General features: G+C 45.3%; 2 protein-coding genes and 1 long non-coding RNA gene across 8 annotated transcripts; 1 reads left to right on the forward strand and 2 right to left on the reverse strand.

Moving 5' to 3' along the window:
- The first annotated feature begins 12,600 nt into the window (after window positions 1–12,600).
- LOC138102854 (RNA-binding E3 ubiquitin-protein ligase MEX3C-like) lies at window positions 12,601–36,289 on the forward strand. Of its 5 annotated transcripts, XR_011147586.1 has the most exons (6): window positions 12,601–13,366; window positions 25,787–25,859; window positions 27,245–27,317; window positions 28,249–28,319; window positions 30,830–31,011; window positions 33,279–33,363. XR_011147586.1 is itself a non-coding variant. In XM_069000607.1 (5 exons), exons 1-5 carry the CDS (start codon window positions 12,775–12,777, stop codon window positions 33,322–33,324), a joined length of 855 nt encoding a protein of 284 aa, XP_068856708.1. In that variant the 5' UTR covers window positions 12,601–12,774; the 3' UTR covers window positions 33,325–33,406. The 5 variants fall into 5 exon arrangements, 3 of the variants coding, with proteins under 3 accessions (XP_068856708.1, XP_068856706.1, XP_068856707.1); XR_011147587.1 differs by lacking the exon at window positions 27,245–27,317; XM_069000607.1 differs by lacking the exon at window positions 30,830–31,011 and having other exon boundaries at window positions 33,279–33,406.
- LOC138102855 (uncharacterized) lies at window positions 15,428–23,802 on the reverse strand. Its single transcript, XR_011147588.1, has 2 exons — window positions 22,508–23,802; window positions 15,428–17,594 (listed from the first exon to the last, which is right to left on the reverse strand). It is a non-coding gene; the product is annotated as an uncharacterized lncRNA (long non-coding RNA).
- A 7,417-nt stretch (window positions 36,290–43,706) lies between the features above and the next one.
- On the reverse strand, window positions 43,707–66,787 carry LOC138102865 (mothers against decapentaplegic homolog 4-like). 2 transcript variants are annotated; one of them, XM_069000623.1, is made up of 12 exons: window positions 65,910–66,787; window positions 59,801–60,166; window positions 58,718–58,892; window positions 58,274–58,303; window positions 56,512–56,727; window positions 54,613–54,732; window positions 54,369–54,479; window positions 52,549–52,599; window positions 48,925–49,108; window positions 47,813–47,981; window positions 46,437–46,575; window positions 43,707–45,242 (listed from the first exon to the last, which is right to left on the reverse strand). In XM_069000623.1, exons 2-12 carry the CDS (start codon window positions 60,047–60,049, stop codon window positions 45,031–45,033), a joined length of 1,656 nt encoding a protein of 551 aa, XP_068856724.1. In that variant the 5' UTR covers window positions 60,050–60,166; window positions 65,910–66,787; the 3' UTR covers window positions 43,707–45,030. The 2 variants fall into 2 exon arrangements, with proteins under 2 accessions (XP_068856724.1, XP_068856725.1); XM_069000624.1 differs by lacking the exon at window positions 54,613–54,732.
- Window positions 66,788–144,179: the final 77,392 nt, after the last annotated feature.

The raw sequence follows: 144,179 nt of genomic DNA on the forward strand, positions 1-144,179 counted from the left end.
TTTACTCAAAGGGTGGTGAAGCACTGGAACAAGTTGCCCAGAGAAGCTGTGGATGCACCATCCCTGGAAGTGTTCAGGGCCAGGTTGGATGGGACCCTGAGCAACCTGATCTAGTGAATAGCATACCTGCCCACGGCAGGGGAGTTGGAACTAGATGATCTTTAAGGTCCCTTCCAACCCAAACCATTCTATGTTTCTATGAAGTAGTGTTTTATGAAAGAAAATGTGACAAGCCTGAACCGTCCCTCTTGGGTCAATAGAAAAGCAGTTCAGTTTTTAATGATGTTCTTTAATAAATTCCTTCAGCCATGATGGGGGTGAGTGAAGCAATAGGGGAAAACAGAGGGTTAAAATTGCTTCCCTGGTGTGAAGTGAGCTGTGAGGAACAGGTCCCAACAGGCCCCCAGGTAAGTAATTATTTTCTCAGACTTAATCTTCCATCTCAGTTTACAATTAAGCACGTAATCCTTTTTGCTTTGATATTTGTACCTCACTCTGCATCTTCTCTTTGTTCCACCAACAACAGAAAAAAAAGAGTAAGACTGGGCTGACAGATTCAGATGTGTGTGGACCTTGTAGGTGCCTCTTCTCTTCTGGGAGAAGGTCAACTTCTGGTGTCATGGCAGGGCTTGGGATGGTGTTAAATAGATCCAGGTACAGGACTTACTTCTCTGACCCTGTATGACAGTCTAGTTGAATAAATGAATCCCAAAAATTTTTGGTGAGACATCATTTTGGAGAATGCTAAGGAAACTGGGACTTCACTTTACCTGCAGATGTTAGAAATATGGTCCTCCTGGAGGTTATAAATGCCTTGGAAATGACTGGAATTTAGCAAGATCATGCTGGAAACCAGACACTTTAATCTGTGTTTCAAAAATGAGCTGGTCATTTATGGGTGAGAAGCAGGATGTGCCCCCCAGAGAGTCCCCAGAACCATAGAATCCTAGAATCATGGAATGGTTTGGGTTGGAAGGAATTGTAAAGATCATCTAGTCCCAACCCCCCTGCCAGGGGCAGGGACACCTTCCACTAGACCAGGTTGCTCAAAGCCTCATCCAACCTGGACTTGGTAGGAGTCGCCATGTAGGATTTATGGGGAGTATTTGTTGTGTGTGAAGCCATGTTGCTGCCACAGAAGGGATGGCCCTGAAGCTGCGAGCTCATTTTGCCATTCAAAAGAGCAAATTTAAGTGAACCAAGAGGCAGAACTTCAGCTACACCAACTGGCTTCCACCTGCATCTACATTTGATATACCACATAATCCTTCCATACTACCTACTCCTTCAGACAATAGATTTATGTAATATTTTGCAGCCAATATGGACAGAAGTTTGGAGAATTACACATTTTTTTATTGACTGCAAAGTCATTATACAAGTCTATCACCTAAAATATGAGCATGGTAGAAAGAACTTGATATTCCTAAAGCAGACTGTATAAAAGCTTTATTGGATTCTAATTTGTATTATGGGCTATAAATCGTTTAAGCTGGAGTGTTCATACCATATCCCTGACACATTGGGCTGCCCTTGAAGATGCTCTGTTTAATAAAGTAACTAACTGTGGAGATACAGCTAGAAAGCAGAAGTGAGAGCACTGCTAAACTCATGTCAGAAGTAGACGCGCTAACGCTGCTAGGCCGCAAACCGTGGCAGGCAGTACAGCCTATAATGAAATAGTCAGCATAGAAGAAAGGCATGCTTGGTATGTACCTGTGATAGTTAGTGCTAGCTTTTAGTTTTGCAATGTTATTAAGAAACATAGATATGGTTGTTATAGTGATTGCTGCTTATATAAGAATTTATTTTTAGTAACTGCTGAAAAGGTATAAATACTCAGCTCTGTATCAATAAAATCAGCTTATTGCATCCAAGCAATCTGCCCCGTCTCTTTCATTGCCGACTGTCTTGCGACAACTGGTGCCTCCGTGTGAGGACTGGTCTTTCTCCTACATGACAGTCAGCGACACCCTGCAGAACTTCAGTAACTTCACCGAAGGTTAAATGGCAGCAGAAGTAGGAGCCTTTGGAACTGTGGTTAAGCTGCGGAGAGAAGCAGGAGCCACGCCGGCCAGCAACTGATCCTCTGAAAAAGAGGTGAGTCGCTGCAGGGAACTATGGGCCAGGGTCAGGGGATGACCACCCTAGAAAGAGATGTGCTTGAGCTTATGTCAAAGCTGCTAGACAAGCAAGGCAAATCTTTGACTGCACACTATTTGAAAACTATACTCCGATGGACTGCTTCTAAACTGGAAGGAGTAACTCAGTCCACAATTTTTATGGCAGATTTATAGGATAAAGTAGGAGTGGAACTTTGGAATGCTGTGGCTAACGGTGATAAAAATGCTGCACAAATGATTCCCTCCTGGAAAGTAATTTTTGAAGCTTTAAAAGCTCAAGAAAAATCTCTTGCTAAAGATAAAGAGGATGCCCCTTGCTCCCCCTCCGCAGAAGCGGAGCCTCAGAACTCTTTACAATTTGAAGACACTGTGCCTCCTTCACCAAAGGCTTCAGCCCCCCTTGCAACAAAAAGGGAGAAGGGCTCCTCACAATCTATAAAAGCATTTACCACTGGCTACCATCCAGCTGACAGCAGCAAGGATGAAGGAGAGGATCCCTTTGACCCCGGATCTATCGATCCTGAAAAAGAGCCAGATTTATTCCCCCCCCGACCCTCACGAGACCTGGGTCCGCTTGAAACAACAAGCATTAAAAGAAGGGGACTTAGACTTTGCAGACAAAATTGTGGCACCGGTCTTGTATACGGGACCGAGAAAACAGAATGCCCATTGGGAACAGCTATCTTTCTCAGCGAGTAAAGAGCTTCGGCGGGCAGCCACAGAGCACGGTATCAGTTCACTGTATTTTGTGACCTTGTTAGATTCCGTGCTTGCAGCTCATATTATGACACCATATGATTTTAAAACACTGGCACGGCTGGTGCTATCTCCCGCTCAAAACGCTTTATGGGAAAAGGAGTGGGAAAAAGGTCTACAGGATCTGCTCCTATCTTATGTGGGTCATGCTAATCAGACCCTGGCGGCCCTCACGATTAGATAGCTTATGGGAACGGGACCATATATCGACCCTAATGTCCAAGCCCGAGGCATTCCCCAGGAAGCCCTTGAGGGAGTCCGAAATGCGGCTCGCCAAGCTTTCCTGAAGGTCCCTGATGCAAAAACGCCTCAGAAATCGTTTACGATCGTTGTCCAGGGGCCCCGAGAATCTTATATGCAGTTTATCGACTGCCTTAAGCAGGCGCTCAAACGCCAAATTGATAATGCAGAGGCTCGTGAAATTTTGCTTCTGAAGCTCGCTGTTGAGAATGCCAACACAGACTGTAAAAAACTCCTTAAGTCTCTGCCTAACCAGAATCCGACTCTGGTCGAAATGATTGAAGCATGCATTCGTGTTGGCACCCTAGAACATCAATATTCAGCCATGGCTGCAGCCCTTGCAGCCATGAGAGGGCCCCCTGCAACTTCAGGAGTCTGTTTTGGCTGTGGCAAGCCCAGTCATTTGAGAAGGGACTGTCCTGGTCCAAAAAGAGATAAATCCAAAGCCACTCCTGTGTGCTCATGGTGCTGCAGAGGCCCACATTCTGCTAACCAATGTCGCTCTAAGTATGATTCCGAAGGTCGCATGTTGGGGTGGCTCAGCCTGCTCTCGGGCTGAAACCATCAAATGTCAGTCAAACCAGGGCCACCCACTGGGTGGATTTCCCCACCCAGGACAGTGGATCAGAAGGCGGACCAGAAGAGATCTAGGTTACCTCCCCGTGGGTGGCTCCCAATCCTAAATTACCTCCCCCTGTTCCAGAAAGTTCTCCCTTTTTTAGTTATTAATTGGTTCCCTGTTATGACTCCTGCCTCCCTGTTTTCCCCATTTGTTCTGAAAAATTGTATCCTCCCCTCTGCTTGTACCCCATTGGTTGTTTTCTCTTTCCCTGCCTTGCTCCACCCCCCCATAAAGGGGCGAGCCCGCTTCTTCTTGGCGCTTTTTTCTGGTTCCTGGACCATCCTGCAAATAAACATGTTGGAACCCATACCAGAAGCCCCTCCCGCCTTCTTTGCTTTCCAGACTAATGCGGGTCTAATCCATCGGCTGCCCGATGTGCTTCCTCTGAGGAGGAGCCAGCGCACGCATCCATCCCACACCGATTCCACTAGGCCGTCCAGCGAGGACGTTGTGGAGGCTAACGCTGCGTCCCCTCTGCCCGGGGGCACGCTGAGGCTTGTGGTTACAAGCCCCTGGTTGCATTAGTCACCTGCTCCAAGGATACCAGGGAAACTGGAACCAGGGCGTGGGACGGCGGCGCCGTGCTCTGACACAAATGCCTCAGCTGCCTCTGCAGATGCCTGTCCCTCAGATGCCTGCTCCGCGGATGCCGGCCTCACAGATGTCAGCCCTGCAGATGCCCAGCAGCAGCTTCCCTCAAGTCTTTGCCCAGCAACTGCAGGGAGTGCCAGATTGGACCTACACACCTCAACCACAGTAACGTTAAATAATTCTTCTGTTCATTTACTCCCTACAGGAATTTTTTGGACCACTCGGGCCCCAAAAGAGCGCCCTACTTTTAGGAAAGTCCTCAAACAGCCTTCCAGGACTTTCTGTTCTCCCTGTAGTTATGGACTTAAATTTTAAGGACGAACTTAAGATCATAGTTTGGACCTCTAATCCACTGTGTTTTATCCCACGAGGCACCTGCATAGCTAAATTAATCCCTCTCCCACATGATTCACCATCCTTTGTAAAAAAATATGGCACCAAGGTGGGAGAATCTGGTTTTATAGGGACCCCACAAATACTATGGGCACAAACAATTTCAGATAAGCGTCCTACCTGTCAGTGCACCCTGTCATTACAGGGACAACAAATAACGTTCACCAGTATTTTAGATACTGGAGCTGACGTTACTGTCATTTCTCAAGATAAGTGTCTGCCTAATTGGGCCCCCATGAAGGTGCCCATGGCCCTCACTGGGATAGGAGGAAGTAGTCGCAGTTATCAAAATCACCATCTGATTCAAGTGACCAGACCAGAAAACCACACAGCCTCTGTAAGGCCATTTGTTCTACCTGTGCCCATAGTGTTATGGGGACGAGATGTACTCTCTCAATGGGGTTTCAGAATTCAGTTGGATTTTTAATAGGGACCATTGAGGCATGCAACACCCTGAAATTAACCTGGAAAACTGATACCCCTATTTGGGTGGATCAATGGTCCCTGCCATTGCCTAAACTGCGTGCACTCACTGAATTGGTCCAGGAACAGCTTCAAAAGGGACATATAGTCCCCTCCACCAGTCCTTGGAATTCACCTGTGTTTGTCATTAAAAAACAAACTGGCAAGTGGCGCTTGCTCCATGATCTTCGCAAAATTAATGCTGTTATGGAGGACATGGGAGCCCTCCAGCCTGGTCTCCCATCTCCTACCATGATCCCCCAAAATTGGCACTTGACAGTCATTGATTTAAAAGACTGCTTTTTCTGACATTCCCTTGCATCCTGAGGATGCACCAAAATTTGCCTTTTCTGTCCTGAACACCAATATGCAGGAACCCTTGCAAAGATATCACTGGGTTGTCCCGCCCCAAGGCATGAAAAATAGCCCCACTATTTGCCAGTGCTTTGTTTCAAAAATCCTCCATCCCATTCACTTAGACATGCCTGACACTCTTTTATATCATTATATGGATGACATTTTAATTGCTGCAGAAAAACAAGAAGTCATGGAGAAAGCCTTAGCCCTTGTCAGTCATGCTGTAACCCAAGCAGGACTTTGTGTTGCTCCTGAAAAAATTCAGCATCAACCTCCTTGGAAATACCTGGGCTGGCGAATTAGGACTCAGAGTATTTCTCCTCAACCGTTACAGATTCAAACCAACATTTCTACTTTGCATGATGCTCAGAAACTTTTAGGGACAATTAATTGGGTTCGTCCCCTGTTAGGAATTTGAAATGCAGACTTGAGCCCTCTGTTTGCTCTGTTAAAAGGAGAGCCTGATTTACTATCAACTTGACAGCTTACACTGGAAGCTTGCCAAGCATTGCAAAAGGTAGCTGATGCTATCTCAAATCGGCAAACAGCCGTTTGGGCTCCGGAGTTGCCCTTTTCTTTAATCATTTTAAATCCAGCCAGACAGCCCCATGCTGTTACAGTGGGGATACTGCAACACGCATATATCAAACCAGGAGTCCCGTGGAAAAGAAATATATATGGACGGATTCTTGCTAGATGTTTCAGAGATGTTTATTTCCCCAGCCGCATGGCCGGGCTCTGCTGAGGAACTCTGCTCCAGTCACAGGACCCGAGCTGCTTTGCCCGCGCAGGGGAACACAAACCAACCAATGGGGAACGAGGCTGAGCAGGGGCAGGGAAACCCCGTGCCTCCCCCCCAGGGCCCCTCTCCCAGGGCTACAGGGCGCGGGGGAGGGACCCCAACATCTCACCCGTTTTATTTTAATAAAAGGAGAATGAAGACAACTGGATAAACATAACAAGAACAGTTTCAAAACAAAACAAGCCACCCTCCTGAGTCTTTAAATGTCCAAACAGATTCTGCGGAACATCTTAGGGCTGACAGAAAGGAGACAGAACTCTCTGGACATGCCTGTGGGGAAACTGAGGCAGGAGAGGGTTCAATCTCTTCCCTCCCCCTTTTCATCCCCCCATCGGCATCGGAGAGGAATTGTAGGGGAAACAATTGGCAAAGGCAGGGTTTTGTGAGGGAAACCATGGATGAAAAAACGGATTGGGAATAAACTGGGGATAGGGTAAACTTAGGAAAGGGTTCATATTGGGTATAGGGTAAAAGGGGAAATTAGGCTGTGGGTAGGGAAATTGCTGGAATGGATATTGTTTATAATTTTGTGCATAACGGCTGCCTTTGACAGGAATACCTCCAGGCCCAGTAACATTCGCTGCTTGTAAACCCTTCTTTCCTTGCACTATATCAAATTGTACAGCTTCTCCATCTCCTACACTTTGCAGGTAATTTTTAGGGTTATTCCTTTTAATGGCAGTTCTATGGATGAATAAATCTTCCCCTGTATCATCTCGTGTTATAAATCCATAGTTGTTTTTTACATTGTACCATTTCACAGTTCCTGTGACTTTCGTCGCTAGAACGTCTCCCATCACATGCTTGCATGTTTGTCGTGGGTGCCGGTCCCGCGTGGCTGCCGCCTCGCTGACTCCGACGTCTCGGTCAGGCCCCCGCGTTGCGGCTGCTCTGTGCTCTCTGAGTGGCGCTGCTCCGGTGCGTGTCTGGGCTCTGCGCGGCCCCGCGCTGCCATCGCCGCTGGCTCCGTGGCCTGTGAGCGGTTCCGCTCTGCAAACTCCACGCTGCTTTGAGAGCGGCCCCGTTTCGGCTCGGCGCTGCGCTGCGCGGCTTCTCGTGTCGCTGTGGAAACCGCCGCTTCTCCCTGCATAGGGCTCTCTGAGCCGTATGCACAGAGCGGGCTTCCACGCTGACCTCCGGTTCCTGGCTGCTCGTGGCCCACGGCACCCATGGCGCCTGCGGCGTCGCTCCCTCACTCGCGGCCGCGTGGCCAGGGACCCCGAGACAGGGATGGGGTCCGCGGTAAGGCGCGCGCTCCCGAGGGGGCCGGGCGCATCCAGCGCAGGCACCTCCATCGGCACAGCTGCAGTCATGCGCTCCCAGGATGGCGGCCGCGCGGTCTCGGCCACGGGAGAAGTATGATCTTCTGCTTTAGGGGTAATGGGACCATACAAATGCTCCTCAAGAGCGTCAGTGATTATAAAGGATCCACGGACAGCTTCTATCGCTCGTCCATCCCTTAGCTTATCGCAGATCTCGTTCCAGAAACACTCCTGATGATATCCAGAAGGTTTGATATCAAAAAGTAAGTCTCGGGAAATATAGGGGAACTCTTTGAAAAGCCAGATAAAAAAGTGTTCAAGATCTCCCGGTTCAAATACTTTTTTGTTTTGTTGTTCAAGGATTCCTTTTACTTCTAGATACATTTTTTTCTGTGGCTCAGAGAGCCCCATTTCCCACGATTCTTCCATAGTCCAGATATGCAATAGCAAAACAAAACCAAGAAGAGGAATCCAAAGTTTCCAGGGTTTACTCACACAAATCAGTCGCGGGGATCGTTCTGCTCGCAATCTTCCACCATTATGTTACAGTGGGGATACTGCAACACGCATATATCAAACCAGGAGTCCCGTGGAAAAGAAATATATATGGACGGATTCTTGCTAGATGTTTCAGAGATGTTTATTTCCCCAGCCGCATGGCCGGGCTCTGCCGAGGAACTCTGCTCCAGTCACAGGACCCGAGCTGCTTTGCCCGCGCAGGGGAACACAAACCAACCAATGGGGAACGAGGCTGAGCAGGGGCAGGGAAACCCCGTGCCTCCCCCCCAGGGCCCCTCTCCCAGGGCTACAGGGCGCGGGGGAGGGACCCCAACACCATGCTTTGATTTTTCAGTGGGACCCTAACTTGCCAGACCCTTTATTAATTATTGAATGGATTTTCCTGCCACACCACATGTCTAAAACTGTCAGTACCCAACATGAAATGTTTGCTTTGCTCATTGTTAAAGCTAGACAGAAGAGACTTGTTACACTTTCAGGTGTTGATTTCAGTTTGATTTGTTTGCCTGTTACTGCTGTTTATTTACAGTGACTTTTTCAACAGTCTGAAGTGTTTCAGATGGCTCTCACCGATTTTTCTGGACAACTTTCCACACATCCCCTGAAACACAAGCTTGTGGCAGCAGGTTTTAATCTTTTAACACGACCCAAGAGAAGCAAAGTCCCCTTGCAAGCATTAACTGTTTTTACAGGTGGCTCTGGTTGCACCCGCAAGTTGGTGATGCTGTGGTGGGATTCAAATCTCAACCAATGGGACTCGGATGTCACCACTGTTTCAGGGTCTCCTCAAATTGCTGAATTAGTGGCCCTTGTATGAACCTTTGAACGCTGGTCTATTCCTTTTAACCTAATAACTGATTCTGCTTATGTTGCAGGACTTGTGGAAAGAGCTGAAGCTGCTGTGTTGAAAGATGTGCCTAATGCAGATTTGTTTTATTGGCTGCAACAACTTGTTTTTCTTCTAGATAATAGACAAGAGTCATATTTTGTAATGCATGTTAGATCTCACACTACCTTACCTGGTTTTATTGCAGAAGGAAATCGCCAGGCGGATCTACTTATGCTACCTGCGCAAGTAGTGCCTGATCACTTTTCCCAAGCAAAAATCAGCCACTCATTTTTTCATCAGAATGCTGCTGCACTTGTGAGAACTTTTGCTTTGCCTTCTCGCCAAGCCTCTAGCATTGTGGCTGTGTGCCCAGACTGCCAAAGACACTCCTTTCCCTCTCTTGCTGGAGGTGTTAACCCTAGAGGACTCCAGAGCCTTGACATTTGGCAAACAGATGTTACTCACTTTCCTGAATTTGGCAGACTTAAGTATATACACTCCTCTATAGACACCTTTTCAGGTGCCCTGTTTGTATCCTGTCATACAGGAGAATTGGCAAAAGATGTTTGCCGTCATTTTACGAGTGCCTTTGCAGTCTTGGGAATTCCTTCACAAATTAAAACTGTTAATGGCCCAGCGTATATTTCCCAGAGAGTTGCAAATTTTCTTACCCTCTGGGGAGTGACACACAAGACAGGGATTCCTCATTCCTCCACAGGCCAAGCTATTATTGAGCGAGTCCACTGTTCACTAAAGCGTCTTTTATTACAACAGAAAGGGGGAATGGGGAATGCTACCCCAGCTGAACGCTTACAGAAGGCATTGTATGTTTTTATTTTTTTAAATTGTTCCCTGATGGATCCCAACCCTCCGATTGTAAGGCACTTCGGCAATAACCGACAGTTAGAAGTTAAACAGAAGGCCCCAGTCCTTGTTAAGGACCCAGAAACAGGTAAGATCCTGGGACCTTATCCCCTCATCACATGGGGTAGGGGTTTTGCCTGTGTTTCTACAGAGAATGGCCCAAGGTGGATCCCAGCCAAGAACGTGAGACCCTTCAGGGAATCCTTAAAAGCTTCTCCTGAGGATTTTGAGGATCTCGATCACCCTGGCACACTATCAGCAGAGACCCCAGCCATCCCAGCCTCTGCCTCGGTTCCAGAGACTGCAGAGGACACCTCAGCCCGACCACCAGCTCAACCAGCTTCTACTTGATTCCTGAGGACTTACCGACTTTACACCACTTTTTGATTTCCAGGGACAACCCACTCCAGCAGAAGTACAAACTATAATTGCAGATCAAGTCTCTCTTCGTGAGCAGTATTGGAAACGGTTTAAGGAGAGACTTGGACTTGAGAACAACCCTATTCCTTGTTTTATTTGCAAAAATTATTCTCATCAAGTGTGGGTTTTGTGTCGGTGTCAAAAGTGTCAGAAGCGGTGGTATTGCATATTGCATCGCCACCGTGGCAACTGTCCACAGTGTGATGCTTTGTGCTGTTCCTATGGTAACTGTCTCATTTTTAAATAATTTGTGTGTGGACATGAATATAGCTGGCTTCCACAATGGTATTTTTGGGAGCCAGACCTGCCTTTTCAGGCTGGTCCTTTTAGCAGGACTCTTTCTCGATGAAGGAGAAGTGGTCGCAATGCCACCCCTCCTAGAACGCAATGTTTGGCTTACGCTTGCTGAATCCTTAAATGAGTCTATGCTGTGCTTGTCCATGACCTCCCCTGGTGACCCTTTCCAAACCTGTTTGGTGGCTATGCCCTTAGTGAAAAGTGAATGGGATACTTTATTCAATTTAACAGTTCCAAGGGAGTGTACTGCTATGGGCCGAATTGAGCCGACCTGGTGGTGCCAGGAAAGTTGGCGAAAAAAGGCTGGTGAATCAGCTGGATGGTACTTTTCCAACGACAAAGGTTTAGGAGTAAATAAGGTCCTTAATTTTCCCCCTCTTCCTATGCAGCCCCAAGAATTGGATATTTTTGGGTCCATGCAGTCTTTTGCATGTTTTTATCTAAATTATACTAACAGCCCCAACAGAAAATTTGGCTTAGATGTTTCAGGAACAGGAATTTACACCAATGCTTCTGCCTGGTGTAATCATACTTTGCCCCAATCAATCACTCCTGGAAGTGATGCTATTGGATTGCTGGACAATATATTTTTGATATGTGGAAACAGAGCGTGGAAAGAAATACCAGGTAGGGCCATAGGAGGTCCTTGCACTTCTGGGCGACTAACCATGTTTCACTCATTTTGGGGAAACTTGCCATCTCTGCATAAACTAGTGCGAACAAAACACAGCACACACACATATAGCCAAGATTGTGATGATAATGTTCAATCTTGGAACCTAGGAGCCCGAGTGTTTGCCTCTATCATTCCATCTATTGGAACGGCACATGCCCTGAAAACCCTGAATAACCTTGGCTGCTGGCTTGCAAAACAAACTAATGCTACTAGCTCTGCTTTAACAGGCTTATTAACAGACGTAGATAGCATGAGACATGCTACACTGCAAAATAGAGCTGCAATTGACTTTTTGCTTTTAGCACATGGACACGGCTGTGATGAATTTGAAGGCTTATGCTGCATGAACCTGTCTGATCACTCCCTGTCTATTCATGCTAACATACAAGCTCTTTGGGATAGCGTCAGCAAATTGAGAGTTGTAAGTGATAATGACTGGCTTGGAAACATACTTGGAGGATGAGGACTTACTGGCTGGCTTAAGCATTTAGCTAAAGCAGGAATTTATATCTTAGCCATGCTGTTGCTTATAATGATTTGTTTGCCATGTGTTTTGCGATGTGTTCAGAGATTGATCGATAAGTCAACAAAGAAAATTTTACTCATAGATAAGAAAGGGGGAGATGTGGAGATACAGCTAGAAAGCAGAAGTGAGAGCACTGCTAAACTCATGTCAGAAGTAGACGCGCTAACGCTGCTAGGCCACAAACCGTGGCAGGCAGTACAGCCTATAATGAAATAGTCAGCATAGAAGAAAGGCATGCTTGGTATGTACCTGTGATAGTGCTAGCTTTTAGTTTTGCAATGTTATTAAGAAACATATATATGGTTGTTACAGTGATTGCTGCTTATATAAGAATTTATTTTTAATAACTGCTGAAAAGGTATAAATACTCAGCTCTGTATCAATAAAATCGGCTTATTGCATCCAAGCAATCTGCCCTGTCTCTTTCATCGCTGACTGTCTCGCGACAACTAACTCTGTGAGAGATCACTTTCAGGCACTTTATTATGGTTGTATTAAGATGTCCACAGTCAATTGCCTTTGCTTTTAGCATGGAGAAGGAAGATGAGCTCTGTTAGGGATGGTAACTGGCAAATCACAGAGCCTTTACCTCAGCGGGGAAACACACAAACAAGGTATGAGGGGAAAGAGGGCACCACGTCCATCAGAGGCTTTTGGGTTTTATTTTTGTCTGTTTTAGGGCTCACCCCGTCTCACCGGACCTTAACTCACAGCACCCCACCGTCCCAGGACTCCCCGAAGCGCTGAGACGGCGGGGCCGAGGGCGGAGCCTCCCCACACCCCGCAGGCCCCGTCCACCCTCGGCCCCGCTCAGGAACCGGCTCCGCCTCCCAATGGCGCTTCGGCGAGCGCTGGGCGGGACTACCTCCTCCCCGCTGCTCCCCCCATTCCACCGCCGTCTGTGGCCCTGCCGAGGGGAGAGTAATGGGGCAGAAGGCGCGCTGAGAGCGCGGCCCTGGCGCCCGGGTCGTGCTCCCCACGGCATGGCGGCTCCACGCCGCTAGGCCCTACCCGGCCTGCGGCGCCTCCCCCGCCATGCCGAGCAGCAGCGCCGCCGCGGCTTCCCGTACCGCCGAGCTGCCGCGCCTCCCCCCCCATCCGCTGCCATTGCTCCAGCAGCACATCTCCGGCCTCGGCTTCCGCGACCACGGCCTGCCCGCCGGAGGCAGCCGAGTGGCGGGGGTGGCCCGGAAGCGGGCGGGCTTGCTGCCGCCGCCCGACTCCCTCGGGGAGCCGAGGCTTGGCGGGGCGGGGGAGGCGGCGGCGAGGGATGAGGGAGATCTGGAGCTGGAGGAGGAAGAAGAGGACGAAGAGGACCACCTGGCCGCGCTGCTGCTGCTCTCTACGACTTCCTCGCCCTCCCAGCCGCTCCCGCTGCTGCCGGCGTTGGGCTCCGTCCTGCTCTCGTCCGCTCTCGATGAGCAGGAGGCAGCGGCGGGGGCGCACGATCCTGAGGACATGATGGCGGCAATGCTGTCCCACGCTTACGGCAGCGGCCTGAGCGGCGGCGGTGCAGTGGGCCTCAGCGGCGAGGGGACAGCGCTGCTCCGCGGAAAGAGCGTCAACACCACCGAGTGCGTGCCCGTGCCCAGCTCTGAGCATGTGGCTGAGATCGTGGGCCGCCAGGGTGAGTGGAGGACGGATGGGGTGTGGGGCGGCCTGGGCCTGCTGTCTTTCCCCGGGGTTCGTGGCAGGCCTCTCCCCGCACGCCCCTGGGGCGTGCCCCTTCGGGGCCGGTTGCAGGAGCCCCTTGCCTTGGTAGTAGCTTTATGCCCTCTGGGGACGACCTCCCTCCCAGATCCCAGCCTCCCCATGAGGAATAGGATGCTGGCACAAGGCCAGCCCTGCTTGAGAAGGCGAGAGCAAGGACTGGATTAGCTCAGACCTTCCATTATTGTTCATCCGAGCTGTAAAATGCAATGGATAGCCTAGCAACGTACAGGTAGGTGCTGGCACAGGCTTTGCTCTTCAGTGACACTTGGCTCGTGGTCTTTAGTGAGAAGCTACCTTTCACTGTAGGAACTTTGGACTGTGTTTTACAAAGATTTTTGAGTGAAGGACTTTATTTTGCCTTTGAGAGCAAGGTATGGTATGACACTGTTCCTACAGCTTTTCATAGTGCTCACCAATTATAAATACCTGAGGAGTCAACGATATGGAGAAAGGAGCCATGTTTAGCCCTCCTCTGTGTGAAAGCCCTTGTCTTTCTGCTCGGGTTATGGCTTCCTGTTGATTGCTGTTGCTACACTCGGTGGGTCTCTATTATGTCATTAGGATGAGGTCATATCAGTGATGTCACCTTCGTTTTGTGCCTTTCATGTGGTCTTGTGGGAGCAGTGCTTGGAGGAGTTAGAAAGATGTTTTGCACCAGCTTTCTAGTGGTGAACCTAATTTTAAAACCCCATTTTATATATTGAGAGAAGCACTGAGCAGTGTCAAGTGTAGGTGTGGAAATGCAGACAATGAAGTTGCCACTCTCTCTTCCCTTTCTTTGTTATTTTTTATTGGTTTGGGGGTGGTATGTCTCATTTGCTGATGAGCTCTGATAATGGGCAGTTATGCTGCCTGGTCTCTACACCAGTGTGGCTTTTGATTGTTTTTTTTCCCTTGAGTATGGAAGAAATGGTAAGATTGGTCTAAACCAATGTGGTACTAAAGAAAGGCCCACCGAGCACCAATGCTTAGGCAGACTTGTTTTCTCTTTCTACATTTATTTTAGGTTTTTAGCAGTTAAAGGTGGATTTTTTGCTGTATGTGTCAAAGGAGAATAGAAGGCTGTGCTGCAGAAATTTGCAGGTAGTTTCCTCTGATGCAGACAAGGCTGTTCTGTTCAAGCAGAAAATTTATTTTCCAAGAAATAGTGTTTCAATGTCTTAAGACTAATGTGTCATTGGGGATGGTGGGCAGAGGAGAGGGGGTGGGTGGAAAACAGAACTGAAAACCGTGATTGCTACAGTCCTCTAAAGGAGAAATAGAAACTATTGGGCTTCAAGGACTGATTAGGCTGCCCTGTTTATTCTCCACCACATCAGGGTTGTTCTCTGTAGTATATTTTTCAGTACTTTGAGTCACTTAAAAACAAGATAATGGGGTTTGCATAAAAATAGGATCATTGGTCCTGAAGAGTTCATTTGCTGCTTCTGCTTTCATTTTTCATCTGGTGTCACATTGTTTGGCTTGTGATAAAATATTTAGCCTTGATGGGGAGGGATTTTATAATACAAAGAATTAGGGCTACAAAAGAGGAAGGAGCAGGAGTGGAGGGAGAGCTAAAAAAATTGTTACCAAATATACTTGCATGAAAGCTTTGTGCAAGGAGGCCCTTCAAAATTCTCATTCGTGGGAGACTTATGCTTAAAGACTGCCTTATATAAGTTGTATTAGTTCCACTAAATATTTGTCAAATGTCCTAGACATACTAGTCCTTGCATCCCCTTTTATGGTCCAGAACTGTGCTGGCTCATTGCATGGGTTAGAGGCTCTTGCTTTCTCATCCACTTGCTTTGCATGTCTGTGCCCTAGCCCACAAAGTGTTGTCAGTTGTAGTGCAGCTAGGTCTGCCTTGAGCAAGGCTGGTCAGAGCTGTGTCATTTACCGATTGTTCTGCTCTCTGTAAAAATGAAGATGCATATTCTCTTCCTAGCACACATCCTAACTGTCGGGAAAGGCGCGGGAGACGAGCTCATGATTTCATGATCGGCAAGCCTCGATTTTATTGTCTTTTCATCTCTTATTTATACAACACTTAAACAGCTCATACATATTGCAAAACCTGAGCTCACGATTGGTCATCTTCTCTCGTGGGAACAACACACCCCGCGGTGATGGTTTCTTCATTCCAATCTGCTCTGGCTTGTGTCCTGTTGGACACCTTGTTGATAAGAAACCCCTTTTCCCACGACAGGCTAACTCCTACATCCTGCAAGGCTCTATCTTATCATGTCCTCTGCTGCGCAGCCATTCCTCAGATAAGCTCTCTACACTTCCCCCGTTTTCTTTATGTGCTATCATGCTCAGAGTTGTTGTTTTTAGGAGTACCCTCTTGATACAAGTTAGAGCGCAGCTGAACAGGACTAATCCTACCAAAACCATGATCAATAAGAGAAACAATGTTTTTACCATGCTTTTTACCCAACCACCCAATCCCAGTTCACTGACCAGCCCATCTAGGCCAAAGAAACCTGTATCTTCCTTAATTTTTTGAGAGTGATTTATAAGTTGTTGAATCTCTGCATGAATAGAGCGAGAATGATCATTTAGATCCATGCAGCATAATCCCTCAAATTCTTCACACCCGTGTCCATGAGCTAACAACAGAAAATCAATAGCAGCTCTATTTTGTAATACAGCATGTTGGACTGTGCTTAAATCATCTGCAAGCGCGGACAGTACTCTACTTGTTCCATTTGCTTGCTTCACTACCCAGCAGCTTAATCTCTCTATATTGCGATGAGCTCGAGCTGCTGCCCCTCCAGGCAAAAATAGTGATGAAAAAATTACCTCCCACTTGTTCCACAAGGTCAATTCATCATCACAATTTGATTGGAGGGTCTGGGATAGGTCTCTGCGCCATCTGGTGGGGTGGGTTTTATTTGGGTGGTGTTGTGGAAGGGCTAAACTAAGCTGTCCGATTGTACACGGACCGCCAACGGGCAAGGTAGGGATGCCGGACCAAGCACGATTTCCGCAAATTAGAAAATATCCAGGGGACAGCCTTCTGGGTATGACTGTGCCTGGTGCAGGTTTTTCCTGTGTCCTACCAGTGTGGTTGCACCACGATTTTTCCCATTCTAAACTGTTCCCTATGGGAGACAACCAAGTAGGAGTAGATACATTTTTCCAGCAGTTGGTATGCGTGCCTTCAGAGCAGTGTGAATTCCTGCTATCTATATAAAAGCAACTAGTGGCGTTTAAAGAATCAATCAATTCAATCTCTTGCGGCTCAGGCCCAAATGGGAGGCGGTCATCCCAAACGTCATACTGCTCGAAACTTTCAATGATGTTATTGCCAGTAATTCGGCCTGATCGGAACCCTGTATCATTGGCGGCTGACCTGAAATGGAGCCAAGTTGTATATGTTAGGGGGACTCCTATTAGGCACGTAAGAAAAGGAGTACTTGGGGTAGCTAAGCTGGCACAGAACGTAGTTGTATTTAATTCGTGTGCCAAAGATACCCAAACATTTTGCCTTGGATCGAATAGCTTAGGAGGGTAGCTATGCTTGAGGGCCAAAGTGCCTGGGACGCTTAGAAGACCCAATACGGCGAGTATACCGGCGGCACGCATTGTCCCAGTCATGGGGTTTAACCTGCCACAGCTCTGGGACATCAAGGCCTGTCTTGTGACGGGCTTCTAGGATAGCGGAACGTTTGTTAGCTAATATGCTTTAATTCCCACCGCAATTCTCTTAGGTGGAGGTCTTTGATATTTTCTAGTAACGCTAAACTCTGATCTAGAGGTACTCCCGTTAGTTTACCAAGATTTTCCTGAGCTGATGCTCGATTCCACTGAAACTCACAATTGAGGCACCTCAACTCTGTGGACACTTGTCGCTGAAAGATCCACCACTGTAAATTACAACCTCTGCAATGAATTCTAACCCGAGCTAAATGGCAACGATTATAACAAACAATGCATGAGCGTTAGCAATGTGGCAAAAAGTCCGCGTATAATCGGGGAATGAGGGACTCTTCAATTTCCCGTTCAGAGTCTATTAGAAATTTAGTATGGAATTCCTCTCCGGTGTTATGTAGCACTTGTGAGACCACCTGTTGGAGTCGTCTCTTCTTTCTCTGTCGCGGACTGTCCCTGCGTATAAGCTGGCTTAGTCCATTTGGCAGGGATCCACTGCGGTCCTGTCGGGGTAGAAACACAAACATAACCTCTGCCCCAGTACAAAACTTTGGCTGGATCCTGCCATAATCCTGACTGGGGGTCTTTAAATCTGACCCACACTTCTGGTTGCGGATTAGAAGGTGGGGTAAAATGGATTATGGCAGGAGGAGACTGTCTATCTCCAAAAATGCAAAGATGATTTAAAACAAATAAGCATTTCAGTAGCTTGTCTTGGGTATTAGGAATGTCAGGATATTTTTCTAGATATTGTTTTAATGTACCGTGTGCTCTTTCCACAATTGCTTGACCCGTGGGGGAGTGAGGAATTCCCCTTTTGTGGACAATATTCCATTGGGTCATATATCTGGCTATTCGCATACTGCAATAGGCGGGCCCATTGTCTGTCTTAACTGTTATAGGGACTCCCATAATAGCAATACAGCTATTCATATGGCGTTCAACATGTTTGGCTGTTTCTCCTGCTTGTGCAGTTGCCCACATAAAATGACTATAGGTGTCTATAGTAACATGAACATATTTTAGCCATCCAAAGCTGGCGACATGAGTGACATCCATTTGCCAAATTTCGTTAGCCTTTAGGCCCCTGGGGTTAACACCTGCTCCCAAACCTAGCCCCTTATTGTGGAAACTGCACACGGGACACGCTTTAACTATGGCTTTTGCCTCTTCGATTGGGATACCGAATTCCCTTGACAAGCCTTTGGAATTCTGATGAAAAATAGCATGGCTTTCTCGCGCCATTGTTTGTTTCGGGAGAATGTTTTGGGCAAGCGAGACAAGTTTATCTGCTCTTTCGTTTCCTTCACCCAGGCCTTCATTCCACATGTGGCTGCGAATATGGAGAATGGAATAGGGGTGTGACCGTTCTCTTAGGGCGCGTTTTAGTTGCAGAAAGAGTTCATAAAGCCTTTTGTTTTGTACTTCCTTAATGACTGCATCCTCAATTCTTGAGGCGACGCCCACTACATACAGCGAGTCCGAAACTACGTTTAAGGGTCCTGTGAGGTGGGTTACTGCCCAAACGACTGCAAGTAATTCTAAGGTTTGCAGGGTATCATCTGACGAGGCGTTTATTAAATGCTGATGCCATTGCTGGTCTTGTTTCCATACGACGGCTGCTTTCCTTGTCTTTCTTCCGGCGTCTGTGAATGCAGTAATGGCATTGTGGATAGGCTTATCTTCTCGCAAGGGTTTTGAAATCCAGTTCCATGCTCCTATCCACTGTAATGCCTTGGGAAACAGGGGACCAGTCTGAATTTTGGCTCCTGAGGACAACAGCGCTTCCGTGAGTGATGAAGAATTTAGCAAGTACCAGTCCAAGGCAGGTTTTTCCATTGGGAGATTGATGCACTCAGGTTCTTGTCCTCCAATTTCCAGAATGCGCAAACGTCCTTTCTTAATTAAATTAGCCAAATTTTCAAGTTTTGTGGTAATAGTTTTTCGTTGCTGCAACTGTGGTGATATCCATTCTAAAACCGTCAGCTCCCCCGTTTTCTTTAGCTGCGTAATTGCGCCGAGGAGGTGAGTTTCAGAATTCCAAATAGTAAGAGAGAGGGGGATGTCTGGATTAAGACGCGAAACAAAACCGTCTGTGATACAGGTGGTGATTTGTTGTAGAGCTTCTCGCTGCTGCGGCGTTAGGTGTACCGGTGTGCATGGATCTGATCCTTTTAGTAAGGGACGGAGCTGGTCTAAAAGAACATTAGGGATTCCTACTATTGGCTTTAACCACTGCAGATCACCTAACAGTTTTTGAGCGTCATTTAAAGTGGTGATTGAGGCTTGGATATGCAGTTTTTGAGGCTTCACTCTTTGATTGGTGATGACCCATCCTAAATACTTCCACGGGGAGGATATTTGAATTTTGTTAGCAGCTATTACTAAGGACCATTCTTGAAGAGAGGAGGTAATAAGCTGAATTTCTGTTTGGTCAAAAGGCTCCTTCTGCGCAAACAAAATATCATCCATATAATGATAAATGATGGTCTGAGGTAACTTTTGTCGCAGCGGTTGCAACGCTGCATCGACATACAATTGACATATGGTGGGAGAGTTGCGCATTCCCTGCGGCAATACAGTCCACTCAAAACGTTTGTCTGGTTCACCACGATTAAGAGCAGGCAATGAAAAGGCAAATCGCTTCGTATCATCTGGATGTAGTGGAATTGTGAAAAAGCAATCTTTCAAGTCGATAATAAGAAGAGGCCAATCTTGTGGCAACATTGCTGGATTAGGGAGTCCTGGCTGCAGCGCTCCCATAGGCTCCATACGAGCATTGACAGTTCGAAGGTCTTGTAGCAGACGAAACGTGCCATTTTTCTTTTGGATGACAAAAATTGGGGTGTTCCATGGGCTTGTCGACGGCTTGAGATGTCCTTGTTGAAGCTGCTCATTGACTAGAGCGTGTGCTTGAAGCAGATTTTCCCGTTTTAAAGGCCATTGCTTAACCACTACAGGGTTATTGTCAGTCCATCTTAGTGGCAGCGGGAAATTCCAAGCAACGGCCCTTAGCAGAAATGGCGATCATCGGTAAGCACAAAACTCATTTGGGCCAATACATCTCTTCCAATGAGGCAGTCAACTGTGGGGGGTAGAGGGGCGATAGAAAAGGTTGCGGTAGTTTTCTTGCCCTCAATTTCTACAGTTATCAGTGGAGATTTGTGTGCTAGTTTCATTCCTCCGACACCAGTGATGGCTGTCATTGCTGGCAGAAGAGGCCAATGTGAGGGCCATGTGTTCACATCGACAATGCTGGAGTCTGCCCCTATGTCTAGGAGACTCTGTAACGTGATTGTTTCTCCTTTATAGGTTAGGGCACACGGCTTCCGTGGACGGCTATTAAGATCGATGGTGAGCAAGGTTAGTTCCCCAGTTGAGCCGTAGCCTGTATGAGCATTTGGTTGAGCCTGCAAGGGTTGCATGCCTTGTGTGGCTTGAGGCAAAGGTACAAATTGAGCTAGTCTTTGGCCTTTAGGAATCCTTACAGGTGGATGAACAGTATAAGCCAGTATGAAGATATCACCTTGTGAGTCAGCGTCCACCACGCCTGGTTGAACGAATAGTCCTAGGGCAGTGGCAGATGATTGGCCAAGAATCAAGCCTCCTACTGGTGTACCATTGAGGCAGATGGGTCCTGTGAGTCCTGTAGGGATGTTATGGATTTCAGACGTCAGGAGATCACAGTCTACTGAGGCTGCCAAGTCCAGACCGATGCTGCCACTTGTTGCTGGCTGGAGGCAGGGCAAGGGTTTGCAGCTGCTACTTGTGTCCCTGCGCGGCTGCTGGACGCGCTGCTCCGGGAGTTTCCCCGCTTCTTGTTACGGCAGGCATTCGAGTTATGCGTGTTGGATTGGCATTTGTTGCACCAAACTCCGGATGCTGAGCACTCCCGACGAAGGTGACCCGACTGGCCACATCGATAGCATCTCATTCTGTTTCCCTCTGGAGGCAACCGGGGGCGTGTGGCTGCTGCTTGGAGGGGAGCAAGGGCGGCCATTACCTGCATCTGAGCACTAGCTGCTTGTTCCTTCAATCCCTCCCCCAGCTTTTCTAACGCGTGGACTAAAAAGGCTTGAGCACCTGTGGGCAAGGTCGCAGCTTTATCTAGTAATGCCTGAGTGGTCCAATCACCAGGTATAGAGGTAATCAAAGATCTGGTGCTAGGGTTGCTATTTTGCAAAATGCACTGTTTTAAAATAGCATCTTGCATATGATCGGGTATCCCTGCCCTAGAGATAGCATCCATAACCTTATCAACAAAGGAGCTTAACGATTCATCATGACCCTGCTTGATGCTCATATATAGGGGGGTCCCTCCCGATGTCCTGACTTTATCTATTGCTCTCTTAGCTACTGCCATTGCCTCCCTAAGTTTATGCGGCCCTAGTCCAGCTTGAGCTTCAACTCTGAGATACGGGCCCTGTCCCATAAGCTCGTCTACAGTAAGGTCTGTTAAGGGGTCCCCTTGGGGTCTGGGGAGGTTAGTGCTACTTGCCGCTTCCTCTCTCCACCTTGCCTCAAAAAGCAATCTCTGAGAGGGGGTGTAAATGAGTTTCGTGATAGCCAGGATGTCGGCAGGCAGAAGAATGTGGGCATTAAAAAGATAATCTAACATCTGCTTAGCTGGTTCACTAGACACCCCAAAGTTACTGACTGTTGCTCTCAGCTGGGACAGGAGTTTCCAGTCGAGATGGGCAAACTGCGCGTTCTGACCCCCTTGCGCATTAGTAGTGAAAACAACAGGGAAAGCCATCGCTTCTTGTGCCGCTGCTAGGAGCTCGGAATCTCCCCTTTCCATGCCGTCTCGGGCAAGCGCCTGCCACAACTCTCTCCTCCTTGCTGCCATAGCCTCCGCCGGGTCAGATTCTGCCCCAGGGACAGGCTTTGTGGCATTAGAGGGGTCGGGCGGCAGCGGCGGGCATGAGGGGGTTAATGCAGAAGCGGCGATTGAAGCGGAAGGCGGAGGAGCAGGCAGGGGGTTAGGCAGCGCGGGGGATTGACTGTCAGCGGGGGGTGGCTCTGGCGGAATCTCAATAGTGGCAAAGGCGGGGGGGTTGGGGGCCGTAGGGAAAACCGAGGAGTCATTATCTTGGTTACGGGAATGCGCTATCTTAATGCCTATGACTGCTCGCTTCTCTGCCTGCACTAACAGTAACTCATTATGAACTGCTTTCCAAAGTTTGCTTATTTTGTTGGCTGACTTATCATCGTCTAAAACAAGGCTAAAAAGTTCATCCCCGTACCTCCGCCATTCTGCTAATTCGTGAATGCTGTGAGGGTCGGGAAAGGAGCCATAGGAACGCGAGTGAGTTAGTAGGGAAGGGAGGTCTTTTTCTAAGTTAAAGGCTTTAAAGTAAAGCATAAGAAGAAAGACTTTAAATAAATCCTGTGCTGCTTGCCTATCCATACTTACGGTACCGTTGCTAGCCCTCCAGGCTTCGGCAGCACGTATCAGCGAACCCACCGGTGTGGTCGTTCGGGCACGGAGACGGGAACACAGCTGTCCTCCGCTCTTATTGCCGTCCCTCTAGCTGCAGGACCTGAACCCAACGCACCTTTCCTTGTGGAAGTGGGGGTAGGGGGGGGTACATGACGTGCCTTCTGTTCGGGCGTCAGATGTCGGGAAAGGCGCGGGAGACGAGCTCATGATTTCATGATCGGCAAGCCTCGATTTTATTGTCTTTTCATCTCTTATTTATACAACACTTAAACAGCTCATACATATTGCAAAACCTGAGCTCACGATTGGTCATCTTCTCTCGTGGGAACAACACACCCCGCGGTGATGGTTTCTTCATTCCAATCTGCTCTGGCTTGTGTCCTGTTGGACACCTTGTTGATAAGAAACCCCTTTTCCCACGACAGGCTAACTCCTACATCCTGCAAGGCTCTATCTTATCATGTCCTCTGCTGCGCAGCCATTCCTCAGATAAGCTCTCTACACCTAACCAGCTGGTTACATTATCATACTTTCCACTAGACCAGGTTGTGCAAAGCCCCATCCAACCTGGCCTTGAACACTTCCAGGGATCCACAGCTTCTCTGGGCAACTTGTTCCAGTGCTTCACCACCCTTTGAGTAAAGAATTTCTTCCTAACATCTAATCTAAACCTGCCCTCTTTCAGTTTAAAACCATTGCCCCTTATCCTGTCACTATCTGCTTGTATAAAGAGCCCCTCTCCCTCCTTTTTATAAGCCCCTTAAGATACTGGAAGACTGCAATGAGCCTTCACTTCTCCATGCTGCACAATCCCAACTCTCTCAGCCTGTCTTCACAGGAGAGAGGTGCTCCAATCCTCTGATCATCTTTGTGGCCTCCTCTGGACCCACTCTATCAGGTCCACGTTATTCTTGTGCTGAGGACACCAGACCCGGACACAGTACTCCAGGTGGGGTTTCACAAGGGCAGAGTAGAGGGGGAGAATCATCTCCCTCGACCTGCTGGGCATGTCTTTTGCTGCAGCCCAGGTTCTCGTGTGGGCATTTTTGCTGGTAGCTGTGCACAGATGTGGGATGCCACAGCTATGGAAGGTGTGGAGTGCTTGGAATGTATCTTGTGGTTGATAGTTGAAACTATGTTGGAGGTTGCTGGGTTACTGTGACAGTAGTTCAATGTGTTGCTTCTGGAAGCATTTACATCACTGGAAAAGGCTTAAGACTTTAATGAATAGTTAAGTGCTCCTTAAAAGTGGTGTATTATTTCTGAAACCTGGCAGGTTTTTGTGCCTTTTTTTTTTTTAATGTAATTTTTATTTATCTTAAATGTTCTCAGCCTTTTCTTATTCCCCTTGTCCCCCAAAAAATGTAGTTGACAGACACTGGTTGGGGTAGTGCAATATATTTCTTTGTAGTCTTTGAGGTGGAAAAATATCAAAGGTGAACAACAAAGGAAAAGATATTTCTATCCTTTTATTCTTGTAAAGGCATGTGACTGGGAGCCAGGAAAACTAGATTCCATTCCTGGCAGTGTACAGGCTTCCTGTATGAATTTGAACTAGCTGTTGAATCCACCCTTTGCTAACTTGGCCAGTCATCATGCTGAGCAGAAAAACTACTTCCTTTGCTGTCAGCAGCTAAAAATCCTGCATGCACAAAGTTGCATTGGTTTAAAAAAATAAAGTCAAGTTAGAGAAAGTGCTCTTGAGAAGTGGTAGCAAGAAAGCTGTGTTGCTTAGGAGGTGACCTTGTTGGCATGAGAAAAGCTGGAATTAAATAAGCATGTATCCAGACTTCTGGAGGTCTAACTTAGAAGGTTTGGTTTTAATCCCTAAATCATGTGAAGGACTTGTGAAAGTCTGCTGTGGATCACCTGAAAAGTGTTTACCCTATGTAAAGTTGGTGATGGTGAGTCTTCAGTGCCCCCTGCACTTTGCACTTGAAGTAAGACATTTAAACATTAAAATCTCTTTTGAATAATGCAAAAAGAGGGGTAGTGTCTAAAGACAAACAGAAAACCTGAAAGATGCTGGAAGGGACAAAGTCTGTCCTGTAGAGATGCTGCATCTCTGAGTATATTGACTATATATCCCTGAGAGCTTTTGAGCAGCCTTCTCTTGGAAAGCTTTCTCAACATCATCAGAGACTCTTAAAGCTGCCCTCTTTTCCCATCTCTTAGCTTGGCACTAACAGGGTCAAACAAAATCCTGCTTCCTTTGATCTGGCACAGCTAAGTGGTCAACCTCAATTCCTTGGCTCTTGGTTGAAGTACTTGAGATCTCCAGACTCCTCTGTCCTGGTACCTAGGTAATTCCAAGCCTGTGTGGCTGCAGCACCTGGTGCACTTGAGCTTGAAATGCTGGTCTGGAAAGTATCTCATCTAAAAACACTTCTACAGCTCCAGCTGGATAATGACAAGTAGGAAAGTCATGTATCATCTTCGCTTTGTATTTTTTTTACATGTACTAATGCTAAGTAAGTGGTCGGTTGCTCCTCAGAAATGGGTGTGATAGAATTATAATGGGAGCAGTCTTGGTCGCTATATATAGCATAGAATCATAGAATATCCTGAGTTGAAAGTGACCCACAAATGTCATCAAAGTCCAACTCCTGGCCCTGCATGGGACAACCCCAAAAATCACACCATGTGCCTGAGAGTATTGTCCAAACATTTTGAACTCTGTCAGGCTTGGTGCTGTGACCACTTCCCTGGGGAGTCTGTTGCAGTGCCCAACCACCCTCTGGGTGAAGAACCATATCCTAATATCCAACCTAAACCTCCCCTGACACAACTTCAGGCCATTCCCTTGGGTCCTGCCAATGGTCACCAGAGTGAAGAGATTTGTACCTGCCCCTCTACTTCCCTGGAAGTTGTAGACTGTGATGAGGTCCCCCTCAGTCTCTTCTAGGCTGAACAACTCAAGTGACCTCAACTGCTCCTTGTATAGCTTACCCTCCAGACTTCACCATCTTTGTTGCCCTCCTTTGGATACTCTCTAATAGCTTTATAGCTTTCTTATATTGAAGTGCCCAAAACTGTGCACAAGACTTGAGGTGAGTCTGTGGTTGGTTGACCTTGGCTGGACACCAGGTGCCCATCAAGCCACTCTATCACTCCCCCTTCCCAGCTGGGCAAGGGAGAGAAAATAAGATGGAAAACGACTTGTAGGTTAAGACAGTTTACTAAGGCAAAAGTGAAAGCTTGTGTGCGCACAAGCAAAGAGGAAAAAATTTTATATTCTCTACTTCCCAACAGCAAGTGATGTCTGGCCACTTACTGGGAAGCAGGGCTTCAGCATGTGTAGCAGTTGCTCCAGAAGACAAACATTGTAAGTAAGGAATACCCCCTTCCTCCTCCTTTTCTTAGCTTTTATATCCCTTATGGAATATCCCTTTGGTTAATTTGGGTCAGCTGGCCTAGTTGTGTCCCCTCCCAGGATCTTGCCCACTCCCAGCCCCTAATAGGGGGAATGTTGAGAGACAGCACTGATGCTGTGCCAGCACTGCTCAGCAGTAGCCAAAACACTGGTATGTTATCAGTACCTTTCCAGCTCCCAATGCAAAGCACAGCACTGTGAGGGCTGCTTTGGGGAAATGAACTCTGGTGCAGCCAGACCGAATACAGAGCCATCTTGATATGTTCCACAGGCAGGCACAGGGGTTTGGTAACTGCAGTGTAACTAAAAGCTTGTGATTGCAGGGGTGAGTTGTTGGTGGGTCAGGAGGCAAGGAAAAATGTCTTTAGTATAAAATGCTCTTAATTTTTTTATTATTGTATAGTGAAAAGTTCAAGAGTTAAGGGCAGGGAAAGATCACTCACAGATTACCGTCACTGGCAAAACAGACTCAACTTGGGGATATTAATTGAATTTATTACTAACAAAATCAGAGCAGGACAATGAGAAGTAAAATATGACCTTAAAAACACCTTCTCCCCCACCCCTCCCTCCTTCCTGGGCTCTTATCTCCTTCCCCAGCATTGCAGGGAGACAGGGAATGGGGGTTACGGTCACTTCATCGTGTCACCAAAAATGTCAGGATAAATGAAACTCTCTAACACTATTTTTTTAGTATTAGGGAGTAGGCATTACTTTATTCTGGCCAGGGTGCATAGTGGATAACTTCAGCCACATACACCACTTTCAGAACTTTTAACTTATTTATACATTTTTAGCAAACAAAGAAATTAATGTTTATTGGTTCTAAATTGCATAATTCTCTTCATTATTATTCTGTCTTTTATTGGTTATTGATTTCTCACTTCTCATGCTAATTAGTCCACATTTTTCAGTCTTTTTATCATCTTTTTCTCAGACAGGGAGTCTCCAGCACATGTTGGATCACCTTTGTTAGTCTCTTCTTTATCTTCTGGTTACTCCAACATGTCCTTGGAGGGCTATAAATTCTGGATTCCAGGTGTCCAGCCTTTAACTCCCCCAGGCTTTGTTCACTGAAACTTATCAGGGTTAGTTTAGCAAAACTTAAAAGTTTTGGTGATCTAATAATTACACTTTAACAATAAGAGTCTGTGAAAAGAAAGTTAGCTATGTGCTGGCCAAAGTAGAAAATTATACTGCTTAACTTCTTATGATTAATGCACTGCTTATGATTAATTAATACAATTTAAAAGTTAATTAAAGCCATTAATTAGAAAAAATAATTAGGAAAGTTATATCATTTCCAACAATCACATGTTGTTCCTGCTGCTGCTCAGGGAGAAGTGTCCTTCCTCTGCTCCAGCATGGGCTCCCTTCCATGGGAGACAGTCCTTCATGAACTTCTCTAATGTAAGTCCAACTCACAAACAACAGTTCTCAATGAACTGTTCCAATGTGGCCCCCTTTTCATGGGGTGCAGTCCTTCAGGCACAACCTGCTCCAGTGTTGGTCCCCCACAGGGTCACAAGTCCTACCAGGAAACCTGCTCTAGTGTGGGCTCCTCTCTCCACAGGTCCCTGCCAGGATCCTGTTCCAGTGCAGGCTTCCTACAGGGTCGCAGCCATTTTTGAGTATCTACCTGCTCCCATGTGGGTCCATCTTTGAGCTGGCTGGCATTGGTTCTGTCTGACATAGGGGAAGTTTCTGGCAGCTTTTTACAGAAGCGACCCCTGCAGCCCCCCGGCTACCAAAACCTGGCCATGCAAACCCAGTACAATGTAGATCAGCATCTTTTGCAAGTATAGAGAAATTGCTATCTTCATCTTCCTTAAATCAACTAACTATATTCAACAGCTAGTTAAAAAAAAAAATAAAACTGTCAGGAGTTAAAATTTTCTAGTCCATGAATTAAAACAAGGTGGGAGATAAAATTAATTGATCTTAGTTGAAAGGTGATAGTAACTAGAGTCAGTCTATCAACTGACTAGACAAGAGGTAGTATTTAATATGGCTTTAATAACTCAGTGAAATACCACAAATGTTCTGGTTTTAATTTTCTTGTGTAGCCAGCTTGCTTGAGGAGGTTTAGTCATTAAACAATTTAGAATAGGTTTTCATTTTCTGTCCCAATGCAGCTTCCTCTGCTTAATAAATGGGGAATTTATCATTTTTGTACTGTATAATCACAAACTGTATAAATACTTTTAGTCATTTCACAACTGAGAGGAACTGTTCTGTTTAAGCAAAAGAATGCAGCTTGGGAATGAACAGCTCTTCTGAAAAATATGTCAAGCAGTCATTCTTAATGAAGTGGATTAATTTTTCTTTCTTTGTTAATCAGGTGTGCAATGTTATGCTCTGCAGACCAGCAGCTGTTGGCCTTGTGGTACTACCATCCAGTGTTTCAGTCAGGTAACAAAGGATTTGCACATAGTTGCAGGGGTTCTTGCTTTCTGATTAAATTTTTGTGGCAACCTAGCAATGAAATAAGGGCTGTGCCAGCTTAGCAGACTCCTCCTTTAAAGCTCCGTCCATATACAGCTGTTGCAGGCTCATAGAAAACAAATCCCTGTGTGTTCCCTTCAGCACACTTGGCAATGCTATGCCATCCCCTGCTGGTCTGGAGGGACTTCCCAGACCTTGCCCTTGCTTTCTAGGCAAGAAATTAGCTATGGCTCTGCTAGCAGTTCATTGTTCAGGGTTGATGTCAGTAATTATTCTGTCACTGCCTCATTACTTGGTGTCAGTTTATTATGGTGGTCAGAGCGCTAAAGATGGTATTCAGAATGGAGGCTGTAATACAATATTATCTTTCATCAGATAACTGCAAAGCTACTGAAAAATATATTCCTGTGAACTATGGCTTTCTCTTTAGTGCTGATGAGCTGTGAGATCTGTGGTTGCTCTGGGGATAAGTCAAAGGATGCCAGACTTGGTCAGGGCGGCTTGTCAGCCCTCCCTCCTGTGTAAGAGATGAGTTGATGCTAATACAACTTTACTCTGCTTGCTGCTCTTCCAGCCTAGGCAGTACTGGTGGCTTCACACAGGATTTGTATTTTTGAAGAGCTGCAGGAATTTCTCAGTTTTGATCCCCTTAGCTAGTTACTTGTCAGGAGCATGAAAGGAAAACAAACTGATGTTATCATTTGATTGTGGTTCACAGGGGCTGCTCACCGAATTTTTACCCACCATGACTTCCAGGCTTCTAGTTAGATAAATTTCTTTCAGCTTTTTTTTTTTTTCATAAAGCCATCTGTAATTGGGGAGGCAAAATTAAACAGACATGATAGTAAGAAGGTTTAAGTTCCTGTGTGTGCCTAAACCCCAGTTTTGCAGCACTTGGTAAGAAGAATGTGGATATAAGGTGTGTGCCCCTGCTGTGACAGGTTGCATTTTGCTACTGTTGATAATGAGAAGGATTAAGGACTTCTGTCCCCTGGTGAGAGAGGGGAGACCACACAACAAAGGGAACCTCATCTATAAATTGATCTTTGTCCCATTCCCACTGTGTGACATGGAGGTGAATTCAGTAGAAGAAAGAAACAGGGAAGGTTACATTTCTCCATGGCTGTGCAGAACAGGAGTCTAGAATGCTTTTTTGGAGTGGTTCTTGGCTCATGGCAGCAGCTCGGCTGGTGTGGTGTGAAGCAGGTGTGCACAAGGTTCCCACTGCAGTCACTTGGCTCTGCTGGCTCCATTGGGGAGTTTCCCTCATGGATTGAATGGCCTGAGACTGGGTTTGATGTATCTCATCCTGTTAGTGATGGTGAAAGGGGGAGTGAGGGCTGAGCTGGTTGTTGCTGTGTGATGGGTAAGGACTGCTGGTGCTATGGCTGCTAAACTTAACTCTCAGTTCAAGGGGAAAAAAGTAATCTGTTTTCCTATCACCTCTTTTTAATTAGGAAGTATTTGATAATTTAAAATTGGCAGTATATGAGGTAAACTATTCCTTTAGAGCTACCCTTAAGTTTCTTGGGGAGTATAATGTTCATAATGTGGTTAAAATGTACAGTCAAATAATCCTCTTATGGGGAAAAAAATGGGGGAGAAGGCTTGAGAAGAATGATACAAATCAGCCAGCACAGGGTGAACACTGCTTACAGGGCTTGGCTCAGGCTTGGCTCCTTGTCAGGTGCCTGGGCAGGCAAGCACTAAATCTTTGCCTAAATGAAAGCAAACCCAAAGGGTTTTGTTTTAGCTGTCTGTATGTACTTATGGCTGAATGTGCTGCTTAGGAATGCTTATACTGCTGAACCAAGGATGGTAACTGGTATTGAGTAGACTTCTGTTATCACACCAAACTAAGATCACTTGAAAAGATTTGATTAAATGAAATTTCTGGTCTAGAAGTCCCATTTTCAGGCATTTTTTTAATCTCTGTACTTCAAAATCTTGGATACAAAAATCTTACTTATTGCAAAAGTGTAGGTGATATATTTTTAATTCCCCTTTGTCTTTCCCAGTCTCCTGAGCTTAGATACAGAAACTTCTTGATTTTTTCCTTTGGCCATGTGATTTCATAGCTGGCAGAACTTGTCATTGTGGCTGCAGAATTGTTGGAGAGGGGATGAGATCAGCTGTGCTTCACAGCATTGCCTCAGTAGTGAGGAGGAGGGTGGGAAACCAGAGCAGGTGAATAATAGCAAATAGAAAGGTCATTCAGCTGGAGTGGTATAATGGGCTACTGACCTTGTATTTTGACATGAGTGTCTTTTGTGGGGGGTTCCAGCACTCCTTGTAGACAAAATCCAGTGGATATTGACTGACTCATTCAGAAATATTGGGTTTTGTATGTGGTGACTTTCTTCAGTTCTTTCTAACTTTTCAGATAAAGATTGAGAGTTGATCTTGATGGTCTGGAGAGTCAGCTTTCCACTGAAGCCAACTTTCTGATGTTTAAAAGTCTTGTTCTGTTGCTACAGGGATTTGAGGCAGTGCTTGGCCTCTGCTTTCTAGGTATGTGACTCATACCTTAAAAGCAAAGCTCTACCCATCTTGGTCTGTGCTGTTCTGCAGCCTGAGGAAGAAAGGCAAGAAGGCTTTTCTTTATACTGGAGTAGTTTGGAAATGTGACGCTGGCAAAGCAATCTCTGGGAATTTGCAGGTAATAGAGTTGAAGATGCATAATTCTAACTTAATTTGAATTTCTAAAATATCAGGAAAATCTTGTTTAAAATGTAAGCTGGTAAGGCTGTTTGGAATCTGGAATTAAGTGGGCTCTGAACTGTGATATATAATATAGAATTATATTGCTATTTAGATGTCTATGTCTAAATACCTCTAGTATTCTTTAAATGTTGCCTCTGAATTTTTTCAGGAAATAAGGATATATACTTGGGTGGAATGGAGTAAATGAAAGTAAACTGTATATTGGAGAATAATTGATACACATCAGGAGACTGAGTTTAGGTGTTCCAGTAAAAAGTGTGAAAACTTCAGTGGCACCATTTTACAGATCCTTTGGGTTTAATGTTTGAGCCCACTATCTTTTCTGAGTAACTGGTAAGGAATGGGAATGGAGTGGGCAAGCAGATTTATTACAGGGAGAAATGCAAACAAAGAGATGGAAAGAGTAAAGGTAAATTGCCAAAGTGAGGTGCTGCTCTCTGGTACATATAGGGAAATGGCATGGCTTCAAAGGATGTGTGCTTTGCCACCTCTGTAAGGCATCTCATGTCTGTTTTCCCTTATTTTTTAATCTAGTAGAGCACTAGTGCCTTCTCAGTGTGCTGTAGTGGGAGGTTGAGGCTTATGGGTTTGTTCTCTCCTGCTGACACTTGCTGCTCTTGGTGATCGACATGTTTGGCTCTCTGGTCTGCGTCCCCTCCTTTGCACAGATCTGTCTGTGCCTCACACCCTCTCTTGTGGGAGCCCTCCTGTGCTCCTCTGTGTGCTTTCTGGTGGAGGTAGGGCCTCTCAGAGCCCTCACTAGCTATTGAAGATTAATGAACTTTCTTTCCAGCTGTGTCACAGAAACAAAGGGCTGTTGTGTTCAGCCTTTGTTCTTGCTGTGTGCAGGGGCCCTTCAAGAAGCAGCTCTTCCTCCCCTCTATTCCAACCAGCATCTGCATGTTTGCTACTTTCTTTTTATTAGTAGATAGTACTGAATAAAGTGCATCTTTGAGTGGTGTTCTAACTGTAAAATTTATTGCTTGTGATACCTTGGGTGCAAAGGACTAACAAAACACTATTTTGAGAGACTATTTTGAGTACCCAAACAGTTATGAGATGCTTAAAGTAAATAAGGAAAAGGTGAACAAATTGCTGCAAGTGAAATGATGCTTAAAACACTTGATCTGCAAATGTTACTTATAGTTTTTTCAAGATGAGGTTCACTATAAAATAACATTTAATGCGACATGCTTTTGAATTTGTTTTAAAATAGGATAAATTCGATTAAGACTGAACCCAGTAGACTGTCTTGCATGTCATGGACCTGCTTGTGTCTCTTCCTTTTGCAATGCCTGCTTTTCTGGTCCTGTCATGGGTAAAAGGGGCTTCTGTATGTACCATGCCTTTCAAAATGCCTTGAGCATCTTGGGAAAGAGCCTGTTGTCACTGTCATAGCAAACTTTATAATTCAGTCCCCAAAAATCAAAGACAAATATTTCATTAACTTTTTGCTTTTATTTCAGACTGTATTTTATTCAGTTAATGAATGAGAGAAATTCCATGTAGGCACATACTATTACATAGTAAGCCTTATTTGCATGCAACAAACTGCTTGAACTCCTACTTGACAGTTCAAGGAGTGGCTCCTTCATCCCACAGGAAAGAGTAAAGTTTTAAATAACACTTACTGATAAAAGGAAGCAAATGAAGAGTTCTCAGTTAATCAATTTTATTGATTACCTACACAGGTTAAAAACCTACACAGGTTGCAATATAGACACTTCTCTCACTTGTAAGTGTTTAATTTGCTTTTAGGTCATGCTTGTTGGTGGAAGGCTAATATATCAGCAAACTTGTGTGTGAACCTTTACTCCTTTTGCAGGATCTTAGAAATAACTGAAGTATACCCAATCAATGGAAAAAATTTAAACCTACCAATATGTATGGGATAATCACAAAGGTGGCTGACAGAGGAAAAAGCCATTCATGTTTATTCACCATCTAATAGCAATTGAGGAGTTGCTGGGCTAAACCAGCCCAAGAAACATTGCTAAAATAGTTTGTGGCTATAACTGTCAGAGGCCTGTTTGGAAATAATAGGTATAAGTTGTTACTGCTTTTGCTAATGTGGCTTGCAGAGATGCAAACAGCTGCTTCTGGTTTCACCCTATGGTTTCTTGAAACTCTCAAACAGCTTAAAATAGATGGCTTTCTAAACTTGGATGTCTTGCTAAACTTGTATATGTTTCCTTTAAACAGGTTGCAAAATAAAAGCACTAAGGGCCAAGACAAATACTTACATTAAGACCCCTGTTCGTGGAGAAGAACCCATCTTTGTTGTCACTGGGCGAAAGGAGGATGTAGCCATGGCTAAAAGGGAAATTCTCTCAGCTGCTGAACACTTCTCCATGATCAGAGCATCACGAAACAAGAGCGGTCCTGCCCTGGGAGGCCTGCCATGTACCCCTAACCTGCCAGGTCAGGTGACAGTCCAAGTCAGGGTGCCTTACCGTGTAGTTGGGCTGGTGGTTGGACCAAAAGGAGCTACAATCAAAAGAATTCAGCAGCAGACCCATACCTACATAGTCACCCCCAGCAGGGACAAGGAGCCAGTCTTCGAAGTCACAGGAATGCCTGAAAATGTCAACTGTGCACGTGAGGAGATAGAGATGCATATAGCCATGCGTACTGGGAACTACATCAAGCTGAATAAAGAGAATGATTTCCACTACAATGGTACAGATGTGAGCTTTGAAGGAGGCACTCTCAGGTCCACATGGCTTGCTTCTAATCCTGTCCCTCCTAGCCACACCAAAATGATTTCTAATTATAGGAATGACAGCTCCAGCTCCTTGGGAAGTAGTTCCACAGATTCTTATTTTGGAAGCAATAGATTGGCTGACTTCAGCCCAACAAGTCCGTTCAGCACAGGCAGCTTTTGGTTTGGAGAAACATTGCCTTCAGTGGGCACGGAAGACCTCGCAGTTGACTCTCCTGTGTATGACTCCTTATCAATGCCTTCCCAAACCATTTGGACTCCTTTTGAACCTGTAAACCCTCTCCCTGGCTTTGGTAGTGACCCTGCTAGTAATGCCAAGCCTCAATGCCAAGGGAGCCAGCCATCTACTCCTTGCCTGTCGCCCACATTTCCAGAAAGCCTGGATCACCCGCTGGCTGGGAGAGTGAGTAGTGACCCACCTAGCACTGGCCACCAAGTAGGCCTTCCCATCTACATCCCTGCATTTTCCAATGGCACCGACAGCTATTCATCTTCCAATGGTGGTTCCACGTCCAGCTCACCCCCTGAGTCGAGGCGGAAGCACGACTGTGTGATGTGCTTCGAGAGCCAAGTCATTGCGGCCCTGGTCCCCTGTGGTCACAATCTCTTCTGCCTGGAATGTGCCAACAAAATCTGTGAAAAGGAAGTCCCATCATGTCCTGTTTGCCAGATGGCTGTCACTCAGGCAATTCAAATTCACTCTTAAATAGAGACATTATTATATGTGGACTTTTAAAGACTCTTAAAGGCATGGGTGTAATGGTACCCTCTAGTAAACTTTCTAATGAATTCTGTTGGACTTTCTTGAGATTAGGCTGAAGTTATTAATAAATTTTTACTTTCTCAAATGGCTACTATGGTAACACTAAAATTAAGTGGTCTCTGTCTGGTTCAGTGTAAGCAGATGGCATGTTTAGCAGAGATACATCTGGTGTAATGTTATGGCACAGTGAGGGAAAGTTTTCATAAATTACACAACTGAAAAAAACCACCACATTTCCCAGGCTTTTCTAAAGGATCTCTGTTAATTGTTTGGCTTCTGAGAGCTGGCAGCAATGAACCTTGTTGCCTAAATGCAAAAGTACTTGTCTGCTATGGAGGATGTGTGGTATTATCAATATATCAAACAACACTTCCAATGCTGTCTTCTACCAGTTTTGAGGAAATTTTTGCTTTGTGTGACAACTTATGCCTAATTCTCCAGCATTGCAAATATCTTTTAAAGCATAGTTTGATTTATTGAAACTGATTGTGTTATTGGCAGGTTCAGGTAATAAATGACAGTGAGGTGGGAAGAAAGAAGCTGCCAGATGCACCTCTATTTTTTCCTTGATAAGGGCAGTATGTCCACAGGATCAGAAGTGTCTCAATTTGTGAATTCCTACCCACTGCTTTTGTTAGTGTAATGTGGAAAAAGTCTGGCTGGCTTCATCCAGTTACAGTAAGGGCTTTGGGATGCACATTGACTTCGAGTGGTGATGCTGACATTCTGTTCATTAGTCTGATCAAGCTGTTCTTTACCTTTTTAGAGAGTATACAGTTCAAAATGTGAATATTTTTTATGTTCAATTCATGTCTTACACATAAATATATATTTTTCGTAAGAAAAAGGAAAAAGGGGGAGTTGTATACATGTCCTTGTATTATTCATGGCAGCAGCTGTGACAGTGGCCCTGCAATCAGTTGATTTCATTTCAAAACCGTCTTTCAAAAAAAAAAAAAAAGTCTCTTGAATGAGCTTCTTACATTTCAACCTGTGGATGTTTCTAGCTTTTTCATCCTCAGTACATTCCTAAATCTGTGCTTGCATATGTTAAAACAGCAAAAACAAAAAAAAGACACTAGAGTTCTGATGTATTTTTTTCTCTTTTTTAAAGCATTATTTTCCCAAGACAATCTTTTTCTCAGTGTAACAAGAAAAAGAAATTGTGTATTTAGCTAGTAAATATACAGAAAATTTTATTTTTATTTCCACTTGAAGAGTTATATTTCATATAAAGGTTTACAACTAGGAGTTGCCTTGAAGGCATATTATGTACTGCATAACTTTAATACTATAATTGCTTGTAGGAGAGTTACATGTCAGTATTAAAATCTGATCTCTAGCTGCAGTCTTGTAGATGCAAACAAATGTTCACTGAGCGTGTATTTTGTTTTATTCCATTGTACACTGCAGCTAATAAGCCAAGGAATCAGCAGACGTTAGGTGCGTGTACCACTTCTATAAACCACAAACTAAGAATAAACTGGTAAACTATTGATCTAGGTTAGTATTTGCTAATTTTACTACACTCTGTTATGTATATGTAGGGAGGTCATAGGGATTATAAATTCAATTTTGGTAAAGTTTAAAAACTATATATTTTATGATAAAGGGCCTTTAATTTATGATGGCCAAAGCACTGATATTATATATTTGCTGTAAAGAGAATTATAAGAGTTTTATTTTTCTGATATTAAAAGTTACTTAATAAAGACTTGTTTTCATTAACTTGAATGTTTTGCTCTCTTCATGGTTGTCACTTGGAGCAGGTTAGGCAGGCTGGGGCTGGCTGATATCCCCCACCCAACCAAGGGCATTCCTGGTGCTTAGTATTTCATGTGCAGGGCTCAGGCTGGTGGGATCCTGATCCAGTGCTGCAGGGCTCCACTCCTGAAAGCAGTTTAACTGGTATAAACAAAAATTGAGGGGTTTTGTGGGTTTTTTTTGGGTGGGTTTTTTCTCCCAAAATACCCTTGGCCCAATCGTTCCCAAAGTTGCAGGGAAAAGTTTCCAGGAGCCGCTGGGTTAAAGTTTAAAATAAATGCATACAAAATGAGCTGAAGTAGCTGAGGGGAAAGGGTGCAGGTTGTTGCTAAGAAAATGAATGGGTTTGGGGCAAATGAGCTGCACCAGGAGCTGTAGGAAATCCCAAATATTGAGGCTGGCAGGTGCCTGCCCCAGGGTGTGACATGGTTTAGTGGTGGACTTGGCAGGGCTGGGTCAATGGTTTGACTCAATGGTCTTAAAGGTCTTTTCCAATCTAAACCATTCTCTGTCCATAAGTCAAGGGGAAAAGAAATATGGACCATAGAGTCACTTAGGTTGGAAAAGACCTCTAAAATCAGGGAACCCAATTGTTAGCACTGCCAAGTCCACCCCTAAACTATGTCTCCAAGTATCACATCTACATGCTTTTTAAATCCTTCCAGGGATTGTGACTCCATTATTACTCTGGGGAGCTTGTTCCACTACCTGACCACCCTTTCAGGGAAGAAATTTTTTCTAATCTCCAATCTAAACTGCCCCTGGCACAACATGACTCATCCTACTGCTTGTTACTTGGGATGCTCCATACCTGCTCCCCACTTGGGGTCTGCTCCCTCAACCTGTGCTAACCTGAGTGGCATGTCAGTGGTGCATCCCTTCTGCCTGCTGCTGATACCAGCTGCCCAGGTGTCCCCATAGATCCCTACCCACAGCAGCCATTCCCACCTCTGCCACCACCATACTATGTGTCCTTGGTCATGTCACTACACCCAGAGGCAGCCTCACTGCAGCACCCAAACCAGCCATCCTTGTGCTGGCCATGCCGCTTCCCTGCTCTGAGCATAGCCATGCTGCTTTGCACTGCTTTGGCTGCATTTACTTCAAGACAATGCTTCACCCTGACTCAACAAATCAACACAATCAACCCAAACTGCCAGTCTGCCTCAGGGTGTCCCCATCTTCTGCTGCCATCCTATATCTATGAAGAACATGACCAAAAGGAGACATGACCCACACCATCTGTGGGAGGCTCCCAAAGCTACCCCCCCCCCCCCCCCATGTTTTCAGCCATGGAAGATGGAGCAGTAGTGGACATCTAGTGGCACCTACCCTAGATGCCCCGAGGCAGCTACAGAACTCCCTGGTGCATAGCCATCACCCTGTGGCAGAACCCAGCCTTGTGTCCATTGGGTCACTCCAGTACCCCAGGGACATGCAAATAGCAACAGAGTGGGCAGGAGTCTGACATGGGGCCATTCTTTAGCCCCTTGGGCAGCACAAAGGTGCTCAGACTGAGGCATTTTGGGCCAGCTTTAGCTTTGTGACATGAATTTATTCCATGCCTACAGCCATGTGGTTGTATCAGAGGGTTTAAACGTGCATCATGTGCTGATATATAGTTTCTCAGTGTTCTAAAGGCAAATACCAATGTGCTATCCAATGCTTTTACATTGGCCACAACAATGACCAGCCACCAGTTACAAGATAGTTGCTAAGTACCAGGAGGGAGAATCTGGAAAGCTCTCTGGAGATGTATGGAGCTAAAACTGCTTTAAGGTGGCTTATGGAGGGACTGCAACTGAACAAGAACATCTTAGCCACAGAGAATTTGAGGATTTGATGTTTCTGTATATATAGGAAGATGTTTGGGGGGTGGGGGGGAAGTATCTTTCACATTACAGTTATTAGTCTAGTACCTTAGGATACATGACATGCATTGGTGCCCTCCAGCCTGCCACAGCTACCCGTGAAGCCCCAGACCCAGAGTGGGTGGGCACTGAGGCATTCTGTTGTATCCATTCCTGCTCAAACAGGGCACCAGATCTGCAATGGAGAAGGAATTTTTACCCTGCCTCACATTCATAAATCACTGGAGTTCAGAGGGTTGGTGTCTTGGGGATGTTTTTTTTATCCCATATCCATTTTTGGGTTTGTTTTTGTTTTCTGTTTTGTGTCTGGGGTGGTCACTGCCCCTCCCCCTAGCTCCCTGAGGGATGGGTGAGAGCCCGGGATTCCTGCGAGAGTTGGGGGCAAAGGGGGTTTCTTCCTTCTGATGGGGCGATTCATCTCAGTGGCCACGCAGTGTGATCCCTCTGATGAGAGATACTTTTGCTGTGTGGTTTTTGCCCATTTTCTTTTCCTTCAGCACTGTGACTGGAGCTTACTGGCTTGCTTCTCTGCTTCTCTGCTGCTTGGGAGCCCAGAGCCAGTGCATGCCATGCCAGGACCTGGGAGCACCCTGTCCCCTGCTGGAGCCGCCCCATCGGCTCAGTCCAACCCTGGGATCAGCCATCGCCAGTGAGCTACCCAGGGGAGCGATTCCCCGCTCAGCCCTGCAGTTCTCTGCCACTGCTTCAGGGCTTCTTGCTACATTTTAACCTGACATCTGGACACTGCGGCTTACTGGCACGGCCCTGGAGTCTTTGCTACACTTTGTTTGTCACCCCGGGTCTGCTCAACTCTGCCATTCCAGCTTGCTGCTTCCGAGGTTCCTGCTACAGCCCATTTAGCCATCTGGAGGGGCATTGAGACTGCCCCTGGGGGCTTGTAAAGGAAGCCCCTTTTCTATCTCTCCCGCTGGCATGCCTGCCATTACCATGTAGAGGGACGGCTGAGCTCGCGCCACAGCGCCCCCTGCAGCCGCAGGGGAATCATCGCACCTGCCATGCCTGGCTGGGAGCCAACAGCACCCCTGGCAGCTGTGACTATAACTACACCAAAGGGGCAAGTCCTTAAAAGGCGAGAGAAGGCTGGTAGTGGGTTTCTGGTTTTGTTTGTTGTTGCTGCCATTGTTTGTTTGCCTTGTTATACATGTATATGTACTAGTAAAGAACTGTTATTCCTTTTACAAAAAATTCCTTTTCCCATATCTTTGCCTGAAAGCCCCGTAATTTCAAAGTTATAATAATGTGGAGGGAAGGGGGTCATATTTTCTATTTCCAAGGGAGGTTCCCACCTTCCTTGGCAGACACCTGTCTTTCAAACTAAGACAGTTGGTATATGTTTTTTCCCTTTCTCTCCCCATGGGATGCAGCTGCTTATGGAGGAGGAGACAGAGTATTACAGACACATCACCTGCCTCCTGCTTTATTCCTACATTGCATGACGTGTGGTGGTTGGTATTTGATTCATTTATTGGGAAGAGTTCTGCAGCCTGACTGCAGGAGCAGGTGGAGTAGAGCTCCTGTGCAACTTTTAACATGGGATGGCAATCACTCACCCACACCTGGCACTCATTCTGATCTCTGGTCCTTCCTCTGAGACCCTACCATGCACACACAGCTTGGCTGGTGGCTTAAATGAAGTAATTTCCATTAACATGAACACCCACAGAACTGTTGTGCCCCACCAGCTTAAGGCAGACTGGTATCTGCACATCTGCAGGCACCCAGAGACACTTCTACACTGGAAACTGACCTTGGCTTTGGGTTTGATACTAGTTGTACCCAAGTATCTGAGACAGGGGATGCCAAGGAGGGACCCTCTGGAATCACAGCCCTGCTCCATCAAGCTCTCCTAGCTCTGACACAGTTCAAGACCACAGCTAGCAGCTCCAACAGCTGATCAGAAACAGGATAAAAGCTCTCCACTACATGAAATAAAGAAGCCAAATACTTGAATCTTTACCTTTTTTAATCAAAAACATACTCTGTAACAGAATTTCAGGAAAGTTAACTACAGTATATTATCCACAAACTAGGTCTAATGAAAAACATACAGTAAGCTACAAAGGAACTACTGGGAATTCTGTTGACCGCTTATCAAAAGGCAATGGCTGAAAGAAGAAATGCTTAACTAGGCTTTCATGCTCAAAAAACCCCCTCTCACAGCAGGTTCTGGGTTGTGGGTACTTCACAGCTCTCAATCCAGCTGAATCACTTTGTACTGCTACCAAACTTCACCAGAAAGACACAAAAAAAGGTACAGGAGCAAGAAAGTGCTATGTGGTTTTGGTGAACTTGTACAAGTTCTGCAAATTTAGGAGTGATGTATCACCCAAAAGGCACAACAGCAGCCAACAGTGTCAAAACCTCTTGAGATATTGCTGACAGTAGTTCTGCTTTCATGAGGTCTCACCAAGTGAAACTTTCACATTGCTGAAAAGTCAAGTCAGTTCTTGGGGACCTCAGCAGCATCATGTGCAGCAGCTTTGAGTCAGCATGGTCACACCCCTTAGATAATTTTCAGAAACACAGAATCGAGAAGAGTGTTTTGAAAGTGAATGACACAAGAAAAGGAGATGTTCAGCATCCAGCTCCTACATGACTGGTGGAGAAGCACTTTCCATTTCTGTTTCCCTGTCCAGGACCAAAGTGCCAAATGAGCTGCATCAGAGGTTAGAAGCATGAGCACAAAGCTGGTTAACACACATGCCTATGATGGGCAACTTGCAAATCTCAGTCCAAAGAGCAGTGCCATGGTCCTCAAAAACCTGTTACCAGTCATGGAAATACTCCTGTTATCAGCAGGAACAGGCAAGACCATAGCTTTTAAAGTCTTTCAAAAACCAAAATAAGGTAACCTTTCCAAAATTGCATCCTTAAAAATACCTGATAACTAAGCATCTTACAATTTTCTAGAGCAGATGTTAATTAGCATGTGGCCTGACAGGAGTGGGGGGGGGGGGGAGGAAAGAGGATTTCTTAAATGAAGTCTGAATCCCACTTAGATGAAGATCCATGTGGCTGTCTTTAACTGGTTGCATTAAAGTGACCAGCAAGCCCAGAGTAAAAATGCGAATTGAGGAGACAGTCCTTTCTAAAGCACTTACTCTTCAAAGAAGAGATTAAAGATGCCTCAATAAAGACCACTATCAAGACATAACATTTGAAGGTTTTAGAGGCAGAAGCCCCTCCTATATACACTGGTATACGAATTTTGTAATGGCTCTTAGTAAAAGAATAGAGGCAGTTGTTCCTGAGCCACACAGAGAGAATGCTGTCATCAGAAGTGTTATGAGAAGATGGTCTCGAAGGTAAGGCACAGGAGTTGGACACAGGTTCGATGACTACTGCTGCTACAGACCTGTTTGGTGACTGGGGGAGACCATTGTCTTGTTCGCAGTGTAGGTTCTTCTCTAGAAAGCAGAAGGGTACTTCCCTGGTCTTCAGTAGGCCAGAGCTGTAAATGAAATAGTTTATATCACAGCCAGGGGCTCCAGGTCTCTGAGCACATCATTCTCACCAAGCCCAGAAAAGTGATGAAAGGAACAACCACTTTCAACCACCACTGTTTAGCAGTTATGGCTCCTTCCAAGGGATTCCTGTAGAATTAAGTATTTTTAAACCATTCCAGAAAAAAGCTTTCCTCTCCTGCATCTCTACCATGTTAACCTTAAATGCCCTCACTTTCAAAACTAACAGTAACACAGATAAAGCAATCTAAACCTTCTGGTGCTAATCCCAGTTCACCAGTACATGAAGTGAAATTACAAAGTATTCCAGCACAACGTGTTTTTTGAGGAGCGCATAATCAAGGGTGAGAAACACAGAGGTAATTACTTCATTGAAAGAACTAAGCAGAGCAGACATGGGAACAGGATTGCAAGCAGGAGATTGCTAGCTGAAAAAATACTTGTTGAATTTGAAACATTCAGAGCTGAAGGAGACAATTTTGGCATCCTTGACATTCCTGCCTGCTGCATGTATGGGGGTCATCATGGCTATCAAGTAGCTGTAGCTCTTCTTCAACTCTCAGAAAAAGACATAAATGCAAGACTCAAAGATTCAATGTGCTGCCACTGAAGGGTTTCTAATCCATTATGCCCCGCCTTTCATGCCTTGTCATAAAAGTACAAAAAACTAAGTTAAAGGCATATTAAGAACTGAGATTCATTTTGACCTTTAACAGCTACAACAGCATCTTATCAGAAACTGCCTGGTGGAGAAGATGAATGCCTTTTCAGTATTTATACTGCCTCACACAATGCTCAGATTTCTCCTGACGTGGAGCCTGCAATTTCTTGTTTCTGATAAACTCATCTGACATTATTTTGTTGTTCTATTCCAAACATTTTGGGCCATCTAAATACTACACTAGGTATAGACTTAAGGAGACTTGCAAAACATCTGCAAAGAAAACTAATCTTAAAAGTTGAATTCTTTCAGACTATAGTACAGGCCAATACACCAACAGGTGGAAGCAATCTTTCACTATTTTATCAAAGTTTGGCACAATCAAAACAGAAGCAACTGGTACAGAAAGTTTTCTGTGAAGCAGTCATATACAGATCAGTCATCCACCAAGAAAACCACCTTGTGAAACAACAAAGTTAAACAGGGAGTAAGCTCATGGACTCCTAATCAAACGAACAGCCTGTTATAAGCAATTCATCAGTCAGGTTACACACTTTTCAAACACTGAGGCACCTTGAACCCAGCAGTAAGTGCAGGGCAGACAATCTAATAGGGAGGCTGGCAAGAAGAACATGTAGTCAGGCTTTTAATTTCTTCCCCCAAATCAAGGTTTCTGTTGTGGATGAAGCATAACCAAACTGCTGGTTAATAAGCTTCTCTGAGGATGTAGTCTGAATCCTCTACTGAACGTGTTCCTCAAGACTGTGAAGCAGCTTGCTTTGCAGACAAAATAGATCACTTGGGAGAAAAAGCAAAATGAAAATTGTTTTAAACTAAAGGCCTTGAGAAAAGCAAACACTATTTTTCCATACATCAAGAAGTTGCCACATAAGAGAAAAAAAAAGTAATCTCATTAGAAGTTAGTCTGAAGAAGGCAGCACTGTTAGTGAAAATACAGAGAAAATGGATCCATTTCTGGCCATCACTCCCTGGTCATCTGTCTTCTGTACTTCCACACCTAAGAGAAACAATGACTGCTGACTTCATAAGAATTCCAGCATATGGGAGAAGCAATACCTAAACACTGTGTGTCACAGCCCTCTACAGATTCTTGAAACTATGCAAGAAACTTGTCCAAAAGCTTTTGAATAATTCTTCCAAGACTTCTGTTAACCAATCCAGCCGTGCTGCCAGGTCAGCTCAGCACAGGACAGCAGGCAGACCGAACCTGCAGCACTTGAAGGACTTCAGTGTATGTCCTTCTAAGCATGTTTAATTAAGCTCCAACTCCCTACACACATGCTGAAAAAGAATGAATTCCTGCTTTCTCTCCATACCCCATCAAACAGCCAAAAAGATATATCCTCAGGACACACTTTTATTGAGAAGCGGTGAAAGTAAGAAAAATTGGACTTGTTCCTGGCAAATTTAAACCAACAAAAATTCCTACCACTATTGGCTGCTGCAGGTTTTGCAAAGGAAAGGAATCCATCGCTCAAGATCAATGGTTTCAAGATGCAGAATTACATTATATAAGCAAACTAAATTTATAAAAATCAGGCTTTTCATAGTTTTATTTATACTATTAGCTAGAGAGAAAGCATACACATTCTGTCATACAGTCAATACATTTGCAGGTTTTTTTACTATAAATTCTCTATACAAAGTCATTGCCAATTGATACGGTCATTGATGGCATAGGGCTTAAAATAACCAAGAGCTATAAAAACAAGTTTGCCATCTTACCCTGAGTGGAAACGGTGAACAGATACAAAAACTGGGTCCTAAATATTGATGCAATATTATACATGATTTAATGGTATATGCAAGTAAAAAGTCATTCAACTTCTTTAAAATACCTGCCAAGTTTTACTTGAATAAAATCATAGAAGTCAGTAGTAATTATGAAAATATGTTCTTGCCATTAGGCGCTTGTTATGCAATTTCAGTGGCAACTTTGCAGATTAGGTATTTCATGTTATTTGAGTGCCAGCACTGAAAGTATCCATTTCCTTTAGTGTTTTAAAACTCACCTGTCTATATAAATAAAAATCTAAGATATCTTTTTTAAAAAACTAGTGAAGGAAAAGCCACATTTCTTTTCCTTGCTATTTTTAATCAGTGCCAACAACATATGTCTCATCCCCTCACTTTTTCGCAGCTTCTACATTTTAATTTGGAAAAATCATAACAAGATTGTCAACAAAATAAAGAAGCCTTCTGTTAACTATTGTTCCCTAAAAAAAAAAAATCACAAATCAGCTGGAACTTTAAAGTTGCTACAAGGTAAATGTTTGTAACTAGTAGAAGGAATTTTCAGATATAAATATATATAATATATATTCTGCATACAAAAGGCTCTTGTGAGACTTATCACCAAGGTGCCATAATAGAGAAGGAAAGTTTCAAAGGGAACAAACCCAATACTATAAAGTCTCTGTAAAGCATTTACCTTTCACTTTAAGCCCTGTATTATGACAATTAAGTTCTGAAAATAACTGAAATCCAAATTCTGCATGTTTAATTTATTTCTGCTTAGAGCAAGATGGCAAACACATTTTTAAAACCTGGTTTTAGAAGATTAAGTAGAACAAAAGTAAAATATATCTTCAGGTTATAAACAGTACTGTATTTTACAATCCATTATCCTCACAATATAATGGCCTGCAGCAGTGCAGCAGATGGTTCTCAGTCTAAAGGCTGTGGGTCTGCAATAGGCATGGTATGAAGTACTTCATCTAGAAGCTGGAGGGCACGGTGTAAGTGAATTTCAATCCAGCATGGTGTCTCTTTGATGCTCTGCCTTGGGTAATCAGGTCCCCAACCTTTTACAAAACTCATCCTGAGTATGCATAAGCGTCGAAGGTCATCTACACCAATTCCAGCAGCAGCTGACAAACCTAAAAAGAAGTTTCAAGTAAGTGTTGAGACATGTTCTTTTATCATCTGTTTGTTTAGCCATTCCTGTTTGCTTGGCTTTTGCTTCACATACAATTCCCTCTCACCACAGCCAAGGCCAGTCCAAATTTCTAGATCTCTGCTATAATGAATGCAGCAATTAATTTGTGTTTCTTACAATAAATTTTTTCTCATCATTTTGCAATCTTGGAAGGGTGCTGAAATATAAAACTCTATAATAAAGCAGATAGGATGACACCCAATGTCTTCCATGATACAATGCATGTAAACCTTATGTAGAAGTAAAAATACACTTACTCTTGATGTTTGCCAAATGCTGCATTTTCAGCATAGGAAATCAGACTGACCACCTGCAGGAAGCTGGATTAACAAACAATACTACTTACATGTAATAAAAAGATGAATACTGCTGGCAAACTTCAAATCACCAAGTATGGCTAAGACAAAAATTAAACACATTTCCCCAAGATGCCTCCAGCAATTTGTAGGATAGCTGGAAAGAGCCATGTGGCAATACAAGGAATACGGAAAACACTATGGCACATAAAGCAGCCTAAGACATGTAAGTACTTACACTTTTAAAAGTACTTACACTTTTAAAAGTACTTAGGTACAATTTCAAGAATCTAGAATTTAGTAACTAAGAAAACTCCAGCCTAGAATAACTTAAAAACCAACCAACCAAAAACCCAACCACAAAAAAACCCCACCCTCACACTCTCTTCTTCCTCTTCAAGAATCTTAAGTCTTCCTAAACCTAGTCAAGGACTTGGTTGCTGAGTAATCCCTATTGTTTTGAGTAATATTTTTATGAGCTTGGATCCGAGCAGCCAAAAGTATCTCTGTTTAAAGTAATGGTTATGCTATTTGAACTTGTATATAACATGCTTTCTGTCGTACTGCAACACTTCTTGCAGTACAATAAGCAGCCACTTCCATAACCAACATTCCCTGAAGACTACAGAGTGAAAAATGGTGCTTGGAACGGGTACAAAGTGAATGAATACAGACTTACCACAATGCCATCCCAGCCCCACCTTGCCCCAATCCTGCTATTTCATTCCAAGTCTATCTGTATTGTTGCAGGGGTAGTGGGTAGGTGCTGTTATGAGGGAAAGCGGTGTTATTTGTTTTCAGGTAAGGAAAAAAGGAAACCAAGAAGTTAATGCACTTACTAATGGCTGGGGCTATTCCACCTACTGATCCTGGTCCAGGGATGTTTCCTGCTACTGCTGCAGCTTGAGCAGCAGCAGCAGCTTGGGCCGTGGCAGCCTGCTGTTGCATCTGACGATGACACTGGCGTAAATCAAACACCTTTAAAAAAATAAAAATATTGAACTATTAGACTTACCAAAATCAATAAAGAAAATAATTTCTCAACTCCCAGCCCCAATAATCTGGACCTCTCTGCTCTCCCAAAGCAACTTGTACAATCTCACCATACACTTGGGAAAAAGCAAACCTTCCGTGACTAGTTTAATTTCTAACAGAAATAATCCATTAAAGCTGATTCTTAGAGACTTCTTATATGACATTACTGCCACTGACACTACCAGAACTTGGCTGAACTGAGCAGGCTACAGAAGTATCATGTGTGGGACGGACTGCAAGATCAAAGTCTGAAGGATACTACAGGCTGATAAAATCTTAACTTTTAAATCCCAGTTTTTCCAGAAAATAGGCATATAAATAAAAACAGATGCCAACAAGTCCATCTTAACTTTGTCAGACTTTATTCTTCACTGTTTTACTGAAATGTGCTAGTCTATTTAAAAGAAATACCAATAATTGACAGGTCTGAAGTTTCAACAGCTAGGTTTTGGGTTGGTGGTATTTTGTATCTTTGTGATCAGGCTCAGCACTAATATATATACACAGGAACTCTGTTCTCATACTAGAAAGCTTGTACATAGAGGTTGGTGGGGTTTCTTTCAATTTCATCACACAACCTGCCTACAAAACTGAGGATTAAAAAAAAAAAAAAAATCAATGCAAACTTCAAGCAGTTTAATTAAAAAATGTACTTTTACAAGTGTGACTTGTCCTAAATAAAGTTTCAAGTCTAGCAGAGGCACATCTAAGTAAGAACATCCTCTAAATAATTTGTTTCCGTGCAATGTTCTGTGACCTCTGGATCACTTCACATTCATAACACTAACACACACTTTAACATACACTTTACACTTCTACTGCTTTTATACATAATTTCCCAACTTTTCTTGTTTTGGAGAAAGAAAGTAAAGAAACAGATAACCTATGCTAAAAATTTCAGTAGCAATTAATTCAAACCAGTAAGGCTAAAAATACAAAAAACTGCTATCGAGATTGCTTGTGACAAAATACAAAATTAGTTACTTTCATAGTATCTAGATGACACTTTCAGTTTAGTCAATTTAAAAAGTTGCCTTAAGTGACTTGTCAAATGGAAATTTTTAGGGTTTTTTAAAGCCAAGTTACATTTATTTCAGTGTCTCATAGCTTCCCTAACATTTACAAGACTCAAATATATGCTATTTCCCCTACAATTTTCATCTAGGAATATCAAACCAACCTTTATATATGCACTTGGGTAAATCTTGTGAACTGCGTCCCCTGGGGCACGTCCTGCTTCTCTATCCAGGTAGTAACTCTGAACGAAGACTGCATGGTCACTGAGGCATCTAACCCACACATCACCTTCTCCTTTGCACTCCAACTGCACCCCTTTACCTATGTGCAACCTTAAAAAGAAAAACAGATCAAATGCACCTATATATACATACTATAAATCAGATCTTTCCTAAATAAACCATAAACAGTTCTCCAGCACTCTGCTCATACAAGGACTTGAAATTGTAGTTATTATCTTAGGTGTAAGTTAGCATTTGTTATGCAAAATCTGTAAATTAAAAAAAACAAACATCTGTAATACCATGTAAAGATCTATGGGAAACACAAAATGCAGAAGCAATGATATTTGAGTTGCAACTACCACACTCATTAACAATACAGAATTGGGATACCAAACACTCAGTTCTGTTCAGAAGTGTAAAATCCCACAAGTATTCTAGAATAGAAAGTCAATCAAGTACATATACAAAGTCACATTTTAATGCAGAACAGTATGTTTGTTCGGATCACATTATAGCAATCTAACGCTTTGATTGTCACAATGCAACATTTCTGAAGACATGGAATAATTTTCTTCCTTTTTGTTGCAAAGGAGTGGAAAAAATTTGAAAGATTGCTTCAGTTCCACATCAAAGCATAGCATGCGCATGGTGAGAATGAATGAGAATCCAACTAGCTCTCTATCAACCTTCCTTTGCTCCTTTGACAAATCTATATATTGCAGTTATTCTCACATCACTCTCTAGTGTGAAGAACTAATATTCAGTTTGCATATATAGTGGCATGAGTTGCTAATTTTATCCTTGAAGGCACAGCCTTTGAAAGCAATGAAAAGCAACATGCTACTCCTGCAAAGCTCTGAAGGGCTTTGTCACACAGTTCACATTTTGAATGTGTTACAGGAGCAGCCTAGAAAAATTACTCTGGTATAGTTAATTCAGTTCAAAGAAACATACCATACTTGTGATTTCAAAAGAGAGGCACACACTGAAGGCAAACCAAAATATTTTCAAATACCACAGACATCTGGAGCTTTTGGGATCTGCAGAATACCTTGCCCTCTCAATGGCTTCTGTTCTATGCACGTTGGAAAGCTGGCCCAGGCAAAAACGGTCTCCTCCAGAAGGATCCACATATCCATCAACAGTAACAATTGGACAGCTTGAAGGGACCTTAAATGTTTCCCCGACTTGCACATCCATTTCAAAATATGCGATTGAACACCAATATTCTGGAGCTAAAGAATATATACAATTAACTGACTGAAAGACACAAAAAAACCCAACAAACCCATTCAGACAATCAATTAAGCCTTGTGCAACTGCATTTGTTATTCAGACTAAGAGTGCACATTCACATAAGCAAGTTCAGATAGACAAAGACACATCTACTAGCACAGAAAACTACTACATACTACAATGAACATGGGCTTGTCTTTTTTATTAAAGCACATATCAATGTGTAGAAGCCTGGGCAGTAAGGAGTTAATGCCCTGCTATACCTCAAACACCGATGACCATTCAAGCAGGTAAGTTAGAACATAATGTGCCTGGAAAGGGGGGCCTTATGAAGCTATAGCAGCACCTTTCTGAAGCCAATTTTCCTGTTCAGGTCCACGGTGACAACACAACATACAGCGGAAGCTCAGAAGTGGGGTCAAGGAGCAGGCTAGACCAATAGAGGGGGATCGAGACCACCAAAGGAACTTCAAAGCCCCCCGACCCATTTCCAGAAAGGTCCAGAAGAACAGACTGCACATACTAACTCATTTACATGAAGAGGGAAAAACTTAATCCCAGGGAAGGGAAAAATTACCTATAAGAAGGTACCCCCACAGAGCCTGGGCGGCATCCACAGGACACCCTGTCATCTGTATTGATGCTGAACCCAGGACTGGTGATCCCCTTTCCTCTCTTTCTGATCCCCCTTTCATTTTCCTATTTTTCCCCCTATTTATTTTTATTCTATTATTATTATTTGCATCATCATTATTATTAAGGGGGAAAATATATACCAATTTTCATGAGGAGTGCATAGTTTACTAATAAAACTTTGTGAGGGTATTTTTGGACCCTTTTGGCTTTTGCCATTCTTTTTTGACCACAGGCATCTACAAATCTTGGGTGCTCCCTTCCATGTAGGGGTGGGATGCAACACAATGCTAGGGGTTTTGTAGATCTTACAAATCTTTGTACAATTTATAATTCCAGTAAGATTTTGTAAGACATCTGCATTCCTGCACTTTATGACTATAGCTTTTACATAAAGAAGTAATACATATATACCTATTCATGGCTAGGCTAGCAGAAACTAACTTTGAAACAGATCTGGCTTAAGATAGGAGTAATTACCTCCTATCCTAAGTGAAGTCAGTTTTCTCTATCCTCCCTGCAAAGCAAACCAGATTTGCAAAGTAGGGCAATGGGTGAACAAACAAAGATCACATAGTGACCTTGTCTGCACACAGTCAGGTATGAGCTAAAACAAGGAAGTATTAAGCAAGGGAGCATAACAAAATGGTATGTTTTAATAGCCAAGTGGTGCCTTTTAACTTACACTATTTAAAAAATTAGCTACAAAAGAAAGATGGTAGTTGGAAGAAGCTACTATGTCTACCTGGACTTCAGCAAAGCCTTTGATACTGTCTCCCATAGCATACTCCCAGAAAAGCTGGCAGCCCATGACTTGGACAGGTACACTCCTCGCTGGGTTAAAAACTGGCTGGATGGCTGGGCCCTGAGCATGGTGGTAAATGGTGCTACATTTACTTGGCAGCCAGTGACTAGTGGGGCACCCCAGGGCTCAGTATTGGAGCCAGCCCTGTTTAATATCTTTATTGATGATCTGGAAGAGGAGATCGAGTGCACCCTCAGTAAGTTCACAGACAACACTAAGTTGGGTGGGAGTGTTGATCTGCTGGAGGGTAGGAAGGTTCTGCAGAGGGATCTGGACAGGCTGGATCAATGGGCCAAGGCCAACGGTACGAGGTTCAATAAGGCCAAGTGCCGGGTGGGTCCTGCACTTCAGTTACAACAACCCCATGCAGTGCTATAGGCTTGGAGAAGAGTGGAATGGTTGGAAAGCTGTCTGACAGAAAAGGACCTTAGGGTGTTGGTTGACAGCCAGCTGAACATAAGCCAGCAGTGTGCCCACATTGCCAAGAAGGCCAATGGCATCCTGGCCAGTATCAGGAATAGTTTGGGCAGCAGGACCAGGGCAGTGATTGTCCCTCTGTACTCAGCACTGGTGAGGCCACACCTCAAATCCTGTGTCCAGTTCTGGGCTCCTCACTGCAAGAAAGACACTGAGGTGCTGGAGCATGTCCAGAGAAGGGCAACAGAGCTGGTGAAGGGTCTGGAGCACAAGTCCTATGAGGAGCGGCTGAGGGAGGTGGGGGTGTTTGGCCTAGAGAAGAGGAGGCTCAGGCAGGACCTTCTTGCTCTCTACAACTACCTGAAAGGAGGTTTCAGACAGGTGGGGGTCAGTCTCCTCTTCCAAGTAACAAGCAATAGGACAAGAGGAAATTGCCTCAAGTTGCGCCAGGGGAGGTTTAGATTGGATATTAGGGAAAATTTCTTCACTGAAAGGGTGGTTAAGCATTGGAATGGGACGTCCAAGGAGGTGATGGAGTCACAATCCCTGAAAGTGTTCAAGAAATGACTGGACATGCTTAGTGCAGTAGGACCTAAACACAACAGCCTGATAAGCCAACAGAAAGAAGAGCTCTTCCTGTGCTGTAAATGGTACTCATTCATTATAAACAGCAGCACCCAACAATACACCTATTTGCCTTAAGAAACTGTTCTGGTTTTATTAGAAAACAATAAACAAAGGTGCCTAAATTCCTTTGGTTTTTTATCTTCAAATAAATACTCATGTCTCTGAGGATTGAATAGGATGAAATCAATAGGGTGAAAAAGACATACTAAATAATGTGAAATACAATTCAGCTACAGTTAAGTTCAGCCAGCAATTATCAACATTTTTACTTCTGGTATGGATTTAGTCACTAGCCAATGAATAAACAAGTTAAACTTTTAGGCTTTTCAACTATGCAATCTCCCTATGCAGGCAACAGCCTTGCTGTTGTTAAAAACAGAATATCACCTTGCACTTACATGAGAGTTAGCCTGTACCACAAGACAAGACCTCCTTGGCTCCCTGAACTGTTATCATTAATGAAGACTCTTGGAAAGAACAAGCTTTATGCAAAGGTCCAATGAGGAACTTCAGCACCAAAATGCTAAGCAGCACAATACCTATCTTTCAGGGCAACTGGCTGTAATGATGGACTAGATTATAGATCCAAGAAAACTTTGGCATGACCTAAACTCCATGATATTTCTAAGCGGGCAAAAAGCACAATTACAGGCACCCTGCAAAGTTTAGGATCAAGGACATTCAGAGTTCTGATACCTTCAGGGTAGGCACCAGCTCAGTGTGGGCTTGAGGGTTGCAATCTTTGACTTAGGCATCTCAATTAAATTCAGTTCACAGCCTATGTCACCATTCCAAGAGATGTCCAAATTCAAAACAAGACAATCACAAAATGCTTCCTCTTCTTTGGAATATATATCTCTCAAATTTCAGAGTACTTGATACAAAAAAATAATCAAACTCAAACCACAAAGTTATAAGTTTCCACAATATTAGCATTACATGTTAGATTTTACTCACCAGGATGATTTGATATAGGAGGCTGGAATGCAAGTTCATTGTGAACTGGCCCTTTAAAAGAAAACATGCCATTTGTTTTACATGAGGAAAAATAATGTTTTCTTACTTAGCTTGTTTTCCTATAAAAAAAGACTTGCGAGGATGCCCAATGTTATAAATCCCAGTAATTTCTGAATCAATTGGCCAAATCTGACAGGGGATAAAAATGCCCACAGAAAAATTACACTCTTAAAGGTTTCCTAAAAATTCAGAAGTTGAGTAAAGAGCTCCATTAGTATCCCAGGAGGAAAGGCTGCATGCTGCTCAAGCCAGACCCAGCTCCAGGAGAGAAGAGAAACCAGATATATCACTGAGATGTAAGAGAAATAGGACTTCACATCTGCCCCCAAGTTGTGCAAGGAGAGAATCAGTGTATAGAGGCATGTGATACAAGTCTGTCAGAAACCACACTTCATTAGTTTCATCAATCACAGACCAAGTTGCCCAGCACGCTGTGGACTTAACCATAAGAAACACTCACTGAAGATGGAAAGAAGCCCTAGAGAACTCATTTTCAAAAAAAAAAAAAAAATACAATGAATATAGTCTTGGTATTAGTCAGTTTAGTCTCTCAACTTTATAAACTAACTAGGTCCCTTACAGGCAGCAGAGAACAAGGAAGAAAGATTTAAACATAGTATTATAAGTAAGAGCAGCTTCTGCAACAAGATGTAAAAAGAAACACAATGCTGGTAGGTGTCAAAACGTGACTTTCTGAAGTGAGAGATGGTAGTAGCCAAGAAAAGGTCTCTGTAGTACCACCAGCAGCCAGTTATAAATAATAACTATGGAAAGATACACACACTGAAAAACATTTATAGAGTATCTACAGCACCACTAAAGTTTTTTTACATCCTGGTATTTCTGACAAACTAGGTGACAGATGAAGTGGGATCCTAACAGACCAAAATAATGAAACTTAATAACTGTATCTAAACCACAATTTTCTCAACAGAGACAAGCTGAAAAGTCACTCTACTAATATTAACTCACAGTTTATTCTCCCCTCTGCTAACCATGACTGCTGCAAACATGCGATCTGGTTAAGTACTATATTAGATGACAAAGAACTGTTCTAGCTTTTTGCCACAAAATTTAGAAAAACTTTAATTTGGGTGGGTTTTTCCCCACTATACTCTTATAATACATATACTGTGCTAGACACTTACACTAGTAGTTTGATCACTTTTTTCCCTCCCATCTCCTGTACCTTAAAAGAAGAGATTCAAGTTTGTGTGCCGAACGCACTCATGAATCAGGCTGTGGCAAGACCAGTTTATTGACAAGTACTTTACTGCACAAGCTTTCATAAGGTTCTTTTAAACTGGCTAAGGTACGTGGACACACGTCTTCCAAAGCTTAGTATGACTTCAAAATTTCCAGAAAATAAAAACAGCCAAGAACTTCCAAGTTTTGAAAGAAAAATATGCAAACGACACATTCTGAATCAACTTCCTTTTCTGCAAAGGAAATATTTAGTACAGGATTGCAAAGCCTTAAAAACAGAGGTTTAGAAAGGAAATGCTAGTTTTGTTAGGTATAGTAAGACACGTATAATATAGATGGTATCACTATAGTTATCTGAGTTTCTAATCTCTGCTGCTTTAACAAAGTCCATCAGGCTTTTATACTTAACTGTCAGAAAATACTAAACACAGTAATGGTAGGTCTGTAATATTAAAAAAAAAAAAAAGGATTTGGGGGTAAACAGTAATCACAAATGAACCCCCACCATTCAATAAAATTGAAAATTAGGTGATCTGGAAATCTGCACTACTTACAGTAATGCCCAGGATGCATAGGTGGATGATGTTGAAGATGGCCATTCTGGTGGTGAGGTATGGTAGGTGTGTAGGCTGCTGTCCGACTTCCAGTCCAAGTTGTAGTACTATCTAGAAAAAGAAAGGAGTGGTTGGCTTTAAATGGATTTTTTTTTCTGCATCTCACTTCTAATCCTCTATTTCTCCTGACATTTGGAAACTGGTTTTAGAAAACTAAGAAGAGTGCACATATGTATATACTCACTGTGATGGTAAGTAGCTGGCTGAGCTGTAAACCCATTCTGCTGAGTTCCTGGCTGAGACCCTGAAGCAATCTGTAAGAGTCCATCACTATGGCTACCTGTCAATATACTGGTAGGTTGACCTGGTAAAAGAACACACTACCTATTCATGAACGTTGCAAAATTTTAATTAAGAAGAGCTCAGCACTACTGGGTAGGAAAATACACCCAACTAAGGGCACTGCAATACACAGTTCCTACAAATTTGGTTTCAGTATTTTTTCCATCCACCAGAGTGTCTTAGGAAAACTTGAAGCAAGACGCTCTGCATCAACAAATTTTGACTCTAACACCCTTAATATTTTAAGAAGTAAAAATATGCAAAGAATCATGTTTATCAAGTTCATCTTTGTTTTGTTCACATCTCATTTTTCAGTTTGAAAGGAAAGAAGAAACACCAGGTTTTACTGAATAACATAGCTGGAGTAAATTTGGTATGAATCCAAACAGGCCAGCAGCAGGTCCAATAAGTTGTTTATTTTCAGCATGTTATAACTACTGTTCCTAAGGAGAACACTCATTTGTGTTCATCCAAAACATACTGAGCAGTATTTTATTTTTATAAATAGTTCTTGAATAGAGCTGCATACATAACTGGATTCCTTCCTGAGAAAGTTGCTGGGCTTTTTTCCTCCCAAGTAAGTATTTCAAGAATTATCTAAGCTTTAAAGTAAAACTATAGATATTTCAGAACAGGTTAACAGAATTTGATTTTAAAAGACTTCAGCTCAGACTTTAACACCTAACTGATCAGCAGTTTCACAAGTGCACTTGTACTCTCAAGCTGATGTGGGCTAGCAGAATTTAATACATTGAGAACTTGAACTAAAACCTAAAAATTAGCCTTTTTTTCTTGTCCACTTGGCTCCAACAATTATAACACTGATGAGAAAAAGTTATTGACAATAAACTGTTGTGCAAAGGCAATACAGTTAAACTGCCTATCCTTTTTTCTCTGCTGGAGACAAATGCAGACACCACATCTCAGCTTGGCAAAACCATCATTAGCTTTAACAAAAAAGTTGTCAGCTAAAATTCAAGACATTATAAAAACATAATTCCGCCATAATTCAAATTTGATAACATGAAATCCATCATATTCATACATCTTTGATATTAAAGTGACAATGAGTATGTGAAACCTCTCCAAACTTCATGGTTTCTCTACATTAGGGCTGCAGGACACTGCGCACATAATGCTTTACTGTCCTGCTGGAGTGAAATGAGAAGTTTGGTGTTGGCAAACCAGACTCTTCCACTTGTACCAAATACACACAAAAAAGTAACAAAAAACTTCAATGCAGCACTTCCACTGACTCATGAAAATATTAATTAGGGTTGTCACTTTGGTAGTACAGTGGGCCATTATAAAAATAATCAAGTTACAACTGGAAGATACATCTTGTTAATTGTGGAACACTAAAGAATTGCCTTAAACATCTTGATACTACTACTTTACAGCATATCTGTTTGTTATCCCATTTGCTGTTGTGATAAAATAATAAAATTCTTCCATTTCTACAACAATTAATCAAATGATAGCCATAATATTTTGTTACTGGCCAATTGTTTTAACGTGTTACTGAACCTTTGGTATATTCAAGAGTCTTGTAACAGTCATGTAGTGTCAGTCTCATTGAAAAAAGACTGGGCCACCAGGAAAAGTTACTCAAATTATGCTCCAAGTTAAAACCTTATGTTAATGCTTACAAGACTGCCTAGATCATATTGACACACACTTTTACCAGTGTAGTGTGGCAGCAGCACAGTTCCAATACAAGACCTACTTTGTCAAAAATCAGTGGTTATCTTTGAGCTTTCACATTTTCAGAGTTTAGTATTTCATATAATCTCGATCTTACTTGTTGAAGCCACAGGAATGTTGGGAAAATTAGTGGTGCTGGTAGTGCTAGCCTCAGTAGGAGCTAACATGGCTGGGGTGCTATAAGGCTCTGTAGATGCCCTGTTACTTGGTGGATGCTGAATGGTTTGGACTGAATGGCCTTCAGCAGAAGACAATGATGGCTGCCCCTCATAGTCATGAACATATTCATCTTTCACCAACATACTTGATGGAGCTGTGAAGAAACAAACAGTTAAACATGCAAAGCAAATCTATTTTCAGGATTTAACTACAAATTGTGCTACTACATTCAAGCAATAACAATGCCATTAAAACTAGTGGGGGGAGAATTTAACCTATATAAACGTTGCTAAAGCACTCCACTAAATTACAAATAAACACTTCAAGCCAGCAGCAAGAAATTTTGAAGCATAACTGAATAGAAAAGCAAACTTTATTTTGCTTACTGCTATCAAACAAGCAGTTTAGTCCCACAATAGTAGACTCCAATAGCATTTTGTTTTCTAGTCCATCACTGTGTGATTGGACACAGCTAATAAAAGGGAAGAACATGCTTTTTGTCAAGCATCTAAATATATGTTAATGCAGTAGTTAACAAACCAATTCCTAGTATACAAATAAGAACATAAATAAAGCTCCTATGAAAAATAATTCATTAACACACTACATAAAAAACTTCATGCATCCCTTAAATAATTTTAAGCAACTCCCATCCAAATTGACTAGAAACATCAAATTCACATTCAAAGACAATACACCGCTACTCCATATTTAATAATGTAGCCACTAATTCAGAATATTCCACATACAGTGTAAGGAAATTACTACCATTGCCACAACAAGAATTTATTTCTATATATCCTATTGAGCATCTTTAAATAACACACTACATTAGCTCCCATGCTCATTTTTAAAGCAGACTTAAATATATTAAAATCTGACAGTAATTTTTTTTTCCTACTTCAAAAACAGTAGCATGACATGAAAACATTTATGTATTTAACTGCTGGCTAGTAAGCTTTGATTCTGTACAAAAGGATCATTTTTCAGAAGACATATGTAACAATTAGCAGAGATGAGCAAACAAGATAAAGCTTGTGAAGTTTACAGTTTGTTGGGTGGGTTGGGTTTTTTTTTTAAGTTGTCTTTGCTAAAAATATTGGGTAACCCAAATTCCTCTATGAATTTCTTCCTGAAGGAAAAAAAAATCAGTTTTGAAATGAAGCAGTTACCAGCTGCACAATCTCATAATTTCTGAATAATGTTCATTGGCAATTTAATGTCCAATTTCTCTCAAGTTTCAGAGACAGCAAGAATATTAGACTCCTTCATTCAATTGCATATTAATTACAGAACTTATACTATTTTCTTGTTAAACTACTTATTATATCTATAATTCCTAATTCATTTAATTAGCATATCATACAGGTGCACACAGTTTTGGGTGTCTGGGTTTTTTAATTAATTAGCAGCATTCAACAGTGAGAGTTTTGTTGTTTGGGTTTTTTTTGTGGGGCTTATAAGTTGTGAGCAATGAAAACAGAACATACTGACAAGCTCAGCTGAAGCTTCAATTTAAAGAATTTATCATGCCTCTTATATGCTACATAGCTAGTTTTTCCAAAACCAGAGAGAAAAATGCATTTTCATCTACTCTCAATACTCCTTCCCAAGGAGATACAACGAAATAAACTGTGTACATACTGAAGAATTTAACAGTTTGTGCTCATAGAAATGCAATAGTAAACAGAACTACTTACCAGAACTCTGTAGTGTCAGTCCCGAGAGATCTTAAAAAGAAGAAAAAGAAAAGGGGGTGTAGAAAATTATATTCAGAGATCTTCAACAACGTTTGAACATTAAGTTTATAAACTTTACAAATTGGTACTACGGACTCTACATATTATACCCCCTCTATCTCAACACAAGTCTCAATGCTAAATTATTCCTAGAATACACATTAACTGCAAGAACTGTGTGCAGAGCCAACAGAAAGGCTTAAACAAAAGCCACGAATTGTTCTTTTAAATTTGGAATAAAAGAATAATTCCATTAAGAAGATGGACAAGAGTATATGAGAGTAATTTATAATTAGATCATTAAAAGTTAATGTTTCTAATTTAGGCCTGTAATTTCTACACTCAAAAGGGAAACATTTTACATTTTATTTCCACTGTTCCATTTTAAATCAAGAGTCTACTTACCAATGCCAGGCGATACTACACGCTCATAATGGTAAGGATTTACACAGACACTGTCACATTTTAAGTCAAAAGCATACTGACAATATTTAACATGCTTGAGTTCATTTTTATGAAGATCAGGCCACCTCCAAAGACGAGCATAAATCACATGAGGGAATCCCTTGCGACCAGCCACCTAAAAAGTTAGACACACAAGTTGATTGGGAAAGTAGCAACACATTTCATTTTACTTAGTGAGGAGCAAAGCTGGAAGAGGACAAACAACAACACAACCTCTCTCCATCATCAAAATATGGAAAAAAAATGGTGATGTACAGTTTACCCAAGTTCTGTACTCAACAGAAATAAATCTCTATTAGGGTTTTGCTATGGTTAAATCAACACTCTGATTCTTAAGAAAAAATACTGGATATAAAATGGCAGAAGCAGAATTTGTGCTTAAGGTAGTATGTATGGTCACCTTCCCCACCATGGATGACTAAGGAGCTTTGCCCCAGAAGAGGAACAAAGCACTAAGCTACACTATAAGGAATTTACAAGTAGAAGAATGCCAATCCATTATAATGAAAAAATAAAAATTAAATAAATGCTTCTAGGGTAGACAGAAAGCCAGCCAGCAAACATGACATCTGTCCTGGAACAAGGAAATTGCAACCCAAGCTATAAAGGTACCAAGTACTGACAATATAAGGCTAACATAAATCCTCAGTGCAGACTCCTTGGAGTACCTTCTTAGAATAGGTCTGCCTTTATACTTCTGACCAACAGAGCTAACAGAAGCTTGTAGTGAAAATACCAGGATAAACAGCCGAATCTGTTACATGACCCTGCTTTTTACTGCCAAACACATACATACTCATTTAGAACAGCTGATCCAATGCCTTCTGCTCCTTTTGGAAAAAAAAACCAAACAAAAAACTACTGCAGCAGTCCAGAGCTCCAGCCATAAAACATGCCTACAAATGGGGGCGAGGGTAGATGCAAGAGAAGAGCTACTCTTCCTCAACACTCTAGGATCCTGTGTCACTCACTTTTGCTCCAGCTTCACTAGGAGGAAAACATCTGATTTTCACTTGTACTAACCTGAAGCCTCCCATCCAGTGTTCTCTGTATTGTAACACACTTGCTAGGATGAGCTCCATTTGTGGTTATAGCTGTAATCAAAGAATCCAATTCATCTTTTTTCTCCTTTAACTTTTTAACCAAACTTTCAATTGCGCGTTTTGCAAAAGTTTCACTCTCTCCACCTTGTCGATGGCACATCAAGCTGTGAACAATGCTCAGACAAGCATCGTTACTTGTTGGCGTGTTAGTAATAGACATATTGTCCATTTGTCACAGCTTTTTCTTTCAGATCAAATGCCGTTTTTGGGGGCTGTTATGATTTTCAAGCTGATGAACAAGAGATGATCCAAGTTAAGTGTTAGATGTACTGTCTCTTGGTAAAACCTAGGAGGGAAAAATATCTACATTAGATTTATTTTTAACATTGCAGATCATGTTTCTAAGGAAGTCTGTGCTTTTGTGCTTCTTTTATTTTCAAGTGCAGGCTATTAAAAGCACATAACAAAACTGCATTTCTTGTCCCATGAAAGCTAAAACATGCTTAAGACATTGCTTGCACAGTTTTAGATATAAGATTTATTTTCCCCTAGTAACAATATTTAAATAAAGATTATAGTTTATATATATGCACACATAGTATGTTCATATAGAAAGGTAGGGATCATTAAATGAATCAGAAAAAGGAGAACAGTAACAATGATTTCCTATGTTTTATAATGGCAGGATGTAAACAAGTGAAAATACTGGCTGGGAATCAAGTGGCATTGATTTAAACAAAATGTGAATAGTGAATAAGCATGAATACACACCAGAATCATCTGTCATCTTCATTTAATAATCCTGTTCAAATAGTTCAGATATGTTCTGACCTCTGACCAATTCTATTTCTCTTTACTAATTAGAAAGGCAAAAATTGTACCTGGCCATTAACTTAATACACATTTATGTAAATTAGTATTGTGTATATCTTTAGATATGAAAACCTCAACTGGCACATTTGTCTTTACTTGTTTGGATCCAGCTTCTTCTGGATCAAGACAAATCGACTGAAGTCACTAAAAAAGCACTTCTGAATTGTCTCAAACAGAACTGTCTTAGTTACACTAAATATAAGCTCAAGACCAAGTCCCTCCTAACACACTTAGCCTTTAAACTCCATTTGTTAAGAACCTGCAGTGGTTTCTAGTAATGAAGTCATTATTCTCAAAGCCAGCAGATATGATCCTTTTTAAGTTTCCTTTAAGCCGCAAATTATAGCTGGCCTGATTTTCTTGATTCTGAATGAACCAATTACTACACCTTATCTTGCTTTATCCAGAAACATAGGACAGCAGGTTTTGTGCAGTCACAGAAAAGGAGTCTAATGTTGACAAAAAGCTGCTCTGGTTCTTCAAGCAGCTCTGGCTTCACTAACACCATTCTATGAACTATGCAGCCTGACCTTCTTAAGAAACTGGCAGCAAATACATATAAGTGATTTTACTACATTTACATTCTCCAAGTAAGCTTAAAATATAAGCCTTTTTGAAACTACCATGCTGTTCTCAGCAATGTAAATAAAATATATGTGATTTCAACCACTAAAGAAAAAAAATGTTTGTTCTCATTATCTGAAGAACACATCCAAAGACCTGTTTCTGCACTGGAATTTTCTATGTCATTAGAGGTACAGCAGTAGCAGCTATTTATTGGAAACAAAGGCGTTGCACAAAAATAAGAGTGGGATGTTAACTTAGAAAGTTAACGTATCACACAAATTACAGTGTTAACACATGACTTCCCTCCTTGTAAAAGGAATATTGCAACACAAATCCAGCACAATTATAAAAGGAAACAAACTCTTCCCTATTTAATATTTTTTCTGATTTCAACTTGAATACATCACATTTTGGTATACTTGGGAAAATCACAGCACAAATCCTCCTCCCCTCCATTTTCAATACTTTTCTTTTGTAAGGATGCTTCTGGACCTAATTTCTCGCAAAGGAAAACAATTACCTATAAGTTTAAATAAGATCATTTTACCTAGCTATTAAAGTTTCTCCCTCAGTATTAGCTTCTTTTAATGCTTCACCTCAATAACCCTTATTAAAGGTGAAGCTTAACCTGCCATTCATTCTCCACAGCAACTCGAATTCACATAAATTTCAAAGTTTACCAGCTAAAACAAAATAGAACATCATTTTCCTTAAATATAAAACAGCATCCCAGATAGATATACATAAGTAATCACAAATAAGTGACTTGATAAAACTATTAGCTAAAGGAGCTTTAAATAAAGAGATGCTTAAAATTAGACATGCAGCTCTTTTACATCCCTAAAACCATGAATGAGAATTTTGATGGCTGACTTTCAGAAGACTAAGATCAAGCAAATAAACCCTTATTTAAGTGCAATGATCGTCAGAAATGTTGAGTCACCCCTCAGCTGTCCCTGCGCTCAATAGGAGCTTCTGATTCTTCAGCATTTTTGAAAGCCAGGCCCGTTGTTTAGGATTTTGAACACTGTTAAACACTGCTGGTATGTAATTGCACATTAATTCAGGAGCCTCCTTTTAGAAGCCACATCTACAGAAATCTTGTCTTTAATCTTGCAATTTTGATCCCCAGAAAGAGGGAGTGAGGTCAGTGGCAATCAATCTGGCACATATTGATAAGTGCTGTGACATATTTCTTCTGAAGCACCAGAAGCATTAGTATATTTTGGAGACAAGCCAAGTTTTTATGTTTTACAAATTGACACTACAGTTCAAGCTTAGATTTACAGTCAAATACATAGGGCCAAATATATTGAGCAGAGATCTTCTTAATTCCCTCTACCCAGGAATTTCATGGAAACAGAAATGGGTGAGAGAGTGCTTTGGGAAAAAAGAGGCAGAGAGAAGAGACAGGGAACATGAGAAAAACAGCAGCAGGAGACAATGCTTGTAGTAAAGCTCTCAGCTTCATTCACCAAGGAACAAAAAGGTATTTCTCTCCCTTTTGCTATAGTGTGATGCGAGCAGAACAGGAAAAAAAAGGGACAAGTAACATAAAATGCTAACAAGTTACAAAGTTATAGAGAAGTACTTAATTATGTTTGGACTTGATCTTAAATGTCTTTTCCAACCTTAACGATTCTATAATTCTATGTTAAAGAAAGTAATTTATTTCAATACCTAAGTATTAACAGGTATATTATAAAACAAGTAAACAACTAGTGTTCTGCAATACTCTAAGTATTGGAACAAGAATAAGAGCCTCTGAATAGGTAAATCTGTAAGACAAAAGAAGTTCAGATTGCCAGGTAATTAAAAACACCCTTGATGATCTGTAACAAACACTATTATCTCAGAGAACTGATAAGTAACCATTAACTGAAATTCTTCCTTCAAGACTGATGCAAATTTGAACAAACACCATAATTCTTCCATACATCCTATATAGCCTGAAGAAAACCTAAACTCCCATTAATGTGCCCTAGTCATTCAGCCAAGCAAATTTTCAATCTTATCTGAAAAATCCTTTCCTCCAAATAATTCCCATTTCGAATAATCTGGTCTGGTTGAAATTTGCTGAGAAGTTACAAATCTAGATCTCCTAAAAAGAACTCTCATCTTCTTCTACATATTAAGAATGACCTTAAGCCACATTTTGCAATTTGAGAACGATCAACCCCCAACAAGAAAAGGAAATAATATGCTTACACAGACAAACCAGGCAGTTATGGAACTGGAAGTCAGGGATGTAACCCAAAGGAATATGATCCAGGCAATCAGTAATCCAACATCTTGGGCAAGACAGTTAATACAGGCCCGATGCTGATATGATAAACCCTACTGTAAACAAATAGGGTAGTGAACCTGTCACTGATACTCTGGAATGTGATTTACTAGTAACAGTCATCCCAAAGACAGATTTCTAGCATTTTGATACTAGGCAGTAATGCGATGCTAACAAACCGGCTAATTAGAAAAGCATACAAATTGACATCTTGCTAGAACATTTCACACGAATAAAGGACAAGAAAGGCTCTTGTCTCCAAAATTAGGCAAACACAAAGATGTCAGAAAATCAGCATATACATTTGATAGTTTTTAACCACCAAAACATTACTACAGTTCTGCTGTTTAATAATGCATAGTAGAAGTTTTATGATAAAGAAAAATCCATAAACCAATAAAAAAGGCAGCTCATGATTTGATGAAGATATGAATTATTAAACTGCAGATACATTCCAGCATATTAGACTATTATCTATTTGCCCAAAGGGTGAACAGGAACAAAGTGTTTGTAGACATAAGAACAATTAGAATTAAAGAGCAAGAGAGAGTACTAAGAAGGTATTACACTCACACTGTTCTGTACAGTAAGAGCAAACATTCCCCAGAATAATTTTTGTGTTCATATCTGAATCATAAGTCTCAATTCTGTTCATCTCACTGTCAGTAACTACAAAAATTTAAGACACATGACAACATAAAAGGAACTGGAGGACGAATAGTAATTTGTCAAAAGCTCACAAACAGAGAAAACAATTGTGGCTACACCAAGCAGTAAAAGGAAGAATCAAACCTTGCTCAGGCAAAAGCAGTGTGATTTTTCACTTGTATGTAATGTTTCGATATCCTAGCAATAGGTGTATTAGATAGCATCTGTTCTTTATTGTAATCTGCACAGGGATAATGTTCTCTGCACTTGTTCAAACTTTAAAAAAAAATCACCTCTGGAAGCACAGAAAATTCCAGCCTCAAACAAAAGTAGATTTTTTCACAAGGTTAACAACATAGAAAAAGAGAGTCCTAAAATTCCAGAAAGACCTTAACAACAGCACAGCAAAGGCTGCTCCTCATCAGGATCCATGGATCTGCTCTCAGCACTCCCCTGTTCTCCATTAAATCTGTTGATTCCTCTCAAAACTCACATCCCTATTGTGTTAGCTTCACCTGAATGCATTATGTAAAGAGCCATCTACCTAAAACAGGAATTCTAATCAGTTGGAGACACTGCTTTTCTTTAGGCTTTAGCTCTTTGAAATAAAGTTTCTATATCAATATTAAACATGCCTACACAACGAGCAAATCAAAAGAGGTTCATGAATGCAAAGTGAGAAGAAACTCCTTCCAGTCACAATCCAACCAAGAAAAATAAGAGGAGGGCCAGAAGGACAAGTTGCCTACTTATCACGATGCTGGAGTACAAAAACACGTTTAGTTTTATAGGGCAGTATAGCTATTTCAACAACCTTGCATGGAATTATCTACATTACTGAACAAAGTAACGACAGTGCAGGAGCCTGAATTCACTCTTGCCTGTTGACAGTGGCACACTATTATTAACCAAGATAATTTGAGAAGCGGTGGTAAGACACCACGATCCTACTCCAACCGTATGTGTTTGAGAAGAACTAGCTTGCAGTAGCACAATTTGGGTACTAAGTGATAACACACCTAACCCACAACTAGATTACCCCACAAATTAACCCATCTTCGTAGGTAAAACATATAAGGCTCAACTATGCAGCAAGTCACAAACCTCACATAAAACCCACACTCACAGAAATAGGGATGGAAAGGAAAAAGAATAAAGAAGGAACAATCTTAATTAACACCCCTTGTGCTGAGCAGCCCCACGCTGTCTGAAAATGAGCTTAAAGCACCGTTGTTACTGCAAATAAAATGGCAGATTTCAAAGGACTAAACGAGAAGCGGCTCACATAAAACCATCCAGAGCGTTTTTCCAGCGTGCGGGAGAGAGCACGAAGAGAGCAGTCTGCACGAACGGCAGCGAAGGAAAGTTTAACTGGGAACAGGCCGGTTGGAGAGTCTTTGCGGGGATTAAAAAAAAAAATAATACTAAAAGTTTGAAGGCGGCGGGATCATATTTTTTTCACGTTCAGGAAAAGAGGGGAAGATGGGGAAGGAACCAGGGAGGGGAAGCCAAAGAAGCGGGGCCGAAGAGAAGCCCCCGGGCGGCGGGTGGGGAGAGCCGCTGTCTCGGCTCCCCGGAGTAGCAGCCGGCACGCCCCCGGGGCGGTGGGGCGCGGTCCGGCCCAGCCCTCCGGCAGCCTCAGCGGCAAGCGGTAGGAGAGGGTGTGCTGCGGGCGGCCTCGGCGGGCAGGCGGACGAGAGGCGAGAGTGGATGTTACCTGGGCCGCGGGCGGCGGCGGAGCAGCCGCTCTCCAGGCGCGGCCTGCGGCTGGGGTGAGGGGTTGCGACGGCTGCGGGGACGAGCCTACTCTCGCCTCACCCGGCCCCGGTGCGGCAGACCGGGCCAGGCCTCCGCCCCCCCACCCTCAGGCCGGCGGTGCGGGGGAGGGGGAATCCGGGCGCCCAGTGACAGCTGTCGTCACCGTCGCCTTGTTGCCGCAGCTCCGGCCGCTCGCACTCCACGGCCGCCTCCGACACGTCCGGACGCCAACGCACATGCGCGACATCCGGGTAATCCTCCCCACTGCCGCCACAACCGAGCGCCTCCGCGTTTTCCTCGTCACGCGCCACTATTACGCCTGCGCGCCCGTCGCCCCGCAATAGCCATGTCGCCGGCAGCCGGAAACTGGGGCGGGCGGGCACAATCGGGGTTTAATTTTATGGTTGGCGTTCGGCGGCGGCGCATAGGGGGAAGCAGGCAGCGCTCCTGCAACCGCAAGCGCGGCCCCAAAAAGGAACAGGTCCAAAAATGCAAGCCAAAAAAATGCGCAGGGCCGCGAAAGCAACTCCTATAAATGTATGGCCACAGAAATACAACCCCCATAAGTGCAAATACCTACAAACACAACCCCAATAAATGCACTGCACCACAAATCAGAATCCTAGAATGGTTTGGGTTTGAAAGGAATGAGGGACTTGTCGTTACAAAAAAGCTGTGGCCCTGCTGGAAGATAAAACTAGTACTGAGAGATAAAAGAAACAATGGGAAGGATTCCACTGATTGATGAATGGAAAGAAAGATATTTGTCTTTACAAATAAATTATAGGTCTGCTGATAAATGAAATTGGATATTGAGAGATGAAAGAAACAATGGGAAGAACCATAAATTCCATAAGAATTAAAATAAAGGAGGGGTTATACATTAGAAGGGAGTCTTAGGCGTTTTGGGAAGTCTGTACCTCTCAAGTACCTCAGCCAATGGGGAAAGAGAGAGGGAAATGCAGTCGGGAAATTAGGATAAATAGGAGGCTGCACCATCCAAAAATTTGAGAGACCCCAGGGGAAATGCCCCATGGCCTCTCCCTTTATTCGAATGAAGTAACAGGACTCCTCTGTCTCCTTTTTGGACATAACCCTCTGGTGTTTGTGGATTAATTTTCCGGACAATTTGGGGGCTCTTGTCTGGGATATTTCCACCGTCCTGGGCCGGTGGGCAGCGAGCAGAGCTGAAGGTGAGCCTCACCCAGTTTCGGTGTGAGCTCCCCTTGATGGCCGCCGGCACTGGGCGATCGATTGGGTTGCCGAGACTGTCCAGGAGACAGACGAGTGGCGGACCAGGGGGATCCGTGAAGAGTTCACAGGGAAGGACCACTGAAAATCTCACCGGTGAGTACAATGGGATCTTCGGGGAGCAAACCTGGGAGGGCACCCATGGTGGGTAGCACTGGTAAAACAAGGCACCCATGGAGGGTAGCAAAGGTAAAGCTAGGAAGGGGCCCCGGCAAAAGGAATGACGATCCCAAAATATCTCCGAAGAATCTCTTGGAAGAATGTGGAGTTGCTTTACACATTCTCACAGAAGTAATTAAGGACATAGATGCTCAGAAGGGGCAATAAGGGGAGTAAAGAAGGGGTCTCAATAATCCATGCTCAGAGGGGGCAATAAGGGGAGTCGAGAAGGAGTCTCGACAAGAGGAGATGGACAAATAGGGTTAATATGGTTGAGGCAAGGAGCAGCAGGACCGGGCGCAGAGCTGCGGGGCCGGGAGCACGGGCTGGGAGCCTGTGGGGCAGCTGGGGCTCAGCGCCGGGCAGTGCCTGACCCTGCCACCCCCGGGCAGAGGCGGCAGTGACCGCCAGCCCCTATGAGGTTGCGGGACGCCCCGGCCGCCTGTGGTGCTGCTGACCGTGCCCACCGGGAACACTGGGGGGCTGAGGAGCCATTTGGACACTGCGGCAGGACAGAGACCATCTCTGGAATATGGTGTGTGGTGAGGAGAGTGAGCACAAAGAGGAGGAGGAAGGAATATCTGGGAAATGCAGATTGTATGTGGAAGGATTAGAATTTTCTTTTAAGGATTTTGGTTGGTTCACTGGAGAAACGAAAGATTTTGAGCTGTGGGAGAATGAGTACCCACAGGCAGTAGTGGGGGGGACTAGAGAAAAGGCAGAATAAGTCCCTAGATGAACTGGTTAGAAAGATACAGCAAGTGTATGTAAGAAGGGATGAAGAAAAGGCAAAAGCAAAGGCAAAGGTGATGGCAGTTTTACAGCCCCAGAGGGACAAACTGCAGGGCCCAAGGGGTCCCCAGGGATTGAAGGGATGGGGTCGGCCACAAGGAAGTGGCAAAGGCATTCCCTCCTCAGCAGGGGAGAGCCGACCCAAACAGCGATTGGGAAGGAATTAGTGTGTGTCTGCAGGGCAGAGGGACACTGAAAGTGAGAATGTCCACAGAAACTGGATCCTCAGGAGGAGGAAGTCCAGAGGATAATGGAGATGGATTGTTAGGGGTGTCAGGGGCTCCCATTATACCAGGCACCCACCACACAGGAGCCCTTGCTAACTTTTAACATGGGTCCGGATCAAGAGGAGGCGTGTTTCCTGGTAGACACAGGGGCCTCTAGATCCACTTTAAATTTTATCCCTAAGGGGGGGAATTGTCAAAAAGATCTTTGATTATTCAAGGGGTGAGTGGAAAGGATGAGCAAGTGCATTATATTCAACCGCTGTTGGCAGATGTGGGGGATAGGTTTGAAATGCATGAATCCCTCTTTGTTCCTAATTGTGATTGTAATTTACTGGGAAGGGATTTGATGGCTAAATTGGGAATGCAAATTAGTATTGTGAAAAATGATACAGAGGCTAACACTGTGGTAACTTTGTGTAAAATGTCTGAGAAGGCCTATGCTGAAATAAACCTGGAAGTGTGGGCAGCCCCAGAGAAATATGGAAAATTAGATATAGAGCCTCTCCAAGTTACTTTGAAGCAATCAGGACAAGTGGTGTCTAAAAAGCAATACCTTATTCTAAGGGAAGGAAGGGAGGGGTTACAGCCTGTCATTGAGTCCCTGCTAAAGGCAGGTATTTGGAGCCATGTATGTCTCCCTATAACACTCCTACCAGTTAAGAAACCAGATGGAACCTACAGAATGGTGCAGGATTTAAGAATATTAAATGAAATTGTCAAACCAAGGCATCTCACAGTTCCAGACCTCTATACCATCCTGAATCAGATCCCTTCTTCAGATCAGTATTATTCAGTACTGGATTTGAAGGATGCTTTCTGGGGGTGTCCGATTATCAAGGACAGTGAACAGTATTTTGTCTTTGAGTGGGAACAGGAGGAAGGAGGATGGTAAAACAACAGTTGACATGGACAGTCCTCCCGCAGGGATATACAGAATCGCCGGTTTGGTTTGGGCAAGCCTTGCAGAAAATATTAAGAGAGTTTACTCCACCCTCAGGAGTTAGGTTGTTGCAGTATGTGGATGATTTGCTTTTATCAGGGGAACAGGAAAAGGTGGTTGAAGAGGCTACTGTGAAGATGCTTAATTTTCTTGCTAAAAAGGGACTTAGAGTATCTGAAAAGAAGGCACAGTTGGAAGAGAAAAAGGTTAAATATTTGGGACACATTTTGACTGGAGGTTTACGGTGTATTGATCCAGAAAGAATACAAGGAATTTTACAAATACCATTACCCCAGACAAAAAAAAAAAAAAAAAACAACAAAAAAAACCCACGGAGCTACAACAGTTTTTCAGGGTCGGTGGGGTACTGCAGAGCATGGATTGAGGATTTTTCTGTTTTGGCCAGGCCTTTATATGACTTTTTAACCAAAAACAGTCCTAATGTCCTGGTATGGACACCAGAAGGAGAGCAAAGCTTTGGAAAATTAAAAGACAAATTGGTTAATACCCCAGTCTTAGCTCTTCCAGACTCAGAAAAGGAATTTGAGCTATATGTGAATGTTAAACAGGGCCACGCTAAAGGAATTATGCTACAAGAGCATGGGGGAACACAGTGGCCTGTTGTTTATTTTTCTAAGCTGTCAGACCCAGTGGCCAGAGGCTGGCCTCATTGTCTGCAGAACTGTGCAGCCATGGCCTTGATGGTAACCGAGGCCCAAAAGCTGACAAGAGGAGGGTATCTGATTGTTAAAGTTCCACATCAGGTTAAAGCTTTGTTAACTGAGTCTCTAAGTGGATGACCAGTGCTCGGTTATTACAGTGTGAATCTTGTTTAATGGAACAGGAAGATTTAGAATTGAAAAGTGGGGAAGGGTTTAACCCAACCTCTTGTCTGAACGGCCCTGAAGAAGGGGGCTGGGAAGAAACCCATGACTGCATCCAGGTGATAGATCTGCAGACACTGGCTAGGGAAGGTTCACGAGACACTCCCTGGCCTGAGGGAGAAAATAAACATTGATGGGTCTTCAAGGGTGATAGAAGGGAATTGAGTTACAGGATACATACACTATCGTTAATGGGAGGGAATTAAAGGAAGGAAGGAAGCTGAGCTGTATGCGCTTGTGAGAGCCTGTGAATTATACCGGGACAAGATAGTGAATGTTTTTACTGACTGTCAATATGCATATGGGGTGATACATGCATTTGGGAAGCTATGGGAAGAAAGAGGTTTATTAACCTGCAGGGGAAAAACGTTAGCTCATGAGAACTTAATCTCTCTCCTATTGGAGGTGGTGAATTTACCAAAAGGGATGGCAATAATACACATTAGGGGACATCAGGCAGGGTGCTCAGAGGAGGAAATAGGTAACCAACTGGATGATGAATAAGCTCTGAAAGCTGCATTGTTGCCAGAAATCTCTAAGATCCTCCCCTTGCTCCCAGTAACCCCACTGCTGCCAAAGTGTTGGGGTTTTAAGAGATCTAGGTTTTTTTCTGTTAAAGGCATTTTCCCCCATTCTGTTGCTAAAACGATAAATCGCTGGGTGCTTAAGAGAAGACAAAAGGGCGTGGCTACCCTTTTGTTTCACCTGGGTGTGGGTTCAGTTCGCTCTCAGCGTCCGGAGAGAGAGAAGCTGCAGAGAAACGAGCTGCTGGTTCCTTTTTTTTTCGGCCATTTTTCTTTCTGCTGGAAACAACGCCGGGATCCCAGGGCTGCTTTCCCTGCCCTGCTGGAGGCTGGGCTGTGGCCGCCCTGCCCCGCTGCTGCTTCGAGCCTTCGCTGCGTTGTAGCCGTGCTTGCCCTGCCTGCCTGGACCTCCAGGGGGTTCCCCTTTTGGGTACATCTCGTCTGCCACTCAGGATTTGTGTTTGTGCCTGCCGCTCCAGCCTGCTGTTCCAGCCTGCCGCTCCAGCCTGCTGTTCCCGAGAGCCCGGGATCGGCTGCCCAGCGGTTTGTGAAGCCTTTGTTCCATCCTTCCCCGGGATCCCAGGGCACCAGTGCCGCGTGCTCCCCGAGCTCGCTCCGGAGCGCCACCTGCAGCAGCGGGGGAACCATCGCACCTGCCCTGCTCACCAGGAGCCGCCAGCACCCCTGCCGACTGCAAGCGGAACTGCACCTGAGGGGAAATAGCCTGACAGCCGAGAAGGCTGGGACTGGGTTTGTAATTGCTGTTACTGTCATAGTTGTTGTTGTTTTGTTTGACTGGTTATATATCTATATATATATATAGTAAAGAACTGTTATTCCTATTTCCCACATCTTTGCCTAAAGGCCCTTGATTTCAAAATTATAATAACTCAGAGGAAAAGGGGTTATATCTGCCACTTCAAGGGGGGCTTCTGCCTTCCTTAGCAGACACCTGTCTTTCAAAACCAAGACACAAAGAAACTGTGTTTTCCACCAGAGGAGCTTTAGATAATTAATTTTCCTCTGCCCACTCGGGCAGAGGAAAGAGGGGATAATTGGTTTACAAGGGATGGTAAGCAGTGGATACCAAAAGCTTTGGCCTTACAGTTATTAAAACAACTTCATGAAGGTAGCCATTGGGGCTCTCGAGGACTGGCAGAAGCCATCCTCAAAATGTATGTTGCTATGGGTCTTTTTACTCTGGCAAAGTGACCTTTTGTAGTTTACTTGATTTGTGCTAAAACCAATAACAGGGTTATAAAGAAAATTGTCAGGGGAGGGAGGCCTTGGGCTGTACATCCTGATGCTGGAAAGATAGGCCGGTGTACTAGTTTGAAAACAAACCAGTGGGAGGCACCAAGTCAGAATAACAATTTAATAGGGAAGTCAAAAAGATAAAGGCAGAAAAACACTGGGTTAAACTGACAGTCAGGGTACAACCTGAGTCCCTGTTAGTCAGGGTGGCGGTAGCAGTCTGATAAAATGGTGGCTGCAGTCCTCCTGAAGTGATGGATGTGGTTCAGTCGAAGCAGTGATCCTGTAGTAAAGGGCTGCTCTTCCTCAGAAGGTCCAGTGGTGGCTATGTAGCTCCTGTCCTCTGGGAATCCAGTGGGAAGGTTCCCTCTGGTGTTCAGAATCTCAGATTATATCCACGATGGGATGCTTGGTTTCTCCCTCTGGGTGGAGCGTCTCACAATGGGTTGATGAGTCATGAGGCCAGGTGTTGATGGGCTCATTAACAGAAGATAGTCCGGAGGGAGTTATCTATGAGTCATGGGGCAAGGCATTGATGGGCCATTAACAGAAAGATAGTCCAGGGGGAGGAGGAAAGGAAAACGCTGCCCCACCTGGTTTCAACCGCTCATGAGGATTGCAATAGAATACACTGCAACCCAGGACAGCTAGAAATAAATCCCCATAGACCAATGCCTATAGAGCAGGTATTTGTTTATTGCAGCGCTGGTGGTGAGTGTCGATTGATACATGGACGTACTTGGATCTGCCAAACTCTGGAATGTACGTCACATCGGTCTGCCACAGGTGATTACTGTGGAGGCCGCATGGACACACCCCAGAGCCTAACGATGGTATCTGATATTTTTGACAACTCAGGCATGTAGCCACAATGGCCTTTGCCTGGCTGCGCGTCAGGTGAAGCATACGCATCAAGGCTGGGACATTCTGATGGTACAGCTGATGGCTCAGCTTTCCTTGTTGGAAAATCCCAGGCACAGTGTTTACTTGCCCTGGGGCAGCCAAGGCGTCAGCTCTCCGGTTATCTTCCACGATGGGACCGAGAAGGTCGGTGTGTGACCTCATGTCCTGGGTTGCAGTGTATTCTATTACCATCCTCATGAGCCGTTGAAACCAGGTAGGGCAGTGTTTTCCTTTCCTCTTCCCCCTGGACTATCTTTCTGTTAATGGCCCATCATTGTCCTGCCACATGACTCAGAGATAACTCCCTCCAGACTATCTTCTGTTAATGAGCCTAATCAACACTTGGCCTCATGACTCATCACCCCATTGTGAGATGCTCCACCCAGAGGGAAGAACCAAGCATCCCATCGTGGATATAATCTGAGACTCTGAACACCAGAGACACCCCTTCCCCACTGGATTTCCAGAGGACAGGAGCCCCACAGCCACCACTGGACTTTCTGAGGAAGAGCAGACCCTTTTTCTACAGGATCATCGCTTCAGAGGACTGCAGCCACCATTCTACCAGACTGCTACCACCACCCTGCCTAACAGGGACTCAGGTTGTATCTTGACTCTGTCAGTTTGAACCAGTGTTTTCTTTTACTTTTTTGTTTTTCCTTTTCTTTAATTTCCATTAAATTGTTATTCTGACTTGGTGCCTCCCACTGGTTTGTTTTCAAACTAGTACACCTCACATGCATGATATAATACGGTTGCTTTCAGCGGGACAGCAAAAACACAAGCTGCAAAAGCAAGTTGTATAGTTTGTGATTTGGAACTTCTTTCAGCATTGAGGTCTCAGCCCTCTCTACAACACCTGCAACATAGGCCGAATCAGTGACCCCATTAATCGGTTCATCTGAGAATTTCTTAAAGGCCCTGACAAGTGTGGTTAATTCTGCAATCTGAGGTGACCCTTCGACCACCTCGACATCTGATTCCTACTCAGATGTCTGGGGGTGCTTCCAAGTCACAATGGACTTGTGAGAAGCCCCTGACGCATCAGTAAAAACTGTCAGGGCCCAAAGTGGTTCTTCGCTCCGATATATTTTTTGGTATCAATATAAAATTTAGGCTCTGCAATTGATGAGCTGGCAGGTGTGTCAAGAGTTTCCCGGGGAAGCTGTCTAGAGCAAACTGCAAGCACTTGCTGTTTTGAAACGCGAAATCAGCATCTAATTTAAAGGCAAATAGATGCATGCAAAGTTGCACCCCGCTAGAACACGGAGGCGAGACCTGGCTTTCCAAATAAGCGTGGCCATCAGTTCCTGTGGTGTCATGATGCTTTTGAATGGCATGTGAGGCAAGAAAACCCATTCAATGATTAGAAGGGGCTCCTTGCTCACTGCATCCCATTGAAAAATCAGGCCTTGAAGATGGGGAAGCCTGCTCATCACGATGAAGCGAAAGTCAAGGCTTGGGTCCACCCTGTGTGTCTGCCGAGTGGAAAGGTCATCCTGCACCTTACTTATGGCCTCCCGTGCTTCCGGGGCCAGGGTACGAGGAGAGTCCAGCTCACCCCTTCCCCGGAGAAGGTTGCACAGTGGAGCAAGAGTCTCCGTGTCGATCCCCAGCAGCAGCCGGACCCAGTTGATAGTTCCGCAGAGCTGCTGTAAGTCGCGAAGAGTCCTACGGTCATCGGTGATCTCGAGATGCTGGGGAGCTACGGTAGACTCCTGCATGCGGAGGCCAAGGTAGGTTAAAGGGCACAATCGTTGGACTTTTATCTGGGTGGATCTTGAAACCTGCTGTTTGATTGCCCGAGTAGTCTATTCTAATGTGTAATCCAAGTACATCTCGTCTTCGGCGCACACAAGGACGTCGTCCATGTAATGATAAATGATTGCATTCGGAGCCTGTTCTCAGGCAGGTGATAGGACCCGCGCAGCCTACTACTGGCAGATGCTAGGGCTGTTTTTGATGCCTTGCGGCAGCACCATCCAATAATACCTGTGCATAGGGGCTTGCCAGTTAACAGTCAGCACAGAGAAGGCAAATCTCGGAGCATCATCAGAGTGCAGAGGTATATGGAAGAAGCAGTCCTTGATATCTATGACTGCTAACTTCCATTCGCAGTGGAGCATGGACGGGGATGACATACCTGGTTGCAGGGGTCCCATGTCTTCCATGGCGGCGTTGATCTTACACAAGTCGTGGAGAAGTCTCCACCCGTTTCACTTCGGCTTAGGCAAGACGAACACGGGGGAGTTCCAAGGGCTATCAGAAATGAACGATATGCCCCTTGGCTAATTCCTTCTCCACAAAGGACTCGAGAGCGCGTCGTTTTTTGATTGACAGAGGCCACTGTTCCACCTACACAGGTTTGTCAGATAGCCACTTGATGCGTGGGTGGTCGCGCTCAACAGTGTCCTGGCCTAAAAACTTTGGCCAGGTAGAATATGAACTCGAGTCCCCCATTGAGACAAGGCATCCCTGCCCCACAAGGTAAACCCCGTGTCAATCACAAGTGGCCGGACAGTAGCCAATTGTCCATCTGGTCCTCTGATAGTGACATTTTTGGTGCTCTTAAAAGCCGCTATGTTACCTCCCACTCTAGTGATGTTCTGGGCCACATATTCCAGCTGACATGTCTGGGGCCATTCTCTACGGGAGATGACAGTGACATCAGCCCCAGTATCCACCATACCTGACATGGACATTGGTTGATCCCGTTGGCTCAACTCGCAGTCGACGGTTGGCCTGTTGGATCCTAGCACTTCCGCCCAGAGGACTTGAGGCTCCTTGTTGGAAAGAAGGCAGTCCAATGGAGCGTTATTACATAATGCCAAAACCTCAAGTCTCCCCCCCTCAGTTTAACAAAGGAGGGGCAGACTTGAAGCCCTGGGCATTCAGATGTGGTCAGTCCAGTGTGAAAATCCATGACTCCGGTGGAACAGACAGTCCTATTCGGGTGTGTACTGTTTGGGGTCTATTGTCTGAGACGTGCAACCTAGAAGCAAGAGAGATAGTAACTGGTTTTCCCATCTTCCAGGTGAAAAAGACTGCCGCAGCTTGTGCGATCTCTTCTGATGGCGCAGAAGAAGTAGCTGCTAGAGTCAAGTCAGGTGGTTTGTCTTTGTCATTTGGTGTCAGTGTCGCTCCATTTGTATCGGGGCGCAGAGCGACCTCGTGCTGACACTTCAGTTTCCCAATGGTGGAAGGTGGGAACTTGGCCGATGACTGCAGCAACAATTTTGACCCTGGGCACCGGGTCCTGAAACAGAAGACTCAGGCAAAGATGTTAATTTCCAGGGTGCTCTACACTCTTTGGACCAATGTCCCATCTTCCCACATCGGTAACATTTTCCTGGGGGTGCATTGGTCCTCTCCACTGCTGCCGCAAGTCCTCCCCTAGTGTTGTTTGGGTGGACAGTGACTAATTTCACACAAGCTTCCACCATTTGATCTAGGGTAGGTGAAGGGTCTAGGGGGAGTGCTCTGATCACTGCCTTACAGGCGTTTGCCCCAGACCAAGCAAGCTCTACTAAAAGCTGGTCTTGAAACTCGACTCCTTTGGTCTGGGCACGAACAGCCTGAGTGAGGCGATCTATAAAATTTACAAAAGACTCAGATCTCCCCTGGACTACTTGCATGAAATGTGTCACCGGGGAGATGGCAGTAGAAGCAGATTGTAGCGTTGCTAATGCAGCTTGTTTGAGATCTTGAAGGACAGGCTCGGGGATATTAGCATCCGGGTCTTGGGGCTTGGTCCATGCACCCTGCCCACAGAGATGGTCTAGTGTCAAAGTAGCCAATTGAGGGTTGTTTGAATAGGTGGTTAGCAAATCTGCTAGTGACCTTTTCCACATCTTTTCCCAGAGGATAGACTCCATCGGGGAAAAGAGGCAGGTCATTACACTTTTGATGTCAAATGGGACCATGACTCTGGGGGTAAAGGATGCAAGGAGCAAGCTCTGAAAATATTGGGAATCATGGCTGAATTCTTTGGCTGCTTTACAAATCTCCTTTAGGTCAGCTTGGGGAAAGGCATCTCACTGGGGATTCGCTCTAAGTCGATTGTGTCATACATGAAATCCCTAATTGTGCTTGGTCTTTGCATATTAAGTGCTTTAATTAATTAATTCTGAGTTAAATATTTTTTAAATTGAATTTTAAAATTAACCCATCAGCCCAGGTACAAAAATCAAGTTCCATTATCAGTGTTTTCAATTGTTCAAAGTAGTTTATTAAGAGAGTTGCACCATTCCCAGTTAGAAATTCCCCAGTTAAAAATCCCCAACTTATGTCCCCTTCTCAAACTTTAAACCACCTGTACACCATAAGAGTTATCTTTCCTATGTTCATTGTCTACTTTTACAAATGTTTTAAGATGTATTAGATGTATTTTAATTTTTTTTTCAGGTGTTTTTACTTTGCACTTTAGTCCAAGGGCTAACTTCAAAACCCCAGTTTGTAACAGCCACCAGCTATTTTTAGCCCCTTAGCCCTGCAGGCAAGCTCCATGGCAACCCAAATTTTAATGAGGGCATTTTAGCACCCTTATCTCAACTGATACCACTCCTCTGACAACGATGAGCCATTGGTAGACGGAGATGATCTGTCAAAGGGAAAGCACCAATCACTTTAAACCAAAGGGGCGGGCTGTGGACGGGCTGTGGGCAGACTGGGGCGGAGCAAAGGCACTATAAAACAACGAGACAGGCTTCAAAAAGTTCAGAGAGGTGAGAGGAGAGAGTGTTCTCTGCAGGCTAGCTGTGGTGGACATCAGTGCTGGGCATTAAAAGCCTTACTCCTATTAAGGAGCCTTTAATAATTTTTTTGACTTTTGGACCAGCCAAAAGTCAGCTCAGCACTGCAAGTCCTTTTTCTCTACCTGAGGTCCAGTGCTATCTCAGCCAGAAGATCTCAGATCCCTGCACTCCTGGGGCATACCATCTATCGAGCCATAGGATCCCAAATTTTTATATTTTTCTAATTTCTGTAATTTCTCAATTTTTCTGTTTTCAATAAATTATTTTAATTTTTTATTTAACTAAGAGTTGTCTTGTTTCTCACAATTGTAAGTGACAGGAGTGGCCATTAGGGCCTGTTCCTGTTCTGGCATCTGGCCTTCAGGTCCACTGCTTCCGGCCCTAGTGGCGTGGTAACCGGAAGGGGGAGCGTGGGAACTGGATACCAGCTGTCAGTGGGCGGGGTTTCCAGTGGGAGGAGAAGAATATGAGGGAGGGGAGGGGTTCAGGAGAGGGAGGGGCTTGATGGTATGGGAGGGACTTGACATCAAGGGAGGAGGCAGAGCGATGAGGGGAGGAGTGAGGGAGGGAGTAAGGGAGGAGCTTTGCAAAACAGTGGGAAACTGAGCAGAAGGAGGACACAAAATGGAAGATGACTGATTGTTCTTCAAAATGGTGGACACTGCCATTTTGTGTACCAAGGAAGGGGTTGAGGGACAAGGGAGTATAAGATGGTGGAGGGGTCGGGGAAGAAACAAAGGGGTGTCCTGGGTTGAGGTGTATTCTATTACCATCCTCATGAGCCATTGAAATCAGGTGGGGCAGTGTTTCCTTTCCTCCTCCCCCTGGACTATCTTTCTGTTAATGGCCCATCATTGTCCTGCCACATGACTCAGAGATAACTCCCTCCGGACTATCTTCTGTTAATGAGCCTAATCAACACTTGGCCTCATGACTCATTACACCATTGTGAGATGCTCCACCCAGAGGGAGGAACCAAGAATCCCATCGTGGATATAATCTGAGACTGAACACCAGAGAGAGCCCTTCCCCACTGGATTTCCAGAGGACAGGAGCTACAGAGCCATCACTGGACCTTCTGAGGAAGAGAAGACCTTTTTTTTTTTTTCCTCTACAGGATCACCGCTTCAGAGGACTGCAACCACCATTCTACCAGACTGCTACCACCACCCTGCTTAACAGGGACTCAGGTTGTATCTTAACTCTGTCAGTTTGAACCAGTGTTTTCTTTTAGTTTTTTTTTTTTCCCTTTCCTTTAATTTTCCCCATCAAATTGTTATTCTGACTTGGTGCCTCCCACTGGTTTGTTTTCAAACTAGTACAAGGGGTTATAGCTGGGGGCTACAACAAACTCGTTCCTGGGGAACATAGGGCAAACAAGGGAGGAAAATGGGTTATGGGAAGGGTCCGAGGTGGGGTGCGCAGTCTCACTTTGAGAAGGGCAGAGAGAGGCTTCAGGAGGGTCGGGGAGACGAGAGCAACCCCGTGGCTTGAGCCGGGCTACCTCCCCTGAGCCAGTCTCGACAGGGACAAGAGAGGGAGGGGAGGGGGGTGTGGGAGAAGCTGAGGGACAGTCGGAGGGAAGAGGACTGGGGCTACCCTCCCCTTGGAACCTCTTAAGAGAATTGATAGCTGCTGCACACAGGGGCATGTAAGGGTAAACCTTCTTTTCCCCTGTGGCAGCAACTTCTCCCAGCCGCTCCCCAACATGAACCCAGAACTTGAAATCTAAAGCTCGATCAGCAGAGGAGCTGGGGAAGTGGTGGAAAATCCACCGTACAAATTTCTTTAAGAGGCCCTTTGAAAACTTAAAACCATAATCTTCAAGGGAACCCACAACTTGGACATAAAATCCTCGTTGAACTATGGACAGCTTATACCCCATAGCTCAGCTTCCCCCCGCTGACCATAAAAAGGCAAAACAAAACTAAACTTCCCTGCTACAACCCCTTCCCGGTGGACTTGCTACGACTGGTCACGGCCAACATCGGCGAGGTGGAGTGATGGTTGGCACCGCTCACCACCCGCAGAGGTCCAGGACATGCTCACGTCGAGTGCGGTGCACTCCCCAGGAAAACTTACCAATCCCTGGGACTTCCCTGGAAGAAAAGACGGTATGGTGGAGGCTCTCTCCTTTACCCTTGTGGATCTCTGGTGAAGAGGGGTCTCGCAGCCTTGGGAGCGCCACGCGCGCCGCGGCGACCATGCTGGCCGCGGCGAACACGCAGCCAGGAGTGGTCGGGGCCGGGCGGCGCCAGCAAGCGTTGGTCTGCGCCATGGTGGCTGTGGTCCGTGTGGTGGTGGCTTGGCGGTGGCACTTCGCGCTGCAAAAGCGGAGCACGCAGCTCAGTGCACCTGGCAGCGGTTGCTGCACGCGGCGGAAGTGGGGTGCGCGGCTCAGCAGCGGTGGTGGTGCTTCGCTCCGTGCCGTGGTTGCAGCAGCACGCGGCTACAACGAAGTACGCGGCTATGGCGCGCGGCGGCTGTCTTCGCAGCGGCAGCAGCGGGTGGTGGTGCATACGGCGGAGCCGCTGGCGGCACACGCTGGAGAGTCGCACTCAGCAGCGGCGCGGTGGTGGCGGCGCAGTCTGGCAGCCGGCGGGCTCCGTCCGAGGCAAGCAGGTTGGGCAGTGGGTCACGCTGCCTCACATTGGGCGCCAAATGCCGCGATGCCCGCCGGGTGGCTAGCTCAGGGGCCGGGCACTGGGCAATTGCCTTGCCTGCCACAGTAGCATAGGACGGGTGCCGAGGGAGAGCGGGAGGCTAAGCGAGGTCCAGGCAAGGCTCGCTTTAGCTACCGATGGAAAAGGCGCAATGAGAGACGAAGCAACAAGGGACTCTTCTCGGGGAGACAGGAACGGGTTTATTGGAGCCTGGGAGAGAGGGGCCGAGAAGAGCCAAGAAAACATCTCTGGCAGGAGATTTTCTACCCCACTGCTCAGGGCAGAGCAATCACAGAATATCCAATAACAGAACAGACAAGGGGTGTTACATAGGCGGGGATACATGCAACTTAACCAATGGGGAGAGAGGTAGGCAGAGAGGGTGAGCACAGGCCAATGACAGAGTGATGTGGAAACCAAGAGAGGGGAGAGCAGTGGTCATTGCAGACGTGCAGGGTGTCAAGTCTTTCCCGTCTTGGCTAACGAACTTTCTTGCCAGACAGCCTGAGGGTGTCTATGTTGTGGTGGGCAGCTATCTTAGGGTTCCTGGGCCTCATGAGAATTAAACCACTGGACCTTTTGTCCAACGGGGCCCAGAACACCCTGGCAAGAGCCATGGCTCACTGCAACAACAACTCACTGTAATTCTTAAGGGATCATTAATGCGTCTGATGTACAAATAGTTATGCCACTGTTGTGAGGGGACAAGTAAAGTTATGTTGAACCAGGTCCATGGTAGGGGAACAATTTTGGTCCAATTGCTAGTGTTGTTAAAATAACCAAGATTGGGTCTTGCAAACTTTGATTCTGTATAAGTAATAGATTGATTGACAAGTGTCAACTGAAAAGAAGGCATTCCCATAGGGGAGCCTGGCCGTTCACATTGGTGTATGCTCATACAGGGAATACGGGCTTATCTTAGTCCAATTACTGGAGGGCACCCCCAACAATGGTGGTACTTCTTCACACAACCAAAAATCCCTTATTTTAGTACGGTTAGCTATGGATTTCAGCAAAGCTACATAGTTGTTAACATTGAAGGTTATAGTCACTTGCCACAAAGCAACAAAGCATAACAATGTATTCATAGTTTGCGGCTGATTTTCAGTTTCAGTTCTTCAGCATCAACAGCCGTTGCAGTCTATCGTTTAACAGGAGATTTCTTGACTCAGGTATAATGAATCCAGGTAGGTCTCTCTTTTATGCGAACCGCAGTGAAAGTCGTCAGAAGGACTTGAAAAGATCTGTCCCACTTCTCCTGTAGAGGATCACTTGAAAAATTCTTAACATATACCCAGTCACCAGGATCAGTTGCATGCAATTTATGATCTGGCTGTTTAGGTTGATTCTCAAACACTATATTAAATTTGTGATGCAATTGTTTGTTGATTGATTTCAAATATTCACAGATATATTGATTGCCTACTTGAGCCAAATTTTCATCATGTGTGGTATTTAGTCCATAAGGTCTACCATAAAGAATTTTGAACGGGCTAATTTTTTCTTTTGATCAAGCTTTTATTCTGAGTCACACAAGGGTGATAGGTAGAGCCTGGTACCAATACAAATTGGTTTCTTGGCAAATTTTTGCTATTTGTTGTTTAATCATATGGGTCATTTTCTCTACTTGACCACTAGCTTGTGGCCTGTAGGGGGGTACAAAGCTGCCACTGAATTCCCAGCACTTTGCTGACTGCTTGCACAATTTGTGCACAAAAATGTGTTCCTCTATCAGAGCAGATTTCCCTGGGTACTCTGAACCTAGGGATGATTTCATTTAGCAATTCTTTTGTTACTTCTCTAGCTTTGTTTGTTCTACAAGGGAATTCCTCTGGCCACCCAGAAAAGGTGTCAGTTAGGACTAATAGATACCTGAAACCTCCCTTGGCAGTTCAGAAAAATCTATTTGCCATAGTTCTTCTGGAAAAGTTCCTCTGTCAATCACTCCTTGTTCTAGCCTAACTGTTGTATTTGGATTGTTCTTTAAGCAAATGTCACATTGTGATGTTACTTCTTTAAAGACTTCTAACAAACATGGGCTTGCAACTTGTGCTTTGAGATATTGGTTGAGAGGATCTACTCCCCAATGAGTTTTATTATTTTCAGATTTCACATAGTGTTTCAAAGCTTTCTGAGGTATTACTAATTGGCCTGTTTTTAACTGTCCCCATCCATTCTCTAGAAGTTTTCCTTTATTATCTTGCATCCATTTGTAATCTGATGGTTAATAATTTATTGGTTGCCTAGTATCTACTTCAGTGGGTATTAATGCAGTCATTACTGGCTCTTTTCTTTCAGCGGCTAACCTGGCTTCATAATCTGTCAATCTGTTACCTTCTTCAGGGAGAGTATTACCTTTAGAGTGTCCTTGGCAATGCATAATTGCCACCTGTGATGGGAGTTTTACCACTTCAAGGAGTCTGAGGATGTCAGTTGCATGTTTGACAACTTTCTTCTGAGCCGTTAAGTCCTCTTTCTTTCCAAATTGCGCATGGACAATTCCATAAGCATATTTGGAGTTTATCCAAATGTTGATGATTTTTCCCATGGCCAGCTCTAACACTTGGGTTAGAGCTATCAGCTGAGCTTTCTGTGCTGAAGTTCTTGCAGGTAATGAATTTGACTCAATTACCTTAGAGACAGTGGTCACAGCATACCCAGACATTCGCGTCCCTTGTTTCATGAAACTGCTGCTATCAGTAAACCAGTTGTCAGCATCTGGGAGTGGTTCTTCTTTCAGGTCTGGGTGGCTGGAATACACAGCTTCGATGGTTTCTAGGCAATTGTGTACTACTGGTTCAGCTTAAGATTTCCTTTGCAGAAAGAAAGCAATGTTAGTCACTTGAATGTCAATGTCATCAGATTCGGCCAGAACCACTTGATATTTGAGAAATCTTGAAGGAGACAACTAGTGATTTATTTTCTGCTCTAGGACAGCTGACACTGTGTGTGACACTAAAACAGTCATTTTTTTTTCTTAGTGTGAATTTTCTTGCTTCTTTAATGTTCATTATGACCGCTGCAACTGCTCTGAGGCAGGTAGGCCACCCCTTGCTCACAGTGTCCAGTTGCTTGGAGAAATATGCTACTGCTCTTTTGTAGGGGCTCAACCGCTGTGCCAAGACTCTCAGAGCCATCCCCTGCCTCTCGTTTGAAAACAGCCAAAAAGGCTTACTTATGTCAGGAAGTCCGAGGGTTGGGGCTCTCATAAGTTCATGCTTCAATTCTTTGAAGGCCTTGTCAGCTTCAGGAGTCCATACCACAGCATTTTTAGAGACCTTTACTAGTTCGTATAAAGGCTTCACAATTAGTCCATAATTGTATATCCACAACCGGCACAAACCTGTCATTCCAAGAAAAGCGTGAAGTTCTCTTACAGTTTGTGGCTTAGGTGTTTGGCAGATTGCTTCTTTCCATGTGGTCCCCAGAGATTGTTGTCCTCCAGAGATCTCGTATTTGAGGTAGGTCACCTGTTGTTGCAGCAGCTGAGCTTTCTGTTGAGATACTCAATAACCATTTAATCTCAAAAAGTTCAATAGGCTCACTATCCACTCAAGGCACTCTTTAGCAGTTTTTGTAGCAACTAACAAGTCATCTACATATTGCAGAAGCGTACCTTCTCCAGGTGGAGATTGCCACTGTTCCAATTTTTTTTAGCTAATTGATTTCCAAAAAGCATGGGACAGTTTTGAACCCTTGAGGTAACACTGTCCAGGTAAGCTGCTTTTTCTTCCTGTGCTAGGATTTTCCCATTCAAAAGCAAAAATTATTTGACTCTCATCTGCAAGTGGTAAACAGAAGAAAGCTGTTGAAGAATGGTTAGAGGATCAGGGACATGGATCATTGATAAAGTTGAAGGGTACAGATCAATAAAAGAGCTGTACAAGCAAAGGCCTGCATGAGAAAATGCCTGCATGAGAAAATGCCTGTGTGAGAAACAGGCCTGAGAATCAAAAGGGAGTTTTAAGGAGGTACAGTGCTGTGCTGATAAGATGTACTGACCATGAAAAGGGAGGAAGAACTTTGATTTTTCAAGTTAAAACATAAATAGTAGAAGCTTGCCAAATGTATTCTTTTACCCAATTATGTAGAAACAAGAATGCGCTTTTGTAAGTTTAAACCAATTAAGAACTGATAAGCATGTACACTCATACTATATAAGTGCCTCTGTATTGCCAATAAACGAAGCTTGCTTTATCAATCACATTGATTGTCTGCATGTCTTCCTCCGCCGAAGTCAGCAAGTGAAGGGATGTGGGAGTGTGTTTGTTTAGTTCAGTCCGGGTCTCCCCCCTATGTTCTGTAAGTTTGGTGTACCCCAGTTGGCACCCCTCCCCGTTTTATTTAAATCACACTATCTGTCATTTTTATCTCCTCCCAGGACCCTGTCTGTCACTCTGCCACCCCTCCCAGGCTTCTGGAAAGTTCTAGCCAGGGGGCCAGGTGATTAGTCCTGGGAAAGGAGTCCCTCCCTTCCCCTGTTATAGTTGGTTCCCTTATGTGTCCCTCGTTCTGCTTGCCGCACCCTTCCCTTCCCTGGTTGGTTGTTCTGTACACCCCCCCCCCATGCCCCCCCCGCCATAAAATGCCCTGGCGCGCGATCTGCAGGTGCTCTGGGTTGGGCACCCCTGGTGGTTGAGGTCCCCTCATTCGGAGGACCAATAAACTTTCTGGATTTAACCCAACTCTGAGCCTGCCCCCTTTCCCCCGCCGTCTGCCTTTATCGCCGTGGTCCCTTCGAAGGACCCACGAGCCAGACCTCCGATTCCTCCGATATCAGAGGCTGGCCCCTGTTGCCTGCTGTGTCCCGAGCTGACCGGGCTGAGTGGGAACTGTTCCCAGAGGACACTACGGCAATTTGGCGCCCAAGCGTGGGGCTGCCGTTCCATCGGACCGCAAAGACAGCGTGGCGCCCGAGCGTGGGGTTCCTCGTTCTATCGGACCCCACGGAAGGGGCGTCCTCGCCGTAGGCAGCTTGGCGCCCGGGTGTGGGGCCCCACTTCCATCGGACCCCACGGAAGGGACTGATTGTTTCGACAAGTGCGTCCTCGGGACGTCAAGCTACCCCAGCTGCAGCACGCTCCATTTTAGTGAGCTGCATTCCTGGGGGTGAGGACGGTAGCTTCGCCGCGCCGCGAAGTCGTTCTCGGCGGGGGAACCGGTCGCCTGGAGCTTGCCTGGACGCCAGTCAGGTAAGTATTTTTCCCCGGGGGGGGGGAAAACTTGCCTCAAAGCCGGTAAAGGCTTTCGGAGGGACCAGGATGGTCCCCGGCTCTCGAAGAGCCGAACGTAGGCTGCGCAGCCCCGGAACAAGCGCGGTTCGCTTGTCTCCGGTTGGTTTTTGGGAGACCGGCGTTCTAGGCTTTAAAGATTCAGCTCCAGACGCTGTGCTGTCGGCTATGGGCACTAAACTTTCCACAGCACAGAAAGGGGTATTTCTCCAAGTTGCAGGACTCCTTGAGGGTGGCGGGATAAGTTTTTCAAAGGGATGTTTAAAACGGTTTATTCGGTGGCTGTTTCTGCACTTCCCTCAGTGCTCTCAGGATACGGTTTTGACCGTTCCTTTTTGGAATGCTGCGGGAGAGAAGCTAGCGCGATCAAATTCTGCCAAAGAGAAAGATTTCTCTTTTCTGTATTTGCAGATTCGATCGGTGTTAGCTAAAAAAAGGGAGAGGGAAGGACAACCAGCCCCGAATTCCCCAGTTGTTACCCCTAACCCGTCTCCCGAACCCGTGTCCCCTCAAATGGGCATCCTGAGGAGAGCAACCCGCGATGCGCAGGGGTGCCACCGTCTCCCTGGCTTTCCTCGGGGTTCTCGGAGCCCTCGCTCGGACAGTCCCGGCCAGACTGCCCGAGGCTTATCCCGTTCCCCGACTTCCCCAGTTATCAGACCCCGAGTTCGGTTTAGTGATCCAGAAAGTTTAGAAAATGCCCTCCCTGCCCGAGGAAGACAAGATGGCGGGCGCCACGTGGAAGGGACCCCCTCTTGCCTTCCCCCTCGCTTTTCCACCCGAAATCCCTTTCTCCCGAGTCCCAACCCCTTTCGCCCCGACCCCTCCTACTCCCAAGTTGGATCCACCCCTCTTACCCCTCCTACCTGCCACCAGTGCGCGCCCCCGTGCTCCGCCCCCAGAAATCGCGGCTCCGTGCCCGGCTGCCACCCACTTCCTGCTTCCGGTTCCCACGCCTGTCTTTCCGGTTCCCACGGTGTCTGGCCGGAAGGGGGGGGGGGCCCGAGGACCGGAACCCGGAACTGGATCCCATTCCCTCCGCCGCTCCGGTTTATTATCAGAGGTCCCGGAGAGGAGGAACAACCCATGTCAGCTGGGAACCCCCCTCCCACCAAACAACAAAGGAACTCTGCAAGGCGCAGAAGGAGTTTGGGAGAGAAAGCGGATATTTTCGTGGCCTTTTAAAGGCAAGTCTCTCCGGAGCAGTAATGACAGCCTTTGATCTGCGTCAGCTTTTCTCATGCCTGCTTTCCTCAGCAGAGTTTCTGCTCTGGAAAGCAGCATGGGAAAGGGAGCTCCGCAGACTCCTTCCAGCGCTCTTGCAAGGTTCTGGTATGGCCGTTGATGCCGTCAATCAGGAATTTACATTGGACCATCTAAGCGGCGAAGGAGATTGGGCTCTGGCTCCAAAGCAGGCTCAAGGCTTGCCTTTGGAGGTTCTGCAACAGATCAAGGAAGCAGCCAGTAAGGCATTCCTTGGTCTGAGGCCTGATATGCCCGTAGAATCTTACTCGCAAGTCCAGCAGGAACCCACTGAGTCATTCCTGAAGTTTGTGGAGAGACTAACCCGAGCTGTAGAGTTGCAGGTTAAGCAGCCGGCGGCCAGGGAAGAGGTCATTGCAGAGATGGCCATGGTGAATGCTAACCCTCAGTGCAAGGTGGCCATCCTGAGCCTCCCCCTGGACCCCCCGCCAACCATACAGGACATGTTGGAAGTTTGTGCTGCGAAGGCACCACACCTGCAACCTACCAGCTCGGAGAGACAGCGGCCCAGAGGAATGGCTTCAGTGGGAACAGCAACGCATCGCCCTGCAGCGGACCAGAGGAAGACCACGGGCCCGAACACCAAACCACCTCCAACCATGAACAGCCACAGGCGAACCCTGCAGGCCAGAAACACCTGCTTCCTATGTGACCAGCCTGGACATTGGACAAGGGACTGCCCGCTCAAGTGGCAGCTCCTGCAATTTAAAAAGGAACATGAACCTGGGGGACAGGAGGGCCAACTGCAAGGAAAAAACTGAATGGGGAGCGCGCGCCCGCCCCGCGTGAAGACAAAAAAGGGACGGGACGCAAGGGGGAGGGGAAACTTAGAGAGGCAAAACCACCGGACATGACCTTCAAACTGGATTTGACTTCTTTTTCTGATGGTTCTTTCAGGTTGCAGCTGTTGACACCGCTCCACCTAAGGACCAACGAGTGGCATACCGCACCCGTAAACACTGGTGGTGAGCTTTGGGCAGGAGACCAAGGCCCTGACAGGTATGTCATAGTCGGAAATGTTACCTGCACACCACAAGAGATCGAAGTCGCTCCGGGACTAATGACATCTAGTCCCGAAGGACCCGTTCTCTGGCTGCGCTGTGTCCACCCACCTCTGTTCCTGCCCAGAGGGCAGACAGTCACCCAGGCTATCCCTGTAGAAAGGCCACCCCCAACGGTGTGTGCCACACATGTAATAGGGACAGAGAAGCCTCGGGTAGGCTGCGAAGTCAACAGAGGGGAGGAAGTCCTGCACCTCAGGGGGCTTCTGGACACAGGGGCAGATGTGACGATCATTCCCACACGGGAATGGCCGGCACATTGGGAATTGCAGAACGTGGCTGGACACGTGCAAGGTGTTGGGGGCATTCAATTGGCCAAACAATCAAAGAGCATCGTGCAAATCAAGGGACCGAGCGGACAATTGGCAAACATACGTCCGTTTGTATTAGACTACAAAGAACCCCTCTTGGGGAGAGACCTCATGCAGCAGTGGGGAGTCACAATTGACCTACCTGACCCCCCGAAAAATTTTTGGGTTGCGGCCACTGAAGAGCGCCCTACTCAAAAACTAAATTGGAAAACTGATCACCCCATTTGGGTGGAGCAGTGGTCGCTCCATGGTGAGAAGTTGAAGGCGCTCGAGAAGCTCGTGGAGGAGCAACTTAAAAAGGGGAATATCTTGAAATCCAACAGCCCCTGGAATTCCTCTGTCTTTGTTATAAAAAAGCCTAACAAAGACAAATGGCGGCTCCTCCAGGACCTTCGTCAAATTAACAATGTTATTGAGGACATGGGCTCTCTCCAACCAGGGATGCCATCCCCAACGATGCTCCCTCAAAATTGGAATCTGGCAGTAATTGATATTAAAGACTGCTTTTTCCAAATTCCCCTGCACCATGACGATGCCCCGCGTTTTGCCTTCTCGATTCCTGTTATCAATCGAGAAGCCCCAAGGAAAAGATACCATTGGAAGGTGTTGCCACAGGGTATGAAGAACAGCCCGACCATCTGCCAATGGTATGTCTCTTCCTTGCTTGCCCCAGTTCGCGCAGCAGCAAAAGAGGCCATCATCTTCCATTATATGGATGATGTCCTCGTGTGTGCCCCCGACAATGACATGCTTGCCAGTGTGCTCGACCTGACAATCAGTGCATTGGTTGCTGCAGGGTTCGAGCTTCAAGAGGAAAAGATTCAACGGATGTCACCTTGGAAGTACCTAGGCCTAGAAATTACGAAGCGGACCATTGTGCCGCAAAAATTGGCTATCAATACTAACATCAAGACTCTGGCAGATGTCCACCAGCTGTGTGGGTCCTTAAATTGGGTGAGGCCATGGCTGGGTCTGTCCACCGAAGACCTAGCCCCCCTTTTTGATTTACTAAAAGGGGGAGAGGAGCTTAGTTCTCCCCGGACACTCACCCCAGAGGCGCAAACAGCTCTGGAGAGGGTGCAACATCTAATGTCCACCAGGCAGGCAAGCCGGTGTAGGCCTGACTTGCCATTCAAATTCATCATCCTGGGTAATCTGCCACACTTGCACGGGGTTGTCTTCCAATGGGAAGACAACAAAAAGAAGAGCAAAAAGGACCAGGACCGAAGGGATCCCCTCTTAATCATAGAGTGGGTATTTTTCAGCCATCATCGGTCCAAGAGGATAACACAGCCACAAGAGCTGATGGCTGAACTGATCCGGAAGGCTAGGATCCGGATCAGAGAGTTATCAGGATGTGACTTCGACTGCATCCACGTGCCAATTAGGACAAAAACGGGCCAAATTACTAAGGCAATGTTGGAGAGTCTGCTTCAAGATTGTGAAGCATTGCAGTTTGCTCTGGAGGGCTACACAGGCCAAATTTCCTTGCATAGGCCAGCCCACAAAATTTTCAATTCGGAGATTCAATTCGAATTAAATACAAAAAGTGTTCGGAGCAAAGAACCTTTAAAGGCCTTGACAGTTTTTACTGACGCGTCCGGGTCCCATAAGTCCGTGGTGACTTGGAAAAACACCAAAACTCAGCAGTGGGAGGCTGACATCAAAGAGGTAGAAGGATTGCCTCAGGTTGCTGAGTTGGACGCAGTCGTCAGGGCTTTCGAAAGGTTCCCCGAACCCCTAAATTTGGTAACAGACTCTGCGTATGTTGCAGGGGTAGTCTCCAGAGCCGAGCACGCCATTTTGCGTGAAGTCTCCTGTTACAGCGGGGATTACTGTAACACGCATATATCAAACCAGGAGTCCCGTGGAAAAGAAATATATATGGACAGATTCTTGATAGATGTTTCAGAGATGTTTATTTCTCCAGCCGCATGGCCGGGGCTCTGCTCAGGAACTCCTCAATCACGGGACCCGACGGTCCCTCCCGCGCAGGGGAACACAAACCAACCAATGGGGAACGAGGCTGACCAGGGGCAGGGAAACCCCATGCCTCCCCTCAGGGCTACATGGCAGGGGAGGGACCCCAACATCTCCCCCATTTTATTTTAATAAAAGGAGAATGAAGACAACTGGATAAACATAACAAGGACAGTTTCAAAACAAAACAAGCCACCCTCCTGAGTCTTTAGATGTCCAAACAGATTCTCTGGAACATCTTAGGGCTGATAGAAGGGAGACAGAACTCTCTGAGCATGCTTTGTGGGGAAACTGAGGCAGGAGAGGGTTTAATTTCTTCCCTCCCCCTTTTCATCCCCCCATTGGCATCGGAGAGGAATTGTAAGGAAATGGAATTGTATAGGGAAGCCATGGGGTGAAAAACGGATTAGGAATAAACTGGGGATAGGGTAAACTTAGGAAAAGGTTCATATGGGGTATAGGGTAAAAGGGGAAATTAGGCTGTGGGTAGGGAGATTGCTGCGATGGATGTTGTTTATAATTTCGTGCATAACGGCTGCCTTTGACAGGAATACCCCCAGGCCCAGTAACATTCGCTGCTTGTAAACCCTTCTTTCCTTGCACTATATCAAATTGAACAACTTCCCCATCTCCTACACTTTGCAGGTAATTTTTAGGGTTATTCCTTTTAATGTTAGTTCTATGGATGAATAAGTCTTCCCCTGTATCATCTCGTGTTATAAATCCATAGTTGTTTTTGACATTGTACCATTTCACAGTTCCTGTGATTTTCGTTGCTAGAACTTCTCCTATCACGTGCTTGCGTGTCTGTCGTGTGTGTCGGTCCCGCGTGGCTGCTGCCTCGCCAGCTCCAATGTCTTGGCCAGGGCCTCGTGTTGCGGCTGCTCTGTGCTCTCTGAGTGGCGCTGCTCTGGCGCGTGTCTGGGCTCTGCGCGGCCCTGCGTTGCCATCGCCGCTGGCTCCGTGCCCTGTGAGTGGTTCCGCTCCGCAAACTCCACGCTGCTTTGAGAGCGGCCCCGTTTCAGCTTGGCGCTGCGCTGCGCGGCTTCTTGTGTCGCTGTGGAAACCGCCGCTTCTCCCTCCACAGGGCTCTCTGAGCCAGTCGCTCAGAGCGGCCTGCCACGCCGAGCCCCGGTTCCTGGCTGCTCGTGGCCCATGGCACCCGCGGCGCCTGCGGCATCGCTCCCTCACTCGCGGTCGCGTGGCCAGGGACCCCGAGACAGGGATGGGGTCCGCGATAAGGCGCGCGCTCCCAAGGGGGCCGGGTGCATCCAGCACAGGCATCTCCACCGGCACGGCTGCAGTCATGTGCTCCCGGGATGGCGGCCACGCGGTCTCGGCCACGGGAGAAGTATGATCTTCTGCTTTAGGAGTAATGGGACCATACAAATGCTCTTCAAGAGCGTCCCTGATTATAAGGTATGCACGGAAAGCTTCGCTTTGATCCCATACCTTATCCCAGATCTCGTTCCAGAAACACCCCTCACAAGATTCAGGAGGTTTGATATCAAAAAGTAAGTCTCGAGAAATATAGGGGAACCTTTTGAAAAGCCACATAAAGAAGTGTTCTACATCTCCCAGTTGCATTACTTTTTTGTTTTGTTGTTCAAGGATTCCTTTTACTTCTAGATACATTTTTTTCTGTGGCTCAGAGAGCCCCATTTCCATAGTCCAGAGAGAATATCCAAACCAAGATGAGAAGAGAGAGGCCTAGAGTGGTTTTTTACTCACGAGTTTCCTCAGGGATCGGTGTCTTGCCGGCATTCCTCCACCAGTTGTTACAGCGGGGATTACTGTAACACGCATATATCAAACCAGGAGTCCCGTGGAAAAGAAATATATATGGACAGATTCTTAATAGATGTTTCAGAGATGTTTATTTCTCCAGCTGCATGGCCGGGGCTCTGCTCAGGAACTCCTCAATCACGGGACCCGACGGTCCCTCCCGCACAGGGGAACACAAACCAACCAATGGGGAACGAGGCTGACCAGGGGCAGGGAAACCCCGTGCCTCCCCTCAGGGCTACATGGCAGGGGAGGGACCCCAACAGTCTCCAACATGGCCTTGTATGAGTTGCTCTCAAAGTTAATAAATCTGGTCTCCCACCGAGAGCAACCGTTTTACGTGATGCACGTCAGGTCACACACGGACCTGCCCGGGTTCATCGCAGAAGGCAACAGGAGGGCAGATGCCCTCGCTGCGCCAGCTGCGATGGCCCCGACTCCAAACGTGTTTGAGCAGGCCAAAATCAGCCATCAGCTGTTCCATCAGAACGCTCCTGCCCTGGTTCGTCAATTCGATCTAAAGCACGACCAGGCCAGGACGATTGTGGCTGCATGTCCAGAATGCCACCAGCTAGCTCTTCCTGCCATTAGTACTGGCGCAAACCCCCGTGGACTTAACAGCTGTGAAGTCTGGCAGATGGACGTGACACATGTTGCTTCATTCGGCAGAATGAAGTACGTACATGTGTCGGTTGACACCTTCTCGGGAGCAGTTTTTGCCTCTGCCCACACAGGGGAAAAGACTAGCGATGTCCGAAAGCACTTAGTGCAGGCATTCGCTACCCTGGGCATCCCCAAAGTCATCAAAACGGACAATGGCCCAGCGTATACCTCCAAGGAGTTCAGGAGCTTCCTGCAGCAATGGGGAATAGAACACAAGACTGGCATCCCCTATTCCCCAACAGGTCAAGCCATTGTAGAGAGGGCCCACCAAAACATCAAAAGAATGCTCCAGCGCCAGTGCTCCTCCAAAAAGCTAGAGTCACCTGCTGTCAGGCTCTCAAAGACATTGTTCACCCTGAATTTCCTCAACTGTGCCTTTGAGAACCTGAACCCACCAATCATGCAGCACTTTGGGCGGTCTCAGCAGTTGCAAGTGAAAGAAAGGCCTCCAGTGTGGGTTAAAGACCCGGAGACTAGGGAGATACAAGGGCCTTATGAACTAGTTACCTGGGGGAAAGGGTACGCATGTGTAGCCACCCCCGAGGGCCCTAGGTGGATCCCATCAAAGTGGGTGAAACCGTGTATCTCCCAGACCATCAGGAAGGGAGATCAAATACCCCCCAAGACCGGGGTAGGTTAGTCGTGTGCCTCTCTGACCCCTAAGCCCCAAGTTTATCCCAGTTGCTATCCTCAGTTTTAACCTTATTTTTCTAAGTTGTGTTTTAGTTTGGAGACACCGGAGATGACGTGGTTCGGGGACCTGTACCCAGACTCAGAGTACTGTCCCCAACCTGGATTCATGCCTTCTTAAAAAACAAAAAAGGAGGAGATGTGGGAGTGTGTTTGTTTAGTTCAGTCTGGGTCTCCCCCCTATGTTCTGTAAGTTTGGTGTACCCCAGTTGGCACCCCCCCCCCCCCCCCCCCCCGTTTTATTTAAATCACCCTGTCTGTCATTTTTATCTCCTCCCAGGACCCTGTCTGTCACTCTGCCACCCCTCCCAGGCTTCTGGAAAGTTCTAGCCAGGGGGCCAGGTGATTAGTCCTGGGAAAGGAGTCCCTCCCTTCCCCTGTTATAGTTGGTTCCCTTATGTGTCCCTCGTTCTGCTTGCCGCACCCTTCCCTTCCCTGGTTGGTTGTTCTGTACACCCCCCCCCCCCATGCCCCCCCCGCCATAAAATGCCCTGGCGTGCGATCTGCAGGTGCTCTGGGTTGGGCACCCCTGGTGGTTGAGGTCCCCTCATTCGGAGGACCAATAAACTTTCTGGATTTAACCCAACTCTGAGCCTGCCCCCTTTCCCCCGCCGTCTGCCTTTATCGCCGTGGTCCCTTCGAAGGACCCACGAGCCAGACCTCCGATTCCTCCAATATCAGAGGCTGGCCCCCGTTGCCTGCTGTGTCCCGAGCTGACCGGGCTGAGTGGGAACTGTTCCCAGAGGACACTACGGCAAAGGCATCTTTGAGATCTATGACTGAAAACCAGATTAAATCCTCTCGTAATTTTGTTCGTAGCATGTAAGGGTTAGCTACTACTGGATTAGCTACTAAATTACTTTAGTAATTCCATTAACTGCTCGCAGATCCTGTACTAGTCTGTAGGTTCCATTAGGTTTCTTCACCAGCAGTATGGGGGTATTCAACTCTGATTCACATTCTTTTAATAGTCCTGATGCTAGAAACTTACTGATTATGGGCTCTACCCCTTTTCTATCTTCTAATCTTAAGGGTTATTGTTTTGTAATCACTGTCTTGGCTCCTGTTTGTAACTCAATTTTAATGGGGTCAGCTAATTTTGATCTTCTCAGAGTATCAGCATGCCATACTCCTGTAAATCTTGAACATCTATAAAACTGTCTCTTTCATGCTTATATGCTAACTTCAAACACTTTTGGCCTATACTGCAGGCAGAACATCTCTTTAGTTTCTGTTTACAGTCTTTTTCTAATGCCAATACAAAAGGATCTTCTGGAGACAAATTTATGCCACTTTCCCTTTGCCATTCAGGTTTATTTCTCAGAGTAAAAACCATATTGGCATAAATTACTTCACTCTTCTTCTGCTGTCTCCTTAAAAACAACGTTAACTGCAACAAGGTATCGTAATGCAATGTTCTGTTTATTGGCTATTTTTCTCCTGACTCTAATTTGTACAGGGGCCACCACTGGTTACAGTATTTAATTAAATCTGCTTTTCTTATAGTTTCTCCCAGCCCATCTCCTAATTCTTTTGTGTGCTAGGATACATCCTAACAGGCTTTTCTTTATTACTTCTTTGCTACTTGCAGACCACATTTTACTCTTGGCTTTCTCCACCCTCCACTGAAATGTTTCTCGACAATCTTACAACCGCTTGTCAGTCTTCTCTCTAACTCCTTAAATCTCGGAAGTCTCTAACAACCCTCCACATATCAATTTTACAACTCCTAAAACCGCTCAAAAGTCACTGTACCAACACGGCCCTCTACACATGAAACAAGGAATTGGGGTCTTATAAATGAAAGGAATGAAGCAGGGTATTAGAGCAGGATGGGGCATGGATTAAAACTGTTAATAAAGCAAACCATAAAAAAACCCAAACTTCTGGAAAACACTCAAACAGTAACAGCTGTAAAGGCACCAACACAGACAACGAAAACTTTTAGCAGACACACAGCAGCCAGTAACAGTTGTTAGTACACACATGGAAAAAAACCACTAATTTTATACAAATTACACAAAACAATACATATAGCGATCAGACTTAAGATTTTTTTTTTTTTTTTTTAAAGCCAAGGCCACCAATAATAAAAAGTCATCAGACTTCTTTTGGGGCCTCTAATCCCTTGGTACCTTTTTTTTGGGGGATCTCAACTCCTCCTTTTTCTTTCGGGGCCTCTAACCCGTTTGTATCACTTCAGGAACTCTTCCTGTGATACTGCACCCAGCATATGTCATCAAATATGTTTTATGGGAGCTTCTTAACCAAACAAACCAAGATTGTTTTAAATCAAGTTACAAATACCTTGAATTTTTGCAGTCGGTCGGTCCTTCTCTGCCCCCGCAGAGAGCCAGTGAAGTGCAGAGTCCCTCCGAGAAAATCCCGGGGCGTGCCAAGGGAGTCCCCAGCTCCAACGGATCCTGCAGCCAGGCAGAGAAGTCCTGCCGTGCTAGATCGCTAAAACTGATGCCTGAAAGATAGGCTGGAAATAAATCCCCATAGACTGATGCCTATAGAGCAGGTATTTGTTTATTGCAGCGCTGGTGGTGAGGGGGATTTTTCTTCTTAACTCACCCGCCTTTGTCAAGTGCTGTAGTATATTTATACAGTAAATTTTGCTTAATGTTGCTATGTCATTACAGCATCATCACATATGTGCCGGAACTAATTTACATAGCACGATCTCATGGTTATTAGATAATTCTTTGCACTGTGCATGCACTTCCCCAATTCGGGGGTCTTCAGGGGTCTTTGATGAAGGCTTCTAAGTCTTCTTCGCACTTGAACTTTTCAACTTTGTCTTCGGGGCATGCACAGTTATGATGCTCTTTGGTCCATCTGGTCTTAACCGGCCTAAATTTTTTGTTTTGTGGCTAATTGGCTTTGGCTTGCCAATTTCTCATTAGTACTATACCTATCTATCTCTAAAACTTTACACCTGGTGAGTTTTTTGTTTTGTTTTTTCTTTTTCTCTATTCTGCATATAAGCAACTAGTTAACTATATACTAGCCTTTACATTGTATAAAAAGTTATTAATATTAGATTATATGGGTATCAAAAGTTATGATTCAGGTTATATAAGCATCAGGTTATAGGTATAGAAGTTATGATTCAGGCTACATAAGTAAAAGCTATGATTCAGGCTATATAAGTATAGAAGGCTATGCTTCAGTTTATATTGATATTTTTCAGGTTATATTGATAAAAAGTAATGATTTAGGTTATATTGATATTAAGGTTACATAGATATCTTATAACCCAAGCTATATAAGCACTTTGTTACTTTGACCTAAGTTATATAGACATCAATCCCTTCCAGAGATGCCAGGTGGATTTTACCGAAATGCCCCGAGTGGGAAGGTTTAAATATCTTCTGGTAATAGTATGTCAGCTAACAAATTGGCCAGGAGCATTTCTAGCTGTTTAAGCAACTACAAGATCAGTTATTAAAGTATTTTTGGAACAAATAATTCCAAGATATGGGATTGTAGAAGCAATAGACTCAGGGGAACTCATTTTACAGGAAAAATTCTTCAAGGGGTTATGACTGCTTTAGGAATACAATGGAACCTCCATACCCCCTGGCATCCCCAGAGCTCAGGCGGATTGAAAAGGTGAATGGAGAAATAAAGGAACACCTCCTGAAGCTGGTGATAGAAACTAAGATGCCATGGGTACGGCTCTTGCCACTGGCTTTAGCAAGAATAAAGGCCAAACCCAGGGGAGACATTCAATATCTCCCTTTGACTTGAGGTTTGGAATTCCTTACCCTGGTAATTCTCAGCCTAGTGGGAGGGTAGAAATAAGTGATGTATATTTAAAACAATATGTGGCCTGGATAATGTTTCTTATGAAATCTCTTTGACAGGAAGCTCAGCTGGCACAGACCCTGCCTTTGGATTGTGCTGTTCATAACATCCAGCCAGGAGATTGGGTCCTAGTTAAGGAGTGAAAAGAAGCACCACTGGTGGCGAAGTGGTGTGGCCCATTCCAAGTGTCACTGACCACAGAAACAGCCGTCAAGACAGCTGAACACAGGTGGACCCATCACACTCGGGTCAAGGTCTCTGAGGCCCTGGAGATTTGGACATCTCAGCCGGAGGAGAAGGATGGGAGGCCATGACTAACACTCCGCAGGAGTGGACCAGAGCAGCAGCCAGTGCGTCGACATTGGGGGAAGCCTCATGTGCCTACCTGTTGGGGAGGATGAAAGTTTGGTAATAAAGTTTCACAGGTATGTAGGCTTGGCAGAAAGATCTCTGAATGTAGAAACTGAGGATGAGATAGAAATGAAAGCAAGTTTTGATATAGAGTAAAAGATGTTTTGCTGAAACACTGATTGCTGAGTAACTGAGAAGGCAAAGGTTGGAGATGAGTTGGAAGGAGATTTTTATGAATAGGACAAAGGTATGTGACTACAAACAAAGACATGTTTTTCACCAAGTAAATAAGTCTCAAGAAGAGCATAAGTAAATAGAAAACATGTCTCTACCAAAAAGAGAGATATCGCAGGCAAACAAAAAATGTTGATGTAGGAAGAAGAAAAGAGGTCTGAGAATTTTCCACTGTAAGCTTAAATTGTAACTTACTCTTGCGATTGGATAATAATGACTATAATATGGTAATGGTAGTAGTTATGATAGGCTATAGGCAAATGTAAAGGTATTGTGTATGGTGCTTATTGGTTGTCATGTATTAAGATACTCTGCAAAGAAAAGTATATAATGCTTTGTAACTTGAACAGAAGGTGGCTTCAGGTATGCCTACAAGCTGTAGCTGACAGCTGTAGGGTTGGCTCTGGATACCCACTCCCTGAAATGCTGTAACTTCACCTATGCAATAAACAGCTTTCAAGAGAGCCGCCTGAAGTCCAGACATCCTTTGTGAAACTTTCTCCTATACCTACCCACAGACTGACTGCTGAAATAGTCTGTGTGGGCATCCCTCCTTTAGAAACTCCAGTCACTGGGGGGTTAATCCTTGATGTCGTTGTTTTCTTTATGTTAAGGTGTTTCTGTGCCTTCACTCTACACAGGTGGTTCGGGAGACAATGTGAAAGTGAAAATTAGATTAGGAGATTAGATTACACCATTAGAATGTTTCTCTTAATAATCTTACCTTTATATTGTCAGTTAGGTTTGGGCCAAAAGCGGGAGAATAATTTTTTTAGCCTTAGGAGAAGTAGCAAAAACCTTTAACCTTAGCAATTGTTGGGTCTGTGGAGAGCCAGGAGGATCTGAAAACTGGCCATGGGTAGCCAGCCTAGTCGAACCTAAATGGTGAGTCAGCACCCTGAGTGAAGTCCATAATCGAACAGGATTTTAGGGTGAAGAAGGAAGTCCATGGCTACTTCATTCTTCTGAAAGAGGCATTTATTGTCTAAATAGAATCGGAGGTGTATACATGTGAAAAAGTGTTTGTGACTGGACTTTATCTTTGGGTTTATCTATTAGCAGAAGAAGGGGGAGTGTGTAGAAAAATAAATGACTCAAACTGCTGTTTGCAAATAGATGACAATGGAAAAGTGGTGAAACAAATAACAAAATGAATAAGAAAGTTAACACATGTACTGGTCCAAATGTGGAAAGGATGGGAATGGGGCATGTTTTTGTAGTTACCTGGTGAACTATGGGTTAAACAAATGCTTTTTTCTCTTATGTGCTGTAGCAACTCTAATCTTTTTACCATCCCCTGCTTAGTGCAACTTATTCAACATATGATCAAGGGGATACAGGTAGTAGCCATGCCTACAGATCCAGAGATGGCTACAAAAGGACAGAAAATTATGTCACTGCAAATAATTGCAAAACCAAAAAAAGACCCAAGAACAGAAAATTAAGTCAATAATAACTAAAGTTTGTAAAGAAAATTATTAAAAAAATAAAAGAGGAGGGATTGAAAGGAATGAGGGACTTGTCTTTACAAAAAAGCTGTGGCCCTGCTGGAAGATAAAACTAGTACTGAGAGATAAAAGAAACAATGGGAAGGATTCCACTGATTGATGAATGGAAAGAAAGATATTTGTCTTTACAAATAAATTATAGGTCTGCTGATAAATGAAATTGGATATTGAGAGACGAAAGAAACAGTGGGAAGAACCATAAATTCCATAAGAATTAAAATAAAGGAGGGGTTATACATTAGAAGGGAGTCTTAGGTGTTTTGGGAAGTCTGTACCTCTCAAGTACCTCAGCCAATGGGGAAAGAGAGAGGGAAATGCAGTCGGGAAATTAGGATAAATAGGAGGCTGCACCATCCAAAAATTTGAGAGACCCCAGGGGAAATGCCCCATGGCCTCTCCCTTTATTCGAATGAAGTAACAGGACTCCTCTGTCTCTTTTTTGGACATAAACCTCTGGTGTTTGTGGTTTAATTTTCCTGACACCTGCAAGTCTATTTCCTTCATTAATTTGGGAATCCTCATGTTGGTGTACTTTGCAATACAGTACAGCCACTTCTTACAATATTTCTTTTTTATATTTAATTTGAGATCCTTGTCCTGTTAATAGACCTCTTTCTTTCCATATAGCTCCATGGGCATGAACAATGCAAAAAGCAGATTTCAAGTTGGTCCATGTTTGCTCTTTTTTCGTTCTGCCATTTCCAGGGCTTTTCATAGCACTATGAGTTCTGCCCCTTGTGCTGATGTGTCCATGGGCAGCGGTGGAGCTTCTGTTATCTTGGTTGTCATGACTACTGTATAGCCAGCTGTTCGTTTTCCATCTTCCACCAAGCTACTTCCATCTGTGAATAACTCTGTCTCTGGATCTTCAGTGGGTGCTTCTTGTAGGTCTGGTCGGCTTGCATAAACTTGCTCAATTGTCTGTAAGCAATCATGGGTTAGCTGCTCTTCTTGCATGGGGGTGCTTAGGAATTGGGCTGGATTTATCACTGTGGTTACTTTAAGTTCCACACCTTCTTGCCTCATTACAACAGTCTGATATTTCAGCATATGTCTTGGGAAAAGCCAATGCTCCCCCTTTTGGCCTAATATAGTAGTCATGGCGTACAGAGTATATACTATATTTTGTCCCAAAGTCAATTTCTTGGACTCTTGGATGAGAAGAACAGTTGCTGCTACAGGCAGCAGGCATCTGGGCCATCCCTGGCTAATTTTGTCAGGTTGTTTTGAAAAGTACCCCACAGGCCTCTTGAAGTCCCCTACCTTCTGAGCCAGAACTCCAAGGGCGAGGTGCTGTAGTTGGTGTACAAAAAGTTGAAAGGGCTTTGTCAGACATAAGGGCTATCTTTAAGTTAGGGATCGCATGTTCACTCTCAGGCCTTCTGGGGCCTCCTTAATTCAAGACCATCCCTCCCAAGAATGCTGTTAAATCTCGGGCAGTCACAGGTTGCGGTACTTGACAGATGGCCTCTTTTCTGTCTGTTCCAAATTTCCGTTGTCCTGGAATTATTTCAAACCCTAGGTAGGTACCTTGCTGTTTCATGATTTGAGCTTTTTTCCTGACATACTTTGTAGCCTCCTTGGCCTGGGAAATTTAGAAGACTGATAGTAAATTTCATTAATTTTTCATTCATCAACACAGTGTAGGACCAACCCATGGGGTTCTCCTTCTTCCAGGTCTCTAATTCTTTTGCCAATTGATTCCCAAAAATTGTGGGGATATTTTTAAATCCTTGTTGAGTCTTCCGAGCAGTTCGGGGATTTTCTCAGTCAAAGGCAAAAATGCCCTGACTTTGCTTATTGAGAGGTATGCAAAAGAAGGCATTATTCAGATCTATTGCTGTAAACCATTGATGATATTCTGTTAACTGGCAAAATGGGAGTGTTATATTCTGATTCACATTCTATCACTAATCCAAATTCCCTGAAATTCTCTATTAGATTCTCAATTCCCCTTCTAGCTTCTAATTTTAAAGGATATTGTTTCTGCCTTACTGGTTTTGATCCAGGTTTTAGGGTAACACCTATAGGCTGAGTTTGTTTGGCATGGCTTCCCATATTCCTCCAGAATTGCCTGGTTCCAATATTCCCTTCAACATAAAAGTTCTTGCCTTGATGGCTTTTTAGTCTTATGTACCAATAATTGTATTTCTCCATTTTAAATATAATCTGAGAACAGGTCTCTTTCCAAAAGAGGAATCAAACACTCCAGTATATATAAGAATTGGTGGGTTATTCATCACTTGCCAAATTTAAAATTATTAGAGTTAAAGAATCTTGGTGCAACAGGGAAAGCGGAAAAACGAGCAACATTTACAATTTCTTAATTTTCCTTGGTTCGTATTTAGCTCCAGTGTCTATTAAAAGTCTATTTTCTCTTTTCTGTTTCCCCAGCTGTATGGTAACCAGGGGTTCAGCTGGGGTTCCACCCCCAGTTCCTGTCAGTCTTGATTTAGGGGTAGCTTTGCTACCTCTGCCCCCTTCAACTTCCAGGGACCTTGGTGTCCAAAACCTTTACAGTCTGCACACTGATTCAACTTCAATCCTCCCTGGGCAGGGTGTCTCCTGTGATTAGATTAGCATTACATCTCTTTGTCTTTCTTTCCCTTTCCAGCTCCCATTTTCTTTCTCTTTCCTCCCTTTCCTTTTCCCACTTTTTTTCTCTCTCTCCCTTTCCTTTCCCATCTTCTTGATAGCTATCATCTCTTGTTTTCCCATCCCTTGCTCATTCACTTCCCGCCTTTTCACTTCCTGCTTACCCTCTTCCTACTTTCCTGCTAATTCTTTTCCTCCTTTCTTACTTCCTGTGGAATCTAGTAGATTATCCAGCAGAAAATGGTTTCAAATACTTTAGTTCCTCTTGCACACCCAGATGTACAGTGCACACACACAAAGACACACAATGCACAGAGACATAGGGACAAAGACACAGAGACACACAGCACAGATGCAATGCACCGAGAGCACACACAGTGTAGACAAGGCTTGCACGAAACAGCAACAGCTGTAAAACAGTGCCACAATCCAAAGCACCGCCCCCCCGGCCACCCGACCCAACCATCCAGTCCACACACTGGCCACAACACTGGACCAGCCCGGACCCAAGTCTCTTCCCATCCTTTTCCAGAGATTCAATATACATTTCAATGGGAATTTTGGAATATAATCTCCCATTTTAGTTTTAGAAGAAACCACCCCATATTCAATAATAACAAGTATACACGCTATTACCTCTGAAAGGCGTAAGGATGTTTCCAGATTCGAAAAGGGGGATGAAGGAGAATCACCAGACCTGCAATTACTAACCGACACAAGAGGGCGCTCCAAGTCCACAAGTGCGATTTTACCCACAAACACAATTCCAACCGCATACATAAAAGTAAAGCAACATCTAATAATACTCCAAAACCTCAGCAAACTCACTCACACTTCAACACTCTTAGATTTATAACACAGTGTCCTGGTTTAAAAGGCAGGTGTCTGCAAAGGAAGGCGGGAACCTTCCTGAAATGGAAAAGATGACCCCCTTCCGCTGAATTATTATAACTTTATTACGGGGCTTTCAGGCAAAGAGATGGGAAAAGGAATAACAGTTCTTTAGTAGAATATATATATATACACACAGATATATAAGGACAAACAAACAACAACAACAAACCAGAAAACCCAATAAGTCTTTTCCCCGCCCATCAAGCACTTTCCCTTTTGATGTAGTTATGACCACAACCAGCAGGGGGCACTGTTGGCTCGTGTCGAGGCAGAGGGGGTGCATGACTCCCCTGCGGCTTCAGGAGGTGCTCCAATGCAAGCCCTGAGCCTCCTCAGGGGTTAATGGCATCCCCGGGAAGAGAGAGAAGGTGGAGGGGAAAGGGGGGGGCTGTTCGGTTTCCCCATGCCCTCACATGTCCAGTGAAAATGTCCTGGCAATGGCAGCTCTGGTGAGGTTCCAGTCCACCAGCAGCAGGGAAGGTGCACTCTATCTTGGGAGAGAGAAGGTGGAGGTCTCTCCCGGCGAAGGAGAGAGAAAGTCCCAGTCCACCAACAATTCACTGTAAGCAGAGGGCTTACCAATAGGCAGTCAGGAGAAACTTCCCAGCAGCGCCGAATCCCTGGGCAGGAGAAAGTCCAGCACCAAACACCACCACCGTCTCCCCTCCAAGCCCAGCCAAGACTCTCTTATCCCCAGCTAAGAGACTGCCAAAAGCACACCACTTCCCCCCCCCCCCCCCCCCAACCATTCAAATGGAAATTCCAAGACACCCAGCCACATCTTTTGTCTCTAAAGTAGTCCATTCATCGTCTCCAGGACAACAAATGGGAAGAAAATTCCCCCAGAGAAAAAAAAAAGAAAAAAACCCCAACACATGGGCTGTTTATATGCTGGCAAACTCAAATTAACACACCACTCTGACACAAACACACTCCCAGAGTTCAAGAAAAATGCAAAGAATGCAAAGCAACTGAACAAACTCCACCACACTCCAGCCAGACTGGGGCGGCACTCCAATTGTAAACTGAGCCTGTTTTTTTCTTCTTTCTCCACCCAAGTCAAGATGGTGGCAGTGCACTATGAGACAGTGAAACTATGAGCTTGACGTGGGACTTGAACCCCCCAATACCTTTCCCAGAGGGACTTGAACCCCCAATACCTTTTTGGTAACCCCTGAGGGGAGGGAACTTGAACTTCCCCCCCTCTTTTTAGTAAACTTACCCAGGGGCTCGCACCCTGTGAACTTGTGAACCCCTTACTCAAACCCTGTTCTGGGACTCAAACCCCCTTACCAGTAACTCCGTTCATACCCCTTATCAATAACCCCAAGATAAATAATTTAAATGATGCCTTTACTCATCCAGGGATCTTGTCTGAGCCCTGGGAGATCAGAAGCTGAAGAACCCCTCCGAGACCCCCTTGGAGCTGGCTGGGGACCTATTAGCCAAGGCTTAAGGCTGAGGTCCCATCTGGGTCGCCAATTACTGTCACCAAATGTCCAAAATATCGGAAAAAGACGAATAAGACTCCTTAACACTAAAGTGGTGTTAAAGACGGCATCATTTATTCAGGCTTGAAGTGCACAAAGGATACTTCTAACCCTATGTAGATGTTATAAATAAAGTATGTAATTCATGCTATTATGTATAAAACTGGAATGTAATCAGACCATGTAGAGACAGAGTTTCAAAATCCCTTCACCAGCCTGGCTGAGAGAAAAATTTCACAACACTAAAAGAAGTTCTCTCACAATAAGTGAGGATTCCACCTAGGTGGGGTTGGATCTTATCACCAGGACATTTGCACCATGACGACTTGATTAACACCTTCTGATATCTACATCTCATCTGATAAGTAATCAGACATTCCAGGAACTAAAAATAACTGTTCCAGGAACCAGAGATGGCCCTTCCATCACCAGAAATGGCCCACTCATCACCCATGATGGACAATTCATCAGACCCAGGAAAGGCTTTGTGCAGCCCAACTCCGGGACAAGAAAACTTCATGAATACGAGAAGAATAGAATTAATTCGAACTCTACCCAAAAACTGTATAAGAAGGGATCAGCTGAAGCAGCATTTGTGAACTTGGGAGGTCTGGTTCGATAGAGATCAGATCTATGCTTGTTCACCCAGCTCCGACCCCGGGCTTGGAGCTGCTTTTCTCGATCGTGGCCTTTGAGACTGATATTTCGGTCGCATAATAAATGTTATTTCTTTATAAATTTTGATTGGGCAATTCTGTTTACCTCACAGACACGTGATTCTACAAGTGTGTTGCTTATATACATTTGCTACATGCATATTATAATTTACCCATTACCATAAATCCCACCCCAAGTTCCCAGATTCAGTCCTTTGTTTCGTCTATTTCTGCATTCTTGAGCCAGATGTCTTCTTCTTATCTTCCAACCATCTTTCCTGGAGAAGCAATGTTTGCATGCCTTGTTTCTCTGGTAAAAGTTTCACAGGCACAGTAAAAATTTAATTAACCCTTTTGGTATCAGGACTGACCTGGAGCTGTAAAGGGACTGGGGTCATCACTAGGTAGGTGCTTCACAGGGAAGGTGCTGATCTGCTGCCTCAATATTTATCCAAAGCCAAACAGCTCTGGCAACAGTTAGCCCTGGGAAGGATTTCTGTAGGCCATTAAGGTGATTTTGAAAGGCTCTGTCAGACAACACGCAGCACACAGGCCTGGCCCCGATGCCTGCCCTACCTCCCCAGGGTGGCGGCAGAGAGAGCCTGCGCTGCGCAGCCCTGCCCCACCACTTCCCCACCTGCCCAAGCCAGTCTGGGAAGGGTGGGTGGCAGCCAGCAGTATGCCCCATGCTTCCCCCATGAGGCACCAAGGCAAGGGTCCAGGGGTGAGTGTTAAGGAAACTTCCCTGTCTGTCCATTCAGGAGTTACTATGGCTGTCACACTCCCACTACCTGAGACTTTAAATGCTAAGACCAAAGCCTCTTCGCAGAGGGTGGCTCCAGTGAGTCGATGGGTGCCCACCTGACTCCCTACACACCCCACACTCAGTCAGACAAGGTTTCCTTACCAGCTTGACTCCAGGTTTCCTGGAGCAGAGTCTCAGATGTCTCATTCCATAAAGCAATTTATTCATGGCACAGTAACACAGAAGCAGCCCAAGCTGGTGCCTCCAAGGAGGGAGTCTGAACCAAGGAATCTCTGGGCTTTTATACCCTCACAGTCTAAGCACAAGATAGTCTGGCGTTTTCCTACTGAGTCCTCAGCTCCTGCTGTGTTTCTGAGTGTCCAGTCCCCTGGCTTCGCCACAGGTCCCTGTGCCCTTTGTTATGGAAGGAGTCGGCAGTTCAAAGCCTTTTGCCTGGGGTTCCTGCCACCCAGAGTTCAACCTGTAGCTCGCACTGCAGTGGCACACCGAGCTACCTGCACTGAATGTATTCCTCAACAGTGAGGAGGGGCAAGGCGAGGCTGGTGGGAGGGGCCCTGCTCGAGCAGGGGAGGGCACAGTCTGCCATCAGGCTCAGGTTTTTTTGATCCGTGAAAATAGGGATGTACAAAGAATCACAGAATCGTTAAGTTTAAAAAGACCCTTAAGATCATTGCTTCCAACCATTTACAAAGTCTCTTTGCAAAGGGCCTCTTTTAAAGTGCTGTTGTATTGGGTTTGCATGGACAAGCTTTGGGAGTGGGGAGCTACAGGGGCAGCTTCTGTGAGAGCTGCTAGAAGCTTCTTCCATGTCTGGCAGAGCCAAGCTTTGGCAGCTTCAAAGACAGCCATGCCACTGGTCAAGGCTGGGCCAATTAGAAAAGATGGTAACACCTTTGTGATAAAAAATTTAAGAAGAAAGAAAAAACAAAAGTTATTGTGCAGATGTAATTGCAGCCAGAGAAGAACAGGGTGAGAATATATGAGAGGAACAACTCTGCAGACACCAGTCAGTGCAGAAGGAGGGGGAGGAGGTGTTCCAGGCACCAGAACTGAGATTCCTCTGTGGCCCATGATGAAGACCATGGTGAAGCAGGTTGTCCCCCTGAAGCCCATGGAGGTCCATGGGGATGCAGAGATACACTCGCAGCCCGTGGACGAGACCCACACTGGAGCAGGTGTATGCCTGAGAGGAGGCTGTGAGCCCGTGGGATGCCCATGGAGAGAAGCCCACACTGGAGCAGCCTGTCCTTGAAGGACTGCACTCCATAAGAGAGTGACCCATGCTGCAGTAGTTTGGGAAGGATTCAGGCAAGCAAGGGGCAGTTATAGGACTCTTTGTAGATGATTTAAAAGAGCTGATCAAGCAGCTCCCGCCATCTTGCCAGCTATTCAGGGGAGCAAGGGGTGGTCACAGGGCCATTTGCAGGAGATTTAAATGGTTCTAGGGAGTGTGGTATGGCAGTTTGCATGGCAGCTCGAGCAGGAAGGGCACAACCCCCTCCTGGCTCCTGGTGGTGGGCTGTGTTAGGTGGGTGTAGTTTTGGCTGGTTTTTTGGGGTTTTTTTTGTTGGTTTGGGGTTTTTTCTTGGTTTTTTTTTTTCCCTCAACTTGACTAGATCCAGCAATGATTTACAGTCAAAAGCCATTGTTGCTGCTGCCAGCAAGAGTGTGCTAACACAAACAGAACCCCCCAAGAAGCATGCAGCTATCCAGGTCACTGGCTGCAGGGAGTGTCTGAGCCTGGTGTTAGTACCAGAGGACAGTGCAAAAGACACCTGCATGCGGTGTGAGCAGGTGAATGATCTGCTCTGTCTAGTGGCTGAGTTTAAAGAAGTGGAAAGGCTAAGGAGTATTAGGGAGAGTGAAAGAGAAATAGACTGGAGTTACACCCTTCCAACCCTGAGAGAAGCTCAGCATGAGTCAGAGGAGCCCTGGCCTTATTGCCATCAGGCAGAAGGAGACCTAGTAGATGAGGGGAATGGAAATGGATCCCTGCTTGGGGAGGTAAAAGAATTCCCTCCTGACCCCCGTCACCTTCCCAGATGCCCTTACAGAATAGGTATGAGGCCCTGGATCTAGAGGGTCAGGCAGATGACACTAGAGAAAATCTGTCCAGTTGCAGTCCATCTGTCAGACAGATCACAACCTCAGGTATTACGAAGAAGGGTAGTTGTAGTAGGTGACACCCTTCTGAGGGGAACTGAAGGCCGTGTATGTTGACCAGACCTATCCCACAGGGAAGTCTGCTGCCTTCCTGGGGCACAGGTATGGGATATCACCAGGAGACTCCCTGAACTAATGCAGCCCTCTGATTATTACCCACTGCTGGTTATCCGGGTTGGCAGGTTGGTTGACAAGAAGGGTACCAGGGTAATTAAAAAGGACTTCAAGGCTCTGGGTCAATTGGTTGATGGGACAAGAGCACAGGTGGTGTTCTGCTCAATTCCTTCAGTAGCAGGGGTGAATGATGAAAGGAACAGGAAAACCCATGTTATCAATAAGTGGCTTAAGGAGTGGTGCCATCAGAACAATTTTGGTTTTTTGATCATGTGAAACATAGATTTAGAAGAAACATAGAGATTTTAGTTATAGGCTAGCTGTGTTGAAATTAGTTAGAATAGGAAGGAATTTGGGCCCAGCTAGAGTTAATTAAAATAGTTAAGAGAGCTGGACCTGAAATGGGTTTTAAGATGTTAGTAACTGATTACCAAATAACTGATGATCTGTCATTTGTATGTTTGCTTAGCTGTGCTTAGAACGAGGAATAGAAACATTGATAAGTTGGTGTAGGGAACAAGGACAATTACCAATTTCCTCCCTTGGTGGGAACCCGTTCAAAAGTCACGCAAGAAGAAACTTAGAGGTCACCAAAGTAATTAGGATTGTTAAAGTTCAGAAAGGCAAAAAGGTCAAAATGAGGAAGATGAGTTACTTCATCTTTTTTGGGACCACTGACCCAATTCAAGACCACCGACTCAATTCAGAGCACACACTACGCATGCTTAATGACATTTAAGCTCATTTCCATACGAAGTGGAGAATGGGAGGTGTTAATATTATGAATATGCATTGGTATTTTGGATATTCATAATTTTTGTAAATAAAAAGCTTTGTGTTTGCTTGGATCGGGGCCTTGTGTCTTAGGGAGCTATCCCACGCAGTGCCTGGCGCCAAATAAAACATGCACTTTCTAACTCTAAACTGTTAGAGAGTTTTTGTCTGTCTCAGTTGGATATTGATATTAGATCAATATTCATATTTTGGTAAATCACATGGGGCAATTTTTACAATACCAGGCCTGCTAGAGTTAGATGGGCTTCATCTATCTAGCAAGGGCAAAAGGATTCTAGCACATGAGTTGTCAGGGCTGATTGAGAGGGCTTTAAACTAGGTTTAAAGGGGGAAGGGGATAAGACCAGGCTCTCCTGAGATGAGCCTAAGGGTGGTAAGCCAGAGTCAGAGGTGAAATCAGCAGCCCAGCTGAAGTGTGTGTACACTAATGCACACAGCATGGGTAACAAACAAGAGGAGCTGGAAGCCATGGTACAGCAGGAAAGCTATGACATAGTCATCATCACAGAAACATGGTGGAATGACTCGCATGACTGGAGTGCTGCAGTGGATGGCTACATGCTCTTCAGAAGAGACAGGAGAGGGAGAAGAGGTGGAGGGGTGGCTCTATATATTAGGGAGGCTCTTGACACTATAGAACTTGAGGTTAATGACAATAAGATTGAGTGCCTATGGGTAAGAACCAGGGGGAAGGCCAACAAGGCTGACATCCTGGTGGGAGTCTGTTATAGACCAGCCAACCAGGAAGAAGAGGTGGATGAATTATTCTATAAGCAGCTGGAGGATGTTTCAAGATTGCCAGCCCTTGTTCTTGTGGGAGACTTTAAGCTGCCAGGCATCTGCTGGGAACTCAACACAGCCAAGAAGAGGCAGTCTAGGAGGTTCTTAGAGTGTGTGGAGGACAACTTCTTGTCACAGCTGGGGACCCAGCCTACCAGGGGTGGGGCTCTGATAGACCTTGTTTATAAACAGAGAAGGGCTGGTGGGAGATGTGGTGGTTGGAGGCTCTCTGGGGTACAGTGACCATGAAATAATAGTTTTCAATATTTAGTGAAACAAGGAGGGGCATCAACAAAACTTCTACACTGGACTTCCAGATGGCAGACTTTGGCCTATTCAGAATGCTGTTTTGGAGAGTACCTTGGGAAACAGACCTTAAAAGCAAAGGGGTCTAGGAAGGATGGACATACTTCAAGAAAGAAATCTTGAAGGTGCAGGAGAAGACTATCCCTATGTGCCAAAAGATGAGCTGGCAGGGAAGACAACCGGCTTGGGCAGGTGGGGAGCTTTTGCAGGAACTCAGGAAAAAAAAGAGAGTGTATCACCTTTGGAAAAAGGGGCAGGGTTAGAAAGAAAATTAGAGAGGCAAAAGATCAATTAGAACTTAATCTGACCACTTCTGTGAAGGATTATTAAAAATGTTTTTATAAATACATTAATAATAAAAGGAGGTGCAAGGAAAACCTCCATTCTTTATTGGATGCCGGGGGGGGGGGGGGGGGGGGGGGATATAGTTACCAAAGATGAGGAAAAAGCTGAGGTTCTTAACACCTTCTTTGCCTCAGTTTTCAACAATAAGACAGGTCATCCTCAGGACAACTGGCCTCCTGAGCTAGTAGATGGGAACAGGGAGCAGAATAGCCCCCCTGTAATCCAGAAGGAAGCAGTTAGTGACCTGCTGAGCCACTTAGATGCTCACAAGTCTACAGGACCAGATGGGATCCATCCTAGGGTGATGAGGGAGCTGCCGGGAGAGCTCGTCAAGCTTCTCTCCACCATTTATCATCAGTCCTGGCTAACCAGGGAGGTCCCAGATGACTGGAAGCTGGCCAATGTGACACCCATCCACAAGAAGGGCCTGAAGGAGGATCTGGGAAACTACAGGCCAGTCAGCCTGACCTTGGTACCTGGTAAGGGCATGGAACAGATCATCTTGAGTGCCATCACATGGCACCTACAGGATGGCCAGGGTATCAAACACAGCCAGCATGGATTAAAGAGGAACAGGTCCTGCCTGACCAACCTTATCTCCCACCTGGTGGATGAGGGGAAGGCTGTGGATGTAGTCTACCTGGACTTCAGTCTCCCATAGCATACTCCTGGAAAAGGTGGCAGCCCTCGGGTTGGACAGGCGCACTCTTCACTGGATTAAGAACTGGCTGGATGGCCAGGCCCAGAGAGTGGTGGTGAATGGTGTTGCATCCAGCTGGTGGCCAGTCACTAGTGGTGTCCCCCAGGGATCAGTGTTGGGCTTAGTCCTGTTTAATATCTTCATTGATGATCTGGATGAGGGGATCGAGTCTACCATTAGCAAATTTGCAGATGACACCAAGCTGGGTGCGAGTGTCGATCTGTTGGCGGGTAGGAGGGCTCTACAGAGGGATCTGGACAGGCTGGATAGATGGGCTGAATCCAACAATATGAGGTTTAACAAGACCAAGTGCTGGGTTCTGCACTTTGGCCACAACAACCCCCTGCAGTACTAGAGGCTGGGTACAGAGTGGCTGGACAGTGCCGAGGCAGAAAGGGACCTGGGGATACTGATCGACAGCAGACTGAACATGAACCAACAGTGTGCCCAGGTGGCCAAGAAGGAAAATGGCATCCTGGTCTGTATCAGGAATAGTGTGGCCAGCAGAACTAGGGAAGTGATTCTTCCCCTGTACTCAGCACTGGTAAGGCCGCACCTTGAGTACTGTGTCCAGATCTGGGCCCCTCAGTTTAGGAAGGATGTTGAGATGCTGGAGTGTGTCCAGAGAAGGGCAACAAGGCTGATGAAGGGTCTGGAACACAAGCCCTATGAGGAGTGGCTGAGGTAATGGGGTTGCTTAGCTTGGAGAAGAGGACGGTCAGGGGAGGCCTTATCACTCTCTACAAATACCTAAAAGGAGGTTGTAGCCAAGTGGAGGTCGGCCTCTTCTCTCAGGCAACTAGCAATAGGACAGGAAGACATGGTCTTAAGCTGTGCCGGGGAGGTTTAGGTTGGACATTAGGAAGAAGTTCTTCACAGAAAAGGTGATAGGCATTGGAATGGGCTGCCCAAGGAGGTGGTAGAGTCACCATCCCAGGAGGTGTTTGACTGGATGTGGCACCTAGTGCCATGGTCTAGTTGACAAGGTGGTGTTAGGTTATAGATTGGACTCAATGATCTCAAAGGTCTTTTCCAACCTAGTTGATTCTGTGATTCTGTGACTGTTGCCTGTGGGATGGACTCACGTTGCAACAGTTTGCAGAGAACTGTTGCTCATGAGATGGACTGATGTTGGAGAGGTTCATGGAGAACTATCTCCCATGGGAGGGACCCCATGCTGGAGCAGGGGAAGGACTCTGCTCCCTGAGCAGCAGGAGAAACAACAGGTGATGAACTGACCATAAACCCCATTCTCTGTTGTAGTGGGTTGACCCCGGCCGGATGCCAGGCATCCACCAAAGCCACTTTCTTACTCCCCTCTGCAGCTGGACAGAGGAGAGAAAATTTAATGACAGGTTCATGGGTTGAGATAAGGACTGGGAGAGAGATCACTCATCAAATACTGTCACGGGAAAAACAGACTCTAATTAGTGATATGAAGTGAATTTATTGCTAAAAAAATCAGAGCAGGATAATGAGAAGTAAAATAAACCCTTAAAAAAACCTTTCCCCCACCCCTCCCTCCTTCCCAGCTCTACCTCCTACCCCATCAACTCAGGGAAACAGGGAATGGGGGTTATGGTCAGTTCATAATCCATGGTTTCTCCTGCTGCTCAGGGAGAGAAGTCATTCCTCTGCTGCACCGTGGGGTCCCTGCCACAGGAGACAGTTCTCCATGAACTTCTCTAATGTGAATCCATCCCACCGGCAACAGTCCTCCTCAAACTGCTGCAGTGGGGGTCACTGTGCCACAGGGTGCAGTCCTCTAAGGACAGGCTGCTCCAGCATGGGAGCAGGGCCCCTCTCTTCACAGGCCTCCCATAGGCTCACAGCCTCCTCTCAGGCATCCATATGCTCTGGTGTGGGTCTCCTCCATGGAGATCCAAGGGTGTATCCCTGCATCCCCTTGGATCTCCATGGGCTGTAGTGGAATCCCAGTTGTGGTGCCTGGAGCACCTCCTCCCCCTCCTTCTGCACTGACTTTGGTGTCTGCATAGTTTTTCTTCTCCCATGTTCTTGTCCCACTCTTCTCTGGCTGCAATTACAACCGCACAACAACTTTCTTTTTTTTTCTTTCTTCTTAAATATTTTATCACAGAGGTGTTACCACCATTTCTAATTGGCCCAACCTTGGCCACCAGTGTCTGTCTTCAGAGCCACCAGGGATTGGCTCTGCCAGACATGGAAGAAGCTTCTAGCAGCTTCTCTCAGAAGCCACCCCTTTACCACCACCCCACCACCCCCCCCAAAACCAGGCCATGCAAACCCAATATACCTGTATCCCTACACTGCTGTGGGGAAGAGGTAGAGCTGGGAAGGAGGGAGGGGTGGAGGGAAGGTGTTTTTAAGGGCTTATTTTACTTCTCATTATCCTGCTCTGATTGTGTTTGTAATAAATTCAATTAATATCTCTAATTAGAGCCTGTTTTGCCTATCATGGTATTTGGTGAGTGATCTCTCCCAGTCCTTAACTCACGAACGCTTTGTTACATTTTCTCTCCCCTGTCCAGCTGCAGAGGGAAGTGAGAGAGCAGCTCTGGTGAGTGCCTGGCATCCAGCCAGGGTCAACCCACTACAAAAATAAACAACCGGATGCTCTAGAAAACCAGTGTTGAGCTCAAACTGTAATTGCTTTACCTACATCCTCAGTACCTGTTGTGTTTGCTGACTAGCTGCAAGGGACAAAAGAAAGAAATAGTGATTTAGGCAATTGTGTACCAATTCTGTATAGGTCACGTGTTATTTTTTCAGAATAAACAAAATCAAATGTGATTTAGGCAAAGGGAGTGTAGTTTACTAAGAAAATAGAAGACCAGAACACCCATTTAAATAGAGGTACATTATAAAGGAGGAAAACCCCTCAACCATGTAGCCATGGTTCTCCATACCACCAGGAACTAGATACCTCATGTATGATGCAGCTGTTAGCACATCTCCCTCTGGAACAAGCACAAGTAAGTCACATCATCATGGATGCTGCAATTCAGGAAGTGATGATAAGAAGCAGAGGTCTTAAATGTACTTATCCTTGCTGTTCACCCAGAACACCTGCAGGATTTCCAATACCATGGTAATATGTATTTCAGGAATAGGTAGGTAGGTCAAGGTAGACCCATACAGAATTAGATGTCCCTTCACCAGTGGAAACTCAAGTACATTGTTCAAATTCAGCTGTCACGTGGGTGCAATTAGAGCTTTGCTCTAGATTTTCTCCTTGCTCCGGTATTCAATGTAACACCAGTCTCTGCCTATTATGTATGGCTGTTATGAAACAGGTTAGCAGTACACATCATCTTAAAGAGAGTCCAAAAATTACAGTGGTTTTCTTAAAGTCAGGAATAGCACTTACAGCTGAGACAGGAGCCCAAACTGCACTGTTCTTATAGTCAGATCCAAGAATCTCGTAGATACCTTTATGTGAATGACAGAGGAGCTCAAATCTGCACCTCTGAAGTCAAGAGGAGATGGAGCAAATGAAAAACAGCTTGTATTTACTTAGGCCCAGAGTCAGCTGAACTAAAATGCACAGTTGTAGGTGTACAATAGTGATGCCCACTTACCCACAGGCATAGTCACCAAATATGCCCACTAATGAGAAACTAAAAGGTGTGTTGTTTATCTTTGCAGTTCCTACCAGAAGAGTGTGACACAGTTAATTTACCCTCTCCCACAAAACAGTGTGCTGGAAACAACAATACCGAGAAGACATGCACCTACCACAGGAAATGTGTTAAACACCAATCTGCACATCGTGTTTCATTGTTTTAAGCTTGGAAAACAAAAACAGCATCATGATGCATCACTGTTCACAAACATAATGGAGAACTTATGCCAGGAGTCACATTTGGGTTTAAAATATCTATCAAACACAACATTTTAATAGTCTTCCTCTATATGTCAATTGTTGGCACATGAGCATATGCTTCAGGAATACACAAACCTTTGTAACATCTTTGAACAAGACCACACTATTTTATAAAAAAAGGCTGTGCTCCATTAACTACCTTTCTTCTCCTCCCCATGACACTTCTATACGTTGCTGCCAAGAGGCTCAGTCCTGCTCCTCTTGATTTTAATGAAGCAAGTCTTGGACCAGTCCTGGAAATGACCGAGCTACTGACCTCATATCATTCAGAGGACAGAAGTCACCAGGGCTGTGTGAAGAGCTAGAACACTGGTCATCCTTTAGGTGATGTATTTTTTTAACTTACAGCACTAAAAAAACCATCCTGGTGGCTTTTTCCCTTTTAATACTGCATAAGAGAATTTTCTGTATAGATAAAGATCAGTAAATGCTTTTGAATAAGCCAGCAAATATAAAAAATCAGGTTAAGTAGAATATGAAAAAGGATAGTGTGGCTCCTTACTAGGCAGCAAGACTATCAGTAGTAATTAATTTAAAAATTAATTATATCTGAAGAATAGACAAAACTGAAGATGAATCTATATCTTTTATTTAAAAGATTCTGGAAATGATGAAAGGAAGAATGAAATTCACTTAAAACTTTGTGAGCTGATGTGACCTGTTGCTAATGGCTGGCTGTACATTAAAGGGAAAATTCCACCAAATCTATATTACAAGCTATAGATGATCCACAGAACCTGATTAAACAAAGTCCATGAGTGCATATGAACAGATGAAGTCTAACTGGTACCATTTAGCGGCTGTAACTGGGACAGGTTAGAGAGACCCAGTCAGCTGCTTCTCTACGCTAGAGCTCTGACACATCTACAGCCATCATGGTAGGGCTGTATTGTAACTGGAGCCTCAGAGCTGGTTAAAGATGGGTTTTTTTCTCACCTGTACAGTGGGATTTCCAGAAAAATTATGCAGGAACATTTGCACTTGGGGAAAATTCCACTGCCAGCCAGTTCTGAACAACTCCTCTTGGTATCTGCTTAAAGACAACATGGAGCTCCTGCCAGGAAGGTACAGGACTGCATTTCACAGAACAGACATCTCCCCTCAGCTTGACAGCAGCCACTGCAAATTTCCTGTGTGGAAGCTCCCTTTGGGAGCTGAAATCACTCTTGCCCAAAGCAAGACTACTGCTGCACGCAGGTAACACTATTTTCCTAAGTGCCAGGTTTTCATGAGTACTATCAATGCCAACTGATTAGGGACAACTGCTCTTCTTGCTTAAAAAGAAAAAAAAGGCTGAAGAGCTGGATGCAGATCTTTATTTTCTAAGACAGAGTTATATTTATGGACCAATTGCCCTGGCTCTGTGAAAATTTTCAGCCAGGACATGAGATCAGTGCATTGGGTAATTTTGTTACTCATCTGCCTAATTAGACTGTTGGCAGAAGTGAGGAAGTGTGTTCCCAATATACTTGAATTCAATGATGCAGAACTCCACTGACACACTACAACAGGCTTCAGCTAGAGTTGAATTTTCAGAAGGCAAAAATAATTTGTAAATTAAAGAAATAATTTTTCAGTAAGATCACAAATTAAAATACAATAAAAATCAGGTGTTAGAGAATAGAATTATTGGGATCAATGAAAGAGCTGTGCAAGCTATTGAGCTGGAGGTTTTTAGGCCTGTGTGTGTGAGAGACATTTTCCGTGGGAAAGTCCCTGTGTGAAAGTAAACAGTTCGGCCTGAGAACATACAGGGAGTAAGAACCTGCAGGTATGTTATCTGGGAGTATACAGAGGAGTTAAGCACTGTCATAGGTTAGCAAGCATAGTCCCGGAAGGGATATCCTTGCTAAGGGGTGCTTACAGCTTCCTCTGGGACCTGATAGAACCTATCAGCTGGCCAGTTTGAACATGGACAATTCTTTAAGCCACTTAAAGTTGTGACCACCTCTGTGATCCACACTTAAGAATAGACAAACTCCCCCCCCAAGCTCTCGTTTCCGGCGCTGGGACAGGTGGCTGCAGGCCCCGTGCAGGGGCCAGCAGGCCCGGCCAGGCCCTGCTTGGGCCAGGCCGGACCGGGCCACGGCCAGCCTGGAGCCATGAGCCTGTTCCAGCCATGGAACTCCCCCCCCTACTGCCTTGCTGTGGGCGGCCAGGGCGGCTCGGAACCACCCCCCCCCCTCCACTGCGGCCAAGATTTCAACAAAGCAGCACCTCTGTCCGGCAGAGGTCAGGTGACCAACAGCAATAAGCCACATTCCAGCTGCAAGGCCGAGGTGAGATTAACCCTTTTATTGCTGTGAAGAGCTGAAAACCTGAGGGAAGAGAGAGAGGAGATGCTTAAAGCTGAAAGTCTGTTGTGAAGCTATGATATATCAGAGTATCCCGTTGTAATTTCATGGAGATATGGGGGGTGGAGTGTTCAACTCGTAAGCAATAAGCAGATGCTGATGCAGCTGTAATTTCATGAGAAGCTTGGACAGAGAGAGATGAACCAGATGAACCAGATGAGGACTTTTGCTCCAAATGGAAAAGGAGAAAACCTCAGTTCCTAGAGATGCTCCCAGAGATAGTCTTAATGATGAAGATGAGGAAGACCCTTTGCTCCCAGGGAAGGAGAAGGGCCTCTGTTTTTTTCTGAACGGCTCAGCCTTAAAACTGTACCCCAAAAAAACTTCCAAGAGTGGACCCTCGAAAGCAGTTGCGGGAAAAGCTGCAAGTCAGGGGAAGGGACTCACATCGCAAGCAGAGAGACTCGTCTTCCTAAATGGACTGAACAATATTTGGAAGTGGGTGGCTGTCTCGGTGTGATACTGTTTTCATAGCATGAGCAAGAAGAGACTTCTCTTTCTAAATGGACTGAACAAGGTTATTATGGAAGTGGTAAACAGACTGAACATCTTAAGGGTTGTCTTTACATTGTCAGTGGGAGAAGGGAGGAAGGTGGGGGGAGGAGGAGAGTTCTGAAGGTGGTATAATTTTTTTTTTTTTCCTTTTCTTCTTTTAGGTCTGTTAATAAACTTCTTTATATACTTTCAAGTCTGGTGCCTGCTTTGCGTTTCTCCTAATTCTTATCTCACAGAAGATAAACAGTAATGAGTATTTTAGCCCAAACCACTACACAAGCAAAAATAGAATTCACAGAACAAGGAATGAGGCTACAGGTTCCTGAAGAAAACTTAATTTTGGCCTTAAGTTCAGCAAATATCCCTGAAAAAGAAGGAATACTGATAGACGATGAGATAAGAGATCAAGTAATCCCACTAGTATGGGATGTTAAAATCCCAGGAAGATCAAAATGAGCTTCCCCACTGGTTATTGAATTATTAGAAGGGGCACAGCCAGTGTCAGTCAAACAATATCCACTAAGGCATGAAGCACGGGTGGGAATAGAACCAATAATTGCCAAATTTATCTATCAAGGGTTGCTGAGAGAGTGTAGGTCCCCCTACAACACCCCAATTCTACCAGTACAAAAGCCAAACGGAAGTTATCGGTTAGTCCAAGACCTAAAGGCAATAAATGCAATAACAAAAACACTGCATCCCATAGTAGCCAATCCTTATACTTTACTTACAAAATTACAAAGTGATTGGGTGTGGTTTTCAGTTTTAGATTTAAAAGATGCTTTCTTTTGTCTGCCATTAGCTAAAAGGAGTCAGGAAATGTTTGCCTTTGAATGGGAAAACCCCAAAACAGGAAGAAAAAGTCAGCTCACATGGACTGTATTGCCACAAGGATTAAAAAATAGCCCCATGATATTTGGAGGTCAATTATCCCAAGAACTGGAAGCCTGGACACCGCCACTTGGAGAAGGTACACTCCTGCAGTATGTCGATGATCTACTGATAGCAACCAGGACCTGTGAAGACTGCAAGAACTGGACTGTAAGTCTTTTAAATTTTCTGGGACTAAGTGGATATAGAGTCTCCCTGTAGTGGTTTGGTCTAAAATACTCATTACTGTTTATCTTCTGTGAGATAAGAATTAGGAGAAATGCAAAGCAGGCACCAACTTGAATGAATATAAAGAAGTTTATTAACAGACCTAAAAGAAGAAAAGAAAAAATTATACCACCTTTAAAACTCTCCTCCTCCCCCCACCTTCCTCCCTTCTCCCACTGACAATGTAAAGACAACCCTTAAGATGTTCAGTCTGTTTACCACTTCCATAATAACCTTGTTCAGTCCATTTAGAAAGAGAAGTCTCTTTTTGCTCATGCTATGAAAACAGTATCACACCGAGACAGCCACCCACTTCCAAATATTGTTCAGTCCATTTAGGAAGAGGAGTCTCTCTGCTTGCGATGTGAGTCCCTTCCCCCGACTTGCAGCTTTTCCCGCAACTGCTTTCGAGGGTCCACTCTTGAAAGTTTTCTGGGGTACAATTTTAAGGTTGAGCTGTTCAGAAACAAAGAAAAACAGAGGCCCTTCTCCTTCCCTGGGAGCAAAGGGTCATCTTCATCTTTAAAACTATCTCTGGAAGCATCTCTAGGAATTGAGGTTTTTCTCCTTTCCTCTTTGGAGCAAAAAGTCCTCATCTGGTTCATCTGGTTCATCTCTCTCTGTCCAAACTTCTCATGAAATTACAGCTGCGTCAGCATCTGCCTATCTCAGCGCAGGTGCTTCTGCTTATGAGTTGAACACTCCACCCCCCATATCTTCATGAAATTACAACAGGATACTCTGATATATCATAGCTTCACAACAGACTTTCAGCTTTAAGCATCTCCTCTCTCTCTTCCCTCAGGTTTTCAGCTCTTCACAGCAATAAAAGGGTTAATCTCACCTCGGCCTTACAGCTGGAATGTGGCTTATCGCAGTTGGTCACCTGACCTCTGCCGGACAGAGGTGCCGCTTTGCTGAATCTCGGCCGCACTGGAGGGGGGGTTCCGAGCCGCTCCGGCTGCCCACGGCAAGGCAGTGGGGGGGTTCCACGGCTGGAACAGGCCCATGGCTCCAGGCTGGCCGTGGCCCGGCCCGGCCTGGCCCAAGCAGGGCCTGGCCGGGCCCGCTGGCCCCTGCACGGGGCCTGCAGCCACCTGTCCCAGCGCCGGAAACGAGAGAGAGCTTGGGGGGGGAGTTTGTCTATTCTTAAGTGTGGATCACAGAGGCGGTCACAACTTTAAGTGGCTTAAAGAATTGTCCATATTCAAACTGGCCAGCTGATAGGTTCTATCAGGTCCCAGAGGAAGCTGTAAGCACCCCTTAGCCTTGCTAAGGGATATCCCTTCCGGGACTATGCTTGCTAACCTATGACACTCCCCTGAAAAGGCTCAGCTAGTCCTCCAGAAAGTTACATATCTGGGGTGTGAACTGGCAGGAGGGGAGAGAACCTTGGGAGACAACAGGAAAGAGGCAATTTGTCAAATGCCCAGGCCAACCACAACCAAAGAACTGAGAACTTTTCTGGGAATGACAGGATGGTGTAGATTATGGATCTACAACTATGGACTCATTGTGAAACCTTTATACCAACTCCTAAAAGAGACTGGGGGAACTCACCTATGCTTGACACCAGAGACTAATAATGCATTTGTAACTCTGAAACGTGAGTTGATGCAAGCTCCAGCATTGGGCATACCGGATGTCACTAAACCTTTTCTGTTGTTCTCACATAAGAGACAAGGACTGGTGCTGGGACTTTTGGCACAGAAGCTGGGACCGTACAGAAGGCCAGTGGCTTATTTCTCCAAGCAGCTGGATGTGGTCAGCCAAGGATGGCCCCCCTGCCTGCGTGCAGTGGCAGCTGTGATCCTGAATATAGAAGAAGCTCGCGAGTTCACACTGGGCCAGCAGAGAACTGTTTTTGTCTCTCACACAGTGTCAGCAGTGCTCACACAGAAAAAAAATCACTGGTTAACCCCATCTCACTTTCTCAAATACCAGGCTGTCCTAGCAGAATCGGAGGATGTGAGTATCCAAGTAACTAACGTTTTAAACCCAGCATCTTACCTCCAAGGCAAGGCTACTGAGGAGCCTGTACAGCATGACTGCATTGAAACCATGGAGGCAGTTTACTCCAGCCGCCCAGACCTAAAGGACTCTCCACTAGAAAATGTAGAAAACTGGTTCACCAATGGGAGTAGTTATATCAAGAATGGTAGGCGGCTCGCTGGGTATGCAGTTACAAACACAGACACTGTCATTGAGGCAAAACCGTTACCCGTGGGGACATCAGCTCAAAAGGCTGAAATAATAGCCCTAACTCGAGCCTTGGCGTTGGCCGAAGGAAAACCTTTCAACATTTGGACTGATTCAAGGTATGCTTTTGGGGTGGTACACGCTCACGGGGCTATCTGGAAAGAAAGAGGTTTATTAACCTCACAGAAGAAAGAAATCAAGCATGCTACTGAAATCATGCAGTTACTGGAAGCAGTGGCAAAACCTTCAAAAGTGGCTATAATGCATTGTAAGGGACACTCCCAGGGTAACACTATCCCTGAACTGGGAAATGCTATGGCAGACAAAACAGCAAAGGCAGTGGCTGGAGAGGATCAAATTCAAGCCCTTGCTCTAATCTCTTCTAACATCCTTATGGGTGAAAAACCCCCACCATATAACACTGATGATTTAAATTGGGTACAGAAGGGAAGGGACAAATAGGATCTGATGGGTGGGCTAAAATAAAAGATCTCATTGTAATATCCAGAAAACTGCTAAAATTATTCATCCAAAGTGAACATTCTAAGACACATTGGGGAGTTGATGCTTTATATAACCATTTGAAGGACAAAGTGACAGCATCAAAATTAAAGGAAACAATTGAGGACATAACTTCCACTTGTGAAATCTGTCTTAAAAACAACCCTAATACCACTGTTAGGCTAAGCACAGGAACTATCACTAAAGGAGTTTTACCAGGGGATGTATGGCAAATTGACTTTTCTGAATTACCTAGGAAGGAGGGATACAAGTACCTTCTAGTCCTCACAGACACTTTCTCAGGCTGGCCAGAAGCTTTCCCTTGTAGAACAAATAAAGCTAGAGAAGTTGTTAAAGCTTTAATACAAGAAATTATTCCAGGATTTGGGGTACCCCGAGAAATTAATTCTGACAGAGGATCACACTTTGTAGCCCAGGTGGTGCAGAAAGTGAGTAATTTACTAGGCATACACTGGCAGTTACATACACCATACAGGCCTCAGGCAAGTGGACAAGTGGAAAAGATGAATCACTTAATAAAGCAACAATTAGCCAAAATTTGTCAAGAAACTAATTTATATTGGTATCAGGCTCTGCCCATGGCTTTGCTAAGAATTAGGGTAAAACCACGGCTCAAAGAAAAATTAAGTCCCTTTAAAATTCTGCATGGAAGGCCCTATGGAACAAATGTGATTCACAATGACAGTGTGGCTCTGGTAGGGCAACGCTACCTAATAGATTATGTAAAGCATTTAGGTAAAAAATTACGGTCAATACACACTACAGTTGTTAATTGTCAACCACCACCACCTGATAAACCCTTTCATAATGTGAAACCAGGGGATTGGGTTTATGTTAAGTCTCTTTCAGGGGATCCACTCCAGGAGAAATGGGAAGGACCTTATCAGACACTGCTGACCACTCATACAGCAATTAAAGTACAAGGAAAACCTACCTGGATCCATTATACCAGGACCAAACCTGCGCCAAAGCCAGAGTGGGAGGCAAGAAGAACAGGACCTCTGCGCCTTCAGTTACGAAAAATCAACACAACATGATTTGGACCATACTGGTAACATTGATAATTGAGGCAGGCGCATGGGACCAGAATACATACCTTCGATTGCTCAAAGGTGTTGTTGAAAATTTTAATCTAACTGATTGCTGGATATGTTCTCAGCTGCCTGAGAATTCTGCTAGAGGCTTTCCTTTGGTTGGGGCAACATTCCCTAATACAACAACAATCTATGCTGCACTTAGTACTAACAGGCTTTCACATTATGTCAACATATCCCTAGATCAGATTCAGTGGAAGTTGAGTTTGAAGGGCCAATACTTGGGTCCTCACCAGTATCCTGTGTGCAGAGGTGCTGGGAAGAATCTGTACCTAAAAACTCAGGAGGGAATAAGACAGACTCCAAATGCAGGAACTTAACATTGATAGGCAGCTACCCCAACTGCTCAGAATTCTGGACCTATGGGGGGGCTAACATGTGGAATAAGAATCAAACAAGAAGAGGACCAAAGCCCAAGGGTTGGCCGATGCCCACAGGGTGGGGTTGGTACTGGATATGTGGTCACAGCGCCTATAAAGTTTTACCCTTAGGATGGCAAGGACGCTGTGCCATAGGACTGGTATTTCCCCACATTACTGTTGTTTCTCAACTACAAAGCTTGCTCTGAACTTTTATACGGAGGACCAAAAGGACATCAAACCCCTTAATAGATAGGCCCACTAGATTTCACAGCTTTGCCAGATGGTTTATACGGGGCTTGGAGCAAGTGAACTAGAGAAAACAATAGTGAACCTTTCTGCTACTGTAGAAACCATAATGAATGCCAGTGCAGATGCCATAAGAGCACAGCAAATCGAGATTAAGAGCATCTCACAATTAGCCATACAGAATAGACTTGCATTAGATTTGCTGTATGTCAAAAAAGGAGGAGTATGTACAGTTATAAATACAAGCTGTTGTAGTTATGTTGATTTAGACAAACGAATAGAAACAGATTTGCAGACTGTCATAGGTTAGCAAGCATAGTCCCGGAAGGGATATCCTTGCTAAGGGGTGCTTGCAGTTTCCTCTGGGATCTGATAGAACCTATCAGCTGGCCAGTTTGAATATGGACAGTTCTTTGAGCCACTTAAAGTTGTGGCCGCCTCTGTGATACACACTTAAGAATAGACAAACTCCCCCCCCAAGCTCTCTCTCATTTCCAGTGCTGGGACAGGTGGCTGCAGGCCCCGTGCGGGGGCCAGCAGGCCCTTCCAGGCCCTGCTTGGGCCAGGCCGGGCCGGGCCACGGCCAGCCTGGAGCCATGAGCCTGTTCCAGCCATGGACCCCCCCCCCCCCCCCCACTGCCTTGCTGTGGGCAGCCAGAGCGGCTCGGAACCCCCCCCCCCCTCCACTGCTGCCAAGATTTCAGCAAAGCGGCACCTCTGTTCGCCAGAGGTCAGGTGACCAACAGTGATAAGCCACATTCCAGCTGCAAGGCCGAGGTGAGATTAACCCTTTTATTGCTGTGAAGAGCTGAAAACCTGAGGGAAGAGAGAGAGGAGATGCTTAAAGCTGAAAGTCTGTTGTGAAGCTATGATATATCAGAGTATCCCGTTGTAATTTCATGAAGATATGGGGGGTGGAGTGTTCAACTCGTAAGCAATAGGCAGATGCTGATGCAGCTGTAATTTCATGAGAAGCTTGGACAGGGAGAGATGAACCAGATGAGGACTTTTGCTCCAAATGGGAAAGGAGAAAAACCTCAGTTCCAAAAGATGCTCCCAGAGATAGTCTTAATGATGAAGATGAGGAAGACCCTTTGCTCCCAGGGAAGGAGAAGGGCCTCTGTTTCTTTGTTTCTGAACAGCTCAACCTTAAAATTGTACCCCAAAAAACTTCAAGAGTGGACCCTCGAAAGCAGTTGCGGGAAAAGCTGCAAGTCAGGGGAAGGGACTCACATTGCGAGCAGAGAGACTCCTCTTCCTAAATGGACTGAACAATATTTGGAAGTGGGTGGCTGTCTCGTTGTGATACTGTTTTCATAGCATGAGCAAGAAGAGACTTCTCTTTCTAAATGGACTGAACAAGGTTATTATGGAAGTGGTAAACAGACTGAACATCTTAAGGGTTGTCTTTACATTGTCAGTGGGAGAAGGGAGGAAGGTGGGGGGAGGAGGAGAGTTCTGAAGGTGGTATAATTTTTTTTTTTTTTCCTTTTCTTCTTTTAGGTCTGTTAATAAACTTCTTTATATTCTTTCAAGTTTGGTGCCTGCTTTGCATTTCTCCTAATTCTTATCTCACAGAAGATAAACAGTAATGAGTATTTTAGCCCAAACCACTACACTAAATTGGTGTTTCCGCCTGGGAACAAACCCAACCCGCGACACAGACAATTCTGGAAAAAACACAGACACTTCATCCGATGACCTTAGATGACACTTCTTGGGGGTTTAAAGAGGTATGGGACAAACTTACATCATGGTTACCCAACTTATCCTGGCTTAAACAATTGTTTGTAATAGCTCTTTGTGGTATTGCATTCTTACTTACTGTTTGTATTAGTAGTTACTGTTGTATGATATTATGTACTTGGAATCGCGATGCTTATGCTCAATGGGACAAGCATAAACTTAGAAATAAGATAGAGAAGGGTTCTTACTTTAAAGACATGCAAGATTTGTAAAGAATTACAGATAACCAAAGAAAAGGGGGGATTGAAGAAGGGGCAGTCAATAACTAACTCATGTAAGCACAAGTTAACTATTGGGAGACAGCAAATGTTAGTTCAGACAGAAGATGTTAATTACAAAGCCTGAGAAGCCGAATTCACCCTAATCTTGTCAAGATAGAGGGGACAAGGATCATCTCAGAGACTGCTGAATCATTCCTCAAAGGACTACGCATGCCCAGGGAGAAAAGTGAAAAGTTCACTGGGAGGATGACTACTGGTCTTCACCAGAAAGACCCCAGAGGAAGAGGAGAGGTCTTCCTCAGCGCAACCACCAGGACACACAGCGCATGCGTGGCCCATATGCTAATGACTTCCGAGAAATAATTTGTATAACGGCACCTGTCCCAAGGAATGTGATGAATATTCATAATTTAACCCTTAATACTGTGTTGTAGAGAGCACCCGGTATGTGTGCTTGGAGGAGCGATCCCCACACACCCAGCGTGCCGAATAAAGCAAATACCCGTTTCTCTGACTCTGTCTCTGAACTGTCTCCTGGCCCAGTTGTGGTGTGATTCAGGATCCCAGGGCACCAGTGCTGCGTGCTCCCCGAGCTCGCTCCAGAGCGCCCCCTGCAGCCGTGGGGGAACCATCGGACCTGCCCTGCTCACTGGGAGCCACCAGTGCCCCTGCCGGCTGCAAGCAGAACTGCACCCGAGGGGAAAGGGTCTGACAGCTGAGAAGGCTGGGACTGGGTTTGTGATTGTTTGCTGTTACTGCCATAGTTATTGCTGTTTGTTTGACTGGTTATACACATATAGATATATAATAATAAAGAACTGTTATTCCTATTTCCCACATCTTTGCCTAAAACTCCCCATGATTCCAAATTCATAATAACTCGCAGGGAAGGGGGGTTTCATCTGCCATTCCAAGGGAGGCTTCTGCCTTCCTTAGCAGACACCTGTCTTTCAAACCAAGACATATCTTGGCCCCCAACTGTGGGGCCTGAGGGCATTAAGAGAGAGAGGTGAAAAAGGAATAACAGTTCCTGGATAACTTAATTTTGTGTGCTGGATATAGGAACCTTGCTAGGCAGCAATATGTGGTCTACTTTACCCTGGTTCGGGTGGCAGGTGGTCATGGCTATATTCTTCCCCTTTGCAGCTCCTTACCTAAACATGGGTCCTCTGACTAAGGCTACCATTGCTGTTATCCAGCTTGAGCTATGGGTCGAGAAGGTGAGGAATTCATGGGTTTTTAACTTCCTCCAGAATGTGGGTACATGGATAAAGGGCTATCACACACTAAGTGCATGCTTTTGGGGTTATGTTAGAAATGGTACCTTCTGTGAGGAAATGACACCAGGGGAAGTTTTCTCCCAACCCCTCAACCAGTTCTTTGGGCCCACCCCACCAATTTTCGAAGGGTTTCGATTCCCTCTGAGTACTAACCAACTGGTGCTGGTAAGCCTACTCTATTTAGCACTCAGGGATAAGTTGAGATTGGCTTGGATAACTACCCAGACACCGGCCGCAGAGACTAGAGATCCTACCCCAAAGCCTGATCCTGCCCGAGAACCTGACACAGCCCCAGACACTGGAGATCCTGCCCCACAGCCTGATGCCGCCCAACAGCCCATCTCAGAAATGGACTACCCGAACTGGGACGGGACACTGATGAAGGGGATACAGGAGATGCCCCAGGAGATATGCCAAATGCTAAGGGAATACACCTCCTCAGCTAGTGAAAAACCCTCTCCCTGCCCCAAAGAGGGTGAGCCCGATGGTGCAGCAGTGGAACCCACAGATGTTACAACCGTCCAGGTTTCAGCTGAACCACAAGGACAACCACAGCCAGTAGCAGTCGCCCCTGTGCAAAGGAGGAAGTGTAAGACCAAATCAGTACGACCAGTTAATGATGATGGGGAACCAGGGCCCTCACAACCAGCAGGAGAGCCAGAGCCAGAAATCATCACTGAGTCCCTGTCGTACGACACTCTCCGTGGTATGCGAAAAGACATTGTGCGAAGGGGGCGTGAGCCTTATACCACCGGGCTGCTTTGGGTTTGGGACCTTATGGGCACAGGTGTGCAACTGGATAGTGGTGAGGCAAGGTATCTGGGATCGTTGACCCAGGACCCAGGTTTGGACCAGATATTTGTGAGGGAGCCAAGGCACCTTTCTTTCTGGGAGCGTCTCTTAATGAGTGTGAAAGAAAGGTTCATTCACAAAGAAAGAATGCAGGAGTACCATCATAGAATGCAGTGGAAGACACTTGAGGAAGAGATCCAGAAACTAAGAGAGGTGGCAGTATTAGAGGTACTCTTTGGGAAGGATGGACAGCATGATAATGACCCTGATAAGGTCAGGTGCACAGGACAGATGATGTGGAACCTGGCAAAGCTAGGGCCACTGCAATACACCTCCTTCATTGCAACGATTGATGCTGACAATTCCCGAGAAACAGTGGGCTCTGTTGCCAACAAGCTCAGGAATTATGACAGTATGGTCAATGGTCCACTGAAAGCTCATGTCTCTGCCGTGGTCCAGGACCTCAAAGAGGAGATGTAGGAGATGAGGGAGGAGATGAGGGAGGAGATGAGGAAGGTCAGTGTGGCACCAGTGCGAGTCACAGGCCCCCAAGTCAGAGCTCGTCGTCCCCCGGCTAGAGAGAGAGGGTACACCCCACGAGCTGAGCTGTGGTTTTTCCTGTGTGAGCATGGGGAAGACATGAGAAGGTGGGATGGGAAACCCACCTCTGTCCTGACAGCGCGCGTGCGTGAACTCAAGGAGGGAGGCACTAACTGAGGGGGTTCCGCTAAGGTAAAAGTAGCCTAAGCCTCCCGTGACCGAGCTGCCAGGTATTACAAAAGGGAGGATGATATGTCAGATCCCCTTGAAGGTGCTTCGATCATGTACGCCTAGGGAAAGAATGATAACCAGGGCTAGAGGGGCCCTGCCTCTAGCCAGGGAGAGGCACGGGAGAACCGGGTTTTCTGGACAGTGTGGATTCGATGGCTGGGCACATCAGAGCCACAAAAATATGATGCATTGGTTGATACTAGGGCACAGTGTACTTTAATGCCATCAGGACATGTGGGGGCAGAACCTGTATCCATTGCTGGGGTGACTGGGGGATCACAGCAGTTGACCCTTTTGGAAGCTGAGGTGAGCCTGACTGGGAAGGAGTGGCAAAAGCATCCGATTGTGACCGGTCCAGAGGCCCCGTGTATTCTGGGCATAGACTTCCGCCGGAACGGCTATTACAAGGACCCGAAAGGACTCAGGTGGGCATTTGGGATTGCTGCTGTGGAGGCAGAGGGCATTAGGCAATTGAACACCCTGTCTGGACTATCAGAGAATCCTTCTGCAGTTGGGCTCCTGAAAGTGGAAAAGCAATGAGTGCCAATTGCTACCTCGACAGTGCACCGCCAGCAGTATCGGACAAATCGAGATGCTGTGATCCCCATCCACAAGGTGATCCGTGAGCTGGAGAGCCAAGGGGTGGTCAGCAAGACCCACTCACCCTTCAAGAGCCCCATCTGGCCTGTGTGCAAGTCTGATGGGGAATGGAGATTGACTGTGGACTATCATGGCTTGAATGAAGTGACTCCACCATTGAGCTCTGCTGTGCCAGACATGTTGGAGCTCCAGTACGAGCTGGAGTCCAAAGCAGTGAAGTGGTATGCCACTATTGACATTGCTCATGCATTTTTCTCCATTCCTCTGGCAGCAGAGTGCAGGCCTCAGTTTGCTTTCACCTGGAGGGGTGTGCAGTACACCTGGAACCGACTGCCCCAGGGGTGGAAGCACAGTCCCACCATCTGCCATGGACTGATCCAGACTGCATTGGAAAAGGGTGAGGCTCCAGAACATTTGCAGTACATTGATGACATCATTGTGCAGGGGAACACCGCAACAGAAGTGTTGGAGAAAGGAGAGAGAATCATCCAAATTCTCCTGGAAGCTGGATTCGCTATCAAGAAGAGCAAAGTCAAGGGACCTGCCTGAGAGATCCAGTTCCTGGGAGTAAAGTGGCAAGATGGACGGCATCAGATTCCCACTGAGGTCATCAATAAGATCACAGCAATGTCTCCACCGGCCAGTAAGAAGGAGACGCAAGCTTTCCTAGGCGCCATAGTTTCTGGAGAATGCACATTCCTGTGTACAGCCAGATCGTGAGTCCTCTCTACCTGGTTACCCGCAAGAAGAACGATTTCCACTGGGGCCCCGAACAGCAACAAGCCTTCGCCCAGATCAAGCAAGAAATCGCTCACACCGTAGCCCTTGGCCCAGTGAGGACAGGACCAGAGGTGAAGAACGTGCTCTACTCTGCAGCCGGGAACAATGGCCTGTCCTGGAGCCTCTGGCAGAAGGTGTCTGGTGAGACTCAGGGCTGACCACTGGGATTCTGGAGCCGAAGCTACAGAGGGTCTGAAGCCAACTACACTCCAACAGAAAAAGAAATGTTGGCAGTTTATGAAGGAGTCCAAGCTGCCTCAGAAGTAATCGGCACAGAGGCACAACTCCTCCTGGCACCCCTGACTACCGGTGCTGGGGTGGATGTTCAAGGGAAAGGTTCCTTCTATGCATCACGCCACCGACACTACTTGGAGCAAATGGATTGCCCTCATCACGCAGCATGCCCGAATTGGAAACCCAAGCCGCCCTGGGATCTTGGAAATAATTACGAACTGGCTGGAAGGTGAGACTTTTGGGTTATCTTCTGAAGAAGAAGAGGAGCAGGTGACGCGTGCCTAAGAAGCCCCACCATATAACGAGCTACCAGAGAGGGAAAGACAATAAGCCCTCTTCACTAATGTCTCCTGCTGATATGTAGGTGCTAGCCGGAAATGGAAAGCCACTGTATGGAGCCCCACACGACAAATTGCGCAGGCTACTGAAGGAGAAGGTGGATCAAGCCAATTTGTTGAACTCAAAGCCGTCCAATTAGCTCTGGACATAGCTGAAAGAGAGAAGTGGCCAAAGCTCTACCTCTACACTGATTCATGGATGATAGCCAATGCTCTGTGGGGTTGGCTGGAAAGGTGGAAGAAGGCAAACTGGCAGCTCAGAGGTAAACCAATCTGGGCTGCTAAGGAGTGGAAAGGCATTCCCGCTCGGGTAGAGAAGCTATCCGTGAAGGTCTGTCATGTAGACGCTCACGTCCCCAAGAGCCGAGCTAATGAAGAACATCGTAACAACAAACAGATCAGGCTGCGAAAATAGCGGTGTCCCAGATAGACTTGGATTGGCAACATAAAGGGGAGTTGTTCCTCGCTCAATGGGCCCATGGTGCCTCAGGCCATCAGGGCAGAGATGCCACCTAAAAGTGGGCACGAGATCGAGGGGTGGATCTAACCAAGGACAGTATCTCCCAGGTTATCCATGACTGTGAGACATGCGCTGCGATCAAGCAGGCCAAGCGGGTGAAGCCCCTGTGGTATGGTGCGCTGTGGTCCAAATACAAGCATTGGGAGGTCTGGCAGGTTGATTACATCACACTGCCTCAAACATGCCAAGGCAAGCGCAATGTGCTCACAATGGTAGAAGCCACCACAGGATGGCTGGAGACCTACCCTGTGCCTCACACTACTGCCCGGAACACCATCCTGGGCCTTGAAAAGCAAGTCCTTTGGAGGCATGGCACCCCTGAGAATTGAGTCTGACAATGGGACTCATTTCAAGAACAGCCTTATAAACACCTGGGCTAGAGAACATGGCATTGAGTGGGTGTACCACATCCCTTACCATGCACCAGCAGCTGGGAAGGTTGAGCGGTGTAATGGATTGCTTAAAACCACCTTGAAGGCACTGGGTGGGGGGACTTTCAAAAACTGGGAGGTGCATTTAGCAAGAGCCACCTGGTTAGTTAACACCCAAGGCTCCACCAGCCGAGCAGGCCCTGCCCAATGCAAACCCCTACAAACAACAGACGGGGATAAGGTTCCAGTGGTGCACGTGAGAGGTATGCTTGGAAAAACTGTTTGGGTTAATCCTGCCTTGATCAAAGACAAACCCATCCGTGGGGTTGTTTTTGCTCAGGGACCAGGTTGAGGCTGGTGGGTGCTGCAAAAGGATGGAGAGACCCGATGCATACCGCAAGGGGACCTTGTTTTAGGGTGAACTACCCATGGCTCTGTACTTATATCAGCATCAGCATGTATATATGTATATAATTCGGGTGATGCATGTATTTATATGGTTAAAAGGGTAAAGTTTCATGTAACATGTTAGTACAGGAAAAAATTCAGGGTGGATAATGTTGGGGTTTTAGGAGCTCTCCTGTGTTTTTTGGTTTTTTTCTGTTAAAGGAATTCCCCCCCCCCCCCCCCCCCCCCCATACATGTTGCTAGGGGAACAAATGTCTGGGTGCTTAAGAAAAACAAAAGACCTGGCTGCTTTTTTTGTTTCACCTGGGTGTGTGGGCAGTTCAGTCTCTGGCTTTCCGACAGAGAGGAGTCTGCTTTCTTCAGCTGCTTTTCCTTGTGCTGGAAAGCCCCAGGATCCCAAAGCTGCCTTCCCCGTCCCACTTGGAACCGGGCTGTGGCCGCCCTGCCCCACCGTTGCTTCGAGCCTTCCCTACATTGTAGCCCTGCTCGCCCAGCCTGCCCAGACCTCCGGGGCGGTTCCCCATTTTGATACATCGTGTCTGCCACCCGGGATTTGTGCTTGTCCCTGCCGTTCCAGCCTGCCGTTCCAGCCTGCTGTTCCCGAGGGTCCGGCTGGACACCGGGATCAGCTATCCAGGGGTTTGTGAAGCTCCTTTGTTCCATCCCTCCCCGGGATCCCAGGGCACCAGTGCTGCGTGCTCCCTGAGCTCGCTCCGGAGCGCCCCCTGCAGCCACGGGGGAACCATCGCACCTGCCCTGCTCACCGGGAGCCGCCAGCGCCCCTGCCGGCTGCAAGCAGAACTGCACCCGAGGGGAAAGGGTCTGACAGCCGAGAAGGCTGGGACTGGGTTTGTGATTGTTTGCTGTTACTGCCATAGTTATTGTTGTTTGTTTGACTGGTTATACATATATAGATATATAATAATAAAGAACTGTTATTCCTATTTCCCACATCTTTGCCTAAAAGCCCCCTTGATTTCAAATTCATAATAACTTGGAGGGAAGGGGGGTTTCATCTGCCATTCCAAGGGAGGCTTCTGCCTTCCTTAGCAGACACCTGTCTTTCAAACCAAGACACCGATGTACCCATCATAGTGCAGAAGGAGTGGCCTCCTGATTGGCCCTTGGCACCCTCTATGGTGATTGTCACTGGAGCTGGCGGAGAACAGATACCCTGTCAATCAGGCAAAGAACTACACATCGTTGGACCAGAAGGCAAGACTACCACCTTGTGACCCTATGTACTCCCGATCCCGGGCACTTTGCGGGGGCGAGATCTACTGACTCAATGGGGCTTGATCATTTCAACACATTTTTGATAGGGGCCACTGATGAAATGCTGTTCCTGAAACTTACCTGGCTTCCTGATAAGCCTGTATGGAAAGACCAGTGGCCCTTAAGAGGAGAGTGGCTTCACCAAGCCCGAATCCTTGTACAAGAACAACTACAATTGGGTCACACAGTCCCCTCCACCAGCCCATGGAATACACATATTTTCGTTATTCCTAAGAAATAGGGAAAGTGGAGACTATTACAGGATCTCAGGGCAGTCAATGCAGTCATGTCACTTATGGGGTCATTACAACTAGGAATACCTAACCCCATGATGATTCCCAAACATTGGGAATTGTCAGTAATTGATTTAAAAGACTGCTTTTTCAGAATTCCTTTATATCCTGATGATGCACTTAACTTTGCCTTTTCTTTATTATCTGCCAATCATGAAACCCCCATGGAACAATACCACTGGGTTGTCTTACCTCAGGGTATGTAAAACAGTCCAACTATTTGTCAATTTGTCGTTCATTCAGCAATACAGCCAATACGGCAAAAATATCCATCTGTTTTGCTGTATCACTATATGGATGAAATTTTAGTTGCCTCCGACAGCACGACACTATTGCGTGATTGCCTTGCAGCTTTAAAAATAACAGTCACCAGCAGAGGTCTGTGCATAGCCACAGACAAAATTCAAACAGAACCTCCTTGGAAATACATGGGCTTTAAACTGCTTGAAACAACAGTGACTCCACAGCCAGTAACTTTGAAAACTAACATACGCAAGTTGAATGACTTGCAAAAGTTACTGGGCACAATTAATTTGATTCACCCTTTGTTGGGAATTACAACAGAAGAATTACCTCCTTTATTCCAATTGTTAAAAGGGGACCCAGACCTCTCTTCCCCAAAGCAATTGGCAAAAACTGCCCAAAAGACTTTAGAGACAGTGATAAAATCAACAAGTCCTTTGCCACATGTCGAAACCCAGATTTGCCTTTGCGGCTGTTCATGATTCTGTAATCTTTTAAACCCTATGCTCTTATTGGCCAATATGATGTGCAAGAACATAGTCTCTGGTTATTAGAATGAATTTTCTTGCCACACACCTTTTCAAAAACTATATATAGGAGATAGTTTCATGAAGGATGTCTGGACTTCAGGTGGCTCTCTTGAAAGCTGTTTATTGCATAGGCGAAGTTACAGCATTTCAGGGAGTGGGTATCCAGAGCCAGCCCTACAGCTGTCAGCTACAGCTTGTAGGCATACCTGAAGCCACCTTCTGTTCAAGTTACAAAGCATTATATACTTTTCTTTGCAGAGTATCTTAATACATGACAACCAATAAGCACCATACACAATACCTTTACATTTGCCTATAGCCTATCATAACTACTACCATTACCATATTATAGTCATTATTATCCAATCACAAGAGTAAGTTACAATTTAAGCTTACAGTGGAAAATTCTCAGACCTCTTTTCTTCTTCCTACATAGACATTTCTTGTTGGCCTGCGATATCCCTCTTTTTGGTAAAGACATGTTTTCTATTTACTTATGCTTTTCTTGGGACTCATTTACTTGGTGAAAAACATGTCTTTGTTTGTAGTCACATACCTTTGTCCTATTCATAAAAATCTCCTTCCAACTCATCTCCAACCTTTGCCTTCTCAGTTATTCAGTGATCACTGGTTAAGTAAAACATCTTTTACTCTTTATCAAAACTTGCTTTCATTTCTATCTCATCCTCAGTTTCTACATTCAGACATCTTTCTGCCAAGCTGTTCCGGTTTGGCCAAATTTAGAAATATATCCTCTGAGAGAAGGCACAACCACCCCTCCCCCACCAGGTTCGGGAAAAATAAATTTCCTCAAATGAAGGTGAAGGAGATAAAACTATTTATTTAACAAACACACGAGAAAGGAAAATAATGCTAAACAATAAAATCTTTCGCTGTGGAGAAAAAACCTGGGAAAGTGTTAGAGTCCTCCCTTTGGTCTCCTCGGAGCTGGGGCTTGGGCCAGGGCCAGGCCCTCTGTGCCCGGTGGAAAGTCCTCCCGATGTGCTCTGAGGTTAAAGCCATCAAGCAGTCCAGTAGAAAAGGGAAAAAATCCGAAATTCCAGGGAAGGAAAAATTCAACTCTCAGTCTCTCTCCGGAGAACACAGCAGCTGAACCACTGGCCAAAAAAACTGACCTGGGAGCAGCAAGCCGGGTGCTTCCTCCCTCCCCTGCCGCAGCTGGGAAACCAATTGCTATCTGTGTGTGACCTTGAACAAGCTGCAAACTGCTTTGAAAAAGTTTTGCTCAGTTTTTTCCTTCCCCCCCCTCAGGCTCAATTTAGAGGCATAGAAAGGCACAGGAATTAATTTCTGGGCATAGGCAGCAATATGGGATACATATCATAAGGTCACCCCAAGACACAAGCCTACATATCTGTGAAACTTTCTTACCAAACTTTCATCCTCCCCAAAATCTCCCCCTTTCTGTTGGACTATTAAAACACTAGAAATTGTCTTATTCATTATTTTCTGCACACATTGAAGTACACAGGGTACTACTACTATAACCACAACTATCACTACCAAAATAATTAAGCCTATTCTACAAAGTTCCTTCAGCCAAGGTGCAAAGCTCCAACCCTCAAAGAAACTGTCTAGCCAGGATGGTTCATCTGTTGTAATTTGGTTAGCTAAATCTCTTAAGTTTTGCAACTGCTTATGAATAGAAGCAGAATGATAAGTTCATACAACACAATCTTTCAAAATCTTCACAGCCATGCCCATGTACTAGCAAAAGATAGTAAAGGGCAGCTCTGTTTTGTAAAGTGGTGTGTTTGACAGACTCTTCATCTGTCAGCAAGTCACTGCTCAAAGAAGTGGCATTTACTTCTTTATTGTGCCTAAAATTTCTAATTCTTGAAGGTCAAATTTATCAACTTTGAAATTATCAATATAAGTTTGGTGTCTAGGGCTGGGAGTTGGAGAAATATGATTATCATATGGCTAATATTTATCAAAAGTAACATTACCAAAACCTTCTGGGAAAGGCACTCAATTAAACAAGTTGAGAAGGGTTTGTCAGGGCTCATGTTGGATAAACAGATGGTGTCAGAGCCTGCGGACTTGGCTAAAGCAACCCAAACATTTGTCTTTGGTTGATTTACAGGTAAAGCTTCACTGCAAAAACAAAAACAAAAACAAAAACAAAAGGATAAAAGCAACATGCATCTGCACAAATATTAATAAAACTCCATTCTTTTTCTTGAGCTGTTTCTGGCAGACGATCTTCTGTCAGTGGTTCTGCATAGTTCACATTTAGGTGCCTGCTTCTCGGCTTCCACTCACGGGGTCACTGGCTGAACTGGAACCATCAACGGCTTTGATGCGTGGTACAGCTTCACATTCTTTGCTGGAATCCACTTGAGTCCTTCACCTGTGGAGAGACATGCAAACCCCTTTCCCCATGTTATAAGATCATATGGTCTTTCTATTTTTCCTGATTCTAAATTCTTAATTAAAACTGGGGGGTGTTCTTTCAATTTTGCTTTTTTGTTGTTCAAGAAATGTATGTAAATGGGGGGGTCAGGCTCTTCTGCAGAGCTGTTCAAGAAATTATAAATATACAAGGCTTTATTCAACCTTCTTTGAGGTGTAGCCTGGGCTTCTCCCCTTTTCTGTTGATCTAAAATGCGTTTTAAAGTTTGATGTGCTCTTTTTAGGGTACTTTTTAGCAGTTGTTTAAAATATGGTGAGCAAATACCACTATCTCTTACAGCCCTTCTTAGTTCTTTAATTTCGAGAGTGGGGATGGGAACCCACGTTTTAGGACTGTCAGGCTGTTGGCTAGCTATCACAGGCTTAGCTAATAGATTAAGACTTTCATCTTTACAGCTTTGGCGTCTTATTTCATGCCAATCTGTTAATTGAGAATAATCTGAGCACTTTGGAGGATTTTTTGATTCAGAAAGTAGCGCTGACAAACTCTCAGAACTCGTTTTCTCATTCTGGGTTGCAAGATCCCCGCCGCTCGCTGGCGGGACTCTGGGGCTCATTGCAAACAAATCTGGCTGCTTTTCGGGGTTTCCTTGTGTTAGATTTAAAGCATCAGCTCCAGCAGAGCAGCTCTCCATCTCGCTTGCTACTGGAGCTGCATCATTGCCCTCCGTTTCCTCCTTGTTTGCGGCTTGTGAGGCAAGGCTGAGCTGCGCGGAGGGATGTTGCTGGGAGGCAGAGGGATATGGCTGTGCGGTGGTGGGGTACACCTGCACGGTGGCAGGGTACAGCTGCATGGTGGCGGGGGACCCCGGCGGAGGCAGCTGCGGCGCGGGGATGGTGCCCGGCGGGGGCAGCGATGGCACAGCCGATCTCCGTGGTGGAGGGCGAGGAGGTGGTGGGGCCACGGGGGACTGGCATCGTGGCTGCGGAGCGGCAGAACTCAGCGGCGGCGGGTGAGGAGGCGGCAGGTGAGGGGGAGGGGCGGAGCTGCGCGGCAGTGGGGGGGGGGGGGCAGCAAGTATTTCCACTAACCCTGTACAAGCCGGTATGAGTTTTGCGGTTCTCCTGTGCCGGCGTGATATGACATTAAATAATTTGATTCCCACTGAGTCCCAAAAGTCTCTGGTGTAGACTGCTTTAGAGTCAGCGATTGGGACATGGGTCACAGTCCATGCTATGAGATCTTTCAGTTCTTTTTTTGCCAATTTAGTTGGACTGGACTTAATTAGAGGTTTTAGGTGCTGATAGACATCCTTCTGTTGGGCAGACGCGTGCTGACCCATGACTCGATTACTCGGTGCTCGCCTTTGCTGACCCATCGCGGCAGGTGTCTCTCGTTGAGGTCCGGTCCAGGCACTGAACCGTCACAGTGTCTGACCGGCCTCCACACGCCTTCGTTTCAGGCGTCTCCTCTCGTTAGCAGCTGCACACGCTTTCCTTTCAAGCGTCTCGTTTGCAGCTACTCAGGTCACTTCGTTTCAGCGACCGACCACGCGTTCACCGAGAAGTCTCCTATATGCAGAAAAATCCCTTTTTGCCCCTCTATAATGCTGGGTGCCAATTTATAGGAGAAAGTTTCATGAAGGATGTCTGGATTTCAGGCGGCTCTCTTGAAAGCTGTTTATTGCATAGGCGAAGTTACAGCATTTCAGGGAGTGGGTATCCAGAGCCAGCCCTACAGCTGTCAGCTACAGCTTGTAGGCATACCTGAAGCCACCTTCTGTTCAAGTTACAAAGCATTATATACTTTTCTTTGCAGAGTATCTTAATACATGACAACCAATAAGCACCATACACAATACCTTTACATTTGCCTATAGCCTATCATAACTACTACCATTACCATATTATAGTCATTATTATCTAATCACAAGAGTAAGTAAGTTACAATTTAAGCTTACAGTGGAAAATTCTCAAACCTCTTTTCTTCTTCCTACATAGACACTTCTTGTTGGCCTGCGATATCTCTCTTTTTGGTAAAGACATGTTTTCTATTTACTTATGCTTTTCTTGGGACTCATTTACTTGGTGAAAAACATGTCTTTGTTTGTAGTCACATACCTTTGTCCTATTCATAAAAATCTCCTTCCAACTCATCTCCAACCTTTGCCTTCTCAGTTACTCAGCAATCAGTGTTTCAGCAAAACATCTTTTACTCTATATCAAAACTTGCTTTCATTTCTATCTCATCCTCAGTTTCTACATTCAGAGATCTTTCTGCCAAGCCTACATACCTGTGAAACTTTCTTACCAAACTTTCATCCTCCCCAACAAATTTGACTGCTATTACATTGCCGACCATTCTGTCCATCTCCAACAATCCTGTGGATGTCACCCCACCTCATTATCCCAAATGTCATTTTACATCCATTTCCAATTTTACAATGTTTGGAATGGACATCATGTTTAGGACAACAACTACAACAATTCTTACAGTATGGGAGAGTAATTGACTGGGAACCCCATAGTATCCTTAGAGAAAAGGGGACTGTGCCGGTTTGGCCAAATTTAGAAATATATCCTCTGAGAGAAGGCAGGTTACAACCACCCCTCCCCCACCAGGTTCGGGAAAAAACTTTTTCCTGAAGGAAAGTGAAAGAGATAAAACCTATTTCTTTAACAAACACATGGGAAAAGGATAATAATGCTAAATAATAAAATCTCTCGCTGTGGAGAAAAACCTGGGAAAGTGCTAGAGTCTGCCCTTTGGCCTCCCTCCTCCTCAGAGCTGGGACTTGGCCCAGGGCCAGGCCCTCTGTGCTCAGTGGAAAGTCCTCCCGATGTGTTCTAATATTGAAGCAGTCCAGCAGAAAAAGGAAAAAAATCCGAAATTCCGGAAAAAATCCGAAATTCCAGAAAAAAACAAAAGTTCAACTCTTCCTCTCTCTCCAGAGGAAAAGAAGCTGAAAAACTGGCCGAAAGCTGGCTGGAAAGCAGCAAGCCAGGTGCTCCCCTGCCGCAGCTGAAAAAAAAATCTCTATCTCTGTGTGACTTTGAACTAGCTGCAAACTGCTTTAAAGAAGTTTTGCTCAGTTTTTCCTTCCCCCTCTCAGGCTCAGTCTAAAGGCATAGAAAGGCACAAAATTAATTCCTGGGCATAGGGCAGCGATATGGGATACACATCATAAAATCACCCCAAGACATTCCACCCCTTATCCCATATTGTTGGCTCAGTGCTGAAACTAATATATTCTAACTCTACACACACACATTAATACATACATATATATATACAGCTATGTACAAACACAGTGACAATCAGCAAGCAGGGGTATACAGGCATTCCACATTACAGATGGTTTTCACACAACAATCAGATCTCCCTGCGGTACACAACGCGTTGTTCCATCTTTCTGCATTACCCACCATGTGCAACCAGGTGCCTGAGCAAAAACAACCCCACAGATGGGTTTCTCTGTACTCGAGGCAGAATTAAACCAGTCTTTCCTAACAGACCTCTGACATGCACTACTGGAACCTTATCTCCATCTACTGTATGCAAGGGGCTCAGATTGGGCTGGACCAGCTCTATTGGTGGAACCTCGGGTGTTAACTAACAAGGTGGCCTTTGCTAGATGCTGTTCCCAATTTTTGAAAGTTCCCTCACCCCAGTGCCTTCAAGGTGGTTTTTAACAATCCATTGCACTACTCCACTTTGCCTGCAGCTGGTGCATGGTAAGGGATGTCGTACACCCACTCAATGCCATGTTCCCTAGCCCAGATGTTGATAAGGCTATTCTTGAAATGAGTCCCATTGTCAGATTCAATTCTCTCGGGGGTACCATGCCTCCAAAGGACTTGCTTTTCAAGACCCAGGATGGTGTTACAGGCTGTAGCATGAGACACAGGGTAGGTCCCCAACCATCCCGTACTGGCTTCCACCATTGTGAGCACATAGTGCTTGCCTTGGCATGTTTGAGGCAGTGTGATGTAATTGATCTGCCAGGCCTCTCCATACTTGTATTTGGACCACCACCCACCATACCACAGGGGCTTCACTTGCTCGGCCTGCTTGATCGCAGCGCATGTCTCACAATCATGAATAACCTGGGAGATACTGTCCATGGTTAGATCCACCCCTCAGTCTCGTGCCCACCTATAGGTGGCATCTCTGCCTCGATGACCTGAGGCATCATGGGCCCATCGAGCTAGGAACAACTCTCCTTTATGTTTCCAATTTAAGTCTATCTCTGACACTTCTATCTCTGCAGCCTGATCTACCCGCTTGTTGTTTTGGTGTTCTTCATTAGCCCTACTCTTGGGGACATGGGCATCTACATGGTGGACTCTCACAACTAGCTTTCTTACTTGGGCAGTGATGTTTTTCCACTCTTCAGCAGCCCAGATTGGTTTTCCCCAACGCTGCCAATTAGCTTTTTTCCCACTTTTCCAGCCATCCCCATCGAGCATTGGCTACCATCCATGAATCAGTGTAGAGGTAGAGCTTTGGCCACTTCTCTCTTTCAGCAATGTCCAAGGCTAGTTGAACAGCTTTGAGTTCAGCGGGTTGGCTTGATCCACCTTCTCCTTCAGTAGCTTCTGCAGCCCGTCGTGTGGGGCTCCATACGGCTGCTTTCCACTTCCGTTTCATCCCTACCATGCGACAAGAACCGTCGGTGAAAAGAGCGTAGAGTGTGTCTTCTGATGGCAGTAGGTTGTATGGTGGAGCTTCTTCAGCACCTGTCACTTGTTCTTCTTCATCAGTGAGACTAAACTTTCCATCTTCAGGCCAATTTGTGATTATTTCCAAAATCCCAGGGCGATTCAGTTTTCCGATACGGGCGCGCTGTGTGATGAGAGCAGTCCATTTGCTCCATGTGGCATTGGCGGCGTGGTGGGTAGAGGGAACCTTTGCTTTGAACATCCACCCCAGCACCGGTAGTTGGGGTGCTAGGAGGAGTTGTGCTTCAGTGCTGATGACCTCTGAGTCGGCTTGGATTCCTTCATAGGCTTCCAAGAATTCCTTCTCTGTTGGGGTGTAGTTGGCTTCAGACCCTCTGTAGCTTCGGCTCCAAAATCCTAATGGTTGACCTCGAGTCTCACCAGACACCTTCTGCCAAAGGCTCCAGGACAGGCCATGGCTCCCGGCTTCAGAATAGAGCACGTTCTTCACCTCTGGTCCCATCCTGACTGCGCCAAGAGCTACGGCATGAGTGATTTCTTGCTTGATTTGGGCAAAAGCCTGTTGCTGTTCATGGCCCCAATGGAAATCGTTCTTCTTGCGGGTAACCAGGTAGAGAGGACTCACAATCTGGCTGTACTAAGGAATATGCATCCTTCAAAAGCCTATGGCACCTAGGAAAGCTTGCGTCTCCTTCGTATTGGTTGGTGGAGACATTGCTGTGATCTTATTGATGACCTCGGTGGGAATCTGACGCCGTCCATCTTGCCACTTCACTCCCAGGAACTGGATCTCTTGAGCAGGTCCCTTGACTTTGCTCTTCTTGATGGCAAAACCAGATTCCAGGAGAATCTGGACGATTTTCTCTACTTTCTCCAACACCTCTGTAGCGGTGTTCCCCTGCACAATGATGTCATCAATGTACTGCAAATGTTCTGGAGCCTCATCCTTTTCTAGTGCAGCCTGGATCAGTCCATGGCAGATCGTAGGACTGTGCTTCCACCCCTGGGGCAGTCGGTTCCAGGTGTACTGCATGCCCCTCCAGGTGAAAGCAAACTGAGGCTTGCACTCTGCTGCCAGAGGAATGGAGAAAAATGCATTGGCAATGTCAATAGTGGAATACCACTTCACTGCTTTGGACTCCAGCTTGTATTGGAGCTCCAGCATGTCTGGCACAGCAGCGCTCAATGGTGGAGTTGATTCATTCAAGGCACTATAGTCCACAGTCAATCTCCATTCTCCTTCAGATTTGCACACAGGTCAAATGGGACTATTGAAGGGTGAGTGGGTCTTGCTGATCACCCCTTGGCTCTCCAGCTCATGGATCATCTTGTGGATGGGGATCACAGCATCTCAAGTTGTCCGGTACTGTCGGTGATGCACTGTCGAGGTAGCAGTTGGTACTCTTTGTTCTTCCTCCTTCAGAAGGCCCACTGCAGATGGGTTCTCTGATAGTCCAGGCAAAGTGTTCGATTGCTTCATGCCTTCTGTCTCACAGCAGCTATTCCAAAAGCCCACTTGAGTCCCTTTGGGTCTCTGAAATACCTGCTTCGGAGGAAGTCTATGCCCAAAATGCATGGGGCCTCTGGGTCAGTCATAATGGGATGTTTCTTCTACTCATTTCTGGTCAGGCTCACCTCAGCTTCCACCAAGGTCAAATCTTGTGATCCACCTGTTACACCAGAAATAGAAACAGATTCTATCACCACATGTTGTGATGGGATTATTGTGCACTGTGCACCAGTGTCAACCAAGGCATCATATTTTTGCGGTTCTGATGTACCAGGCCAACGAATACACACAGTCCAAAAAACACGGTTTTCCCTGGCCTCTACCTGGCTAGAGGCAGGGCCCCTCTATGCCTGGTTATCCTTCTTTCCCTGGGCCTCCATCTTAGAGGTTCCTTCATGGGAATCGGACATCTCATCGTCTTTTCCATCATTTCTGGCAGTTTGGCTACAGGCAACTGGAGCTACTTCCTTTTTGGTAGAACTTCCTTTCTGAGACTTGCGCTCCTTCAAGTCACGCACTCGTGCTGCCAGAGCAGAAGTAGGTTGTCCACCCCACTTCCTCATGTTTTCCCGACTGTCATACAGGAAATCCCACAGCTCACTTCATGGGATGTACTTTCTTTCTTGGGAACGTCTGCGTTTGGTATCAGAATCTCTGATCTGTACTGCCGAGATTTGGAGAAGGTCCTCTTTGATCTCCTTCTCGAGTTCCTGGTGATTCTTCTTCATCTTATCTTTCACTTTCTGCAGACGTGTTTCCACAGCTGCAATTCTTGCATGTGTTAGGCCATGCACGGAATCTGCATATGCTCAGAGCTTCACTTCCATAATCCTACACGGTCTCAGTCACACCGTACTTTGGTTTCATCATTGCTAAAGCAGAAGCATATTCTTGTGGCCCAAGTCGTATGAGTTTCGGCACATCAATGGATTAACTCTGACTCCTCAGTCCTGGATCATCTGTGAAGACAATCTCTACCACCGCTAGTTCTCTCAAGCATTGGATCCCTTGTTCCATGGTCTTCCACTGGGTTTGCTGCATGTAGAGATCATTTCCGCACATATATCTTTCAATCACGCCTGTCAAAACCCATCTCCAGAGACTGGCAGAGTCAGCTCCCCTTTTCATCGCTTGGTCGATAACTGGATCATGTGACAGGGATCCCAAATGCCTAGCTTCAGCACCATCCAGCATTACATCATCACCTGCAGGATCCCAAATAGGGATCATCCAACTTATTATGGATTCATCAGACCCTCGGCATGGAGATGGACTCAGTAATGGTTTCTGTGCCTGAGTCAGTTGGTGGTTTTGAGGTTCCTTCCCCTGCATCTTTTGAGGTTTCTTCCCCTGCATTATCCTCATCTTTCACTGGGCGATCAGTTTTGGTTGTGTGTTTCTTCCTCGTGACAGGAGACACTGTCAATGGCTTAGACTCTCCATCTGGCTTGGGCTTGCTGTCTGGTTTGGCTGCAGCCTGAGTGACTGGGGTGTTTGCAGGCTTTGCTGATTTATCTTCCTGCCCCTCTACCTTTACCTGCTGCAGTGTGCGATAGGCATATGCCAAAGCCCAACATATTGCAATGAGCTTGTTCTCATTAGAATTGTCATTGTATTTCTCTTTCAGATATTTCCCTGTTGGAATTGTAAAAGGGAGAGAGGCCCGGCCCCGGTGGGGGGAGAAAAGCAGTCCAAAACCAATTTGGTTGATAAGCGCAAAACTCCGTTTATTAGCAATCCAAAGGCACTTATATAGCATACCAGCTTGTTAACTCTTAAGTGGCTTAAAACTTATCAAAGCGCATTTCTACTTCTACCTAATTGGACTTACCTTGGCAAGCTTTTACTAGTTATGTTATGATTAAAAGAATTGAAAGTTTACCTCCCTTCTCTGGGTCTTCTCTGAACAGCTGCGAGTCTTCAAACTCCCTCTTTGTTCCCCAGGCCTTTTCTCACACAAGAATTTTCTCATGGAGAGTTTTTCTCACACAGGCCTTTTGCTTGCAGGCTCTTGCTACAGTTCTTTTATTGATCCCAATAATTCTATTTCCCAACAAATTCCCCCTTTTTTCTTTTTGTACAAGCAATACTTGATGGGTCACAGATGTAGTGACTTTGTATATTATCTCTTGCAAGCATTGGAAAGCAAGGTGAACACACTATTATTAATAATATTAC

The sequence above is a fragment of the Aphelocoma coerulescens genome (genome assembly GCF_041296385.1).
Source record: "Aphelocoma coerulescens isolate FSJ_1873_10779 chromosome W unlocalized genomic scaffold, UR_Acoe_1.0 ChrW_unloc_scaf_3, whole genome shotgun sequence".
In the NCBI taxonomy this organism is placed as follows: Eukaryota; Metazoa; Chordata; class Aves; order Passeriformes; family Corvidae; genus Aphelocoma; species Aphelocoma coerulescens.

Coding starts and splice junctions, on each gene's coding strand:
- LOC138102854 (XM_069000605.1), top strand. CDS start 12,775: ATGCCGAGCAGCAGCGCCGCCGCGGCTTCCCGTACCGCCGAGCTGCCG. Junction 25,860..28,248: donor TGCTCCAGAAGACAAACATT/GTAAGTAAGGAA, acceptor TTTGTTAATCAG/GTGTGCAATGTTATGCTCTG. Junction 28,320..33,278: donor CCATCCAGTGTTTCAGTCAG/GTAACAAAGGAT, acceptor TCCTTTAAACAG/GTTGCAAAATAAAAGCACTA.
- LOC138102865 (XM_069000623.1), bottom strand. CDS start 60,049: ATGGACAATATGTCTATTACTAACACGCCAACAAGTAACGATGCTTGT. Junction 58,304..58,717: donor TGTAGTATCGCCTGGCATTG/GTAAGTAGACTC, acceptor CTTCTTTTTAAG/ATCTCTCGGGACTGACACTA. Junction 56,728..58,273: donor ACTGACACTACAGAGTTCTG/GTAAGTAGTTCT, acceptor GTTTCTTCACAG/CTCCATCAAGTATGTTGGTG.